Here is a 122905-nt window from a genome sequence, read left to right on the forward strand (position 1 = left end):
AAAAATCCCACATAAAATTATCGATTATCCCACATACAATAATCGATAGCTATGTGTACCATTCTTTAGGGGCTCTGTGTCTGTATTTTATGTTTTATGCATGACTGTTGTTCATGTAAGGTCATTTTGTCTTTGGACATTAGACTAAATTAAAGGACCAAAAATATCCGGCAGCAGTCTCCGGGGTTTAAAGCATTACAGGACTCTCACTGAGCTTTCTGATGTGGTCTCAGCGTTCATAAAGACAGAGAAAATAACATCTTATGGGAAGAGACAGACTGTCTCTCTTTCCATCACATCGGGCTCATGTTACATCATAACACAACATATTCAGGAAATTCCTTTCGTCCAGTTACAAGAGCTGCAAAAAGACAAGAAGGACCCTTGAACAGATCAGGCCGAGTGTAACCTAACCCACTAGTACATATGCAAAAAGTGAGCCAAGAACCAGGAGACTGGGCTCCTTTTCAGCATTTGCTTTATTGATTGTTTCAGAAAGCAGATTTAGACAGTGAAGGTCGAAACTCACATTCAAACTTAACTCTTTAATGCATGAAATATATTGTCGTGCATTATCCAACTGGCACTAAAAGTGATAATTGGTTACATTTGATAAACTACTCGTCTTTTACAAAGTATTAAAAACTAGGTTTGGTTATTGCAATTTGGTGATTTGATTCTTATTGGTATGGTTTCGATTCGATTCCATTTAATATTGATTAATAATTGTATTATTTCGATAAAAATGTAAGCTTTGCAAACATGGAAACCATATTTAAATAAAAATGCTGGAAACTGAAACCTTCAAACCTAGCTACATCACTCAAATACAAATTTGCATGAACAATAGGCCCAGAGATTTGTTAACGCTTTCCCCGCCATTGACGTGTTATCTCGTCAAATAAGAGAAAACATTTCCCTGCCAATGATGCTTTTCTGACGAGTTTTTATGATAATCTGTAATTCCGAAAACTGAAAAACTTGTTTAATTAATTTTCAACTCTGTGTATGTTTTGATAATCATTCTGAATCTGATCTCTAAAAAAATTATCTTACAAAAATTAAATTTTTTCAGCTTTTTGCTCAAGAATTTTTGTAAAAATAAAAACAGATTTTTAAATAAACCTACCCATATTTAAGAGGTTATAAAAAGAGTACAAATGAAGATAGGATATAACGTATTGTTCCTGTTTTGCTTGAAAACATAGGGCATGTTCTTTAATTTGATATGTATGTTTATATATCTATAGAATAAATTTTTCCTGGAAGGCATTTTGTGAAACTTTTGTGAAGATCACATAAAAATGCTGGCGGGCAACTTTTTTTTTAAAAGGCTGGCGAGGAATGAGTTAATTACTTTTTACTTTTACTTTGAGTAACAAACATTGTAACAAGAAATCATAAATATGCACATACAATGCACACAAGGGGCACAAACTGAACAATGCACATTACTATAAAGAAAACTTATGAAATATGCAATAGTTAAATTTGTTAACAAATTGACACGTTTAAAAAAAAAAGAATATTCATAACGTGTTCAAAACAGGCCAATGAAGCCTTTGTTTGGACATTGCATATCCCAAAAAAAATTGTTGACCTCATCTTTAAAAATGAAATACTTCCACACATCGGACTTCAATTTTGTCTGTGTTGGCTTTAATTGGCTCCCTCATCTTTCTTTCATGACCCCGTGTCTTTTTTAGTTTAAAATGGAGTAACTCGAAGGATGGAGACGTTCTCACAACAAGAGGCGAAGTACAGAAAATATTCACTGAATGTTCCTGTAAAGCAGTGGTTCTCAAACTGGGAGGCACGAGATGGTTACGGGGCACCCAGTTTTATGACGTTTGTAAAATATATATTAATTCATCATAAATATTGCGCAATTAAACTTCAGAAAAATTATAGGCTACTAAAAAATAAGGCTACTAACCAACAGCACTTCATTGTATTATTGGGGGGAGGGTTTGAAAACCACTGCTCTACAGTAAAGCTTGCACATTATAAATCCATTTAGTGATTTCTTGAATTGATATAGTTTCATGAAACTAAAGATTAATTACAGGGCTCAACATAAAGGACTGCCCGGTGGCCCGGGGCCAGCGTAAGAGACGTTCGGGCCAGTAAAAAGTATTGTCACCTGCCCGATCAGGCCAGTGCTTCACCTTCAGTCACTTAAATATATTTTTATCAATTTAACATCTTGGAAGCATTTACTTAGGTAAAACATGACAAAAGAAATGATGCAATATTTTGCACAGTTTGCTGTCAGTTTACAGGTAAAGCAGAAAAGTTGGGAGCCTTTTTTCATTAAAACATGTCTGTTGTATATGTATACAATTATATTTGACTTTTTAATTATTATTTAATATATGAGACACTGACTTTTTTATTGGGGCCAGTGAAAATTTTGGCAGGGCAAGTGAACACCTGAACCACTGGCCCGACCGGCCAGTATAAAAAATTATTTACGTTGAGCCCTGAATTATAATAGGGAAATCAAGATTTTTTTATTTTGATTCAAAAAATATGAACAAAGTAATCTTTTGCATCGCATCATTACCACCGAGAAGTTAAAGTAAGTATAGAGTGTTAGTTACTATAGCTACATTACTATTCACATGTGAAAATACATTGATACATATATAGCCATTTATGGAAAATGTTGGCAGGACAAGCAGAATTCCAAACCACTGGACTTTTGAAAAAAGACCAACAAAAAAAGCATGTTTTTGAAACACAAATATATATGGATTTCCCCTGAAGGGATCTGTAATAATCATCCCAAACATGGTCAAGTGTTTGTGACTGCGGCCAGCTGGATCTTACCTTAACTGCCGCACTGACTCCATCCTCATGTAAGCTCTGCCCATTCTGAAAGAGACAAACGAAAAGATTTAAGAAACACGTCATGCAAATGAAAAACACAACTATGTAGTGATCTTCAGGGCTCCAGACTAACTTTTTTCACTAGGAGCACAGTGACCCCCAACTGAAAATTTTAGGGGCGCCACCAGAAAATTAAGGGGCACACACCAAAAATCAACATGCTTACCAAATATTTACATTTCTACCAATTTCCACTGTATTACTAATAAATACTTTAATGATAGATGCAGAAAGTACAATGTGCTGTTTCAAAATATAAAATTTACGGATGTAAAATTTAGTGGCACACTCTCAAATTTTGGTGGCAAAATGCCACCATTTGGTTGCAGTCTGGAGCCCTGATCTTATGTTTTAGTTTATTCAATCTTAATTTCGAATCTGTACACCCTGCACATCCCAAAAAAAAGATGTGCGCAGAAAAAACAACCAGGAAACAAAACGGATGTAAATACTGTAAAAATGAGCTACATATACACTAAAGATAACATTTCCTTTTGTTTTCCTCTTTGTTTCTCAGCTATGAAAATCTATTAACGTCTGGCAGTCCTTGTTTTAGCATCCACACACTATACATAAACTTAAAATGAGAAGACAAATATAAATTGCATCTGAATATCTTTAGAAAACATAATAAAATACTTTGTGTGTGTAAACATCTGATAGTAACCTAATGAAGTATGAAACCGTGAACTTGTCTTGACGGATAATACATTTGTTTGTTTATTGGGTTCGTAAGTAAGCAGAGAGCACGTTCTGCTTGAAATCCTTTCATGAACTGGCAAAAACAAACATTATGATCATTCCTGCACAGACAAATGGTTATAGCTTTCAAATACATTCACACAGAACCTTGACTGAGATGAGAAGGAAATGAAAGAGACAAAAGTAATAAAAGAACTGCGGGAAGGAAGAAAGTACTTCTGGCGGCTCGAAGGAGAATCAGAAAAGTGGCTGTGTCATTTGCCAAGCCATTGACTTTTACTGACTTCAAATCAATTCATTCTCAAGGAGTTACGAAGACTCAGATTATTCAGAAAAGCTCTGGTTTACCATCAACTGCATCTTTTTTTTTTAAGTTATATTTTTTGGCCATTTTGCTTTTATTTAACAGTGAGTAAGGAGACGACAGTACAGGGTATAGGGATAGGCAAATGACCACGAGCCGGGAATCGAATTCGGGTCACCGAAAGCACAACACGTCGGAGCGTTGCGCACTACACCATCGACTCCGACAATGGCACTTTTGACAACAATCAGCACTAGAGGTCTGAGAAAAGAGGTTTCCGTGGTAACGGCAAAGACCTTGAGACACTGTCGTCCAATTGTACCATGTCAAAAGTGAGACATCAAACATCCTCAAACTTATGTGTAACAACAAAAACGACTCATGATGTTTTCAAGTGACTCCAAGGGCTCTCTCTTACACCCGGCGCAATGCAGCGCAATGCGCGACGCAAGTGTCTTTCGCTAGTTTCCACCCTAATTTTCACGTTTAGCGCCACGTTGTTTAAATAGCAAATGCATTTGCGCACCCTTTTGCGCCCATGGGCGTTCTGGTCTGAAAACAAGGTGTGTTCAGGCGCATTGTTGGCGCGTTGCTATTTTGAGGCAACTAAAATAGACTTCGCCATTGACCAACAAAAACCTGGTCTAAAGTCTAAAGTCAATGGCGCAATATGTTTTATGTTATTTAAAGAGCGCATTAGTAAAATGCGCCTATAAACGGGAGGACAACGCGGGGTTGCTTATCACAAAGTACATGAATGCACAGCAGCACAAAAATGCTTTTAAATATAAAAGATTAAAGGATTGAATGTAAAAGATTATTATTGAGTCTCTTGGACATAAATGAGGACTAATTATGAGACGTAATAAGGCACAAAGAGCTGCTTCACCTGTACCCTGGTAAGTAAATAAATGCTTTGCTTTAAACAAATGCATCTGTTTTAAATGTTTTTTTTTAAATGCTACCTCACGGATTTATTGTATATGATGACTCTGTACCTGTGGATATAGTGAGATGAGAAACATTTTTAAGTAATGCTTAAAAAAAAACTCTTTGCTAAAAAAAAAACGCTGTCCAAAGTGCTGAAACGTGAGGAGAGCCGTTTGAAAATTCTTTATCTCCTGTTTGTTACAAATAAAGTATTTTTAGAGTACAAACCTTTTCTTACATACTTGCAAATTATGTTTTGATGATATTGGATAGCCATACATTTAAAGCAATTACAAGCCTGCTTTTTACTTCCATGACTAAAAGAAAACGGGTTTTAAAGGTTTTAATAAAAAAATAACAATTTCAATACAAGTAAAAAACAACACTATTATTTAACATTAATCTTAAACTGGGGATCTTCTTCCTCTGCTTAGTTTTTCAGTTTACAAAGTTCTTCATCTAAATAGGGATTAGACATAGCGCCAGCGCAACTTGCTTTTAAAGGGGATGAGAGTTGAGTCTCTCATTGGTTTACTGCACGTTACGCCCAAAATACTCCCATTACAATAGGACCAACCCTTTTCGACCATGCGCTCGGCGCACAAACCATTTTTTCCCGTCGTTAAATTAGCAAAAGTGGATTCGGACACGCCCATTTAGACGTTGCGCTGTGCGCTTTAGACAATGCGCTTAGATCGTTAAAATAGGGCCCCAAGTGACCTAGAGTGCTTCAAATACCTTATGCAGCATCTAGCTCACATACGCTAGTATACATCAGCTCAAATAAACAAGAACTGATATGTACTTATGTAAATCAGTCGTTGGCGGTATTGGCTTTCATGCCAGCTGTGAACGGCATGCTACTGTATACTACTGATAAGAAAACATGAGCAGCAAGGTCACCATTCACGCAATTTACACTGCACATATTTAAAGCATAAAAGACTTATTTAAAATCTAAATTAAAAGACCTGTGAAATCAACATTTAGTCACTGCTTATATATAAGAAACAATGTAAAAAAATATGTGTTTTGTTTTACAGCACATTAAATACTCTTTTATTGTTAGTTTCTACTTGCCGCGCTTTACAGCATGTTGCTTATGTCAGTGGTTTTCAAACTGGGGGCCATGAGATGGTGCCAGGGGGGCCCCAGTTTTATGACATTTTATGAAATCAATTAATTTATCATGAATTCTGTGTAATTAATCCTAAAAAAATAAGGCTACTAACCAAAAAGCACTAGTTTTTTGTATAATTTAATGTTTTTTTTATTAAAATGTTGAGTTTTAGAACAGTTTTTTGTCACAAATTTTCTTTGGGGGGCCGCAAAGGAATGCACCGTACACAAGGGGGGCCACACTCTGAAAAAGTTTGGGAACCACTGGCTTATGTCACACTTTTACGGTATGTTGCTCAGTAAGTCACCTTTAGATTGATTGGCATATGACATCACATATCAGGAGAGCGCCAAACAGTACTGCCACACTTTGTCACACGCTGATCCTTCTGCACAACGCCTTATGAAAGCAAACACACCTATGTTTTCTATGGCAGCAAAAGCGGAAACCGATGATAACATGGAGATGACATCATTGACAAGGGACCCTATGAACTAGAGCTGTACGATTCTGTATAAAATGAGAATCACGATTCTTTTGCTTAAAATAAAGATCATGATTCTCTCATGATTTTCAAGAACTTTGTTAATTTTAAAGACTTACAACCCCTGAACATTCTTTTAACATTAGTTTTTACAGGTGCAAAGAATTATGCTTCTGAAAGTTTCAGATAAGTGTAGATAATCTTTAAATTCAGTTAACGTAAATTGTAGAGTGATTCATTTTATTTAAAGAAAAAAAATTAAATATACATTTTAAGTAGCCTAAATAAAAAAAACTGAATACGTTTTGGTGCAAATTGCTGCCGCATGGATAGACATTATTTTATGGTAATGAGCTATGACGCGGTTCGGCAGCAACCAATTGCAAGGCGGAAACATTCAGGGGCAACCAATTGGAAGGCGGAAACCTTCGCTTAAGAGGATTCCAAAGAATGCGTTCAAGCATCAGAGCGTTCTTTGACGCTCTCGCTGGCGGCCTGAATAAATCTACATGCACGCTTAATCTTCACGCCCACTAGAACACTTGGGGCAATACAGGAAAACGTAATGTAAGTGGTCAAGTGCAAAGACAGCAAGGGTGGTTATTTGGACGCAGCCAATGTTTCCCCCTGTGCTAAAAACCCATTCGGAAGAGATATGATCCTGAATAAGATCCTCTTTTTGGTACTTAAACAATGTCAAGGTTCTTGTCGATCATATCTGCGCATTGCTCTGCCTCAATCATTCTCTTTGGTTTCTGTTTCTTTTTGTCTAACTTCTTGGCGGAAGCATCCGCTGTACCAGTAGAGCGAGCATGAGCACATCTGGTTTGCACAATAATAAATGAGACGTCATCGTGGCCGCTTTGATTGCGTGTTGTCGAGAGAACTGACAAGACTGCGTCTTTCCTCCTTGAAAATATAATTACCTGAATCGTCAAATGCTGGATTAAAGGATTAGTCAATTTTCTTAAAAGAAAAATCCAGATAATTTACTCACCACCATGTCATCCAAAATGTTGATGTCTTTCTTTGTTCAGTCGAGAAGAAATTATGTTTTGTGAGGAAAACATTGCAGGATTTTTCTAATTTGAATGGACATTTAATACTTAACTCAACACTTAACAGTTTTTTTCAACGGATTTTCAAAGGACTATAAACAATCCCAAACGATGCATAAGGTTCTTATCTAGCGAAACGATTGTCATTTTTGACAAGAAAAATAAAAAATATGTACTTTTAAACCACAACTTTTCATCTAGGTCCGGTCCAGTGCGACCTAACGTAACTGCGTAGTGACGTAGGGAGGTCACAAGTTACATATATAAAACGCACATTTGCGGACCATTTTAAACAATAAACTGCCACAAAGACATTAATTTGTATCAGTTGACATACAACAACGTAGGAACGGTCCTCTTTCAAGACGCTTGTAAACACTGGGGCGGAGTTTCGCGTTCGTCCTCTGTGACCTCTTGACGTCATGACGTATTGCGGTGACGTAGTGGGGTCAGCTGGCGCATCACGACCGGATCTACATGACGAGAAGTTGTGCTTTAAAGGTGTATATTTGTTAATTTTATTGTCAAAAATGACAATCGTTTTGCTAGATAAGACCCTTATGCTTCGTTTGGGATTGTTTATAGTCCTTTGAAACTCTGTTGAAAAAAACTGTTGAGTGTTGAGTTGAGTATTGAATGTTGGGCTCTATTAAAGTCCATTAAAATGAGAAAAACATTTTGGATGACATGGTGGCGAGTAAATTATCTGGATTTTTCTTTTAAGAAAATGGACTAATCCTTTAAGATCGTTTGGGGGGGGGGGGTCGAATCGAGATCACGATCTTTTAACGATTAATCGTGCAGCTCTACTATGAACAGGGATATGTTACGGGATAACTGATTGATAAGTGATTTTTGGAAATTTTTATGCAAAAATCTTGCATATTGTGCCTTTAAAAAGGACTTTATTGCAAACTTTACTTTTTCTAGAAAGAACACATTCAAAGTGTGTTACTGACACAAACAAGACAAACACACAGAAAATGAGAGGTTTTAGTGCCTGTAAAACATAAGCGACTGTATACCTGCAGTAAAACTCTTCACAGAGGCCGCTGGCTACACAAGACCCTGAAACGCTTTTCCTCAACAATGCAATGCAAATGAAAGTGCTAAAAGAGCTGTTTGAAAAAAATTAACATCTCTCTCATAATGTGACCCTGTTACAGAAATAGCATGTGAATAATTGGGACCAAACTGTTCTCTGAGGAGGTGAGAGAAAGTGTGTGTGTGTGTGCACGTGTTAACTAGACATAATGGGAAAGAATGGAAATTAGAGGCATGCAGCTTGACTTTGTCATTCACAGAAAAAGTGCATGAGAGAAGAAAGTAGGATCAATCCTTTTCGGTCTTTGATTTAAACATCTACCTTGTTTTACAGGCTAAAACACATTGTTATTATTATTAACATTATTATAGTAAAAATTATAGTTCTGGACCTGGATACTGATTGGTCAATTCATTCATGTTAAATCACACAATATACTAAAATCTATTATTCAAAAGCCTGTTTAGTGTTTACCTTATCACTTTATTATATTATAAAACTATTATATAGAGACGGTTTCATCAGACGCATTTACACACCAAAGTGAACTTCCAATCTGTATTTATTTATCAGTCTGGCTACTGGCTAAACTGATCTCTAAAACAAATACCTTGTCGAAAATAAAATGTTTGGTTTGCTAAAGACGAGAGAAGAAGACGAGGATGGATCACAACTTTGCTGAGTGTTTTGGCAGACAAGAATTCAAGGACCTGTAGCTGACCTTGTATACATTAAAGGGATACTTCACCGATTTAGCATTCAGCTTTGTATCTGTAGAAACCCGGCAGTATTACTGAATGACCATGTTTCCCTCCCTCATTTCCCCCTGAGAGGAGAGATATCTGCATTTTGGTTCTGCAAAAAAGTCCTCCGATGATGTAATATGACGATTTTTGCATCATCGGAGGACTTTTTTGCAGAACCAAAATGCAGATATCTCTCCTCTCAGGGGGAAATGATGGAGGGAAACATGGTCATTCAGTAATACTGCCGGGTTTCTACAGATACAAAGCTGAATGCTAAATCGGTGAAGTATCCCTTTAATTTTACACAATAACATTAGCTCCGTGTAATAGTTGATTTACTTGTCATTTATTTCCCTTGTTATCAGAAATATGTTATCCCGGCCTCGGGCCATTCAGAAATACTAGGGGTGCACCGATAATGCTGATATACACTAATAACACGTGGCCGATAACTATTCTGAATCACACAGGCAATATTATTCACAGCTATTTCATGTACTACGGCTTTTGATCAGTAAGTCCTTATCGATCTGAAATCACTGTTAGTTTGAGTCGTTTATAACATGCATTTGAAAAAGCAACATTTGTCAAACATAATCATTATACATATTCTTTATTAACACGAAAATACCTGAAAAGGTTTATCGTTAAGCCATTTCCTAGAGCTGCGTGTTATAGATGCGTGTGTAATGGTTCTTTGTCTGCAGCGCATATTGAGTTTCTGCACGAGAGCGCCCTCTGGCTTTCGGATGTAGCTGCATTTCACTGTATTTCATTGAGAAGCATAGCAAACGTCATCGGCCGATTTATCGGTGCACAACTAAGAAATACTGGTTTGTTGCCAGAATCCATTAAACGGCACAACTATTTTTCAGCAAAGTCCTCAAAGTTCATGTTACATGAATGTGAAACGACTGTAAAACACATTCAAACTTGGGTGCCTTGTGAGTACTTGGACCTGAATACAACCCAAATGTGGCAGTCACATGCATCACAGCGCCCCCTAATGTGTGGTTCAGTTTCTTCATTTGTATCTTTTAAAGGGAAACCAGGCAAGTCTGCGTAATATTTCTCTACGAGCTCCCCCGAGTGTCTGAAAGTAAATGCTTTCAAACACACTGTCGTAAAAACGAACTGTTGTCCGCCCCCCCTCGGAACCAAGTTTATCAGCTTATTTCCAATCCAGTTAGGTTTCCCTTCCGTCAAGGGTTTTCGATGCTTCTTCCCCGGCTCTCCCATTTGCAACAATCGCTAGCCGTGTTTAGCTCGCCTGCCTCTGTGTTGTTTGCTGTAAAGTGATACTACTTCTCGCGATATCTAAGACTTTGCGAGACTGAAGGACACCGGGTCGGAGACAGCGAAGTTGCAAGTGGGGTATTCTTCCTACAGACAGTAGGGGCGGGCGAGAGAGACTTCATTCGTCCGGTAATGAGTCATTTAACCATATACCGACTTACGAAGATGATTTATTAACATAAAAATATTGCCTTGTGTCCCTTTAAATTTTGACTTCTTATTTGCAATGTTTCTATTTGCATTTCAAGTAATTTTTAAAACTGTTTACTATGTCTTGTCCAAAGAGGTTTTTGCCAGAAAAGCTTACATGCACTTAGAGGGTTTTGCAGCGAAAGACAGGCAAATTTGTCAATTAAAGTCAATTAAGGACTAATATCCTTTTAATTTCAACTGAAGTAAAATTACTAAACCTAAACATAAGACCCTTATAAAAATGCTCATTGTCATTATATTGTCAAAATATATATCGCGAAAAATAAGATTATGGTATTAACCGAATGCTCTCAGCATATGTATCTGCAAACAAACTGGTATTTACAACCTGAGGCTTTGGATTAAGTGGATTCAAAGCCAAAGTATTTAATGAAAATATAATACGTGCTGAGAGCATTCTGTTAATATCATGATCTAATTTTTGATCATATATACAAAATATATATTTTGACAATATACAGTACATGAAAAATGTGTCCAGCCAAACATTAACTGCAGGAAACTTCTGCACTAGGTAAAGGATAAAATTCACTTCTTCAGGCGCAGAAGGAATCAATATAAAAACCTATTCATGTGACTCACTTCCTTATCAACAATACATATCAGCAGGTGCATAAAGTAGGAGTGAAGTGTTCCTGGGTCTTTCTGAAGTCCCTGTGTGGTGTACTTTACAGACTACTCCTCAGGTCGAATATGCACTACAGTGAGTCATTGGGTAATCTTTGATCCTGCTTATCAGGTAATGCTGTACTTCTGCTGGGATATGCCAATGAGAAGAAAAAGTAGCCTATACATTTTACGTAAATATGGTCAAAATATGTCAGGATATGTCAAAAATGTCACATCTATTGTATTCCTTAAAGATCAATCAGCCATACACAAAACATTTGTTTGCATTTCAATGACAAACCTGACAAGCATGTATTACTGCATTACTGCAGATTTAAAGACTATAAATGTGACAGATCAAAGACAGAAGACTGACAAGAAACAAAGCTAGAGGCAGGAGCAGTAAAAAATACACACAATTAAATTAATTGCATTATGCAAAATGCAGCAGAAATAAAAAGGATTCAATCTAAGGTCATCTGCACACATGTGCCATTGTTGAAGATATTGCACTGTGCTTTTTGGCTTTATCACAATCATAACTAATATGAACTATTATTTAATTTGTAACTTTTTACCTGTTACTGACTATTACATTTCTTGTCTCTCATACAGTATAACAAGATATAAAGTACTAAATTATTACTAAGCACTAAATTAAATAAACTACAAACACAAAGTGCTGAGGGAAAATGAAGCCAGAGATGAGAAGGGAGATGGGAAAAATAGTATCACAGATTAATTAAATCATCAAATAAAAGGGTCAACCACTTATGAATTACAAATAAACATCCACTACATTCAAAAAAGGCAAGGAAATGACAGGAACCTATTGCATAACAATTTCTTCCTGGTTCTAGCCACCATTACCAGCTATGCCTTCTCTTGTTTCAAACCCCTGTACACACTGTTAGATGAGACCGGAAATACACAGATCATTTAAATAAAATCAGACATTTACAGACAACATATGCTGCCTGGAACTGTGTGGCATATAAAGGAATGCAATTAAAAAAAAGGCAGCAAGATGAGAAAATACATTGAAAGAGCGTGCACGAAAACTAATAAAAAAAAGTATCATAGATGAACATGCATAAAAATTAAACTTTAATGCAAATATCAAAGAATATCTGATCAATGTAAGCGAATCAAATGGAGCATTCCTGTTAACTCTTTCCCCACCAGCATTTTAAAAAAAGTTGCTGCAGCACCAACAATTTTTATGATTTTTAAAAAAGTTTAATGCCTTCCTGAAAATTTTCTTTTTTAAATATATAAACATTCAATATCAAAGGAAAGAACAGACCCTCTGCTTTCAAACAAAAAATTAAGTTTTATCCTACCCTTTTTGTTCTCTTTTTATCACCTCTCAAATATGGATAGGTTTCTTCAGAAATACAAAATTTTGAGATAACTGCGTTTTTGTGAAGGACTTTTATAGGGCTGTGCAAAAATGTCGATACAGCTAACTATCGATATTTCGATCTCTACTATCTATATTTTAAAAACCATCAAATTCCTCTGTGTGCGTCAAAAACAACCTCCTCTGCCGCTGCTGTAGTTGTCACTGTCCAGTTGTCTGCCATATACAGCCATTCAGCCAATGTCTCAGAAGTTAGAGGGACTGAGAAAATGACAGAAAATGTAAAAACACCTGCAGCTTTCAAAGACCTGCAGGTGTTCAGCTCTATTTTTTTTACTTTTTTTATATAAAAAAAGAAAAAGTATTGCAATGTATCGCAACATGCAACACATCGAATTGTATCGTGATATGTATCGTATCATGACCCGTGTATCGGGATACGTATCGTATCGGGAGGCCGTTGCCAATACCCAGCCCTAGACTTTTAATAGGGATCAGATTCAGAGCGATGATCAAACATACACTGAGTTTGAACTGTTTGCCCTAAGGGGATACTTCCAGGTTTTATAAGTTGGGTAAGAGCGGAAATATGGATTGACAGAAATTGACGTTTTCTCTTTATTGGCGAATTAACTTGTCAATGGCGGGGAAAGAGTTATGGTCGGCATGAAACAGAAGTAGCGATTGTCTTGTTTCCCCCGTGGTGACGTATACCCGAATGAACCAGCTTCTGAAATGAAAAAAAAAAGGTGTAGGGCTTGACTTGAATTCATCCATCCATAATTGATTGGATCGTTTGGGTCATGTTGCTATTTGCTAATCGCTGCCATCTTTTTCCGGAAAGTGCCCACCTGCCATCCATATGACCGGAAGTAAAGAGAGATCATTTCGACAAGGGGACATTTGCGTTTTTGATTAGAGATTATGAGGCCACTTCATTTCAATTTCATTTTGACTTTAAGACAACTATCTATGCATCAATACACCTCAATTCCAATTAGTTCAATGCCAACACATCCACTCTAAACATGGATTGTGGCTCTGCGAAAAAAAACAGATGCCCCCTTGCCACCAGAAAGAACCGGGTGCTGGTTCAGAGCTAGTGTTGTTGCTGGTTCGAAGTTGGTTTGACTGGCTAGCCTTCTAAAGAAACCGGTTTGCATTTCCATGCACAAGAGAGCCACCACAGAGCCAAATCTTACGTCGTTGTACAAGTCTCATCTTTCCCATCAATGTTAGCATGGCATTGTATACGTCTCATCTTTCCCGGCAATGTTAGTATGGCAGCCCCAAACACAAACACACTATTAACAATGTCGGATGTTGGATTATTATTAATACCCAAATGACTTTGCTTACCTACATTGGCATCCAAACACGGCAAATCCAACTCAATGTAATATATATAAACGGAGGTTGTACCAAGAATAACGGTACAGGCATAACATATTTGATCATTTGCACAGAACGTTAGCCTTAGCATGTAGCTACCCTCCTAGTATCATGTCACAGTAACCACGCCCCCAGCCCCTGCCGCAAGCGGTTCTTAAAGGTATAGCGGAAGATTTTCCCGAATTTTAGAAGAGAACCGCTCTCTCCACTTTTTTTAAAAATGCAATTGCGCAACACTCTACCTGCTCCCGAGAGAGAACGCCTATTAAACGTGTGCACGAGAGAGCATGCACGAGCCTAGTTCTCTCGTGCATGCTCTCTCGTGCACACATCTAATAGGCGTTTTACAAGTTGCTGTCGGCATGGCTCATACAGAGGTGTTTACCGTGTCTGTGCGGTTCGTGACTTCTGCCAGGGCTAGCTTCACTAATCATATCTTACATCAACTTTTACTAGCAGTGATTTTAAATGGATTTCTCCAAATAGCATGCCAAACTTTACCTGTCGAGTAGAAACTTCGCAACTGAGGCAGTTCATCGAGAAGCCCATCCTGTGCTTTAAAGGGACACAAGGCAGCATTTTTATGTTAATAAATCATCTTCGTACGTCGGTATATGGTTAAATGACTCATTACCGGACGAATGAAGTCTCTCTCGCCCGCCCCTACCGTCTGTAGGAAGAATACCCCACTTGCAACTTCGCTGTATCCGACCCGGTGTCCTTCAGTCTCGCAAAGTCTCAGATATCGCGAGAAGCAGTATCACTTTACAGCAAACAACAAAGAGGCAGGCGAGCTAAACACGGCTAGCGATTGTGGCAAATGGCAGAGCCAGGGAAGAAGCATCGAAAACCCTTGACGGAAGGGAAACCTAACTGGATTGGAAATAAGCTGATAAACTTGGTTCCGAGGGGGGACGGACAACAGTTAGTTTTTACGACACTGTGTTTGAAAGCATTTACTGTCAGACACTAGGGGGAGCTCGTAGAGAAATATTACGCAGACTTGCCTGGTTTCCCTTTAAGTGCACGCCAGCGTGTGAAATATTCTCCCAAAAACACTCTGGTATTGTGTCTTTCTTCATAGTCTCTTCTTGTCATACAATTCATAGACACTTTTTCTCTTGCGACCCTCAGACATTAAAAAAAAAACACGGTGAGAACGCAAGCTTCAATGAATGGCTGAAACCGTAGCTCACCACACATATACACCTGAAAGTGCGCATGTGCAAAAAGCGAACCTAGGGATGAGCACGTACGATGGCCTTACGTAAACATATCACCAGAATGATTGACAACTAGGATGACCAATAGTCTTGATGATCCACAGGAAAAAGAAAATCCTCCGCAATACCTTTAAAGTGACACCATGTAATTTTTCAACCTTCATAATAAATTTTCAAGACCCTTGTGATAGTACATCGACTTTAAATAGGTTGAATGACATGTCTACCATAGCCTGACAGGGTCTGTATCACTTTTACTCGTATTTTAAAACTTAGAGTTTCTGGTAGTAACCAGAGCACAAAAAAAACTACAAAATTCGACTGCTTTACGGCATACGTCACTTCCTCCACACAATTTGTTTTTAACGTGAATTTTGCTGAAGGCTACTGAAGGAGTGTAGAGAGCAAACTATAGTATGTGACTCCGTGTCACAGTTTTAGTGTCACGGACCTATAACACAGGCGACCCGGGTTCGATTCCCCTTTAAGGCAATTTTTTTATATAAACTCTTGATTGATACATAAATGCGATCTTCTTTATAAATGACGGCGATTATCTTGCATATAGTTCCCTGTATTCAGATGCTGTGTTTACGTATTTACCTTTCTTTTACTGTGTCTATGGTATTTACATTACAATCCAGCATGCTATAGCAGTCAAACTTGCTCAAACTCACACAGTGTAAAACCAAACCCTATTCATTCACCAATCAGATCCGAGCGTTTCTCTCTTCTCTCTTCCTCATTTGCTGCGTTCCGCTGTCACTCGCGTGACGTATTACAAAGCGGCAGACTTTAGGTCTGCTTGCTTGGATCACATCGGTTTACTTGGATTTGGAGCGACAATTTTCACACAAAATAGAGGAAAAACTGGCGAGGGAGAGAGAGACGATGCAACAATATTTGTTTGGAAAAAGGCAAGGAAATACTTCTGGTCGTTTCTCAATTGGAAGGCTGCAGCCTCCAGAGGTCAAATATGCAGGCGGCATACGTCATCAAGCCTGGTTTATTAAAGGGGACAGAGAATGAAAAACCATTTTTACCTTGTCTTTGTTGAATAATGGTAGTCTACCCACATTCAAAAACATACAAAAAGTGCTAAACATGCTAAACATCTCAGTCTCATAGAAAGTCCTCTTTTAGAAATGTCAGCCAGAAAACAGCCCAATCTGAAACACTGATGCTTATGACATCACAGGCATCTAACTGCCCATCCACTTTAAAATAATTGGCTACATTTTTTGAGTGGCAGCAAAGTCAGCCAATCAGTAAGGAGATTGCAAGTTAAGCCAGTAGGGGGAGCCAAATAGGTGCAAAACCTCTTGTTTGAAATCCCCCACCCTAATAGAGCTATCTGAGAGAGGTTTTTAGGAAGCTTTTAAGGCATTACAGACCCAAACAAATTTTTTTTGTCTACATGTCACATCACAGAACAAGGATAAATACTCCGTTCAACCATTCTATGTCACCTTTAAGGTAAACTGAGCATTACATTCGCAAGTCATAAGCATACTGCAACAATTTACGATTAACTAAGTATAATAGTTAACTTTGTAATTGTTAATATTGTGAAATAAGACAGTATTGATGACGCTTAAAAATACGACATCCGGGGGCTGCAACCTGGTTCCTGGTTTAGAGCTGGTGCTTTAAGTGTCAAAAATATTTTTGAAATTAGCCTCTGAACCAACACTCAAACAGCCTTCCGGAAAAGGGGCAAAACAGGCATTGGCCTTACACGCTATACTGCCCACTGTCCACACACTTCCTGCTTAGTTGGTGGCATTAAGTGCACTATTTAGGGTGCTCGTAATATGTTACATTGGTGGTAAAAATATTTATCGTAGTACTTACACAAATGTTTTGGGTGTTTGTGTGTCATGAATAAACACACAGTGTGCTTAAAAAGAACTCGTCAGGAACTCTTCAGTTTTGAATCACTGAAACCCTGCAGCAAGATTCTTATCACTACAGTTGTGCTGCAAAATTAATATCAATACAGATAAATGTCTGCTTGGTTTCAGCCTCCCTTTCTCTAAATTCTCACCCTCACTTTCTCATCTTTCACTCTGCAAAAACAGCTTCATTTCACAAGTCTGAGAGAATGACATTTTTTCTGCAGCTAACCAGTAAACCCATTACAGACGTTACGTGAACACGAGAGAAGTGTGCAAGAATATTCAATTCCACTTGGAATCGCAGAAATTACAAACAGCAGGCATACAAAGGATTAAAGTGGTTAATGAGCTCTGAAAGCAGGATGATGTTTCAGATATTTAATCACACAGACATCAGAGAAGAGACATGACATACAGTTTCATCTCCATTCGTATTGTAGTTATTAAACTGAGATAGCCGTGATGTTTCAGTGTAAGTTACAGGAGAGTAAAGTGCAATGATTTGAACGTTTCTGCACTTAAATGCAAAAAATCTTGAAGGTGTTATGTTTACAGCAGATATAACACTGTGGTCTGTGTGTGATCAAAAGATAAACTGACTGAAAGTATTTTTGCAAAGGAAAGGGAAATTTAAGCCATTTTAAGAAACAAGCTAAAGCATGCAAACTAAATATTGCGTTAAATACACCACCAGTATTCTTGTTCATTGCCATGGTGTGAGAATATTAACTTTTATTCTGTGTCTCTAATCTACAAATATACTTATCAAACTAAAACTTTCATCGCTGGATAAAGAATTATAGTTTGATTGGGTTTGACATAACATTGACTTTTTTTGGCCTTGTCTACAACAGGCAACGGAATTGTACTGTACTGTATGTGGTAAAGTGCCGTTTAAAATCAGATTTCATACGTTTGCTATTAAGGCATTTAAAAAAATAAAGTTCCTCATGTACTATAGACCGTTTCAGCAGTTACAACATAAACAAGTGGCTGTCGCAGTCCGCACATAATTTCCGGTAAACTCCGCTAAGAATAAATAACAACAAAGTTCTTTAAACGTAGTTTATTTATATAACATGCAAAAAACAACAACACATAGATTACCTAGGAAAAAAAACATTTGTTATTTTCGACGAGGCATTTGTTCAAGAGATCAGTTTAGCAACTAGTCGACCATTAAAAAAAAAACGAAACCGGAAGTAAGGTTCGGATCCAGACGTGTATCACGTGCGTCCGATGAAACCGTCTATACCACAAATGTAAAGGTTCTCCTAAATGAAAAAATACTACTACTTTATACTACTGAAATACTAATTACTACACATAATGTATACTACTGTAAAAAAAATTCTGTAATTATGCAGCTGTTTCCCAGTAACTTACTGTAGACTTAAATTTATGTTATTTGCTCGCAACAGTTTGTTCAAAGTAAAATGAACATTAAACATTAAAACATTAATAAGTCTTTGTCTTTACAAATAAATAACAGCCTCATGCAAAGCATTCTGGGAACCAGAAATTCTCATTAACCTTTTACTGTTTTTTTCCATCAGATTTTGATTCCCAGAATGCTTTGCATGAGGCTGCTATTTTATTAATTTTATTCTATAAAGTTGAAGACTTGTTAATAATTAATGTTCATTTAACTTTAAACAAACTGTTGCCAATAAATAACATACATTTAAATCTACAGTAAGTTACTGGCAAACAGCTGACAGTAATACTGTAATTTCAATACTGTTATTTTTAACAGTGTAGTATACTATCAACTTTACTATACTTCATATTTACTATGGTGGCACGGTTTAAAATTACTATGGTTTCTATGTTTACTATTAGTAAATGCTAAAGTATAGCCTACTAGAGCTTTCCATGCGGGCTAAGCCTCGCAGGACCCTTTGACACTTCACCTGTACCCCAGAGAAGATAACTGGGGAGTGGAAGGTAAAAAACAAAAAGCAGAATGTAAAAAACAATATTCACACTTGAGTTTATATAAGTGACAGTGTGAGGTTATGAGGTGCCAAAATATCTCACGCGCACTTAAGTCCGCTCACGCTTCAAAACTAACATAACAGCATTTACATTTATTTATTTACACCAGCTCTACACTTGTTTGCGTTATCGTGCTCCAACTTTCCCAAACATCCCCATAACACACACGTGGAGCTGGCACGGACAGCTCAGAAACCTTATGGTCACATAATATTAAGCAGTTAATTTTAGTGCTGTGATTTCACCAGGTCTCACCTCCGTCTCCAACTGCACCAGCTCCATTTTGGGCCATGGTTCTGCTAGTTGAGCAAGTGGCATTGTGCAAACTCCTTCGGGCTCAACTACTACTCAGATTTGGACTGGAATATCTTCCGAACCGAGTCACTCCTGGACTTGATCTATTACTGTGGAAAACTGCTTAACGTTACTCTTCTCACTATAATCTGGACTGGACGTACATAATCGCGGCGAAGAGAAATATAAGCCGTTATTCCCGTTTAATTGACGTGAATTGCCGTCTTGGTCCGGTGAGAAATGGGAGTCGCGCAGCCCGGTTCCTGGAAATGAACGAATCCCTCCCGTTCGCTCGAGCGCGCGCGCGTACAGGTAGAGTTGGTTTGAAAAGAGCACGCGCTTTTTGCGTTATCGCCTCTGCAGCGGCACGCGTCTCCTCCGAGGAGACACAAAGATCTTATAGTAAGCGTCGGATGTTTCGAACTGCGAAGCGGACCTGCTGCTGCCTGTCAGTTTGTTCCGCTCAGAACCGAGTCCACAGCGTAAACGCGCGTGAGCTTCAGTTTGTCATTGGTTTGAAGGCATTCCTCGGCCAGCCCCCTTCATCATACACCCATTTATTGGCGCCCCTCTCTGGTAGTTTACTGGTACTGCAAGTTAAACCCTCAGCAACACAATCTCTGCTGAAAAAGTATACTATTCCGTTTCTAATGGTTTCTATTACAAATACCATTATAAGCCATTAGCTGTTTACCATTATATTTTTTTTTATTGGTGTTCAATTGGGTCCCTGCCATGTAACATCCCACATCACCCAGTAGAAACCCAATTACAGAGACCATAATAAAAAACGAAACTATTATCATTATAACCTTCAAATGCATTCGGATTTCTCTGAGTTGTTTATTTTTTATGCCACAATTTTTTTCAACCATGAAAGGATTGCTGTTCTGTAATGCAGAGCTTGCAGGGTTGTCCATTATGTGGCAAAGACTGCAATATGCCAGTACCTCTTGACTTTTTCATTCCCTCAAAAGGAAAAGAGAGGAGCAACTGTTGCTTCTGAGAGTGGTTACCACTGGCAACCAGAGACCATCTGCCAGTATGATGGCAAATCCTCTGCCAGATATCAAGGAGTGAGTAAAACAGTGCATGAATGGTTGTCTTTATGAAACAGTAGTGGGTGGATATGGAGTATGCATGGTGGAGGACCATCATTGAGTCAAATGATGACGGAAAGCATGTCCATGAAAAGGTTTTTAACCGCACTCAATCCTCTAATGAATGAAGAAGAGGTATGTCAAAATAAATTGTTAGAGGGGTGACATTTTTAAGAGGCATCAGGACCCAATACCTCTTGTAACTGAAAGACAAATAACAAAAAATGTCATTTTTATGACAGACCCTTAAAAGTGAATAAAGGTAAATGAAACAGCAGCGACCTTTCTAAATGCTGTATATATCATGGCGGTACTGCCACATACAGTATACAAGTTTACAAGCTTCAAGGTTATCTATAAATCTTTTTCACAAATATCTCTTTAAAATTTAAATATAGGTCTCATGTAAAAAATTTAGAGCTGTCAAAAGATTAATCGCATACAAAATAAACGTTTGTGTTTGTATTGTGTGGAATTATTATGGAAATAAAAATACGGACACACACACACACACATATATATATATATATATATATATATATATATATATATATATATATATATATATATATATATATATATATATATATATATATATATGTATGTATGTATGTATGTATGTATGTATGTATGTATATTATTGCAGAATCTCTTAAACGTAAATAAAATTAAATCCTAATTTCTGATTTTAAAGAAATTAGTAAATTAGTCTTTTTATTCTGCTCAAAAACGCTCAAGATGTGTTTAATTCTAAGAGAGATCACACTAAACACAGACGATGCCTAAAGAAAACATTTAGTCCTGAAAATTAAATAATTTTTTGTACATGTTTCCTATATTTCCTGTTTGTATCTTAATACAAATCTAAAATAGATGGATGGACATTAAACTTCTAAAACAACAAGTCTGGTGGTGGTGGCCTAAGACTTTTTTAAAGTACTGTATATATATTATTAGGATTATTAGGAACACCTGTTCAATTTCTCATTAATGCAATTAATCAACCAATCACATGGCAGTTGCTTCAATGCAGGTAGGGGTGTGGTCCTGCTCAAGACAATCTCCTGAACTCCAAACTGAATGTCAGAATGGGAACGAAAGGTGATTTAAGCAATTTTGAGTGTTGCATGGTTGTTGGTGCCAGACGGGCCGGTCTGAGTATTTCACAATCTGCTCAGTTACTGGGATTTTCACGTACAACCATTTCTAGGGTTTACAAAGAATGGTGTGAAAATGGAAAAACATTCAGTATGTGGCAGTCCTGTGGGCGATAATGCCTTGTTGATGCAAGAGGTCAGAGGAGAATGGGCTGACTGATTTAAGCTCATAGAAGAGCAACTTTGACTGAAATAACCACTCGTTACAACCGAGGTATGCAGCAAAGCATTTGTGAAGCCACAACACGCACAACCTTGAGGCGGATGGGCTTCAACAGCAGAAGACCCCAACGAGTACCACTCATCTCCACTACAAATAGGAAAAAGAGGCTAGAATTTGCACAAGCTCCCCAAAATTGGACAGTTGAAGACTGGAAAAATGTTGCCTGGTCTGATGAGTCTCGATTTCTGTTGAGACATTCAGATGGTAGAGTCGGAACTTGGCGCCTTAGGGCCAATTGGGCATCGTTTAAATGCTACGGCCTACCTGAGCATTGTTTCTGACCATGTCCATCCCTTTATGACCACCATGTACCCATCCTCTAATGGCAACTTCCAGCAGGATAATGCACCATGTCACAAAGTTTGAATCATTTCAAATTGGTTTCTTGAACATGACAAATGGCCCCCACAGTCACCAGATTTCAACCCAATATCTTTGGGATGTGGTGGAACGAGAGCTTCGTGCCCTGTATGTGCATCCCACAAATCTCCATCAACTGCAAGATGCTATCCTATCAATATGGGCCAACATTTCTAAAGAATGCTTTCAGCACCTTGTTGAATCAATGCCACGTAGAATTAAGGGGAAAAGGGGGTCAAACACAGTATTAGTTTGGTGTTCCTAATAATCCTTTAGGTGAGTGTATATAATCACTATACACACATGTAAATGTTTATTAAATACATACATGCATGCATTAATTAATGATTAATCTTTTGACAGCCCTAAAAAAATCATAAGAACAAACTTGTAAGGACAATATGTGGGGTCAGCATTATAAAAATGCACATGTCTTCAAAATTGTGAACAAGAAATCTATAACATCACAAAAACTTTTTTAATAATATGTTTTAGCCTACAAAAGGTTGTAATGTATGCACACAGATATATCAGATACACTTATACTGTCCTCTGTCCTTGCTGCCTTTGCTTCTCTTTATTGTTGGTGAGGTTCTGGCAATCTGCCTGCCACTCTGTAACTATTGGTGTAAGTCTCTATGGATGAAAAGCATATGCTGGAACAGCCAGTGCTCACTTACAATACTCACACCCCTACAGTGTAAACACTGCGTCCTGCTAACTTCCTGTCTGTGCACGGCCACATTATAAAGTTTGTACAGAATCGATACTTGAATGTTTGACTGATAAGAAAAGTATTATTTTTTTACTTGAAATAAAATTGCTACGTTTTACATGTGCAACTCTATAAATTCTTCACAACATCAAGTCTTTGAATTCCACTCCATCTGACCTTGAAGAGATGCAGAGTTTTTGAAAAGAAAGAATGAAATTGATTCGTTACGGAATTGCTTGATGCAATGAATGAATACACGTTTTTTAATTTTTTTATGTAACCGTTATATAAATATATTATATAACATTTAGGTGAAGTTAAAGTGACATATGGTAACCCATACTTGGAATGTGACTTCTACATTAACTCATCTAGTAAATAGTGAACACAAACACACCCAGGGCAACAGGCAGCATTGCAGCACCCGAGGAGCAATGGGGGGAGGACAAGTGCACATCAGGCTGCCAGGACCCTGACTCTCTAACCATTAGGTTTTACAAAAAGTTATTCATAGTGATGTCATAAAAGCACAAGTAAGAAAAAAAATGGTTCTTTTAGGAACCTTTGACTGACAAAAACTGGTTCTTCTATGGGACTGTTGAACTTGTGGAGAACCTTTTGTAGCACCTTTCTTTTTAAGAGTGTGTGAACGGTAAGATTATGAATATTTTTTTAAGGTCAGCAGATTAGGTGTAATGTCATTAGTGGATTAAACACACTGAGATCTATAATGCAGGGTTCACACCAGACGCGGTAGAGGCAGCAAGTGTGAGTAATTTACATGTTAAGTCAATGTAAAGACGTGATTAGGCATCCTACCGCGCGAATGACGCGGCACGGATGTAGCGTTGCCGCAAGAAACACGCGAGTTGAAAAATCAGAACTTTGGCGGATTTCTGTGCGCTTAACCAATCAGGACTTTGCTGTAGTAGTGACGTGATTACAGGAAGCAAGCAGAGTCTCGGTGAAGTCGCAGAAGCCCCTCCCATGATGCAAATTCCCGCTTGAATGGCACTTTTTTGCCGTCTCTACCGCGGCTGGTGTGAATGCACCATAATGGCTTGTTCATCACAACAAAGACATTTTTACAGGTTTGTAACAACAACATGAGGGTGAGTAAATGATAAGAGAATTTTCATTTTTGGGTGAACTATCCCTTTAACAACAGGTCGGCTGCCAAACCCCTGCTGGAAAAACCAGCATGATAGACTAGCATAATTCCAATGTGGTTTGGTGCTGGTTTAGCTGGTGGTCACCCACATACCAGCACCAAAACATATGCTGGTCTTGCTGGTACGCTGGTTTTTCCTGCAAGGCCTTATTTCACATAGCACTAATCCATGATCGCCCTCTGTCCTTGTCTCAAGGAAACCAAAACATTTAATATTCAACAAGGTATTTGTTCCAGAGTTCAGTATAGTCACTTGCCAGATGGTCCAGATGCAAATCCGCGACAAGGTGTGTGCGTCCGATTAAACCGTCTATAGTTAATGCAAAATGAAAAAGAATCAGAAATGAAATTAAAGGTGCAGTGTGTAATTTTTAGAAGGATCTCTTGATAGAAATGCAAAGTAATATACAAAACTATATTATCAGTGGTGTATAAAGACCTTTTTATAATGAACCGTTATGTGTTTATTGCCTTAGAATCAGACGTTTTATCTACATACACAGAAGGTCCCCTTACATGGAAGCCGCCATTTTGGGCAGCCATGTTTCTACAGAAGTCCTTAACAAGTCTCCAACGATGACATGTTTGTCCGGTGGAGGCTACCGTAGCTTCTCTATGTGTTTCAAAAGCAAGAGGTGAGCATGGGACTGAGTGGTTGGTTGCAATTCACAACCTCACCACTAGATGGCGCTAAAATTTACACACTGCATCTTTAAAGGGATAGTTTACACAAAAATAAAAATTCTGTCATAATTTTCTCAACCTCACGTTATTACAGTAAAACGTAAAAGTTAACTAAACTCAAACCATTTAGGAAAACCAGTTGCATTAAACCATTTCAGTTTTAAAACACAAACATTTGAGCGCTGTGAACTTAAACAAATTGAGTCATATGCAGTTATGCACTTGTATTTAAGTTCACACTATTTAAATATAAGTGCATAATTGCACATGACTCAAGTTCACAGTACTCAAATGTATGTGTTTTAAAACTTAAATGGTTTAATGCAACTGGTTTTCTTAAATGGTTTGAGTTAAAGAAAGATATTTTGAGCAATGTTTGTAACCAAACCATTTTAAGCACAATTGGCTTCCATATGTAAATGGTGCTTCTGTTTCCTACTTCGTTACAAATATCTTCCGTTGTGTTTAACAGAATACAGGTTTGAAATAACATGAGGGTAAGTAAATGATACCAGAATTTTCATTTTTGGGTGAATTATCCCTTTAAGTTGAATTGGTCTGAATGGGTCTAGAATATTTTAACCTTGTGCATCAAATCTTCAGAAACCTTTCTCACCTCTTTTTAGTAGACCTGTTTATGTATCATTTCATCTGACTGATGTGAAGACTGACATAAAATACATAAAAACACATTTTTTGTCTTCAAGCTTTAACCATGCACTAAAATTCAATATTGGACGTGCTGACAAGTCGTTTTGGGAAACGCTAATGGAACCAAGAATTGTGTCTTATCTAATTAAAGTGAATTCAATATAGCAATTTAAAGGAGATAAGGAAATACCATTGCATTGTTTGGTGCGGCAGTTTGACATTTATTTCCTGTTGCTATGTAGCATTTACATGACCTGTAATTGTATCTCTGGGAATAACCTGCATTTCCTCACTGGGTAATGTGATCTGATTTCCCATCAAAGAGCTGCATCACTTTGCTCCCATCCACCTCAGGGAGTCCCGGTCTGGATCACACTCAAGAATCATGGGAAGATGACTCATTCTTAACACATTACATTGCAGCTATACGCACATTACACTGAAACACACCCCAATACTACATACATCACATAAGCATTCCTACAATACCCTCACATATTGCATGCACACATTGTTATTATTTCAATAACCAGAACAATGCACCCCGTTCACAAACTTAGTGGCACACACACACATTCATCAGGATGTCCGCCTCCCACCCACTCTCCATCACACACACCCATGTATATATGTGAATTATTGGGCTATCAGTAGGAGGCAAGTGTGGGTGTGAAATGAAGTACTGTATGCAGCAGACTGGAGGCAAAATAACCACAGGAACATTTTAATGGCAGCCATAATGCCAGTCCTGAACAAGGACGCTAACTACATGTGCGTGTAGTCAATCACTGTGTTTCGAACCATAATAAATGCACTACTTAATCTAAAACAAAGTCAGTATGTGGTGTTTGTGCACTGTACACTTGAAGCTTAAAGGGAAACTTCACCCATTTGCATTAAGCTTTGTACCGTTAGAACCCCAGTCATGTTTTTGAATGGTCGTGCACCATTCCCTCAGTTTCCCCTGAGAGGGGAGAAATACTGATTTCAGTGAGGCACTTCCTTCTTTCAATGATGTAAAAATCGTCATTTTGCGTCATTGAAAGAAGGAAATCCTGTATCTCTATTGAGTGTGAAAGACTACAGACACTCATTCCTCATTTTTCCAAAGTGGGGGCTATGGGTGGGACCCACTCACGCTTCAGACCAATTACAGATAAGTGGGTGGGACTTACGAAAATATACGAACACAGACCGAAAAAAAACGACCAGCCGCCATCTTTATGCTAAGCTAAGCTAAACAGAAGTTGTGGAGCGAGCCAGAATTCATGTTACAATAACAGTGGAAGGTAATCAATATTACATGGAAGAGGGTGATTTTACAAGCGTGATGCTCTAATCCGCTGTACATTGCACCTTTATGAGCCACAATACTGCAAAGAGCTGAGGCAGATGTAGGAACAGAAGCCCGAGGAGTAGGCCGGAGCCTGGGCGTCGGCTGGGTAGAGGAGCCCGGTGAAGAAGCAGCAACCATCGGCCTCTGCTGCGTAGAGAAGCTTGCTTGTTCTCTCGCTGTGTGGCTTCTTTATAACATTTCTGCATCAGATAAGGATATGGACGTTTGTTTGGTGAAGGTTTCTATGCAAGAGAGGAACTTTGCGCGCGTTTGGAACGTTTATTTCACGGACATGTTTCGGTTTACGAGCAGACGCGCTGCGGAGTATATAAGCTTGGACGGACTCGCGCCGTTTGCTTTCGGTTTAACATTTCTGGATCAGATAAGGATATGGACGTTTGTTTTGTGAATGTTTCTGGTCGCGTGCTTATTTCAAAGACGTGTTTCGGTTTACGAGCACAAGCTCAAAGAGCTGAGGCAGCGCGTCTGTGGAGATATTGTGCAGGGGACGCGTTTGTGTGGAGGAGGATGGAGTGATAAACGGACGTCTGACTAAAGTGAGTGTTTATATTTTCTTTGTTATACTAACGTGGCATTTATGTACACAATAGCATATCTGAGCGGTGTTTTATATGTCTATATTGTGAGAGCAGTGAGGCAAATAATAACACAAATGTAATTACAGTAAACAAGAGACAAAAAGAAATTTGGTAAAACTAAATAAACATTTAAAATGCATACCCTTTTTTAAGTACTTGAAAAGACATTTGTACTGCGGATCTGAAACCGCACGTTACTGTTTGAATAAGACTTTGCTACACACCAGGCCAGAGTGTTATTGTGTGTACCACAATGTAACATCACGTTTAAAAGTAAATCATGATTGGTGTCAGTCAGACACAGTGGTGGTGGCTATTTTCTTTGTTTTACTAACGTGGCATTTATGTACATAATAGCATGTCTGAGCCGTGTTCCGATTAATGGGAGTGGCTTGCAGAGCTGTGCATTGTGGTGCATAGTGGCAGTTGTAGTTTTTCATACAAATGTGCTCTAAAGTCACATTTTGTCTTTTCTCTGTCAAATAGGCACAAAATTCTACATTTATGTTACATTTTGACTACAAATATGACTCACTTTCCATAAAGATTAATGTTCCTATCGGTGAAATGGCCCTTTAACTGGTAGAGCATTGCATAGCAGCAGAAAAGGTTGTGGGTTTGACTCAGGAACACACATACTGATAAAAATGTATAGCTTTTGTGTTCAAAGAGTTATATGAAGTTATCTTATGGCTTTAATTTGCAAGATTTGCAACGCGAGTTGTCTGTAATGCTTTTATACTGTTGTTTTATTGGTCAGTTTATGCAACCCGTGACTGTACTTTTACTTGCGTGATGTGTTTTTATATGGTTGAGAAGTGGTTGGGTTTATGGTGAGGTAACCTTCAATGTTTATGAAACAATTTCTAATTTTATGAATGCAGTAAATGTACTGTAATGGTCTAATCTGACACACAAAGCAAACAACCTTAAAATGTAACCACATGTTGTAATATGCTGCGGGCCACTAGAGGCGCTTGTTCCTAAAACGTAAACTTACGTCATAATAATCTGCTTGCAAAATATGTGTTTGGGGTGTCGTGTGTGGCTCGTCATGTGCATCGTGTGTTATGTCAAAATACGTGCCTGACACATACGCTTCGAAAAGGTTCATGATACATGAGATTAAGCAAGTATCTTGCAAATGCAAGCTTATATCTCTTAAACCCTTACGAAGCATCTGTAGCAGGCATGTGTTTTGACATGATGTGCAATGCACATAGGTTAAAGGAATAGTCTACTCATTTTCAATATTAAAATATGTTATTACCATAACTAAGAATTGTTGATACATCCCTCTATCATCTGTGTGCGTGCACGTAAGCGCTGGAGCACGCTGCGACGCTTCGATAGCATTTAGCTTAGCCCCATTCATTCAATGGTACCATTTAGAGATAAAGTTAGAAGTGACCAAACACATGAACGTTTTTCCTATTTAAGACGAGTAGTTATACAAGCAAGTTTGGTGGTACAAAATAAAACGTAGCGCTTTTCTAAGCGGATTTAAAAGAGGAACTATATTTTATGGCGTAATAGCACTTATGGGAGTACTTCGACTCGGCGCAGTAACACCATCCCTCTCCCATTATGAGAGTGAGAAGGGGAGCGGACTTTTCAGGCGAGTCGAAGTACTCCCAAAAGTGCTATTATGCCATAAAATATAGTTCCTCTTTTAAATCCGCTTAGAAAAGCGCTACGTTTTATTTTGTACCACCAAACTTGCTCGTATAACTACTCGTCTTAAATAGGAAAAATGTGTTTGGTCACTTCTAACTTTCTCTCTAAATGGCACCATTGAATGAATGGGGCCAAGCCAAACGCCATCGAAGCGTCGCAGCGCGCTCCAGCGCCCACGCGCACACACACAGATGACAGAGGGATGTATCAACAATTCCCAGTCAAGGCAACAACACACTTCAACACTGAAAATGAGTAGACTATTCCTTTAACATGACGCACAGAACACATATTTTGACATGCCGATCCACACACATGACAATGTTTTGTCGACTTTCACATTCGTCCCTCCTCAGAAAAGAAGTCACAGGACACCACTGTCTGCTTGCACACGCCCTATGAATTCTTTATTTTTGAACGACAATCTCATACACGGCATACCACATTTTTCATGTTATTTCAGCTTTAGAGACCTTTACTGGGATCCTTCAAAATCCAATACCTTTCAGCTTCTTTAGCCTCCTTGTGCACTGAATATATTTTCTATGCAAAGCACACAAGTCAGCTGCCCTTAAATGTTATGCAAAACGAGAACCGGTAAAGTACATCAAATTTGAATGCATTAACGTAAATTGAAAGGAAATAGTGCTGCTTCTTTTTAAGAGACAGAAAGCGAGGGTGCAGGGGGCTGAGAGAGTGCTTGATTTGATGTGAATATGCATTACTTTTGCCATCACAACTTTATTAATGTCTCTACTCTGCATTTCTTCCACGTGTGAATTCATTTGCATCCAAGTTGCATATTTACCATTTTCTTAGCAGGCTTCCTGAGAAAAATAACCAGAAAACACAAATTACCAAAAACACAGATTGGATTACAGTCAGGTCTTGTTAGATGTGCTCAAAATGAATGCAAACATCAGTTCAGCAAAGCAAACTTGAGCAAAGCAACACACATCAGAAGAGCATAAGGATAAAGATTACTTAGATTTTACTGATGCATGCCAGAAGAAAGTGAGCAAAAACCTATAGGTTTTCTCAAAGACTATAACTGCCGGCCTGACGTCAAGCTGTGATGTCGAGTTGACATCATAAATTAACATCTCTCTGACGTCAAGCTGTAACATCTGGTTTATGACAAAACCCAACGGTGACCTGACGTCAATCCAACATTACAGCTTGATGTCAGGTCACTGTTGGGTTTTGTAATGTTGGATTGACGTCAAAACCCAACGTTGGCCTGAAGTCCAGATTTAGCGTCGGATGAAGTCAAAAACCAACATCGGTCTGACATCAAGCTGTAACGTTGGATTGACGTCAAAACCCAACGTCGGCCTGACGTCAAAATGTAGCGTTGGTTGAACTGAAAACGAAAGTCAAAACCCAACGTTGGCCTGAAGTCCAGATTTAGCGTCGGTTGAAGTCAAAAACCAACATCGGTCTGACATCAAGCTGTAACGTTGGATTGACGTCAAAACCTAACGTTGGCCTGACGTTCAGGTGTAGTGTCGGTTGAAGTAAAACACCAACGTCGGTTTTACGTTGAGCTATAACGTTGGATTGACATCAAAACCAAACGTTGGCTTGACATCCAGATGTGGCGTTGGTTGAAGTCAAAAACCAACGTCGGTTTGACGTCAAGCTATAACGTTGGATTGACGTCAAAACCTAACGTTGGCCTGACGTCCAGATGTAGCATTGGTTGAAGTAAAAAAACAACGTCGGCTTGACGTCAAGCTGTAATGTTGGATTGACGTCAAAACCCAACATCAGCCAGACCTCCAGATGTAGCATCGGTTAAGGTTAAAAATCAACGTTGGCCTGATATCAAGCTGTAATGTTGGATTGATGTCAAAACTCAACGTTGGCCTGACGTCCAGATGCAGCGTCAATTGAAGTCAAAAACCAACGTCGGCCTGATGTACAGATTTAGCATTGGTTGAAGTAAAAAAACAACATCGGTCTGACATCAAGCTGTAGCGTTGGATTGACTTCAAAACCCAACATCGGCCAGACGTCCAGATGTGGCGTTGGTTGAAGTCAAAACCCAACATCGGCCTGACGGCCAGATTTAGCGTCGGTTAAAGTCAAAAACCAACATCGGTCTGACATCAAGCTGTAACGTTGGATTGACGTCAAAACCTAACGTTGGCCTGACGTCCAGATGTAGCCTCAGTTGAAGTTAAAAACCAACGTCAGCTTGACTTCCAGATGTAGCGTCCGTTGAAACCAAAAACCAACGTCGGTCTGACGTCAAGCTTTAACGTTGGATTGACTTCAGAATCCAACATCGGCCAGACATCCATATGTAGCGTTGGTTGAAGTCAAAAACCAACTTTGAATTTTGAAAAACTATTTGAATACATATTTTAAAGAGTTTGTCATGACAAAAATATTTAGACTTTCTTAAATTGCTTCATGACAAAAAACCTTTTTGGTTGTTTTTTTACTCTTTGGCCAACCAAAAGATTTTAGCCAAATATGTTCATTTCTGGCAGACCTAACTCAAGCCAGGGTTTTAAAATGTTGAGTCAGACTGGCCAGACTCACACCACAACTCAGCCGTATGGTGTTTTACACAAGGCTTTGAAAAAAAGAGAGCAGGAAATAAGCCAGAAATGCCCAATGCAAGATTCGACCCAGAACATGAACATCTATCTGGGAAATCTTTGTAATGCATACAGTAGTTGTTTCAAAGACAGAGGCCATTTGTCAACATGAAGAATAAGATGTGTTTAAACATGTTGAGGACTGAATGGTATTTCCTCGCATCTGGAGGTGGAGAGAGAGAGAATGATGCAGTACTGTAGCTGCAGGACCCGAGTCTCTCCAATCTTACTTGTATTAGTTCGTATTTCTCAAATACTACATTTTTATCAATAATAATTTGAAGTCACTCATTTCCAAATCTTTGGCATAGTCTTTAAAATCCCACCTGTGCAAACTTTATATTATAGTGTTATCATTGCTCCATCTCATTAAATTAAGCTTATGCAGTACCTTTCAGTAACATTGTGAATCTTTTGTAAAGAGTACAGTTGCAGGTAATGGATTTTGAATTACACTGTTGGTCAGGTCATCCCTGCATGTGCACACAATGTCACCATAACTCAGTCAGACTATTATCAAAGGGCTTCAATGATATATTACATTTGGCCACTTAAAGCTCTGCTGCCTGGAACAAAATGCAAATCCAATCAAGCACTTGTTTTGCGTTTGAAGTGTCCTTTTATGTTTCAACAGTCACTGTCTGCAATTGCATATCTGTTTGTTCTGAATTGTAGTCTCTAGGTTGTGCTTAAAACCACAGACAGACGCACTCTGTTTATGACATGCTGGCTCTATTCAAGAGGCATGAATTATAGAACCTATTTGAGGCAAGACAGAAAAGTGCTTTCCAAACATGCCTTATCGTGTTTGCACAATAAATAACGTCACCAACTTTATAAAAGGTATTCTGTATTCATGTAGCCAAATGATGACAAACCAATGTCAAATCATCGTGCACATGAACGGTAGGAGGCGCAAGAGTGCAGTGCAGAATGGGGCCTCAAGATGACTCAGTAGTATGTGTCCTTTTTCACATTTTCTAAATTGATAGAAGTACCGTGGGCCCAATTACATGCACACCAAAGATTTTAAACGCCAAAGTATCACAGCAACCAAAATGCTCAGCTGAAAAAGTGTTTTTGGTTGCTGTGATGCTTCTGCTTTGTTTATCAGTTGTTGAACGATACGCTGGTTGGTTGTTATGATGTTTTACCTGACCCTCCTCCACTGTGATTGGACGGCCATGTGAGAACTGACATTGACGAGCTGAGCTTTTCACACAAAGTTAAATCAGAAACCGCCGAGCGAGCTGTCAAAAGATTAATCGCATACAAAATAAAAGTTTGTGTGCACTGTGTGAAATTATTTTGTATACACGTATGCATTTAAGAAACATTTACATGTGTGTGTATATACATATATTTAGATGTTAAATATTTTCAACCCTTGCGTATAAATAGCACGAAGTGTGAAAATCGTGCAATACATAGGCCAAATTCCAATTTGGCGTGCATATGATACGCCAGTCCTTCTCATTCACTAAACCGGGCATCTTTTTTGTTGCTTTATTATTGGTTTCTCGATTTTTTGGCTATTTTTTAACCATTGTCGCTTGGGTTCAGGTTTACAACAACTTTTTGTTATATAAAAATGACATCCTAACCCAAACCCCAATTCTAACCCCAACTTCAGGCGACCATTGCCTCAAAGTAGACAAAAACATGAAGAAACCTGTAAATTAAATAACCTCCTATAAGCAAATCAAAGATATAACCCTAAACCCAAGCGAAAATGGTTTAAAAAACAGAAAAATTTGAGAAACCAATAAATAAAACGACACAAAAAAAATGTGCCGCTCAAGTAACTGGCGTATCATATGTATATATCATATTCCAGTATGGGGTTGCACGATTATCACACTTTGTGCTATTTATACGCATCTGCATAGGATTTTTTATATTATATTTTATTTATATATATTTATATACGTAAATAAAAAAATCTTACATTTATACATGTATGTGTGTATTTATATATACATAATAATCATACACAATAAACACACAAATATATTATGCAAACACAAACTTTTATTTTGTATGTGATTAATTGCGATTAATCTTTTGACAGCCCTTAAAAAAACGGCAGCTGCTGGCTCTTTTGAAAGGCGTAAAAGCTTTGGTGTAAACCAGTGGTTCTCAAACTGGGGTCCGGGGCCCCCAGGGGGGCCGCGAGATGGTGCCAGGGGGGCCCCAGTTTTGTGACATTTTTATAAAATACATTAATTTATCATGAATTCTGTGACATTAACCCTAAAAAAATAAGGCAGCACTACTTTGTATAATTTAATATTTTGTTTAATTAAAATGTGAAGTTTTAGAACTGTTTTTGGTCATAAATTTTCTTTGGGGGGGCCGCGAAGGAATACACCGTACACAAAGGGGGCCGCACGCTGAAAACGTTTGAGAACAACTGGTGTAAACGCTACCTTAAACATGGAAAAAGTCAGATTTTCATGATATGTCCCCTTTAAAAGAAAAAATCTTCCTTTATGTTTTCATCTTTCTTATTTTCCATCCTTATTTTTAAACATAATGTAGCTTTGTAGACTATTGGCCCCTTAAACAAAATGTTAAATGATCTTAAATTAGCATTTAATTAGTTAAATTAGCATTTGTTAAGTGTAAAAATTAAATAAAAACAAAACAATTTACAGTCTGTGGTATGTAGTATGGTAGGCTACATGTCATTACATTACATTTAAAAAAAATACAGTGTGCACTTATGAATTTGGCAGACACTTTTATTCAAATCAACACACAGCACATTCAATCTATACATTTTTTTTATCAATGTATGTTGTCTGTGGATCGAAGTTGTATACTTCATTATAGCATAGTAGTTAGTTACTACACTTTGTTATTGTATAATACAGTATTCGCTATCTAACTGATAACTGTAATATTAATATGTATTATGGTATGGTTTCACACTACCGTTTACAATATTAAATACTAAAGTATACAGTCAGTGTTATGTGGGTGGGTACAGCAGGGAGGTAGTCGATCAAACGGAGAAACTCATGTACTGTAGCCTATTAGGAAATAAAGTAGGCAGTATGAAAGAGTTTCATCGACCCCTCACTTCAAACCGAGACAGGCGCAGTATGATGTAGGTCGCAGTAATCACAGCCTGACATCAGCTCAACACACTATTGGCTGACAGCACACCATTACCTGTACGAAGGTGTGCCAGTAACCAGCAGGATGAAACTTCACGCGCATTGAGCTACGGGACACTTTACAGGATTTTCAATTCATGCTCCCAAAAACATGGAGCCCGTAACGTCTTGGAGCACCGAAAGAGTTACCTCATGGCTCGAAGGTGTGTATACGTGTGCCTGATTGTACTTTAACCGACAGACAGGAAACTTTGTATGAGTGCGAAGAGAGATAAAGTGTGGCCGAGTGCAACGGGAGCGACGCGGATCCCTGAGGAAGGTGTTATAGTGGAATGAGGAAGCGCGTTCACGTTTGTTTACTGTAACGTTATGTGAGTTTGTTAGGCTCGCACGACTGGAGCTAAAATGGTTTATAAACAGACATCGTGTAAATAAATAACCCTGGGGTACTCACTTTTCCTACGGACTGATAGTATGAATGCAATGCAGTGCTGTCATTCACTGTTCAAGTCTTGACTGGCCCACGATCCTAATGCTGATGTTTTTACATACTGTCCCAGGTTCGGTTTCACTTTAACACTCGTATAGCGTTATTTGAATACAATTTACATGCGCAACTGTGTATTGACATTGTTATTATTAGTTTTATTATGTAATACTACTGAAACACGTGCATGCGCTTCGTAAATATTTAGTTGTTGGTTTTGCAATAGTAATGAATAGTATGCCTGGAAATATAAAGTAGCTTTTGTAATGTCTGTACACATTATATTTAATAATTTTCACTTATCTGAACCTTTTTAAAAGTGGTCTGTTGATGTGCGTCTTATTTTTTTATTGAGGCAAAACTCCGCCCCTAAATGTGTTTTTGTTCCTGATATGTATTTCATAACTTTTACGTCTCCAAACTAGTTTAAATATCAAATCTCCTTGCTTATTTCTTAAGAAGAGATTTGTAGTCTTGGCATGAATGTAAATCGTTTCAAAGTTAACATTATTAAACGTATTAAACTGTAACTTGTTTATGTTCTTACAGTATATAATTTTTCAGGTTGTATCATGTGATCATTCAGATCCTGGTTTTTAGGTCACTATATGAAATCTCTAAAGGTATGATAACCAAGTCAAGATGTTACAGATACTCCTATTTGTCAAGTTTTTCTAGAAGTCGCCTGCTGTTGGCTTACATTTTATATGAATGCGTAAGGACAAAAAAAGCAACTTAACAGCCCTGTTATGAGTCGTTTAGTCGAAACAGGCATCACGAGAAAATACTGTAGATTGTTGTGAATCCAGATCCGGCAGTTGTGAGACTGGATCTGAATTTGGCTCTGGATCTTGTTGCGTAAAATCTTGCACAAAGGAATTTCCCTCAGGGCACAAAATCCTCGGGAAATAAGCTTTAACCTGAATACTTTGTGTCCGTGAGCATACAGCAGGTTACAAAAATGTGACCCCAGTCTGTGAAAACTAAGCTGAAGTTGTTTATTTGTGAAAATATAACCTTGATATCTTTAATAATGACTGAATAAGTTCATGTCAAATACATTGAAATTAAACTTTAATGCTCCAAATCTCAATTAAATTAGATCACAATTATAAGACATCCCATTACGCACAAGCATTCTGCCGGTCGATCCTCAACTTAATCATTCCGAAGTTCCCAATATTTTGTCACGTGAATACAAAGCAGGTGTGTTAGTTTCAACAACAACAGCTGTGTATGTTCAGCGTGCTGGGCACTTGACCACTCATTTCCTGCCATTATATTGAATGAATGTAAAGAATTTATTTGGTTTTTGTTGTAAATATGCGCTATAAACGTTTACAAAACAAATAAAGGGTGTGTTAGGGTGTGTGTGTTGGGGTTAGTCTAGTAATAATTAACTGTATAAAACAATAGAAGTTTAAGCCCATTAAGATAACTAAATAAACTGTGTGGTCCTTATGTAGCCATTTCTTTTATAGACGATTTTTATAGTGTTTCAGCACTAACAACATAAACAAATGGCTTTCGTGGATCAAATTTAACTTCTCGTAAACAATAACAACAAAATCCGTAGAGTAGTTTATTTGCTACGAAATTATGTACCTATAGTTATTATGTACCTTTTTCGTGATACTTTCACGCATTTCCGCGTTTTTCGTGATCGTATAACGAATTTCTGTTTACGTGTCATTGTCACGTATTGGTTACTCAACTGCTTTTTCCTATTTTCAAACCATTGACCATTCGGTTTAGGGTTAGATTTGGTGTTTCCGTTAGGATGTCACTTTAAGTATTGGTTTATAAAAAAAAATCTGATTTATTTTTATATATTTTCTGGTTTTAAACCATTGTCGCCTGGCGTTTGGGTTAGAGTTGAGTTTGGGTAAGGATGTCATTTTATGTAAATCTAACTAGTAGTTCGCTATATCATCCGATGCTGATATTTGCAAGTTTTATGTGTATCGGCATCAGCTGCTGTGTTCGCCGATTATTTCCGGCATTATTTACAGACAGAGTGCTGGAAGCCGCAAGCGATTGCAGGTCATGTGACTAAAACAACCAACCTTTCCATGACAACATCGAAAGCTCTGCCTAACAGCTGATCATAGCTAGACAAAGCGGGTTTTTATTTCTCATCTCTATATATATATATTTGTAGTAGTAAAGTGCTAGAAATCAATATCCTTTGTTGATAGTTCCTCGTCATTGACGAAAGTCATTGTGCAGAGTGCAGTTCATGGTTCCGTAGCACCCTCAAATGCTGTTTTTTAAGTTCAATAAATGTTACTTTTTCAAATTAAAACATTTGGCATCACCGTGTCATTTTTATGATGTAAACCGAGTGAGCAAAAGCAGTATCGGCTCCAAATATCGGCTCAAGAAAATCAGCATCCTGTATCAGTCATCGGCTAAGGCTGATAAAACAAAAATCGGTATTGGCACTATAAAAATCCGTATAGGTCTATCCCTAAATCTAACCCTAAACCGAAGCGACAATGGTAAGAAAATGGGACAAAACAATTGAGTAACCATTACGTGACAATGACACATAAACAGAAATTTGTGGTACGATCACAAAAAAATTTGGAAATTCGTGACAGTATCACGAAAAAGAATCAAAAAATTATGTGACTATAAGTACGTAATTTCGTGAGACTGGCCTGTTTATTTTTGATAACAAGCAAAATAGTAGAATTTTCATTTTTGGGTGAACTATTGCTTTAAGTGTCTTAAATCTGACAACCATTATGTAAACAGCCCATGTACTGTATGGCAGTGGTTCTCAAATTGGGGGCCCTTAGATGGTGCCAGGGGGGGCCCCGGTTTTATGACATTTTATAAAATAAATTAATTTATTATAAATTCTGAGTAATTAAATCTCAGAAAAATAAGGCTACTAACCAACAGCACAACATTGTATAATTTAATATGTTAAGGTTTTATGTCATAAATTTTCTTGGGGGGGACCACGAAGGGCTGCACCGTATAAATGGGGTGCCTAGACGCGCGAATGAAGCAGAATCGCTTTTATCGGGCCACGCTAAATGCCTCATTCGTGCCGCGAGACCTCCAGACGCGCATCGTGCTTTACGCCTTTACCGCGGCTGGTGTGAACGCAGCATTAGACCTTACGATTCAAAATGGATGTAGTTCTTTAAACCAATCCATATACAAATAAATATCATCAAATCTCTTTATTTTATGTTTGTAACACAGTTAAAGCCTTTTATTGTAATATATTTAGCTGATGTTGTGATGCTTTATGTGTTTATTTGTGTGTGTTGTGTCAGGTCTAGATGCTCCTCTGCAGGAGTATTCAATCTCTGAGTGGAAGCTCTCGGGCTCAGATCTGCTGCATCTCTCCACCGCCAGGCTGGAGAAACTGGGAGTGCATAAAATCGGACATCAGGAACTCATACTGGATGCCGTGGAAAAACTCTGTGCTTTGGTAAGATTACAACATAGCAGAAAATATGCCTTAATTAAGAAATCTGAAAATGCCAAAATCGGCAGCATTAGGTCAGCGGGATTATTTTTTAGCATCTATTAATAGCAATAGATTGAATGGGGAATTCTCAAGATGATAAAGAAGTTTGCCTGACTTCATTGTGCTCGCATTGTTTTTCTGCTTCTAATAAATATATATAATATAAAAATATAAAATATATAAAATATTTGTTTGTTAACCTTTACGTGTGTGTTATAAAATGGTGCACTATGTTATGTAAAAGACATTATTTAAACAGTTACACTGTTGCAATAGTCTGTGATTGGGCTGCTTAGTATGCTCTTTCTTAATGTCATTCCAGCATGATTTGAATATTTTCCGAAGGGCACCTTTTATGCCTTGGGGAAGGTAAAAATCTGACCTTTTGAGCATAGTTAACATGGTCAGTGTCCCAAATTTGCTTGTATAATCTTTAATATGTCTCATTTGCTTTTAGTCAGAGTTTTTTTGGTTCATCTTTTTCATATCTTAAAAAACATCTCAAATGTGTGGTCTCAGACGTCTGCACCCCACAGCACTGTCAGTTCACTTCATTTCAGATTTTAAATGTGATAATTGCTGGCTTGCTGGCTGTGAACTTTCACTGACAGTGCATGTACTCAGTAAATGTTTTGCCTGTTGGAAGGATTAATATGGACCTGCTGGTACCAGGACTCCTTACATGTGTCGTAACAGCAGAAATCTGGCTCAGCCTCTCGGATCAAAACATGAAGAAGAATATAAGAGAAAGTCTCCACATTCGTCCAGGCATAGTTAGCGGAAATTAAACCCAAACCAAAGGTTATTACAGCGTCCTTTAAATCATAGTTATTGTGACAGTGAAAGATATGATGGATCAGGGACATACCAAGCAAAACTGAAGTAATAAATGAGTTATAAACATTTGTTTAAAACTTACTTTTATATGTCTAAATAGTGTGTTTTGTCATTACTGTGCTTTTGTCATGTTGCGCAACAGCCTGGAATCAACACACGTACACTTACACTTATCTTAACATCCTCTGTCCTGTGTCTGCGCAGACGTACAGTGGTGGCGGAGAGAATGTGCGCAGCTTGACAGAGAAACTGCGCGCATTGGCTCACACTCTTCAGATGACCATACAGGGCCGTTGGCGCGTTAATGCCAGCGATGTGCCAAGCACCACCACTCTGCCACAACACGTACTGCAGGCAGTGGTGGACGTCATCACAGCGGCCAAAGGTCTCATTTCTTTGCTCAACAGGTGAGGCCGACAGTGAAATAAAAGTTAACCTGTGTCTGTTAATCTGAGCAATTCCATGCAAATGTCAACCTTGGTATGAAAAAAGTTTTTAAAGGGGACATTTTACAAAACTTTTTAAAGATGTAAAATAAATCTTTGGCGTCCCCAGAGTGCGTACGTCAAGTTTTAGCTCAAAATACCATCTAGATAATTTATTATAACATGTTAAAATTGCCACTTTGTAGGTGTGAGCACAACTGTGCCATTTTGGGTGTGTCCCTTAAAATCCAAATAAGTTGATCTCTGCAATAAATGGCAGTTCCGTGGTTAGATAGTGCAGATTAAGGGGCAGTATTATCCCCTTCTGACATCACAAGGGGAGCCACAATGACCTATTTTTTCACATGCTTGCAGAGAATGGTTTACCAAAACTAAGTTTTTTTTTATTTATTTTTATTATTTATATAGCACACATAATACAACAGAAGTTGCCCAAGGTGCTTCACAAACGACAAGCTAAAACACTTAAAAAACATACATACAAACAATGCAATTTAAGAGCACAGAAAACAAACAGACAATATAAAAACAAGAGACAACAACAGATTTTGACACTTTCACACAATAGCCAAGTCGCTTCCGACTGGCCCCCATGCTACCTCTAATAAATGTGTCTTTAACAGTGACTTAAACACAGCCAGCGACTTTACTGACCTAATCATGTATGGGAGTTCATTCCACAATATAGGACCGACTCGAGAAAACGCTCTGTCACCTTTTCGTTTTGAATTAGTTCTTACAGTCTATTCAAGTTTTTCTTTCAGGGATTCAAGTTACTAGGTTGATCTTTTTCACATTTTTTAAGTTGATACAAGAAGCACTGGGGATCCAAATATAGAACTTAAACATGGAAAAAGTCAGCTCATGATATGTCCCCTTTAACAAATGTTTTTAACCATACTGATATCTCAGATGTCAATATTTGCTGGTTTAAATACCCATGCCAGGTCTCTGTTAAAGCATTAGTTCAGCAAAAAATAAAAATGACCCTATGATTTACTCACCCTCGAGCCATCCAAGATACATATGTCTATCATCTTTTAGATGAAAACAATTTGAGTTATTTTAGTAAATGTCCTGCCTCTTCCAAACTTTATAACAGGGTTAACGATTTTCAAGCCCAGAAAAGTGCATCCACCCTTTACAGAAGTAATCCACTTGGCACCAGGGGTTAATAAAGGACATCTAAGGGGAATCGATGGGATTTTGTAAGAAAAAAATCCATCTTTAAAGCTTTATAAACTATAAACTAATAACTAACTTCCGTTTTTACAACATGGGTACTGGGATTCAAACTGTTTTTTTTTCACACCAGACTCACAAAACCACATTACTGGTGGTATCCAAAATCAGCGCTACATTAAAGGTCTGTGAGGAAGTGGGATTTTGAAAAGGGGAAAACCTGATGGCACACCCGCAGCAGCACTAAGCTTTTTGGTCGCCCAGTTTTTCTCCCATTTACTACCTGTATGCTTGATTTTCTTGTACTATTGCTAGTAATAAGCATGGTCCATTAAAAGATATTTGTCTGTGTAGTGAGCTTTTGTTTTTTGGGAGTAGGGTTGAATTTTTAAGGTTGGAAACTTTCCATGGGAATTAACGGTAATTAGGGATGCACAACGATTAATCGCAATTAATCTATAGCAGAATAAAAGTTTTTGTTTACGTCATATATGTATGTGAACTGTGTATAATAATTATTTATATATAAATATGCACACCTGCATGTATAATTTGAAAAAAAAAAAAAATTATATATTAAGTATTTATATTTGAAGAGTTTCGTTGCAAAACGAGATAAATCCGTTTTTTTTTAATTGTTCAGAAATCTTGTTTTTTGGTTGTGCATTCCAATTAATATCAATTCAACTGCAGTTGGTTTCTTTTGATTTAAACCGTCATAACTTAAAAAATACAGCTAAGTAGCACCATAAAACAAAATAATAACATGATAACATAAACATAATAATAAACATGTTTTGACAAAAATTTAAAAAATGGATTTATCTCGTTTTGCAACGAAACTCTTCATTTATAACATCTAATATAAATTATACATAAATATACAAATATATATACACATGTAAACATTTCTTAAATATATACATGCAAGTTATTATACACAGTTCACACACAGTTCCATTGAGCTATAATTATGAGGCGTGTCTCAACCAAAAAATGCCTCTGCACTCAATTGGATAGACCTACGACCAATCAGAGCAACGGGGTGTGAGACGTATGTTGAATTGACGTATTTGCAGCTTGACCGAACTGCTAGTTATTTTCGCTACAATGACACACACTACAAGTCTGAGTTAGCGAACGTACATCAACACCTACTATGATTACAACATTTCATTTTTATCACATTAAGTCATACAATAAGACTATCTCTTACCATTTGTACATTAGTTGAACTTCATCCACGACGATACCCATTACGTTTGCTTGAAAAATATCGGAGCCTAGCATGTCCCTCCACGATTCCGGGCTTCCGAAAATAAGCTGGCAACGACCGCTAATTATATCCATCTCGTCGTGCACACCGAGTTGCATCGCCGTGATACCCATTTCAGTTGCTTCTTTAACTTGATCCTTCATAAGTGCGACAACTTTTGTCGAATCCCGTAGGAAGGACGGCAAAAACATCAACAAATGCCTTGCTCGCTTTTCTCTGTTCCCCTTTAAAAATCAATGCTCTGTCGATATCTTTTAAAACAGACTCAATGTCAGAATCCACACATCTGATTTCTACCGCGGCAGCCATTTCGTTGTAAACAACAGATTCAACACACGCTCTCTTTGGTGACGTGGTTGATTTACGTTACTGATCATCTGTCCATCATCGTATAAAGCCCGCTTTGACAATTTGATTGGTCGACCAGCTTTGGGTCGAGCATAGTAGCTCCTCAACGGTGAAACCCCAGACCGATCTTCCCGTTTCTCAAAATGTTGTGGGCGGGGCTAAGATCGGCTGGCACCCAGGCTAATAATTTCCTGTTAGGTTTCCAATTTGGAATATTTCCCAAATTCCCCAGATTAAGTTCCCATGGAAAGTTTATGGAAATTTACCGGAAACTTCCCGCCCCTTTGCAACCCTATTTGGGAGTCTGTTGTAAATAAGTTACAAAGTAATAAATTACTTGAATCTCTTTTCAGCCACATTGTGTTTGTCTTTAACAGATACCAGTTTTCACAGCAAACTGGATACACGGCAAGTGAGAAACTGGTCACTCTCTGTAAAGATCTGGACACCACCGTCCATAAGGTAAGCATGTTTACTGTATATCATACTATTTGTGTACTCGCTAGGCTAAACAATTAGTTGGATGAATATTTTGTCTAATTGTTTTGTTTGTTTTACACCTTATAAACACAGACACACTAAAATGCAGACCAGTGCATGTTTTCCATTTTTCCATTACGTCTGTATGAGTTCACTGGTTTCAGCAAAGTCAGGGGAGCTGAGACATTCAGAGAGGACACAGAGAGAGAGAGAGAGAGAGAGAGAGAGCAAAAGAGGAGGGGCATTTAAAGTCAGAATATGAGAAGTGAAAAACATTTGGTCGAGTGTTATTCACCTGTGGTGATCATACAGGAGAGAAGGTCACATGAGATTTACTTTACCAATATAACATCGATCATCTGGACCCAAAACAGTAGGAATTTATTGTTCACCTATGCGACTTTTGACTTTGTCTTGCTCATTTTCTCTCTTTTATGCCACAATTTTTGCTTTAAGCTTATTCACGACAACTGTGGCCTTTCAAGACACCACAAATACACTCACTTTAATAAAAACTAGGGAGCATGAATTGCAAGCATTTTGTATGTTTGTCGCATCTGTAAGCAATGTCTCCCAATATTCGTTATAAACACAAAAGTTTTTGTGTTTATTTGGAAAGTTTCAACTTTAGTGTACTTGCAGTCGGAACAAAATGAACGAAAAATATGTTTTGCACAGGCGTGTCTCTTCAAAATAGTTTTGGACATATGTTTTACGTGTTTTAAATGTGAATCTGAATGGTTGATGATGTGACTCAGTTCCACTTTAAGAGAAAACATCATTGCTAAAGAGGGGAAGGAAAGTGTGTAAATGAGTCAGAAGCTAACTGTGTGTGTATGTGTGTGTTGAAACAATGCGCAATGTGCACTAAAAATGTTCTCATTTGATACTATCAGCTCATTTTTGTCACTTGTCCAATACATACATACATACATACATACACACAACACACATGCACACGCACGCACGCGCGCACACACACAGGGAGTCATTCATCCTCCTGTTTTGTCTGTAAGTTCATTCTCTTAGAGCTGATGGCATCTTTCCCAATTAAAAAGCATTGTTGTACCTCCTGTTTACACTACAAACAACATTCTGTGTGTATTAGGTGTGTAAACGCTTTCCTGTGCAACAGTAAGCGACTCTTTAACCTCAGCAATAAAAGAGGAGTTAATGTACAAACTCACAGTTTGGCCCGTAGGGTTAATGATACGTCTGAGCTGCTGAATGTTTCAGGAAAGCAATTTAAACCATTTTGGGAACGGAAAACATGATTAATTTTCACATAATTTGATATAGTGGTCAGCGGTTACTTGCAATAATTGCTTTTTAAATGCATTTGAAATCATATGAGCATTGCATTTTAAAAGCAAAAATATTTGATGGCCTTGTGATTAGGGTTTTCGTTGCAAATTAGTTTTCAATACTTGTGAGGTTTATGAATTTTACTTGGTCATGTTGGAAATCTACTAAGCATGCAACAGTTTTAAAGTTACGATTCATGTCATTATCAACTAGACATGTGCATTACATTAGACACACATTTCATCATACAATATACACAATACAATGCAAAATACATGTTGCAATACATTTACACATTACATAACTTTTACTATAATCTATAGCAATAAGTATGGTCCAAACAAATAAATTATGCATAGATTTTAAATGAAAAGCAATGGGCAGATGCCTCTTATTGAAGAGAATAATAAGCAGAATGAAAAATAAATCATACATTGAAAATAAATAATTATATTATCAAATCTATGCAGAATTGTTGGTTGTGTAAAAATTTGGCACAAATCATAGAGAAGCCAATGAAGAAACTGTGGCAAATCTGTAAGTGGGACCACATTTCTTAAGTGATATCAAAGTAAGATATTACAGTAAATATAACAAGATTGAGAACCCCATTACTATGGCCCTGTCCCAAATGGCACACTCCGGACTTCCTGAAGGGGGTCGCACACCAGACGCGCTGCGCAGCGCCACGCCATTCTAAAAAGATCGAACACATTGTTTTTTATGAGTATACGCACACTGCCGCCGACAGGTGGCGCCTGTCCGCAGTGCCCAGCTAAGACTCTCAACTTGAAGTTTCTCAACTTGGCGCCACAGAGTGCCACTCACATAGTTTAACAATAAATAACATCATATTTGTCCCAAATCATTAATGATTAACATTGGCTGCTAACGTATATTTTGCATTTTGAATTAGACACTATCTGAATAAGCTTGTGCTATTTAATGTGCACTTCCTGTGTATGATACCTCCAAGTTGTTCTAGAACGCGACTCGACGTGGAGCGGCGCGTCCGGTGTGCGACCCCCTTCAGAGTCCACACTTTGATGACCTCATGTAGTGCAGACTTTAGGGACCCTTGACACGAGTCCACGAGGGTGCACCGGATTCGTATTGTGGGACAGACTCGAGTGGCACGCAGGAAATAGGAAAAGTAGTTGTCCATCAGTGTGAACTCCTCCCATCCGTCGTCTGATTGGTCTGATTGCTTTTTCGCAAGGACTTCTGAGTTGGTAAAGTGTGCGAAGCCTGCTGCAGTGCGGGCTTCGCCGAAGACTGCATCAAGGGTGCATAGGGGCGCTGATGAGCACACTTCAGAGAGTAAAAATTACAAATAGGACACCCTACGGACTCGTAAACTAAGCAAGCACGCGCAATTTAAGGCCACAAGACCGAAAGTCCACATACAGTGTGCCATTAGGAACAGGACCTATGAATACAGGACAAAGCAACGCTCAATATGGCCACTTTGGCGACGGAAGTCCCGCCTTTAAGTTATAATAACCAAACATTCATCGAAAAAGACTGTGATGATTCTTTAGGGGAGGGGCTTTGTACAATCACTTGAGGCACTTTAAACAACCTTAGCGCAAATTGAGCTTACGAAATAAAAGTTATGGTGCAGTCGATGTCAGGTTGAATTGTTGGTCAGAAATATGTTGTTTAATTGTGGTTTTAGCACATGATTTCTTTCCCCATTCATGTTGATACTGTAGGACTTTAGTCTTGTAAGACTTAAATACCTGCCCGGAGGCGTTGCAAACATTGCTGCCTAGTGGCATGACTTTTCTAAAGGGACTTGATGCTCTTCAATAGAATCACACAAATTAGTAATTATGTACCGTCATATGATCAGCCTGTAAGCTCTCAGATCAGAGCAAAAAGGTCACATCACTCTCTGTTAATCATTACAGGAAAAGTTCAGTCTTAACACAAGACAATGCAAAGGTTTCTTGGAATAGACTGTGCATTTTGCTTACTTAATAAGCTGTTGACATTTGAAGAAGCGTTGAGCGACTGAATGTGTGCGTTTCAACAGGTGGGGGGCACCTGAATTTCATAGGACACCATCATCACCTGAAGCCAAAGGTTAACATGTCGTGCAGACATTTCTGGGGATAAACTAGTGTGTGCATTGCTTACTACTGGCGGTATTGCGAGGTTTTAGTGAGCACATGAACAAAAATTGCGTGTCCCCGGGGTTATTACAGATACAGAGGATCATCTTAATAAAGATAAGGTTGTGTCTGTGCATGTTTTGAGTGTGTGTGTTTGTCTATATCGGTAACACTACACCACGAGGTCGGAAAGAATTAGGATTCATTTGTGTAGATAATGAAACAATAATTAGTTTATATTTAAATGATGTTATTTTATGTCTCGTGTGTGTGTCTGTAATGCTTTGCTAATGCAAAACATGCCATGAATCTACATGTGAGAAAGAGTGTAATGAAATAAAAAAGTAGTGAGGGAGTGAAAGAAGGATTAATTAAAGAACAGATGAAAGAGGTGGGAAGAGAGAGAGAGAGAGAGAGAGAGAGAGAGAGAGAGAGAGTATGGGAGGCACAAAGTTAGTGACAGCAAAAAATGACACATGGAGTACAGAAATAACGTAGCCCTATAGATTTAGAGGAAAAGGTCACGCAGATCAGACAGAGGTACTGTGTGCGCTCTTTTTATCTTTAATGCGAATACACTTTTATCTCAACATAATATTTTTGAAGTTCCTTATACACCTCTTACTTTATCACTGTTTGGGCCTTTGTGTATTGTGTGAAAATAGCATCTCAAACGTTTAATTAACTTAAATACATAACATTATACAATATGTGCGCACATGCGTGTGTTGTTTATACCAATGTAATGAGAGGTGTAAATGGATCCACATAGTCACAGCTTCTATTTTAGTATCTTCATTTCTGCTTAAGGTCCCATGACCCACCAACAGAGCATTTGATTTCGCTGTGTGTCTTTGTATACAGTATGATTAAAAAAATGGTCTCTAGCTGTTTGGGGTGGTATCCTTTCAAAAAGTACACATTTGCATCTAAAGAGTTTATATTTGTATCTGAAAGGTACATACATGTGTACCATCTGTACATAATGGTATATATTAGGACCTTTATAAAGGGTACTCCCCCAGTGACAGCTTGTGACCATTTTTACCGTTAACACCCTGGGGTCTGACCATTTTGGGACACTGGCAGAGGTTATGACATGCTTTTACATTTGGTCTTTTTTCAGTTTCTTAAAACATATAGTGGCTTATATCACATAACGCTGTATTCAGCACAAACTGGGCTACAATGATATGTGAGTAACATGTATGTAGATTTTGTACTGTAAATGATGTTTATGCATGGTTAGTAAAAATATATTTTAAAAGTTGCTGTAATAAGGCCAAAGAACACACACTGGAGTACTGGATCTTATAGAGTTTGAATTTGCTACAAAAAGATGTAAAAACCATTTTACCCTTCATTCACATGAAACAATATATTGATTTAACTTTTGTAAGACACTTTTTGTTGTGTAAAGGCATTATTCAAGGGAGTGTCAATGGTCATGAATATTGATGTGATTCACACATTATAGTTGGTTCTGCTTGTGGGTGGGATCTCATTAGAAATAATGAGGTTAGACGGGAGAAACTCGCTTTACTTTCATAAATATTACATAAACAGGCAATATTCATTTAAAATGTAATTAGTTTGTTTAAATGTAGATATTTCAGGCTTTCTTTAGATATATGTACTGTATCCAGTGTTTTAATTATTTCAAAGATTATGGGGGTCCCCTAGCTAAGCCCCCCCCCCCAGTCATTATAGGTTCGCCAAGATGTGATCCTGGATTTTTGTTGGTCCTGAGTCAATGTTTTAATCAAAGAAACCCCAAATGATCCTTAACATATAGTTTGAGAAGAATTTTTAAAAAGCCCCTAACCCTAAAGATAATAACTAAACATAATAACTAAACGCAGAGACATTGCGAACTGACAATTGTCATCTATCAGTTCCTCCAGAAAGCAGCGTGAGGCGCACTTGAGAGTTTACATTTATTTTAGGAGGTCTGGTTCCACCCCAGCCCCCCTCAATTCGAAAACTGTATGTATCATGTTTGTGTGACAAGTATTCGCGAGGTATCAATTGATTTTTGTAACGTGCTTTGAGAAACAGTTGCCGGAGACAGAGACGTCTGTAAGACACCGTGTTAATTTATTTTATTTGACAAAAACACAAACATTTGTCGTTTTTGTGAAATTACACAAATAAAAGTAGACCGTTCACAGTTTCAAAAGATGTCTTACATGTAATTGTTTAATTAATTGAATGATGGGAGTATTTTAAGTGACTCTGCTTGAGAAAACAAGACCCCTGGGAGTTAAAGAGCCCCTATTTCATTGCTAAAAAACAATGTTATTTTGTGTTTTTTGTATAATACAATGGTTTGCATGGTTTATGGTTCCAAAAACACACTAATTTCCACATACCATATACTGTAAAAAAATTCCGTAGAAATTGCAGCTGGGTTGCCGGTAATTTACCGTAGATTTAAATTAAAAATAAAATTTTGTTCAAAGTTAAATGAATATTAAACATTTACAAGTCTTTGTCTTTACAGAGTAAAACTAAAAAAACAGGATCAAGCAAAACATTCTGGGAAACATAATCTGAAGCAAAAAACAGAAAAAGGTTGATGATGATTTCTGGTTCCCAGAATGCTTTGCATGAGGCTGTTATTGTATAGTTTTATTCTGTAAAGATAGAGACTTGTTAATGTTTAAAATTTATTTAACTTTGAACAGACTCTTGCCAGTGAATAACACATTTAAATCTACGGTAAATTACCGGCAACCCAGCTGCAATAACATTGCAATTTCTTTGGAATTTTTTTACAGTGTACATTTTTGTAGCTCTAGATTTCACTCTTTTCCTGAAACGGACTGATTTTGTACAAAACTAATCGATTTGAAAAGCGTTGTGTCCCTGATTGGCCAGCTAATCTGCTTGTTGTGATTGGCCTAAATACCTCTGATGTCATCTGGAAATGTGACACTCCTTGTTTAAAAGAATCTTGATAATGTCGGTCTTGTCTACATCACCAATCCCAGTAAGTAAACCGTTGCCTACAATCTGTGTGTTGATTGAGATTTATGTTGGAGACGATAACTCGTGTCATTGTTTACTTTGGGTTATGTACCTTTTGCATATCGTTCACATGATATACACTTACACAACAAAAGAAAATTTAAAATTGAGAATCGGACCATAGGTGCCCTTTAAACCTTGTTTTTGTTTCGCAGCTATTTACTGTACTAAACATCAAATGCTTTTGCAATGCTTATGTGGAGTTAAATAGTTAAATATCACTTCAATAATGGACTTTTAGTCCTGAAAGAAGAAAGGGATAGGACATGAAATAACACAGTGGACTAGATACAGAACATAGAAGTATTTTGTCAAAGGGAAAGACTCTTTGTGTTGAAAACAGAGGTAATGATCATTATCAGCGAAAAATGAGGAGCTTTGTTGAGGACTCGAGGATAACAAGGTAAAATGTTTTGAGCTGAATAAAGCTCTTTTGTGTGAATTCTTCCATCTCAATAGAGCTAACAGAGCAGGACTGAAGAGAAAATAATCATCAGGTGTATCACAAAGATCTCACATCTGTTCTTTCTTTCTTTCTTCAGTCAAGCCTGCCTGTCTAGGCATCTTTTTATAGCTTTTATCTTAAAAGTTAGATTTAAAGCAGTGTCAGAAAGAAAATCATCTCTCAGCAGCTTTCTGTGCTTCAACCGTGTCATGACGACCTATAAAAAGACAGTCTTGACACTTTTGTTTGACAGGTGTAAATATGATTCTGAACTGGATGTAAAGACATAAATAATGTCTACGTCTATGTGATTTTGAGTCCTGTTTGACCTCACCAGCCTGTCGGTCCATCCATTTTTACATTTACATCTGTTTCCATGACAACAACACATATTATATACCTCTTATTAAATTATATGGTTTTCCAATCACCGCAAATAAGCAGAAAATTACTTTTGAAATCAGAATCGGACACTGCCAAGCACAGGCTTATATTACCTTGCTTTTCTCAGTTGCTTTTATGTCTAGACCTGAAAATCATACAATTAACAGCCAACCCAATGCCAGGTGTTGGTTGTCAGGGTGTTGCTATGCAGTGGATAAGCTTTTCTCATTGTTTTTAGCACATTGCTAAGGGACTCTTTGTGGTTGTTTTGGTGTTTGCCATGTGGCCAAGTAAAAGTGCATACTAGGTCCCTGTGCTATTCAGGTCCCTGCCGTATCACTCAGGTCCTCTTTCAGTGTAATGCCTTTTAGTGCTCCTGTATAATGTAGCTCAGTGGTAGAGCATTGCGTTAGCAGTGAAACAGTCATGGGTTTGAACCACTGATCTATGTAAATGACTGGATTGCACATAGAACGCTTAAGTAACAGCGTGAGGTGAAGCCAGCGCAGAGTTCGAGAGGCCATCTTGGTATACCCAACCGGCAGAGGGCGTCATTGACTTGCATTCAATATCATGATCTAAATTCACCCGGTTTACAGCATATCAGTCACACAAGATAAATTTTAGGATGTGTGTACGTAAATTAATTGTTAATTCTGATGTTACTTTCCATTTTTAAGTTTTAATCGGGCAGGATAATGGATTTATAAAAAAACGTTAAGATGAGAGTAGCTGTGTCTGAAACCGCTACCTATCCACTATATAGTGCACTATATCGAGTGTCGGCCATTTTGTAGTGGTGTCCGAAACCTGAGTCAACAACTTCATTCCCTACATTCATTCACTACTTTTTACCCACAATGCACTCAGATTTTGAGGGTACATTCGATGTACACTCGTTCACTCATATTTCCCATGATGCAACGGGAGACGAACGCGTAACTTGAATCAGCTGAAGGATACTGACAGTAAACACCAAACATTTTCTTGTTGTCAGTTATTTTCTACTTTTTGAAAATAAACAAATGAAAAATAATTGCGTTATCTTTTATTTAAAATCTAATAAACCAATAAACCCCAAGAAGCAGTGGGTTACCAGTGCATTTTATAACAGCTAAGGGGCGTTGTTAGGCACGACCCCCTTGGCTGTTACAAAATGCACTGGTGGCCCAACGCTTCGAGGGGTTTATTGCGTTTATAAAACGGTTACTTCATATGCATAAAGTTAGCGGGATTTTATAAAATAAAACACAAATAAGTTGTAATTATATTAGTATAAATATTACTCTTCCGCCAAACAAAGTAGTTCCTCAGAATCAAGTGTGACTGAAACAGAGCGCAGTTCACAAACAACACAGACGCAGTAAAGATACAATGAAAATATGATTAAAGACGGTGGTGTTTATTTTATAAATCACCATTCATCTAATTTATACATTAACATTTATATTGTGCTGTTGAAGTGATGATCAAATATGCTTGTAAGCATATGCTGAACTCTTTCCCCGTCAGCGTTTTTTTTTAAGTTGCCACCCGGTTTTAGTTTAATGCCTTACAGAAAAATTATCTTCTTTAAATAAACATAAATATAAAATGAAAGAACAGACCATCCGCTTTCAAACAACAACAACAACAAGAGAGCGATCCCAGAACATTTACGGGACGCGTTTGTGTTCATACAGAAGCCACTCTGCCAATTTTACGGAAATTTTCATGGACCAAAGTGCTGTGTGAATGGGGTTTATGTTTCTCTCTGATACAAGAGGAAGTGACACACCTGTTTAAAGTAATGAGAAGTGAGCTATCAGTGTGTCACACACACAAACCTGCCACATAATCCTTCAGCTGTGTTTCAGGTTATATTAATGCAATAGTCTGTACTTGTATGCCTTAGACAAACTTTCATTTAGATTTCATTAAGCTAACACGAACGCATCTGAAGTTAAACATGATATTATTTGTTTTAGTTATTTAAATTGAATTTCATGGCTGAATGAGTTGTAACTTTGAATCTTCGCTTCAGTGTTTATATAAGATTTGACTCATCGGTAAATCAGGATGAATCCCAGTATATTGTCTCATCCTTAACCGAGTCTGTTGGCACTAATCTTTTAATTAGCTTATGATCTACATGTTCCGGTTAATTCTTTCCACCTTACTGAATGTGTGTGCGTGTGTGAAGGAAGAGAGGAAGAGAGTTGTCCTGTTCAGCTCTTGTTGTAGTTCAGTTTGGCTTAAACCATCTGAGGTTTGTTTGTTGAATGTTAGCGATGTGTAGTGTCAGGATCATTAGAGGGTTTTCATTTAACTTAATGAGCAGAATCGACCCGGGCGTATGTGGAGTTACATTGACTTCTCAGTGGGTGGATGCTTTTAGTAAATGTTCTTTCTATCTCTGTTCCCCTACAGGAGACCGCTGTGTTTGAAAAGGAGAAGGACGTCATCTCTATAGTAAGAGATAATTGATTATATGTTCTTACATGTTGTTTTACTTTCAATGGCTGTATTTAAACAGCAGCAGATTATGGGCCCTATTTTAACGATCTAAGCGCCTTGTCTAAAGCGCACAGCGCAACGTGTAAATGGGCGTGTCCGAATCCTAATTTAACGACGGGAAAAATGGTTTGTGCGCCGAGCGCATGGTCGAAAAGGGTTGGTCCTATTGTAATGGGAGTATTTTGGGCGTAACGTGCAGTAAACCAATGAGAGTCTCAGCTCTCATCCCCTTTAAAAGCAAGTTGCGCTGGCGCTATGTCTAATCCCTATTTAGATGACGAACTTTGTAAACTGAAAAACTAAGCGGAGGAAGAAGATCCCCAGTTTAAGATTAATGTTAGATAATCGTGTTGTTTTTCACTTGTATTAAAATTGTTATTTTTTTATTAAAACCTTTAAAACCCGTTTTCTTTTAGTCATGGAAGTAAAAAACCAGGCTTGTAATTGCTTTAAATGTATGGCTATCCAATATCATCAAAAAATAATTTACAAGTATGTAAGATAAGGTTTGTACTCTAAAAATACTTTATTTGTAACAAACAGGAGATAAAGAATTTACAAACGGCTCTATGCGCGTTTCAGCACTTTGGACAGCGTTTTTTTTAGCAAAGAGTTTTTTTTTAAGCATTATTAAAAAATGTTTCTCATCTCACCATATCCGCAGGTACAGAGTCATCATATACAATAAATCCGTGAGGTAGCATTTAAAAAAACATTTAAAAACAGATGCATTTGTTTAAAGCAAAGCATTTATTTACTTACCAGTCTACAGGTGAAGCAGCTCTTTGCGCCTTCAAACGTCTCATAATTAGTCCTCATTTATGTCCAAGAGATTCAATAATAATCTTTTACATTCAATCCTTTAATCTTTCATATTTAAAAGCATTTTTGTGCTGCTGCGCATTCATGTACTTTGTGATAAGCAAACCCGCGTTGTCCTCCCGTTTATAGGCGCATACAAATGCGCTCTTTAAATAACATAAAACACATTGCGCCATTGACTTTAGACCAGGTTTTTGTTGGTCAATGGCGTAGTCTATTTTAGTTGCCTCAAAATAGCAACGCGCCAACGAAGCGCCTGAACACACCTCGTTTTCAGACCAGAACGCCCATGGGCGCAAAAGGGGGCGCAAATGCATTTGCTATTTAAACAACGCAGCGCTAAACGTGAAAATTAGGGTGGAAACTAGCGAAAGACACTTGCGTCGCGCATTGCGCTGGGTGTAAGATAGAGCCCTATGGGTGTCAATTTGTTGTGACGTTTAATTAAAGAGCACAATGCTAAAAACAACGTTATTTTGTGTATTTGCATAATACAATGTGTTCACGTGGTTTATGGTTACAAAAACACATTATTTTCCACATACTTCGGGATATTGCCGGAAGTAGTAGGTCATCCGGGTACTTTTCGCCTACTGTTTTTCGAATACTATGAATTCGGACGTACTACTCGTTAGGGCTGCACGATTAATCGAAAAAGAATCACAATCTCGATTCATACATGCACGCGATTCTCTTTGTAAAGGACGGCGATTCTCTTGCATGTACAGTATTTTCCTGTATTCAGATACTGCGTTCATGTATTTACATTACAACAATCCAGATGTTATGTCAGTTAAATTTGCTTACACTCACGCAGTGTAAAACCAAACCCATATTCATTCACCAATCAGACCCGATCGTTTCTCTCCTCTCATTTGCGGCATTTGGCTGTCACTCGCGTGACCTGAAACAAAGCCGCAAACCTAAACACATAGATTTACTTGATGGATTTGGAGCGGCAATTTTCAAACAAATGAGAGGAAAAACGTGCGCCATTGAGGAAAATCCTGGTGGCAACGGAGAGAGTGACGATGCAACAATATTGGTTAAAAAAAAGGCAAGGAAATAAGTTACCTCTGGCCGTTTTTCAATTGGAAGGCTGCAGCCTCCGTAGGTCTCATATGCGGGCTGCATACATCACCGAGCCTGGTTTAACTTAACTGAGCATTACATTTGCAAGTCATAAACGTATTTCAACAATTAACGATTAACTAAGAACAATAATCAACTTTATAATTGTTAATATTCTGAAATAAGACTGTCTTCATGGCGTATCCAGAAGGCTGCAGAGAAACGGGCTCTGTATCTTCGTTTAGTTCCTTAAAGGTTTCGTGTTTTTAAAGTTTTAAGGTTGACCAGTTTGATTAAAATAAAAAGCACCTGTGTTTTTTGTACAAGTACTTTTATTTATTAGTGTCAACATTCTATTGTTTATGTTTAACAGCTAACAAATTTTAAGTTACTGTGGCCGGTTGCATAAAACTTTAAGACTAGCTTTAAAAGTTAGTCATAAATTTTTTTCTTCGAGACTGATCATAACTGTTTTAAGTATGTTACATAGAAAGGTAGATTGGTCTAATTTAAATCCAAATAATAAGACTGATTAGCCCTAACTAATTGCTAGTTAGTCAGAATCATACTTAAGACGCAGTCTTAACGTCATGGCTATGTTTATGCAACCGGCCTCTGATCTTCTAAAATAAGGAAAAGAGACTTTGAAGACACTTTATTATAACTAAAAGTCCGGTGTAGCACATTTTTGTTACTTGAGTGCAATAATTTTTTATTTATTTTTTTAAATATGAGAATCGTTTGAGACAATCGGGATCTCAATTCCCATGGAGAAAAATCGTGATTAACATTTTAGCACAAATCGTGCAGCCCTACTACTCGTCTCACCTACTACTTTTCGCCTACTATATAGTATGGAAGTAGGCGGTTTCAGACGCAGCCATAGACTACTTAGGCTGTATGTCTGATGCAGGTGGAATTATGATAATGACCGTCATGTCCACGTCAACCGCCCCAGGAAGTAAACTGTTGCCTACAATCCGTGTCTTTGTTGTAGTCCAACAAAAGAGTTTTACTCTGGAGACAATAACTCGCGTCATCGTTTACTTTGGCGTTTGTACCTTTTGCATATCGTAAACATGTAGTAATACACATTTACACACCAAAGGAAATGTAAAATCGTGAATTGGATGATTGGTGCTCTGTAATATTCAGTTTCCCCTAATGTGCAGGAGGATTTTTCTCTTATTCATTCTTATAATGTTTTGTCTTTATATTGCTTTCTTGTTTATGTCAGTATGTCCATCATCAAGCCTTATTACTTCAAAGATGATTTTTTTTCTCATTTAACCACCACCTCCCTCTCTCTCTCTCTCTCTCTCTCTCTCTCTCTCTCTCTCTCTCTCTCTCTCTCTCTCTCTCTCTCTCTCTCTCTATATGCCGTCAGTTCACAGCAGTGTGTGATGAGATTTTGACACAGTGTCCATCGTCTCTTCTTACTCATACTGCACAGCTGGAGAGTGTCGACCTGGTCCCTGTCTCACCAGGAGACCAAGTGGTAATTTTTTTCACTTATATCTTTTTTAACCTACTCAATTTTTTTGGTTTTCAGCTGCAAGTAGTTCTCTAAGCTTAAATTCAAGTTTTTGTGGGTTTGTGGATAATCGTTGTGTTAAAACAACACATTTTGTGTCTAGTTAAGGATAACATATCTTGTGTTGTCTGTTTTATTTATTTGAACAGAAGATCAACACATAATGTGTTACTTAGCATAACATAAAACATAATGTATGTAAAAAATAAATTAACACATCCTTTTATAGAGTGTACGGATTAATCTTTTTAGCAAATGTCAAAAGTGCTCATTGTAAAGTTTGTCAGTCTTTCAACAAAGGACAAACCACTTTATAATAGAAGTGCATTTGTATTACATATTTAAGAACACCTATGCTATAAAAAACTTGATAGGGGGTTTCCAGGACAGGGCTTATTTTAGTCCCAGACTGAAATGCGTGTTTAAGCTGCCTTAATTTAAAAACATCTTGCTCTGACATATATTGACATACATCAGTGCCATTATTTTATATCAAGATGCACAGCAGTAATGTTTTATAGCTAAAGTAATAATAGTCAGTGAAAAAAGGTCTTGCTGGGGCCTGGGAGAGACCCATCTCTAGTGTTTCAAAAAGGAGGGATTGTGGGATAATGAATAAGGTCTATATTTTGATGTGCTGCACCTGCATAGAAATGTGAATGGTTCAGGCTTTAAAATTGCTCCATGAATTACTGACGATTGATTATTATGCATGCAAATATGACTCCTTATATACTAACAGGAAGTGAGTCAGCGAAAATGAATGCTGTTCAGGTCATGCTTACGAACTTACTGAAATATGATATTACAGTACAAGGCACAATCTGTAATCATTTTTGTTGTTTTTAATGTCACTGACATTAAAGGATTACTCCACTTTCTTAAAAAAAATCCAGATAATTTACTTAGGATCGGAGAGGATCTAACAAAACATTTGCATTTAAAAGTGAAAATGGCACTTTTTTGCTCCCACCCAAATAGAGGCATTTTGGACATGCAATAATAAATTATCTTTAGGTGATCAAAATTACCTTTTAGATCAAAGCTGAAGATTCACAGACACATTCTAGACACGCCTGAGACTTATATTACATCTTGTAAAAATGGGCATAATAGGTGACCTTTAATGCAAAAATCTTACATATTGTGCCTTTAATGTAGCAGAAAACATTAGGCCAGTCGTAACCATTACTTTCCCTTTGTATTATCCTCTGTGAGACACAGTGATTTAAATGGCAGGAGATCTGAATGTTAACTTGAATATTAAAGTCGAGAAGAAATGAAGTTTTATGAGAAAAACATTCCTGGATTTTTCTCAATTTAATAGACTTTATTGGACCTCAACAGTTTGCAGTTTCAACACAGTTTCAAAGGGCTTTTAATGATCCCAACTGATGCATAATGTTCTTGCAAAATAATTGTCATTTTCGGCAAGAAAAATAAAAAATATGCACATTTGACCACGGCTACTCGATTTGCACCGGACGTGTGGCGCGCCGGCACGACCTCACGTAATGCATAACCACATACTTTACAACAACGTCGAAACGGTCCTCTTTCTCCACACTTGTAAACACTGGGACAATAGTTTTGCATACGTCATGCGTGACCTTTTGACGTGCTTACACATTACGTGGGGTCTCGTTGATGCGTTGCACGGCTGGTGCAGGACGAGAAGTTGTGGTGTAAAGGTTCACTTTTTTTCATCATTTTGCAAGACCATTATGCCTCGGTTGGGATCGTTTGGAGCCCTTTGGGGCTGTGTTGAAACTGCGGGCTGTTGAGCTCCAATAAATTGGGAAGAGTCCAGGAATGTTTTCTTCGGGAGGCTTTATTTCTTCTCGACTGAACAAAAAAGTAACCATCAACATTTTGGATGACATGGGGGTAAGTAAATTATCTTGATGTCTTTGTTAGCACTTTGTAGCGCTAATAAGGCTAAATATGAAGAGTTTTATTGCAAAACGAGATAAATCCATTTTTTAACATTTTTGTTATCATGTTATTATTTTGCTTTATGGTGCTACTTAGCTGTATTTTTTAAGTTATGAAGGTTTAAATCAAAACAAACCAACTGCAATTGAATTGATATTAATTGGAATGCACAACCAAACAACGAGATTTCTGAACAATAAACAAATGGTGGTTATCTCGTTTTGCAACGAAACTCTTCATATACTATTGTCCCGGTCTGTATTTACAGAAATCAGATTTATTTTTAACAAAAAGTGTCACTGTTTGTAGTAAGGGAGTGAGGAGCTGTAGCTCATTTGCATTAAAAGGTGAAAACGGCACTTTTTTGCTGCCACCTAAATAGGGGTATTTTGTACATGCTATAATGAATTTTCTTTAGGGAATTTTAAGCTGAAACTTCACAGACACATTCTTGACACACCTGAGACTTATATTACATATTGTAAAGATTTCCATAATAGGTGACCTTTAATGCAAAAATCTTACATATTGTGCCTTTAATGGAGCAGAAAACATTAGGCCAGTCGTAACCATAACTTTCCCTTTGTATTATCCTCTGTAAAACACAGGGATTTAAATGGCAGGAGGTCTGAATGTTAACATTAACATGAATATTATAGTCGAGAAGAAATGAAGTTTTATGAGGAAAACATTCCTGGATTTTTCTCAATTTAATAGACTTTATTGGACCTCAACAGTTTGCCGTTTTAACACAGCTTCAAAGGGCTTTAAATGATCCCAACTGACAAGAAGTTGTGGTTTAAAGGTACACTTTTTTCTTCATTTTGCAAGACCATTATGCCTCGGTTGGGATCATTTAGAGCCCTTTAAAGCTGTGTTGAACCTGCAAACTGTTGAGGTCCAATAAATTGAGAAAAATCCATGAATGTTTTCTTCAAAAAACTAAATTTCTTTTCCATAATACACAGCAAAATCACTGGTGTTAAAATAACACCCACGGTGTCAAATTTAACACCGGCAAAGTGTGTATATGTGTCCACACTACACTGTGTTAATTTAGTCAAAAGTGTAGTGTTAATTTAACAACACCCCTTATATGTTAATTTAACACTCAATATTGTTAAATTTTACACTTTGTTCAACACTATTCATTGTTGTTTCCACACTACACTGGTGTTGGCACAGAAATACAGTGTTAAAAATTAACACTCCTAATTTAAGGTCAACACCAGTGTAATGTGAATTCAACAATGTTAAGTGTTAAAATACTGAGTAATAGCCACTTTTGTTGCTAATGGGTTGTTTCTTTAAAAGAAAAATGACAAGAAATATTGCAAAACCTCTTTTTATTAAAGTACATCACATTTAATATTTACATTGATACACACAACACTTTGCATTTAACACTGCTTATTTAAATACCTCAGCTACAATTAGAAACAGAATACAATATGGAATAATAAAAGTTATCTTATACCACAGCGCAGTGACATGAAAACCACTTATTATAAAGTCTTTAATAAATCAAATGAGAGTTAAAAAAAATTAGCCACCCTACTCAAAACTTGAACATTAAAATACATCCAATTATCTTATTGGCAAGCAGAAATGCTTATCCTTCACAATACTAAAGATTTTTCCATAACAAAACAGACATTTCAATTCAAAAGACGTTTCATTTTTCTTAAATACGTTCCAACCTGGTATTAAGTTCTGTAGTTGTTTTACTCATGATGTAGTGGAAGGCTGCATCAGTGGTCTTCATCATGCAGGGAATGGCTTTTTGGTCCAGAATGATGCAAAAATTCTGTTCCCAACGCAGAGCAGGCAGGGCTGTGCTGATTCATTCCCCTCAAAGCATGGATTGATGCTCATCACCTAAGTGTTTTAAAAGAGTGTATTTGATGAATGTATTTGATGTGTATTTATGAACTTGTATGCATTTACATGGGGTGAACAATGCAAGCAAACTAACTGCTGAATAAATAACTAGAACAAAATACCAAAAAACTTACACAGCACAATCAGTAGCTTCAATTGCACATTGACCCTCTCCAGTCTTTCTTCCTTTCACAAATGAAGGCAAGAGGTGAATGAGCCAGGGAAGAGCTGCCACATAACTGTCCCGTCCTAGCAAAACACAATTTAAACACCATGAGTATACAGTTAAACCTTAAAACCGTAAAAGTAGCAAACCCATGTACACTTACCATATTTAAACTCCTGTTGACCAGACAGAGGGGCATCCATATCTTCATCAGGATGTAGTCTGCAATTATCCTTTAATTGTTGTATGTTGGCTATTTGCAATACATCACCTCAGCATATTTCTGCAGATTTTCAAAGACAAAAAGAGTCAAGAAAATACCAAAAAGGGTGCAGTTTTAACCGTTATTTGAATCAAAATCATCTCAGTATAACAAATCATGTTAGAGACAGTGTACAGTACTAATGTACTCTGTGTACTCACATAGTTGGTAAGCTCTTATCCTCCAAACTGGGTTAAGAAATAACAGTTCCAGAATTCATGGGTATGCCGTATTCAAATATAGTCTGGTAGGGTCCTATCACAAAAAAATGACAATAAAGACTCTGAAAACTCAACATTCTTATTATATTAAAAACAGCACTCAAGACAATGTGAATCTTCAATTATACATTTTCAAAACAGTAATCAATTTGATTGCTATTTAATATGATATCAATAGCAAAACGATGTATGAGAAGATAATATATTTTTATTAAAGTTGGCAGCAGGTCATGTCACTTTCTTGCCTGATTAATAACCATAATATGTACAAAACTACATATACTAAAAAGATTGGTTAACTGTTCAGTTATGTCAAATAAAATGATTTATATGTATAAATGAAACTTACCTTCTGTAATGAATTTATATAAGTATTAGCAGTTGTTTCTCATTGGAAGTCATCCATGTCAGGTCTTCTTTAATAAACTGCCCTAAAAACAGCATCTCTTCTGAATGATTTGAAGCACTCAGTGTGTACTTTCACCAAACTAGCATCTATAATGACAGAAAAACAAATGTTCGCCATACACGTTTTACACTTTCATATGTATTTGCTATTTGCATCTGTCTGACATCTAGCGCCACGAAAAGCTTACAACACACAATGCATCCAATCTGTGCATATTCTGAGGTAAAATGAATTGTTGGTTTGGCGATATTTTCCCTGTTTGCATACATCTAAAAAAAAAAAAAACACATGAGGATGCGGTTGCGGTTTTCTCCGTGTTTTTCATTCATTTGAATAATTAACCGATATCCGTGCACTCACGTGCATGTAAACGACCTCGTTAACTCACGGTATCTAGCCTATATGATTACCTCATAACGAGCATCATATGGTGAATAAACGAGCTTTCATTTAAGTTAACTTAATTTCATACCTTCAATTTGTAGTGCATGTCGCGTTTTATCAGGGTTCAATTCTTACATTCATTCATATCTCCTGTTAATATTATCCTTCTTGGTTCAAACTTTTAGCTAGAAGTTTAACTTTATACCAAACTAACAAGGGAACAACGTAACACAAGGTAGCTCTGATTAAACTGAACCAAATAACGAACAAAGGGGAAATAAAATGGGAAAAATATCTTATTTAGGTTTTTTGGCAAATGGCTGCGTAGAGTCAGACAGAGAAATAACAGTTTAATTTAGCTAAACCAAGTGAATATTATGAGATTTACCTGCTCTCTTCAGTCCTCCTCTGAAAGAAAATGGCGGTAAAATCCCTGACAGGATGGAAATGTTTAGTGGAGGCGTGGCTTGATTTACACCGCTCAGAGTGAAATCTGATAACACCCTTGTTTTACACTGACACTGTCATGGATATAACACTGGCCTAGCAATGGCAGTGTTATTTTATTACCAGATAGTGTTAAAACAGCATCAACACTGTGTATTTAACACCATCCCTGAAAATTTAACACTGGTGATTTTGCTGTGTAGGTGACCTTTAATGCAAAAATCTTACATATTGTGCCTTTAATAGAGCAAAAAACATTAGGCCAGTCGTAACCATTACTTTCCCTTTGTATTATCCTCTCTGAGACACAGTGATTTAAATGGCAGGAGGTCTGAATGTTAACATGAATATTAAAGGTGACTAGCAATTTCTATGGATTAATTAGCAGCAAAGGTTCTCAGCTGCCTTACATAAGCCCAAATCACACCCATTGAAATGCAGCTTAGCTGCGGTCAAAGACATTCTTGGCTTGATATGCACATTATTTCTTTCACATAGGGTATTGAGATCACCACCACAGGATCCAGAAATCATTTTGTTACTGGAACACCAACAGAGGTAGGACAGGTTAATGGTACACCAGTACTTCTTAATTTAAAATACATACGTCTTAATGTAATTTCATATATTCATTCAGGGAGGCTTTTAGTGTTTTTTCTAGCATAAAACATGATATGTGACTGGGTGCATAAAGCCTATTTAGAATACTGGTTTATGCCTTTAATTGGCAAACCTTAAAAATACATTTTTCATTAGAATTGACAGCATATATTTCATAGACTTTAAGCTAAATGTCCTCCTAATAAATTAGAGTAGTTTAAAGGAGTTACCTCGAGATGAAAATTATAGGTTTGAATCATTGTTATATCTACTTGGGAACTTGGTTTTTCACACATGCTGTTTATTTTAAACCAAGCCAAATTGCAATTCATAAAGCGGTCGCCCTCCATCCTCCTTGTATTCATAATATCAGCTCTGACATTTCCTTCCACCTGTCATACGAGTGGAAATGTCATACACATCTTGAGCAACATGAAGGTGGGTAGATGATGACAGCTTAAAGCCAACTATCCGTGGAAGGTGCAATTGACGGAAACAAACAAATTTAGATATTTGGCAACATCTTTTGGTACGGTAATTGTTCAGTTTTTGTGTGGTGGTGGTTTATCATTTTGAATCCTGTTTTGCAGTCAACCACAGAAGTGTGTGAGAAGATCTTAGCTGGAGATGAGGTCCTTCAAGTCAACGGTCAAACAGTGGTGAGTGTCCACAATTTAGTGCTGATTATGGTTAACAATGCCGCTAATATGACGGGTTATTTACATAAAGACTGCTGTAAGAAAGAAAATTAGACAGGATACTAATGAGAAGGACTGAACTCCTGTTTAGCACAGCCAGACACATTTGGTCATTTGATAACCTGCCCGCTGGTGCAGATGTCTTCGACCACTAAATTGGATTGTTAATAGTGCTTTCCACTGTCCTATATTAATACAAGAAGAAGAAATGTTATTTAAAAGAAACTGACTAATCTTAAACAGACTGAATATGATGCTTCTTAACATATTGAATGCAACAGAGTTTTCACAAAACATATTTTTTGTCAGACATTATTTTATTTTGTTCTATCAGATATAACAAGTATTATCTCAGATTTGTGACCCTGTCTGTTAAATTTAGGCTAAAGTCTCAATATATAATAATAAGATTTGGACCATCAAAGTTTGATTTCAATCTTTGACATGAGCTCAGTCAATATTAAAGATATCAAGGTTATATTTTCACACAGAAAGTTCCTTACATTATGTAGGATGACTTTGTTATTTATGTAAATGACAAAAAATGACTTAAGCTGGACTTTAGACCCACATCATATCATATAATATCATAACTACATATTATGTATTGCAAATATGATTTCCACTAAATATTTTTCTTATACTTTATATTAGGTAGAATGTCTCTGTTTGGTGATCATCACAATAAAGTGTTAGTAGATAATTTAAGCAAACAGTCTATTAAAGGGGACATATCATGAAAATCAGACGTTTTCCATGTTTACGTGCTATAATTGTGTCCCCAGTGCTTGTATCAACCTAGAAAATATGAAAAAGATCAACCCAGTTACTTAGTTTTGGTAAACCATTCTCTGCAAGCATGAGAAAAAAATAGGTCATTGAAATCTGGGTCCCCTTGTGATGTCAAAAGGGGATAATACCGCCCCCTAATCTGCACTATCCAACCACGGCACTGCCATTTAGTACAGAGATTAGCTCATTTGCATTTAAAAGGACACACCCAAAAATGGCACGTTTTTGCTCACACCTTCAAAGTGGCAATTTTAACATGATATAATAAATTATCTACATTTAAAAATACTTTGCTGCCTTAAAATTTTTTGTTAAATCAACTCAGATTTACAAGTCATGTCAACAGAGATGAGTTGTCACAACTTATAAAATATAGTTTAGAAAAGTCAACTTAAAAGTTATAACAACTCACCTGTAGTTATATCAACTCATTTCTAGTCAAGATAAATAATAGTTAGTTAAAATGACTTGTGAATCTGAGTTGATTCAACAACAAAAAAGTATTTTTTACAGTGTATATGATATTTTAAGCTAGAACTTCACATATGTACTCTGGTGACAGCAAATCTTTATTTGACATCTTAAAAAGTCTTGTGAAATGTCCCCTTTAATACTTTAATGATTGGTAGTTGACAAGAAGTGGCAAAGTTACTTACAGTTAGTCAAATGTGACCCTGGACCCTACAAAACAAGTCATAAGTAGCACGGGTATACAGTATTTGTAGCAATAGCCAACAATACATTTTAGGGGTCAAAGCTATACATTTTTTATGCCAATAATTATTAGGATATAAAGTAAAGATCATGTCCCATGAAGATATTTTGTACATTGCATACCATAAATATATAAAAATGTAGTAATATGTGTTGGTAAGGACTTCACTTGGACAACTTGAAAGACGATTTTCCCAAGATTTCGATTTTTTTTTTTTTTTGGCACCATTGGATTCCAGATTTTTAAATAGTTGTACCCTGGCCAATTATTGTCCTATCCTAACGAACCATACATCAATGAAAGCTTATTTTTTGCGGTCCAGGGTCCCAAAGTGGACTATTAAAGTGTTCCCAAACAGTTTGCTAAATATAAATAACTTAAACAGTGGTAGGTAAATGCATTTGTTAAAGGCGGGGTGCACGATTTTTGAAAAACGCTTTGGAAAAGGGAGTCGGGCCGAAACATACTTGTAGCCAATCAGCAGTAAGATCCATGTCTATTTACCAACATCATTGTCGTATGTTTGGGGCGGGTCTATCAAAAGAAGGCCCAGATTCTATTGGGGTAGGGGCGTGTTTGTTTAGGTGATTTCAAATTTCAACATTGGTTTCAAAGATCATGCCTTTAATGCAATGTATATTGTTAATGCAATTTCAGATTGGCTGGAGTAGAGAAAACCTTGTTAAAAAACTTGAGGAGAATCCAAGTGGAGTCACTCTGGTTTTAAGGAGGCTTCCAGTGTTCCTGAACCGAAAGGAGAGCCGAGCCAAGTCTGAGGTACAGACACACCGTTAAAGGGATAGTTTACTGAAAATAACGAATTACCCTGTGTAATTTTCTTTGTTCTGATGAATACAAAGGAAGATATTTTGGGGAATGTTTGTAACCAAATGGATCAGAGGACCCATTGACTTCAAAAGGGTAATCGTCTTTTATCCTATTATGGAAGTCAATAGGGCCTCTGATCGGTTTGGTTACAAACATCCTTTAAATAACTTTCTTTGTGTTTTTCAGAAGAAATAAATAAATACAGGTTAGTAACAACATAAGAATGAGTAAAAGATGACAGAATTTTCATTTTTGGGTGAACTACCCCTTTAATAATTGATGGTCTCTTCACATCTGTTCACCTAAACTTATGCCAGTTTTACAATACTTCCTGAACATATAATATAGTTTGACTGGCTCAGCGACTGCAGGGTTATTTTTGTTCGGACAAGATTAATGTTTAACCATAATAGGCTAGAGATGCCTCATATGAGACGCTGCCAGCACTGTACACTTTTGGCTCTATTAGGGATTGGATTGCTGTCACATGTTGACACCACACACGTGGTTGTGTTTGTTTGATGAGTAGTGCACACATTTCCTCTTTGTTAAACCACAGCCAACACACTTTCTCTCTCAAACATTTTCAAAAGATTTAATCTAATCAGGAACATTGCCATGACAATATTGATTTACTGCATGCTCCCTATAGATCTTCTGTCTTTTATGACTTCAAACACTTACATTTATATGAACACATATACAAGCCCATATCTTCTTGCTTTTGATCTGTTTTGTGTATGTGTAGCAGTCATGTGGCTTTTAAAATGATTGGTCTGTTGTTTATCCCGAGGGACGGATCCACATGGCTATGCAGTACACATCGGCTTTTGTACAAAGATAACTCGAGCTATGTTTACACGACAATGATGTAGTAAAAAACAAAAGTTTTGCCTTTTCTTGTTTTTTAAGGATTGCACATACACACAACAACGCTGTCAAAAAGATCCACGTTTACACGGATCTACTATAACGACTAAAAGCGCTGTATTATGCGTGCTAGGCCAGTAGATGGCGAAGTTACTTTGTAAAGAAACACTACACGTCTGCACACATACACATAAAAGCAAACAGTCAAGTTTGGCGAAAGTATCGGGCGTTTTTGTTTAGACGGATAATGATTTAAGTTTTTTACTACAAGTGACCATGTAACTTGTTGGAGAAGCGTTAAAAAACTCAGTATCTTGAGCTGGTTACACTCGAGGAAACCACACTTGTGCATGATGTCAGCATTATCACACATTCGCATTGCTTTCGTGGTTTACACAAAGATGACATTGCCTCGTTATCCAAAAACTTGCACTTCCCAACAGGATGAATGTCCCTAAAGAAAAGATTGAGGACAGTTATGTCTCCTGGGAACTGGCAACAGAAAACATGGCACAAATTCACACATCACAGTCATTCACAAAAACGTTCACGTACACACACCTACGCCACAATAAAACACCTCCAGGCACACATGAAAGGAGTCAGTTTCCTCTGCAATAATATAGTCTAGGGTTTTTCCTCAACATTAATCTGAGGTCATTTGTTCTTTCAGAGGGAAGAGGAGGAGGAGGAAGAGGAAGAGAAAGGCAGACATTCTCTTTTGGGGAGGGTGGCGGCCTCTGTGCGTTCTCTGTCGTTTTTGTGAGTTTAGTAATCATGTTGCTTTTTATCAATTAGTTGATTTCTCAAAAAATATAATTTAAAAATATAAATTATTATTAGGTTTTTAACTAAATTTTTTATGTTTTTTATTGTTGATTTATTTATATATAAATAAATTTATATATGAAGAGTTTGGTTCCAAAACAAAATAACTTTTTTAAAGTGCACCTATTTCATTGGTAAAAACAATGTTATTTTGTGTTTTACAATGTATTTGCGTGTTTTATTTTGCACATACCGTACATTTTTGTAGCTTCAGATATCCTGCCTTCCTCAAGCGCTCTGATTTTGTACAAACCTCATCGTTTTGAAAAGCTCTGTGTCCCTGATTGGCCAGATAATCTGTACGTTGTGATTGGCCTGAATACCTCTGACGTCAGCCGGAAATGTGACGCTCCTTACCATGTTTGAAAGATTCGGTCACAATGCAATGCTAATAGGAGTTAATTTACAGGCTGTGAGTCAAAGCGGGAGGAATTATGATATGATATGACACTTGTCCAGTTTCGTCTGGAATGCATCCCAGTCCACCTCCTGAAGTGGTTTGAGCGATCGGATTTCAATCCGTCTCGAAAATATTTCCGAGGGCATTTATACCTGGTGTTTTTACAGAGAAAACGCATAAAGTGACCAGTAGTGAAAAAAGCCCCTTTATGTCGGTCTTGTACACTACAACAGGCCCAGGAAGTAAACTGTTGCCTACAATTTGTGTGTTTGTTGTAGAGATTTACGTTGGAGACAATAACTCGCATCATCGTTAACTTTGGGATTTGGACCCTTTGCATAATATTAGCATGTACTGATACACACTAACACAGTGGTTCTCAAACTTTTTCAGCGTGCGGCCCCCCTTGTGTATGGCACATTCCTTCGCGGCCCCCCCAAAAGAAAAATTATGACAAAAACATTTCTAAAACTCAACTTTTAATTAAGCAAAACATATTGAATGATACAAAGTAGTGCTGTTGGTTAGTAGCCTTATTTTTTAGGTTTAATTGCACAGAATTCATGATAAATTGTTTTTTATTTGATAAAATGTCATAAAACTGGGGCCCCCCTTGCACCATCTCGCGGCCCCCCTGGGGGCCCCGGACCCCAGTTTGAGAACCACTGCACTAAAGCCCGGAATACACTGCACGATTTTTGTCCTCTTATAAGATCATTACCTTACCACACTGTGCGACATGTATCGTTTAAACTCGGGTACGGGAGGCATGTAGACTGCACGATGATGACACGGAAGCTTCGGCGGCTGCGTCACACGTTGCGCAACGTCACCAGCATGCGCTCGTGGTAAACAAATACCGGCGCGCAGGTCGTAGCAGCAAACACACTGTGCGGTGATCATGCCGAATTTCTGACACTGCCAGAAAACTATCGTAGGCTATCTTTGGACGCAAGACCGGGAAAACGGCCGTCTTTGAACCTCTCTCACTGTACGACATAGGACCACCGATGGAGAGCCACGATCACAGAAATCGCGAAGATAGTTTCACGATGGCAATCTTTCGTCTGGGACAGCCAATTATCGTGCAGTGTATCCCGGCCCTAACACACCAACGAAAAATCGTGAATCGGACAATAGGTGCTCTTTACATTTTTTTAAAATCTCGTTTTTGATTGTGTATTCCAATTAATATCTTTCAAACTGCAGTTGATTTGTTTGATGATTTTGATATATATATATATATACACTAAGGGGCGGTTTCCCGGACAGGGATTAGACTAGTCCTAGACTTAAACACTTTTAAGAGCTCTCCAAACGGAAAACAACTTGCACTTACATATCGTAAAATACATCAGTGCCCTTTGTTTTTCCTCAAACTGCACACAGGCAATGTTTTTAGTAAAGCATGTTTGTTAAAACTAGTTATATTAAGGCCTAGTCCTGGATTAAGCTAATCCTGGTCCGGGAAACCGCCCCTAAAAAAAAAAAAAAAAAATATATATATATATATATATATATATATATATATATATATATATATATATATATATATATATATATATATATATATATATATATATATATATATATAATACTGTAGTATACTTTAGTATTTGTTGTACTAAACTGATGTAAATTGTAGTATACTGGAGTATATTGTAGTAATTACTACACTTTGTTATACTTTAAGTATACTGTAGTATACTTTAATATAACATTAAGGTTAAAAAAGTATACTATAGTATTTTCTCATGTGGGCAGATAGCCTGTGATGCTTTGGGGTTATTTCTAATTCATAATTTTCCATCTCTTTATTTTTATTTTTGTTATCATATAAGAAGTGAAAGCTTTCATTTCTCTGTCTATCTGTTTCATAAACTCAATTCTTGTTTCATAACTATTTTCTCTGAGCTGTAGTGAGGACATGCAGGACATCTGCTATCTCAGGTTTGTTTGTACAGTATAGCATGAGTGAACTGAATCTGAATGTAGACTACAGTGTGTAGATGTATTGTACTTATAACAATGTATATCACCGACCCAAAGGACACTTACAGTATTGTGTTATATGTATTTACCTAGTAAATGTGTGTGTTTATCTACCATAGATCAGTTCCAGACGGCGCGCACCATTTCAGACGGGAGAAGTCAGCGCTCTCTGCTGATCATAGTGCAAATGGAAATCAAACAAATCTTTTAAAAAGCCACCAGTTAGGTACAGGTAAGTGTCATGTGAAGTGACAAACACATTTTGTTCTGGTTTTTTAACATTATCTGTGGCAGGGACAGATCATGACTTTGATGTGCCCTTTGCACGGATGTCTCAAAGGCCCCCAACCACATATTTTTTGACCATTGCGCTAAAAAAGCATGTCGACACAATATTTACTTTTTATTTAAGTCAACTTGTTAAAATTTTTTTCAGTCTAAACGTTGGAAATCTCTACCTTAGATAAGCAAAACAGCATTTAAACATGACATATTAGGGCAGTGGTTCTCAAACTTTTTCAGGGTGCGGCCCCCCTTGTGTAAGGCGCATTTCTTTGCGGCTCCCCCCAAAGAAAATTAATGACAAAAACTGTTCTAAAACTCAACATTTTAAAAAAACATTTCAAATTTGGTTAGTAGCCTTATTTTTTGGGTTTAATTACACAGAATTCATGATAAATTTAAGTATTTTATAAAATGTCGTAAAACTGAGGCCCCCCTGGCACCATCTTGCGGCCCCCCGTATTAGGTTGTAGTCTTACAGAATCTCATCTGACAGCAATAACAGTGCGTTTTAAGGTGCCAAGAGACAAGAATAGCTTATCTCATTCACCGCCAGCCATTTCTTTTAAAAGTTGCCTGCAAGTATTTTTTGTGATTTTCACAAAAGTTTCACAAAATGCATTTTGGGGGAAAATGTTCTTCTTGGAAAAAATATAGAAACATACAAATATATTAACTGAAAGAACAGACCCCTTTGCTTTTAAACAAACAATAAACAAACAAACAAATAAAACAGGGAAAAGAAACGTTCATCCGATCTATATTTTTTTCTTTGCTTATAAACTCTTAAATATGGGTCTTTTTTAATTGCAAAAAGCTGAAATAATTGCAATTTTGTGAAGGAATTTTGTTTAGATTCAGAATGATTTTCAAAACATACACAGAGTTTAAAATTAGTAAATAATTTCTTTGCTTCAGTTTTTTGCCCAATAGGCCTGTGCGTTATCAGAACACACAAGTGGTGTGCACATCACATAAGCCCAAATTTGGGCCAGGTGCAGGACAACTGGATATACAATCAAATAATACGAAGTGAAGTCCGCACAATGAAAAATACTGCTCCATACAAATATTTATTTAAAAGGCAACGTTTCGACCCTTTCGACAATAAGAGATGTCATGAAAAAACAAATAATGTTACATTAATAATAAAGAAATTTTCCCAAATGTTTGTCCACAAAGTCATGACAATATAAAGTAATGTATTTTTTAAAATGTCATAAAACTTTGGTTTTAGTCTAGACCAGGGGTGTCAAACTCAAGGCCCGCGGGACAAATCCGGCCCGGCCCCTCATTTCATCTGGCCCGCGAGAGTTTACAAATTATGTTCATTATATGGCCCGTGAGAACAGATTATTTTATTGTTATTATACGTTTTATTTTTTGCAGGTTATTTCCTACATTGATTTTTTTAGCAGCCACCAAAACAAATTTTTGTCCCGCTTAAATCTTTTTGTAATGTAATTATAGTGATAATGTTGATGATTGCATGAGAAAGAACGAGCAGTGCCCCGCACGCACGCAATACTAGAGTGGGCGTGTCTGAATGCCAAGCTGTAGCCTCCGGAGGTCGCATTTCCAGGCTGCATACGTCATCAAGAACAGAATATTAACAATTATAAAGAAGTTAAATATTATTCTTTGTTTATAGTAAATAGTTGTAATTTGCGTATGACTTGCGAATGTAATGGTAAGTCAACTTAAATAATCCAGGCTTGATGACGCTGCCTATGCGACCTCCGCATATGGAACGGACAGTATCTGCTCATTCTTTCTCTCCCTCTCTCGCGCACGCTCACGCGGATCCAACGAGAAAATGTTTTCCATCTCGTGTACAGAAATGTTTCGCGATGTCCGGCTGGGATTAGTTTACAACGCGTCTATTTCCGCTAAATACGCGAACTAATGACTCATCTGACTCATTAATAAACGATTGAAACTATTGATCTGTAGCCTACAACACTGAACTCATGCGACGTCAGTCAATCAGACACTCAAAGACAGGTAAAAAATCACAGCTTTTTTGTAAAGAGGGCAAGAAATGACAAGTGAGTGTATATGTGTGGAATAAATGCAAATTGTGGTGGAGATTGTAAAACTCTTTATCTAAAATGCCTCTAATTTTCTGACCTGCACAATGAAGGATAACAAAACATTTTGAGTGTACTCACATACAACATGTTTTTGTCACCACAATTATTTTTAGAATAATCTGTAGAATAGTTGTACTCTATACACTTTGCCATTATTTGCCTGGGCTTCTACTTTCAAAGCTAGGAATTAATTGAGTTATTAACAAAACCAATAGTAAGCAAATGCAGAGAAAATTATGCAATGTACAGTAATAAAAGAGTTGATACATTCATACAGTCCTTCAAATACAACTGGCCCTTTGAGATTAACCGTAATGCTGATGTGGCCCGGGATGAAATTGAGTTTGATACCCCTGGTCTAGACTTTTCTTGACTAGAGTATATATGATGTGTAAATCTCTCTTCAATGTTATAGACTCTCTGCGTGGCAGTCGGAGCAGTTTGGAAGTGGCCTTATCTCCAGACAGGAGGACTTCATCCCCACAGAGAGAAGAGCTCAGCAGAGCTAGAACAACCTCCAGTCCCGACATGGCCGGATTACGGGTAAGACCACAGAAATGCACGAATAAATTCTTTTTAAAGACACATTTATTTGTTATTGCCATCAGAGTCAACAGAGTCCTGGATCCACATGGTGCTAGTAGCCAAGGGTCTTAGCTGGATATATTAAGGTTGTAGGCTGATAAACTCAAAAGTTACTCTTTGGGGCGGTTTCCTGGACAGAGATTAGACTAGTCCTAGACTAAAAAAATGTTAAGAGCTGTCCAAACTGAAAACAACTTGCACTGACATATCTTAAAATACATCAGTACTCTTTGTTTTGCCTCAAAATGCGCACAATTAGGCCCCTATTTTAACGATCTAAGCGCATTGTCTAAAGCGCACAGCGCAACGTCTAAATGGGTGTGTCTTAATCCACTTTTGCTAATTTAACGACGGGAAAAATGGTTTGTGTGCCGAGCTCATGGTCGAAAAGGGTTGGTCCTCTTGTAATGAGAGTATTTTGTGCGTAACATTCAATAAACCAATGAGAGTCTCAGCTCTCATCCCCTTTAAAAGCCTGTTGCGCTGGCGCTGTGTCTAATCCTTATTTACATGACGGACTTTGTAAACTGAAAAACTAAGCGGAGGAAAAAGATCCCCATTTTAAGATTAATGTTAAATAATTGTGTTGTTTTTCACTTGTATTGAAATTGTTATTTTTTATTAAAACCTTTAAAAATCGTTTTCTTTTAGTCATGGAAGTAAAAAAGTAGGCTTGTAGTTGCCTTAAATGTATGGCTATCCAATATCATCAAAAAATAATTTACAAGTATGTAAGATAAGGTTTGTACTCTAAAAATACTTTATTTGTAACAAACAGAAGATAAAGAATTTACAAGCGGCTCTCCGCACGTTCGTTTCAGCACTTGGACAGCGTTTTTTTTAAGCAATACTTAAAAATGTTTCTCATCTCACTATATCCACAGGTATAGAGTCATCATATACAATAAATCCGTGAGGTATCATTTAAAAAAAACCATTTAAAAAACAGATGCTTTTGTTTAAAGCAAAGTATTTATTTACTTACAGCTACAGGTGAAGCAGCTCTTTGCGCCTTCTAACGTCTCATAATTAGTCCTCATTTATGTCCAAGAGACTCAATAATAATCTTTTACATTCAATCCTTTAATCTTTCATATTTAAAAGTGTTTTTGTGCTGCTGCACATTCATGTACTATGTGATAAGCAAACCCACGTTGTCCTCCCGTTTATAGGGGCATACAGTATTACTGCGCTCTTTAAATAACAAAAAACATATTGCACCATTGACTTTAGACTTTAGAGCAGGTTTTTGTTGGTCAATGGCGTAGTCTATTTTAGTTGCCTCAAGATAGCAACGCGTCAACAATGCGCCTGAACACACCTCGTTTTCAGACCAGAACGCCCAGGGGCGCAAAAGGGGGCGCAAATGCATTTGCTATTTAAACAACATGGCGCTAAACGTGAAAATTATAATTGCGCAGAGTGGAAACTAGCGAAAGACACTTGCGTCGCGCATTGCGCCGGGTGTAAGATAGACCCCATAATGTTTTTTTAGTAAGGCATGTTTGTTAAAACTAATTATATTTCCTAATAATTAAAGGAACAGTATGTAGGATTGTGGCCAAAACTGGTATTGCAATCACAAAACTTGTGGCTAAAACTGGTACTGCAAACTGGTGGCCAATACACAAAATGACAACATAAACATCAGTTGAGGGCTGCAACTCCACTTTTTAAATGACAATATCCTGGCCAGACCACTGTTGTCAGTGATATAAGTATTTGAAATGAAAATGATTTTTTAATGTCTAGTGATATATCAGGGCCATTTTATGATTAATTCATATAAATTTCTTACATACTGTTCCTTTAAACTAAGGCCTAGTCCTGTCTTAAGCTATTCCATGTCCGGAAAACCGCCCCTTTATCTTAGTACACTAGTTGTGGCTGAGAAAGCATTTTATGTTAATGTGGCAACACAGATGCAGATCTGTACACACCAGCAGATCTTCAGTAAATCCTGAAAACAGAGTAGTGATACTTTTCTCTTTCTGCAGGAGGAAAAGGAGAACAAGAAGACGTCTACTAAAGGTAAGCTGTGGATTATTCATTCATAAATCTTATCTTAACTTAAGCCCTTTTCACACATAGATTACGGAAAATGCGTTTTTCCGAGATCATTCGATTTTTGGTTCATTCACACTGCCCATGATTTTCCAGAATCTTTGCGTGGATTCACACTCATACCGCATAGTTCCCATCAAGACACGTGATGTATTTTCCAAGAGCGTCTGAAGTTATCCGTGATTTCTCTATTGGGGAACCATGCACGTGCATTTTAGACAAGATCATAAGAAGCGCGTGATGCGCTGTTCTGCTGGTGAATGATCTCACGGATAGTAAAGAGCTCCCTGATTTCTGCTTCAGTCCAGTTTGCCGACATTTCTCGACGTGAATGTTGTGTTATGTTTTAAATCCCTTTGTAAAAGAGCTGAACCATAAATTCTGGTTGCGATGACACATGCGTCCTCATTACGGCATTGTTTCTGCCTCTTGTTCACACAGAATCCATTCCTTGTATGTTACAGCAATGTTACCAGATCCCAGAACATTTACATGACGTATTTGTGTTCACACAGAAGCCTCTTTGCCAATTTAATGGAAATTTTCTGTAAACAAAGGGCTGTGTGAATGGGATTTTAGAGTTAAAGATGTCTGTGAGCACAACAACCCTATTAAGCCAAAGCAGTCTCAGTAGACATGCTGTTTTAATTTTATTGTTAATGTGACGTCACACAAACAAAGGGCCGCCCACAGCCACTGACCTACTGGTTAATTTTACCCGAAAGCTTTTCTTAATGTGTTTGTTAGCACGTTGTAGCGCAAATGTGGCTAAAAATACTATTGTCTCCGATTGTATTTAAAACAATCAGATTTATTTTTAACCTAAAGTGCTCACTGTCTGTTAGAAAGAGAGTGAGGAGCTGTAGCTCAATTGCATTTAAAGGTACAGACATGAAAACAGCACCCCAACCCAAATAGGGGCATTTTGGACATGCTATAAGAAATGATCTGTGGTGTATTTTGAGCTGAAACTTCACAGACACATCCTGAGACTTATATTTCATCTGGTAATAATGTGACCTTTAAAGGTGCAGTGTGTAATTTTTAGAAGGATCGCTTGACAGAAATGCAAAATAATATACACAACTATATTATCAGAGGTGTATAAAGACCTTTCATAATGAACCGTTATGTGTTTATTACCTTAGAAAAGTACCTTTTTATCTACATACACAGAGGGTCCCCTTACATGGAAGTCGCCATTTTGTGCCGCCATTTTTCTACAGAAGCCCTTAACGGACAATTTTTTTACTAAGTTGTCTCCGACGATGACATGTTTGTCCGGTGGTGGCTACCGTAGCTTCTCTATGTGTTTCAAAAGTGAGGGGTGAGCAGTGGACTAAGCCGTTGGTTGCAATTTGCAACCTCACCACTAGATGCCGCTAAAATTTACACACTGCACCTTTAAGTGTCTGATAGTCCAAGAAAAAGAATGCGACACTGTAAAAAAGGAGTATATAAATAAACGTAACTTTACCTTATTTCATCCAAAAATTATGACCTATGTGATACCCTTGCACATATTTCAGGAACACGGACTGCGATGAGCCGAAGAAGAGTGTCCTGTCGAGAGCTCGTCCGTCCAGACTGTGATGGTTGGCTCTGGAAAAAAAGAAAAGAAATGGGTGTCTTCAGGACCCAGAAATGGCAGAGATGTTGGTTTGTCCTAAAAGGTCCAACACTGTATTGGTATACCAGTCAACAGGTTAGTATGTGTCAAGCATATATAAGCAGTGGCGGCTCGTGACTGCTCATCCGAGGGGCCCTAATTCAAAATAAGTTTTTGGAGTGTCATGTGTGTTTCTTGCTTTTTTCAAAATGTGTGTTTGTTTCGTCATGTGAACCATGTGCATCACGTGTTTTGTCAAAATAAGTGGCTGCTACACACGCGTTAAAACCCTTTATGATACGCTCATGTTCACAAAATACACACAAGACACTCCCTTAACAGTAAACTTTGATTATGCATGAGATTATGCGAGTATCTGGCAAACGCGAGCGTCTCTTTTATCATAAACCCTTTAGACGCACTTATTTTGACCAGACACGTGATGCACACAGGATCTCTTGATGCGCCGAACACATATTTTGAAAAAAGGAACCACACACATGACGGGATACATACATGTCGTGACGAACTTCGCATCGAGCGCCCTCGAAAAAGGAAGTCACCGGCCACCACTGTATATAAGTATAATGATACATAAATAATGGTTGGCTAGACCTCACTCTTTATATATGTCTTAGAAATGTTTTGTAAAATAAATAGCGACCCATTTGGTCTTTACTGTACTGTTAACTTGGGATGCATAACGATTAATCGCAATTAATCCATAGCAGAATAAAAGTTTTTGTTTACATCATATATGTTTGTGAACTGTGTATAATAACTTTGTATAGATAAATGCACACACACATGCATGCATGTATATATTTAAGAAATGTTTACATATACATTTGTATATTTATTTATAATTTATATTATATGTAATATAAATACTTAATATATAAATATATATTTTTTCTTAAAATTATACATGCATGTGTCCATATTTATATATACATAATTATTATGCACAGTTCACACACATATATGATGTAGACAAAAACTTTTATTCTGCTACAGATTAATCACGATTAATCGTTATGCATCCCTACTGTTAACATTTACAAACTTAAACAAAATCTAGTGATATACTGTAGGTGGATGAACCGAAACTGAAATTGAAACCCATGTTGTTGTGCAGGAGGAGAAGGCGGAGGGCTTGATCAAGATCGGCAGCTACAGTATTGAAAGTGCAGGGGAACACAAGAGGAAGTAGTGAGTACCATACCCATACTCATGACAGACAGATTACTCGCTTGTTACTATTGATAGATGACATTTTAAGTGTCATGATACTAATTGACTAACTGCATAAAAGTCATCTCCAAATGATTGTTTGTGTTATTAAGAAACATAAGTAAGGATGCTCGCGGGGTCTCTGTGTTTGCTGTTGGCTGAGAGAGTGAGATTATCGGATTCAGGAGGGCAGTTAGTTGGAGATGTGTGACAACAGAATTACACTTTACACTCCTCAGATCTTCCCCCGCAGTCCACAAACACAGCAGACCCTGCCAACGTGATGACAAATGAGTTCGCATTTTTTCATTAAGCCGCTTAAGCCTTTGCCATAAAAGTAATGGGTATTATCATCTTTCTCTCTCTCTCTCTCTCTCTTTGTTTCATCCTAGTGTATTTAAAATGTGCCACCAACGCTTTCAGGATTTCTTCTTCGCTGCGGAAAATGTGACCGACATGAGCAAGTGAGTGTAATCGCACATAAGCATTTTATTTAATGGTACCTTACGTCAGATGATGCGGCCAGACATTCATGGCATTTTACTTTTGTAAAATTATTGATGTTGAAATGTCACGATGATTAGATCTTGCCTGCGCTGCGCTTCTGCTCATGCACAAATACATTTTGACATTTCATTTTATATAAATGTTTTAGATGCAATAAATTATAATACACGCTTGCTATAAATGTATGCCTTTCATAGGTCAACTTCCATACTTCGAGCTATAGCAGTTATTCAGGATTTATATAAGGGCATTATACATATAGTTTAAAATGATGCTTTGTTTTGCACTTCATGTCGACTCGATGACTTTAAATATAGTGCGGTCGAGGAGACCATGCTGCAATTCATGTTAACCCTCATTCTCCCACATTAGTCAATTGATAATACTAGACACATCAGGAGAAAAAACATAAGATAAAACCATGGTTTTACAAATGGAACTCAGTACTGTTTTAGTAATATCTCAGCCTGTATTATTGTTTGGATCTCAATGCTTAAATAAAACAGTAAGCTGCAAAATGTCATGCATCGTAGTGATTTTACCATGAATAAAAGCTGCGCTTAGACCACCAAGTGATATAGTTCATCATCCTAACTATCGTCTCTTAGCGGTTACCAAGCAACTCGCCACATTAATATATAATGAGTTTATCTGTATTTTGTGCTTTGCTTTGAATGTGGCTCATTTATTTAGATGTATTGAACTATAGTCTGTTTAATAATGGCTCTTAATGACTTTGACTGGTGCATTAATGCAAAAGCTCAGGTCAAATGCATTTCAAAGTCAGACAAAGACAATAAGCATGCTGATCCGTCTACAAAGCCGCAGAGAATTTCAATGTCAAAACTAAATTAACGCCCCCATTTAGTCTTTTTAATCCTTTGAGTTGTATTTGTTAGTGAATTTCTCAAAGATGGTCAACAGTGCCCCCTATTGGTCATTAAACAATATTGCACAAGTGTTAAAAAGTCTGTTTCTGATTCTGTTTCTTATGCCTACTGATTCTTTCTCAATAGATGGATTAACTGTTTAATAATAGCCATTCAGAAGCACAAGAAAACTGCTCAAAGTCAGCCGGATAGCGAGGAAGGTATGGAAAGAAAACATTTACTGTTATCTTGGATGGAATGGCATTCAAAGCTTCATTATTACGTTGCAATTTGTTTTATAAAATCTTTATAAATGCATATTTTTATGGTATACATGCTGTTTCTGCAGTGTAAAGATGGTTGATGGTTTTTTTATGGACAGTACTTTAATGGATGATGTTTCTGTTGTCAGATTGTTACAGTGAAACCGAATCTGAGGAGGAAACATCTCGTTCACCTCTCACTCCCCGGAAGAAAGTTGCTGCGGTGAGGATATCACACACTCACACACATGGACATAAACACAAACAATTACCGACAACATTTGTGCCAAATTCCTTATAAAAAATTATATTTTTATTTGCATTGCAAAACTGAAATCAGACAAATGAAAAAAGATGTAGTATTTTCAGATTTTGAATACGGCAAAGAAAACAAGTTTATATCCATTTTTAAAGAAAATGGCACTAATGTTCTTACATGTATTTTAGGAATAGTTAAAAAGCACTGTAAAACAATTGTTGGTTACCTTTATAACTTAAATATATTAGTTGACACAACAATTTTTACAAATTTTTTTTACTAATATTTTTAAGATAAAGGAACTCAAAAATTTAAGGCAACCAAGTAACACATTTTTTCAAGTTAAACCAACAAATCTTATTTACAATGAATGAAAATTTGTGATCCGTGCTGGCAAATTGAGTCGGATTGAGCAATTTTTTTATTTTTCATTTGACATGTGTTTGAAGTTGATAGAGTCAGCAAAGAGTTAAATAATTTTTAAGGTTAAAAAACAAAATCACTGCATAGATACCTTAAAATCACCAGTAAAACTAATAGATTTAGAACACACATAGTCAAACACAATATCTATAAGAAAATATGTGTTCAACTTTTTTCTTTCTTTTATTGTTTGATTGACATTGAGACAGACAGTTTTAATATCTATAGATTTTATGCAAGGATCTTAGGCAGTTATGTTACACGGGTCAATGGCATGACATTCATTTTTTCCTTATGGTTCAATTAAATGTAAAAGGGTTAAAATTACAAAGTAAATTTGAAGATTACTTGCACACATTCTCTTTTTTGAGGACCAAGTCTAAAATTTCTGGTTTTATTTCATTTTGAAAGAATATTTGGGGGATAATTGCAAAAATGTCAATGTGCTGTAACCGGTCATGTGTCAATTGGAGTAACTGGTATTTTTTTTTTATTAAAATATAAATATATTCACAAAAAATATGGAATAAAATATAATCATCTAGTTTAATGTAATATGATTTTTTTACATACATTTTTAAATAATTTGTCAAACATTATTTAAAAAACAGAGCTGTTTTCAGCATATGTCAGGACAAATATTACAAAAACGCATTAAAATTTACATTTAGAAATAATATTTTTTTTATGATTACATGCCATCAAGGTGAATAAAATATTTAATATTTCTCATTCTTTGGCGGTTACACCATTTGACATTGTGAGGTCCATTCAGTCATAACTTTCATAAAAATGGTGGAAATGTAATTTTTTATTGCATAAAATTAACATTAATACACTATGTGCATTGAAATAAACCTGATGGGTGCTTTAAAACAAGTTTTTTTTCTCTCATCTTGCCAAACCGTTTTTGTCATCAGATATTTTTTCCAACAGTTAAAGGAAGGGTGCATGATCTCTGAATGCCAATATTGACATTTGAAATCACTTTAACAAACACGCCCCTACCCCAATAGAATCTCAGAAAATGTACAAAAAAGATCATTTTAGATGTTTAACAAATATTTAGAGCATGCATGGGATCGCTAAACGAGGGCTTAATGTACTTATTTTTATAAAAACCTCAATTTAATAGGCAAATTCAATGTTTATACTTTCTTTCATCTGTAGCTCAAATTAGATGGTGCACATCCCAATAAGCCCAATATTTTATCACATATTTTTTGATCTAATGATGATAAAGGCAAAACCGGTGTGGTCTCTTAATTTTTCTATATAAACACATAAACAGATCAAATGCAAAAAATTTAAATGGATGGAATGATGATGTGAAACATAAAAATATCTTTTTACTTTATGTAATAGAAAACACAGCCTCAATCAAACACACTCCCCCGAACGAAAGATAAGAAAAACAGGACATCAGCTCCAGAGCCGATGACTATTTCAACAGCAGGGGGGCGTAAAATAACAGGTAAAGTAGCGTGAAATATCATGTTACTCTTTAAACATTGATTTATATTGTATCTTTAAACAAACTCGGTCTCGCTTTCTTCCCTCTCTCTGTCTCTCAGGAAGTGTAGATGAGATGGATGAAATGTTTCATAGCCTGAAGAAAGGAGGAGTGTCTCTGATTGGTCAGAACCAGCCATTGACGCATGACCAGCTTCGTAAATCCTTCATCAAACGCAACAAGAACCCTGTCATCAATGAAAAAATTCACACACTTCGTGCCCTCCAGAGTACACTTAAGGTCATTTTAAATCAATAAACTTATAAAAATATAAAATATTTTCTTGTGATAAATCCAAATTTCCTTGCCTCTGTTGATGCACGCAATTTTTGTACAAAATTGTTCATAATTTCTCATTGGCTCCTGTTGTTTTAAGGCAAAAGAGGCGGAGCTACAGCTTATTAATAAGATGTTGGAGGATTCTGAGTTCACTCCGCAGAAGTTTCGCGAGTGGAAAGTTTTTAACGAAGAGCTGCTTCAGGACATTGAAAAACCGGCCAATGAGAAAGAGCAGAAAGCGATAGCCGCACCCAGTACAGAGACTTCCAAAGGTGAAGAAGAGCCGAGCGAAGTGAACCTGAGCGAAGGGGAACAGTTGGTAGATGCTGAAATATCTGATGATGGAGACTCAACCCCTAAAGACACAACAGCGCCTTTGCAAACACAGATCACTGGCGTGGAAAATACGCCTCCTACAGAAAACTACTTTTACATATGAAACACGTATACAAACTGACATTATACAACCAAACTGCATACAACAATGATCTTACATTGATATAAATGATCTGAAATTCAACTCATATGGGACAGAGGAGATTTTGAATGACACTGCTGTACGTGTACTCTGAACTATCACTGAATTTATGATAAACTGCCTTTTTTGATGAACTTTAGGCACTTGTTAAAGCAACACTAAAGAGTTTTTGCTCTTTGCTCCCCCTACAGGTTGAAAGCAGAATTGTTCATTACTATCGTAAATAATTTAGCCTACTGCAGCAAAGCTGGCTCTGATTGGATTGTAGGTCTGCCGTAAAGCAAGTTTTTGTAGTTTTTACTCGAACTACAGGACCGCGACCCGACTGTTGGAAACTTCTTTAGTGCGGTTTTGGCCGATAGAGGGCTGCAAAGCCTCTGTTTCGAGTGGATGAACAACTGAAACTTTTTTGGAAACGTTATTTTAAGGTAAAAAAAACTCTTTGGTGTTGCTTTAAGGACACTGATCATGATGTGTTTAATTTTAACTAAGTTTCTTGAAAATTTTAATATTAGAATTATAATAATAGGATGCGTATTTGTTATTACTTCAGGTATACAGTATACAGTAATATTTTCTTAAGTATGCAATGTCAGAAATGGTTTTATGAATGTTTTTGGAACGTTCGGCTAATAGAAAAGACATGAAAGTGTTTGTTTAATACAAATTTATTTTTTTATTATAAATAAATTTTCTGGATGGCAATACAGATCCTGAAAACTTTTTCTTAAAGGGATAGTTTAGCCAAAAATGACAGTTCTGTCCTTATTTATTCACTCTCATGTTGTTGCAAACCTGTTTAAATTTTTTTTTTTTTTTTTTGATGAACACAGGGGAGGACATTTTAATAAATGTTTGTAAAACATTTTTCCGTTTGTACACCCCATTCACTTCCATAGTAGGAAAAAAGAATACTATGGAAGTGAATGGTGCTCATGAACGGTTTGACACTTTCTCAAGGTATCTTCCTTTGTGTTCATTAGAACAAAGAAATTTATACAGGTTTGTAACAGAATGAGAGTTAGTAAATGATGAAATAATTTTCATTTTTGGGTGAACTATACCTTTAAATAAATAAATACCTCACACTGCAATAACGTTTGTACGCCCAAAAGTGGTTATTTTCAAAATGGCCACACGGTGGCGCCCTGTACTTTTTTCTTAAAGGAATCGTTCACCTCAGATTGAAAATGAGTCTTTTATTGCTCATCCTAGAGCCATTTTAGTTGTTTATGACTTTTTTGTTTCAGTCAAACACATGCAGAGTTATATTTAATACTTTCATTTTAGCTTTATAAAGGCATTAGTGACGCAAATCCATACAGTTATTATGTATTCTGAGGTGACGCGATGGATTTGTGTAACGTTGGGTCAGAGGTCAGCCTTAATTCTGCCTTTAGGGTAAGTAAAAGTTCATTTTCGGGTGAACTATTCATTTGAGGTAAGTGAAGCATTTTGCAAGCAACATGTTTCTCGTATTCAAGCCTTTAGGTGTACCGTACTGTCTATACATTTATATGTATGTTTATGTATGTTGCATTGCTTTCTCTTCCTGATGGATAGCCTACGGTGTTTATTTATCTATGATGTATCGCTATAATACCTAAACCTTTGTGCAGAGAGATAAATAGAAATTAAAACAACCTAAACAGTTTGTATTCAGCAATTAGCATCTTTAGGCGCGAAGTTAGTTTGTCTCGCGCACCCTCAACTTTCCGCGCCCACAGCAGACATAACCAAACGTCAATTAAACAGTTTTTAAATAATTAAGTATTTGTGAGGTGTACTATTCAAAATAATACCAGTATTCGTGTTTTGTTGGTATATTTAGTAATTTAAAGATCTTACCAGAAAGTATCAGAGCGGTCTACTTGTTGCTATGGTTACCTACATAGGGAAGTCCGATATGATGGCGTCTATCTATGTTTAATACCCGCTGATGACCGAGTTGAATGAGATTTGCATTTTAAGCCCTAATACTGTATATAAAACACAAAATTTTATCGTTTTTCAAGTACAAATGCAAATATTTACAGTTATAAGCTGTCATAACAAAACATTAAATTGTGTAATAATTAGTTTTTACAGTAATTCAGCTCAGCTATTAAACTGTAAAAACATACACAATTGTTTGGCCGATATTTTTAGCTGTTATTTAATCGATCGGATGTTTTTCTAGATTACTACCAAAAATGAATAAAATACATGATTGTTGTCTGATTGTATCAAAACAGACATTAAAATAAACTAAGCTAAAACAAACATACCTATTGGGAAGACCAGCTAAAACTAGCCTAAGCTGGTCTTCCAGCCTGGTTTTAGCTGGTTAAGATGATGTAGCAGGCTGGTTGTAGAGGGTTTTTGGCCACTTTTTTAGTTGGTCAGGCTGGGAGACTAGTGCTGCCTTCACGTGCTGTGGTAATTATGGTAAATACCAAAAGCTGACGTGGAAAATGCACATGAACACCCACTTGTGTGGTACTGTCCACTAGGCAACTCGTAGAATATTTTGATGCACGAGTTGCCGAGATGAGATAACCTTTGACCTTTTCAAAATGGCAGAGAGCAACAGAAGAGTCGTGGGCCCTGTCCCAAATGGCACACTTCATGTGGACTTTCGACTTCGTGGCCTTAAATTGCGCATGCTCGCTTAGTCTACGAATCCGAAGGGTGTCCCATCTGTCATCTGTCATTGATGCGTTGAGCTTCGTGCACTTTACCAACCCAGAAGTCCTTGCGAAAGAGCAATTTCCGGCTTGACGCTCGAGTCTGTCCCAAAATACGACTCCGGTGCAACCACGTGGACTCGCATCAAGGGTCCCTAAAGTCTGCATTACATGATGTCATCAAAGTGTGGACTCTGAGGAGGACCACAAGTCCAGAGTGTCCCATTTGGGACAGGGCCGTGAATGATAAGCATTGTACACTACTAAACATTTTTGCTACTGTTAGCACATAGTTTTTGTAGCCTATACAATGTTGTGTCATTGACAAATGTAATAATAATGCGTTAACACTCAGTGTCAGTTTTAAAAATACCGTTATGGTTTGGTGTTACCTACCCAGAGCAGATGCTAGCTAGCAGTCAATAGGAGCCTCCTAGTAATGAGCGATCAGGCAGTTTACTCACGTGAACGTATTTTCCTCCAGTACGACAACAAAAGCACCTGAACACAACACACTGGTAAATACCAGCTCACAAATGGAAAATATTATTTTTCCATAGCATGTGAAGGCAGCATAGTCCAATTTATAGTCGTGCATAAGGTCTACGTTGTAGGTTATCTGTAGCCTTTGCGTAGTTGACCGTAACCGACCCACCAGCTAAAACCAGCTGTTCTGATGAACACAAATGAAGATATTTTGAGTAATGTTTGTAACCAAACTGTTCATAAGCCCCATCCATATTATTTTTAAGTGAATGGGGCTTACGAACGGTTTGGTTTGTACAAAACATTACTTAAAATATCTTTATTTGTGTTCATCAGAACAAATAAATTCATACAGGTTTGTAACAACATGAGAGTGAGTAAACAATGACAGAATTTTTATTTTTGGGTGAACTATTCCTTTAAGCTGGTGGGTCAGCTAATGTCCAAAAACCCCTAAGGGCACTACACTAGCTTAACAAAATGGGACACCAGTTAAAACCAGCCAACCACCTTAGGCTGGTTTTAGCTGGTCTTTTCAGTAGGGATGGATTTTTTTAAATGCCATTTTGTGGTTCTGTGTAATGTGGAAAGTTAGAAAGCCACGTATATGCCCAAACAAACAGTTCAGCGTAAAATCACAATTTATTAGCATGACAAGAGGCCAGTAGATAAAGACGCGTTGACTGAAATGTTACAAGCTGTCAAATGTTTAACACGACTAAAGTGAAGCATAAAAATAAGCATTGTACCATTTGTTTAGAAAAATCGACAATACAACAGTCAAAAACTACACATATTTACAATGCAAAATACTGCTGGTTTAAATCTTAGACATGTTTAGTAGCCATAAGCCTTGGATGAAATGAAATCTCATGTAGTAGCAGGAAAGCCCAAAATGCTATTCAGCCTTGTGACATTAGCACATTGCTATCATTTCATTAAAGCTTGTAAAGATTGTTGAACAGCTCTGTCATGATGTACACTTAAACTTACGAGCGATGTCGTAATACAGAGACACCACGTACGAGAATAGTAACATCTGAATAACTAAGGCTTCTGGTAATGATTCAGTACTTTATGTAAAGTTTCAGAGGTTTTCCTCTTTGCACACACACGACTGTGGCCTACTAAAAATTACCACTGACATTTTTGACTTTCTGCATGAAAGCAAACAAAAATGCATTGACAATTACACATTTATAATAATGCCCCAAAGACATCTGCTTTGTTTTTTATATGCAACAAGTTGAATTTGTTTCAGCAAGCCAAAGATGCTGTTAATAGAGTTTGTATTTACAACACAATGGCAATTCGTACGTATTTTACCAGGTGGCTAATTCGTATTAATTCGATCGACAAAAATCGTATGTTTTTGTACGATTGGCTTTCACACCTGTGACTTGGGATTAGGTGCGGGGTATCATTATTAACATTTTTGTACAATTCGCTTTGTACAAATTCATGCAAATTAGCCGCCTACTAAAAATACGGATTATTTTTGAAATCAGGTTGGTATTTAACCCAGAACAGTGTTTTTCGCATTAACTGCAATGCAACGTTGCATCCAGCGCAAGAGCAATACGCTGTTCTCCCCATTTTAAAGAACTTCTTATCTCGCTCATCTGATGCGAATATTTCTAACAGTTCACCTCATACATCTCTGCACTCTCTTTGAGTCTCTGTTTGGGACAGGTTGGGCACCGCATGCTCTTAAACCCAAACAGCAAAGCCGCCCCTCCCATCACTTGTACCCAAGCACCCACCCACCCAAAATAAAGCGATCCGGCCGGGTGTAACGTTAGTCGCGGTGGCTTATGTATGTTCAGTCCCTGGGTGTCAGTTACGGCTGAATCCACCTCGATCCCCAGCTTTGACAGATGGCACGTGTACACCCCTAAAGCAGCCAGACTGAGCACGCCTGCCATCGCCACCAACAGGCCACCAGCTGCCGCTACACTCCTGAGAGGAATATCAGTCCAGCAACGAACTCCCACGCAAGCGAGTACGATCCCCGCACCGCACAAAAAGAGGGATGACAGCACCAATCCCTGAACCATTCGAACCCTGGCATCCCGTTGGTAGGATCCCGACACGGGCCAGCATTCTTTAAGCTCGGAGTGCACCACCTGCAGGCAGCTTTCCCATAATCCATCCGAACGAAGTAGGAGGAGCTCCGTAGCTCCGGCGCGCCCTGGGGCACCCAGCCGCGCCTGCCCCTCCCTCCACTGTGGCGTGATGGCTGCGGTGAATACCAGCACAAGGCCCAAGGGAGCGAACACGACCCCCATCAGCATGGACACAGGAGTGTGCATCGCGCGGATGTTTAATTTCCAAACAGCTGTCGTCACCACCACCAAGGACCTGCGAAGAGAATGAAATTAGATTAAATCATTCTGCTCATATCCGGATGAAAGATTCTGGGAGATTTAAATCGTAAAATCCACTCTGATACCCATTTGGCAGAAACAGATTTATGGTGTGTATAAAGCACATGAATATCTTGTTATCTGATTTGAGCTCCAAGTAACATCGTCACTCTTGGCAACCAGCACAGTGGAGGTGAATGCCCGTCTGTTGCTAAGAGACAGTAACCTGGACTCGTGCTTGCATCTTTTGTGGTACATTCCAAAGCGGTCCTAATTTTATGTTTTTATGTGTGTGCTTGCGTATGCAACCTAAATATGTTTTTTTTGTGATGCTTTCTGGGAAGCTTTTGTTCTGACGTTCACAATGCGCAGTCGCACGAGTGTTGGTTTGCACCGAGTTGCAGAATTGTTATTCTGTACTATATTTTGAATTAGTCTGAAGGGCATATCATACGCAGACAGACAGCGAGACGTCTGGGAGACAATGCAAGATGATGTTTCACAGACGGTCATAAAAACGAAGGACAAATCTTTTTTAAATGCATTAAAATGCATGTGACCCTGTCTGCGAAATTCAGGCTAAAGGGTCATATTTTTGATTCAGTCATTGATTTTATATTTATTTCAAACTTTGACATGACCTTACTCAGTTAATATTAAATATATCAAGATTATATTTTCAATTACGGTTCTTTACATAGGATGATTTTACAGCAAATTGCAAATAAATTACGTAAGCTGGGTTTTTGTGAACTTTGCTACACATTGCTTGTAATAACAATGCAACACCTTGGTCAATCGCAGTGATTTTAGAGCAAATTTGTGTCTATCATCACATTAATTTTGAGCCTTTTTCCTGTTCCAGTCACTTTTGTTTCGTGGCAACACAAAAACAAACACGTAAAGAGCACATTCAGTAATAAAAACACAACAGACACGGCCACACCAAACATAATGTGGCCACTTACATTCCTTTCTTCAGTTACAAATGCAACCGAAAGCACCTGACACCTGTTTTCACTCTGCACTAGTTATGAAATATCCGGAAAAAACAGCACGACAGTATGAGGGAGGGCATTTGAGTTGTGTTTTTATCACGGATGGGTAAACAGATTAAATATTTCAGGTGGCTGAAAAAAACAGCATACAGTAAATCCTCATGCTGGTTTATGCTGTTCCAAGTAATGCACCTGTAATGCACAGCTGGTTAACTAAGAACCTGTGCTCCTCAGCTAAGCTGGTTAACCAAAGACATCATATCGATTAAGCAAGTTAACCAGGACATGAACCCCAAAATGCAACATATGCTTGTTATTACCAATGCAAAGGTTACGAGTTCGAATCCCAGAAAGCATGCATACTGATAAAAAAAAAAGTATACCTTGAGTCTACTCCAAGTTGCTTGGATGAAAGCGTCTCCTAAATGCATACAGTAAATGTAAAGATCAACAGGGTGAGCTGCAGCAAATCAAAACGAACACATGCACGGAAAACGACATAATGTTAAAGAAAGCACGAAAAGAAGACGAAAGCCGAATGCATCTGCTCTGAAGATTCTGTTTTGTGCTCGTCAAGTGCTAATACACTCATTTCCTCCATCATTAACTCACAACATCCACCATAATCCACTTACCTTTCTGCAGATCTCCTCTATCCACAGATGAAGAATGAGACGCAGACAGAGGAGCAATTATACACTTGGTTTCTTTTTAATCTTGATGCATGCCCGTCCTCTCTCTCCTCAATGCGTTTTAGTCCTGTGTATGTGCACCCCTGTCCTCCTTTAAAACAGGCACACACACCACAGAACAAACAGGGAGCCAGACGTGTGTTGACTGCAATATGCAGTCTGCTTGCTCGAGGCAACCGGAGGATCAAAACTGAGGCATTGAAAAATAGAAATGGCGATGGAAGGAGAGAGGTGAATTTAAAGGGACAAACTCAGATGTATTAGTCATGGCCGTTCACACATTTATTTCAGCTTGAATGTGTCAGTCTGGCAGCGTAGATGACGTACATGGGCTTTCGAGAAATTCACACGAATGACACACAAGAAACGGAAAGCTCGTAAGTGTTTCCTATGTCCATAACAAGGACTAAGGAACATCAGTCTCCAAAGGTTTTGTGCTTAACAGGGGTTAAGTCGAATCCACAAGAGACACATTGAAGATGGGTCACCTCTTGTGAAAAGCTGTAAACGTGTTTAGGTAACTTCAACCAGGTGCCCTCACTCTAAAACCAACCTGATGCAATCGAAGCACACAAAATGATTCACATGCCAAGTGTTTTTATAGGGACAGTTCGCCCAAATATGAAAATTTACTCTCATGTTATCCCAGATGTACATTACTTCCTTTCTTCAGTTTATCACAAACTAATATCTGTCATGTTGTTTTCCAACCCTGTCTCACTGCATTTTGTGGTATAGTCACAAAATATTTGATTTATTTATGTTCATGGACACATTTTTTTATTTTTTCATGTCAATGAGCATGTCTTTTTCGTGTCACTCAGCACAAATTTCTATATATTGTTTTTCGTGTCCCCAAGCACGACTTTCTTTTTTGTGTCAGGGTTAGGGTTTTTTCTATTTTTAAACCATTGTCACTTGGGGTTAGATTTGTGGCTTGGGTTAGGATTTCTGAAATGTAACAGAAAGTCGTTCCAACCCCAAGCGAAAATTGAAAAAAATAGAGAAACCAATACATAAAATGACATGAACAATAAACAAAACCTGACGAGTGGCACGAAAATGACATTCGTGCTCATAGACAAGAAAAAAAGAGGATATCGTGTCCATGAACATGACTAAATAAATCAAATGAAGATGAACATCACTAAATAAATCAAATATTTTGTGACTATACCACATAATGCCGTATTTTCTTACATGGGGGGTCAACGGTGAAGCTGCAGAAAGCACATCCATCCATCATTAAAGTAATCTAAATGACTCCAGTGGGTTAATACATTTCTTCTAAAGCGACGTGATATGTTTGTGAGAGAAAACATGTATTAATTCTAGCTTATGTAATAATAGAAATGTCGCAAATCCAGCGAAAATAACCCAATACATACAATTTTGCTTTTAAACACAAAAAGCAAAACACAGTTCAGATGTCTAGGTTAATAAAAAGGCAAAATATGGGCTGTCAGTGAAAATTTCATAGAAGTCTAACCATAGCCCAAAAATAAATAAAATAAAATAAATAAATATGACCAAACACCTTATAATCACTGTTGGCTTTGCTTAGTTATATTTGCAAAAACGACATATAACAAAACAATATTATTTTGGCTAAAAGTGGGTTAAACCATAGCCACACTATATATTGGGTCTATAATTAACCTAGTAATTGTATATTAAAGCAGTCCAAAGAGTTTGGTTCCAAAACCCAATAAATCCATTTTGACTAATTTGGGTAAAAATGTGTTTTCTATACCAAGAAAGTGACAAGATGAAAACCACTATTTTCTGTTACAAAACGTTCACATAGCATCTTTAGGTTATAATAACATAAAAAATTAAAATGCATAATTTGATTTTCAAAGATTTATCATAAAAATTGATATTTTTTTCAAAATGCTATAAATCTATTGAATCAATATATAAATGTGCATTCATCTTTGCCATGTTATATTCATTTAGTTGACTAGTGAAAAAATAAACATTAATGGCATTAATCAAAACACTTACTTTGTCATATTAAGAACACTGTCATTGCCGCTGTCATCCTTGGGACGTCGTTGCTGAACTTTTTTGACAGCGATCAGCTGTAAAATGTTTTGGTCATTGGTCGATTTTCGTTGACTTCGTGTAAAATAATGGGAATTTTTTCATAAGATGCCCTGGGGTCAATGTGTTAGCATGACAAAAGCTTGATGCTGTCGGGAGAACAAGCAACAGCCGGCATTTTCTTTCGCCCGAGTGCCTCTCTCGTAAATTATTCGATTTTGATGGCTTACGTTTCTTCCCCGCCACAGAAAACCACCACAGGTTTATCAATGCCATCAAAAGTATTATTTTGTTTTTGTTTGTTTGTTGATCACGAAGTACAAAGTAGATGAAGAAAACTAGGAATCTATGTGTATTCAAAGCGCCGCCATTATTGTTTACAATGCGTGGAATGGTGCGCTGTGATTGTTTAAGGGGATTTATTGCATTCTGCAGAAAAGGAGGAATGGCGTTTGTCGCAGTTTGGAAAAAGGGAGAAAAGATGACAGAATAACACAGCTGATATTGGATTTTGCGTAAAATTAAGAATTTACTTTTTAATACTGACCAAATACAATAATGATTTTGGTGGTAACTATTTTTTTAAATGGTGTTTATCGCGTGTTGGAACCAAACTATTCATTTAGTAATATATATCCAAGCATCAGCATAGCAAGTTAAAATAAATGGTGATAACGTTGATTCTCATTTGTTCTTGCCTGTCTCATGACTCATTGTCATATGCATGTTTCATCACAAGACACACAGAAACCAATAAACTGTCATTAGCTTTCTAATTGTCTAAAAAGCATTGACGTTTTTTTTTACAGAGCCTAGGGCACAAAGACACACTAGTGTGATTGTCATGATGAATATTTCAGTGGTTCATGCAACTTTAAACACACACAATATATTTTGAAGTTTTGATTTTATTTGCCTTTTAAAAGCAGAGGCAGTAAAAAAGGAAAACACAGCTTTAGTATATCAATATTGAATGACAGCAATACAAAGCATTTGAAATGTACAAGTTTTGTGAAGCCAAATCCACAAACTGAAGTCACCATTAATCTGATGTTTGGGCAAGCTCCTAAGCAGTGGTTTATTTGTCTGAACGTCCTTAATGTCGAAGTGAAAAGGGGCCGGTCGTCCCAGCAACCGTTATAGCCACACAGATTCGAAATGTGTGGAGGCAATTTTTTACTGTATATCCTGGCGAGCGAAACACTGACAGATATGCAGCCCTTTAAGGGTGGAAATGTGCGACTTATAAGTCTGAAAGGCTCTCGGCTGTGTGGAGCGTTTCAGATGTGAAACTAGCAGGCTGAAAGTTACAGCACCCTGACTGGAAGTCTATTGAAGTAACACGCGTCAAGATAAAAAACATGCAAACCACCATCAGAGCATAAAGCGATACATCCGCCTCACATCGTCTTTTAGAAATGATGCGCCTATCGTAAGCAGCAAAGGCAGCATAACAAAGGCAAGTTTATCATTGAAATAATAACATATGGCTTTAAAATCAAGTCAACACACAACATTATGATATTTTTTGTCTATGTACAATTTATATTTACAGACAATTTACCTTGTTGATCATAATTGCTCACGTTATAAAATAATTGTAGATAAAATATTTAATAAAAAAGTATAAAAGAGGTAACTGGTATGTACAGCATGAATATCGGTACATCTAAAAATGATGAAACGGGAGTTCATTCGTTTCCATGGCGACGGCACGAATCTTGCTCCGAGTTGCTTGTGCTTTTTCATTGAAGGGCAGACGGAGAAGCTGCCAGAAGGGTCACCGCGATGCCGTTTATAACTCCATAAGTGTGACCTGGAAGTGGTTGACAATGACTTCGGAAATCTCGATGAGGAAGGCCGAGTGGTTGCTGTAATGCTCGATGATGTTGTCATCCATGTTCACAAAGATCCTGAGGAACGAGAAAGAAAGTTTTATCAATTGAGGTCATTGCAAGATTTAATTTGCTCATGCGCATAAATCACAGAGAGAAACCTCATGCATTCTTTCGCAACCATTAATTATTTCTTCCTCAAGGGCAGACCCTGATTTAGATCCTTAAAAAAACAATCCTTATCTAATACATTTAAACCTCATGACTAACGCAAATCGGCACAACACTTGTAACTAACAAAGACGGTATTTGCGTGTCTGTGACAGACTAACAGCGAAGCTGTGCCAACTCTCCCAGCCCTCAGGGTGAAGGGAGTACGATTGAAGATTGGGCCGAAAGACAGAAAGAAAGAGAGAGAGAGAGAGAGAGAGAATGCGGCTCAACCTGTCCCTATCCTTCAGCCATATCATCATCTAACGGCCTGAGGAAAGTTAAGCTCCGAGTTACACAGCTCAAGGCTAGGGCGATTAAGATAATAGAGCGCCGGACACGTTATTTTTCTTTAAATCTATTTAGGTCAGAGAGGTCCCTTTAATGCTCCAGCGGGTGTGTGACGGATCGTCTGTTTAAGCATGATTGCATAATTGCATTTCTTAGACGCTTTTCCAAATTTATGAGGACCTGGCAACTAATCCATGTGTAATGTTTAAAATAAGTGGCCAAAAAAATGATCGCCCATTCGTCGACTGACTCTACCCTTCACAATGCATTGAGACAAGTTAACCAGGCAAATGGTTATACCCACACATATTCCGATACAGACGAGTTAATAGGTAAACGCAAACGTCTACACAAAGTCATGGATGATCACCAACCAAAGAGATAAGTTGATCTTTCAGATCCAGGCCTCATTGAATCGCACGTAGTGTCTCTTACACAAACAGACGCCAATGCTGCCTTCCTATCAGTGTCCTGATCTCTTGCTGTTCATCTCTGACCTTTATAAAGCGCAAATAACATAGAGCGCAGTACAATCAGATGACTCAACCCGTGTCGAAATCTTCCTGTCTTCCTCCTTTTGTTCGCCTTTTTATTCACCCTGTTTTTAAAGGGGAGCAGCAATCATCACATTCCAAACACTACAGATCTCCTGTCTACCCGGTCTGTCGACTTTTCTTCCAGGCAACTTGTTGAGATGGAGCTCAGATTATAAGAAAAGGGTTTAACAGTCGTTCATCTCGGTGAAAGAGGACATTTCATAATACGTGACTTCAGCTAAAGTAAAACTAACAATCAAGTTGATGTCATTCTACTCGTATAAACTCAGCTAAAGTTAAGTTTCTACATAAATTCATCCTACATCAACAACATTGATATATATTTAATAATATTGACTGAGTTAAAGGGACATTCCACTTTTTTTCAAAATATGCAAATCTTCAAGCTCCCCCAGAGCCAAACATCTGATCTTTACAGTTTTGGAATCCATTCAGCTGGTCTGGCGCCAGCACTTTCAGCATAGCTCAGCACAATCCACCGAATCCGATTAGACCATTAGCATCACGCCTAAAAAAAATAACCAAAGAGTTTCGATATTTTTCCCATTCAAAACCCGACTCCTCTGTAGTTACATCGTGTACTAAAACCGACGGAAAATTAAAAGTTGTGATTTTCTAGGGCTAGGCAGATATGGCTAGGTACTAGACTTTTATTCTGGCGTAATAATCAAGGACTTTGCTGCCGTAACATGGTGCAGGAGGCGCAATGTTATAACGCAGCGCCTAAAAATAGTCCCCTGCCATTGAAAGTAACCAAGGGGACTATTTTAGTACACGGTCTTAGTACATGATGTAACTACAGAAGAGTCAAGTTCCAAATAGGAAAAACATCGAAACTCTTTGGTTATTTTTAGCGCAATGCTAATGGTCTAATCAGATTCAATGGATTGTGCTAAGCTATGCTAAAAGTGCTACCGCCAGACCCGGAGATCAGCTGAATGGGTTACAAAACAGTAAGAATCAAATGTTTAACTCTAGGGGAGCTGGAAAATGACCCTATTTTCAAAAAAACTGGAATGTCCCTTTAAGTCATGTCAAAGATTGAAATCAGTGAATGAAATCAAACTTTTTAGATAATGAGACTTTAAACTGGATTTCACGTCGTCTTAGTGCAACAACCATTCAACACCAAAACAACCGAACACCGGTCAACACCGTTATGACCGTCCACTTAATTGACACCGAAAACACGGCAAAAAATTTCACCCAGTGCCACGGAGGAGGCATCTGTGAATCTGTCTGGAAACGTTATAAATGTGTCACTCACCCTCTTTTGCATTTCTTGAAGATTTTCCCAATGGTGTCTTCTTGCAAGCCATACTTTTCTGAAATCTGAGAAAGCAGAAGGGACGTGAGTCAAGTCTTATGATCCTTCTCAAAAACGTGAGATCTTCACAAATATGTGTAACGGAATAAGAAATCTAAACTAATCGCTTCTCTCAGGCCCTTGAGGGTTGGCGTGTTTAGCATGAGGGCATCGAACACTTCCTCGGTTTCTCGTCTGACATACAGCAGAACTGGAAAGACGAAGATTTTTTATTAAAATACTCTCGAGATATCAAATTCAGTGTAGCACTTTACTAAATTGATCATACCTCTTTGTTGTTGGTCATCTCGACGCGGCTGTTTGCTCGGCGGAGAGCTGCTCTGATTGCCGCTATCGTCGTAGCAGTTGATACGTTTCATTAAGTTTCGGTCGCTCTCCTCTAGGTTAACAGGGGGCACCTGGACAATCACAAAAAAAGTAAGATCAACATTTTACATCATTGGATCATGTTAAAGATAACTGTGTGTTACCATGGTGACGTTATCTTTTCTAAACCTGCCCCCCCTCCCATTGGGTTCTGTGCTTATATGTAACACTGCCAAGGCACCGCCATCCAGTAATGTTATGAAATCGAACAGGTGTGAAACGCACACACGGCGAACTGTGGGAAAAAGGCCTGTCTCGACAGCATCCATCCCTCCCTCTCTTACAAAGTGTAAACATGGCCGAAACGCGTCCCTTCAACAGCAACATAAGAATAATAGCGCGTGTGTTTGCGTGTGTGTTCAAGATCCCACGGGTTAATCCCGCCGTCAGTCATCGAGGTCGTCCCCTCCTCAAGTGAGTTTCGTTTGTCAAACTCAGCAGCGCACCAGTTAGCATGTCTGATCTCGAGATCACTTTCTCTCTTTCTCTTTTTTCCGAGCCCACCCTTTTCCCACTGCATTTTTTCCCACACTTTTCCTGTACTTTCGGCTGTCGGGGTGTTGGTGAACATGACTCAACAATGTTGCGGTAAGCCGCATATCCTGGGATGCAGGGATGAGTGTGTGTGAGAGAGAGAGAGAAAAATAAAGAAGAGGACGTACCAGACCGCAGCGCTGCATGTTGCTGAAGTGCATCTCGGGGATAAATAAAACAGGTTGTGTGACGTGATCGTCTAGAGTCTTAAAATATGTGCAGTCCTTTCCAACCGAACTGGAGACCAGGGCTTGTTTACAACCTATGGAGAGCAAAGAGGGATTTTATATGAATGCATGAAAATGAGGATCAACAAAAGCATAATCTACATAAATGCAAACATTGAGATAATGTTCATAAGAAAAAAGTTGCACCCTGTGAAAATTACTTGTGAAAATATTCGTATTTATACGAAATATTTACACAATTAAAAATATTAATCTGAAAATGTATTAAAGGTGCACTGTGTAACTTTTAGAAGGATCTCTTGTCAGAAACGCAATATAATATACTAAACAATATTATCAGTGATATATATATAAAGACCTTATTTAATGAACTGTATTGCTTTTATTACCTTAAAATGAAACTTTTTTATTTACATACAATGTGGGTTCCCTTACATGGAAGTCAACATTTTGCGCCACCATGTTTCTACAGTAGCCTTAAACGCAGTGTTGGGGAAAGTTACTTTTAAAAGTAATGCATTACAATATTAAGTTACTCCCAAGAAGTAACTAATTGCGTTACTTAGTTATTTTTCATGAAAAGTAATGCTAACGTTACTTTTTAGTTACTTTTGCGTTACTTTTTCTTGGCTGAGTCTTGATCTCTTTCAGGCCTTGCAGGTGTTTTTATGACTGAAAAGTTCTGCATTCAGAAAATGTAACTTGCATTACTTTTTTGAAAAAGTAACTCAAATATTAATGTGTACATTTAAAAAGTAATGCGTTACTTTACTCGTTACTTCAGAAAAGTAATATTATTACGTAATGCACGTTACTTGTAATCCGTTAACCCCAACACTGCCTAACCGGACAAACTGTTCTACAGAGTGCATTTTGTCACTACGTTGTCTCAGGCGACAACATGTTTGTCCTGTGCCGGCTACCATAGCTTCTCTATGTGTTGCTCTAAAGGGAGGGGCGAGCTGTGGACTGAGCCGTTGGTTGCAATTTGCAATCTCACCACTAGATGCCACTAAAATCTACACACTGCGCCTTTAAAGCTCATGGAAACTAAAGAGGAAAAGGTGTTCTTCTTATGTAATGAAACTGTTTGCACGAGTACATGCAAAGAGATGTCTTATGAGTTTTTTGTAGGGTTGTATTGGGTGTTACAACTACGTAAATGTTGGCACTTACCATTATTACTGGAGTCTGCGACATTCTTGGTTCTCCTCTTGGATCTCTTCCTCTCCTCATCTCTCATCTTCCTCTCTGCTCCCTGCAAACATTCAACAACATTGGAGCACTTAGAATCTCATGCAAATCAACAGAAAAACATTTGAATCATTAAGCTTGCAAGTTTCTTTGGAACCAATACTTTCACAGTGCTGTCAACCAGAACAGTAAAATGCTAAAATTTATGATCCCGTAAACAACTCGGTGCCAGCTGTGTCGAAAAAATGTATCGGATCCATCTTGAAAAACCACAGAAATGCACTCAGTTCACCTGCCGCTGCTAAACCTGTCCGACGTGTGTTAAATCACTCCATCCCATCAGGCATTTCCCCCAAACATTGTCAAAACAGCTAATGGCTATGACCGCCATAAAAACAAACAGCCTTACAGGTGATGAGCGAGATAGAAAGATCTGGTGCCATTTATCTGATCTACTAAACAAAGAGGTCAGTGGGAATCAGAAGATCCAGACAGGGCAAGGTCGAGAGTCATCGAAAGAGAGATGGAAAGATAAAAGCGTGTATGATGCTTTTATAGGAAATTAGTTGCTAGGACTTAACGGTGATTAGGATAAAGCCCAAAATGAGCAAGGACCCTGATAATGAAATTTCGAGTGTGAACGCGAGGTTAGACCTCCTTAGTCCCAGACTCACCTTATCGCAGAAGATCTTGACCTGACAAACAGCTCTGTGAATGAGACGGTTGTTCCCCGTGCTGTAATCGTAAGTGTCGATCTGCAGATTCAGAGGAAGACCTTTGACCCCCTTTTGAGAGGAGAAATCAGTGCTCAGAGAATTGATGCCGATGTGCACCTGTAAAACATCGAGGGACATGTTTCAGACACACAAACTCCCGATCAGGATGATGTAAAGCGAAATAAAAATGCAAGTGAAATCATGCATGGGCTGGATCGTGTTCAGGCCTGTCTTTATTCAACTAGTACACCACTTCTCTATACGTCACAACAGAAGGAAGGGTCAGGGATGAGACACGTTAGATGTGTCATATGCAAATGAACGATTGTTCAATAACTCCGATTTGTTTCTAAAGGAAAGGAGTGTCTTTGAGGAAGACAGGATGGCAAGATTAGACAAAACAAAAACAATAATCTATGGAAATATATTTGGATAACTTCAATTGTTCTTCTTAGTTGAGACCCAATTTGGGTGTACATTAGGAATAAGTCTGTTTAAATCATAAAGCAATATTAGTTTCCTTTCCCCATAACGTTCTCTCTTTCATTTCTTTTTCTGCTCCACCTGCTGCGAGTTTCGCTGTCCCACCCATCACTGCCCCAGGGGCATGCTGAAGTTTACCCTCATTTATTCATCTTTCCTGCTTTCCTCCCTCCCTCTCTTTCTTATTCTCTTTTTATTCCCTACGATGACAGGTGCCTGAGGAGGAGGTCACATACCGAAGATACCACTGCGTACTGACACTCCTCTAAATGATCCTTTCAACCCATCATTTAACACAAACGGGTGACAGGTGGATCTGCGTATGTATGCGTTCGTACCTTTGCCTCTTCGTTTGTATTCCAGATGAAGGATAGCGCATTGAAAGCCACCTCCTCCACGTTGCTTATTCCACTGAAGACTTCTTTGTAGTCGGCTAGATAAAAAATATTTGAGATATTTTTAGAAAAAAATTAATAAAACCCAGATCATCCAAAAGCCTTTTATGGACACTTTATGGACAGGTGCCATCTAAAGCATTGGTGTAGTCTGTTTTAAGCATATTTTAAGCATATACACACCGATATCTATGACCCTCTGTTTGACGGTCGGCTGTCGAGCGTGCCAGTGGTTCCAGTACTTAAGTTGCATCTCAGGACTCTTGTCATTCTCAAAGACAGCCATGATCACCGTCTAAGAGAGGAAGCAAAACAGGAGAATTTTTAGGACGTGTCACCTTTGTTTTATTTTAGAGAGCGTTGACTCCCTCTAGGACAAATGTTCGCCGTTTACCAAGTGATGTCACATGTCATCACGCTAATACCCCTTTCTCACTGCTTTGTCATGGACCATAACACTATGCTTTGCTTTCGAACAAAAGAGCCTATCTGTCACACCTTCTTCACCATCTCCAAAGGTTAAGAGTCTTATAATCTGCAGGGGTTGAGAACGGGAGGATTTGCTTGCTTGGTTCGTCCTAAAGCACCATTCACTAAAATCCCCGAGGTAACAAAGCCACTTCAAACTAACCCTCGATGCTTTGTTTCTAGTTGTAACATCCCAATTGTCGTATTCATGAATACATCACTTACTTTGACTTTGCTGCACGGCACACCGGCGGTGCTGTCGACTCCCTGCAGGGTAATGGGGTAAAACTGTCCCTTGTTGAGGTACACCATGGGTATTTCCGTGGTCTTGTGCTGGGAAGCTTGCGGGGCACCGAGAAGAAACTGGAAATCGTTTCTGTCAACAATAAATACAGTTTTGAAGCTTAAGCTTGTGCGCATTTGGGGAAAGTGAGAGATATGATTAACTGCTATAAGCTTGGTTAGTAAAGTTGATAGTCTTACCTGTATCTCTCTGGAGGAGAATTCGAATAGGAATCTGAATATACAGGGCTGGTCTGTCCCACGAAGGAAGTGTTGTAGGTGAGAGACTGTTTTTTTTTTTGTAAAAAAGAAAACACAGATATGTCAAAAACTAATTATAGGGGACAAAGCACTTATGGTAGGCATTCATAAAATGCTTTTGAAGTTTAGAGAAATGTTATCACGGTAACACTATGAATTGCAAAAATTTTCATATGCAAACTTTAAGTTAATGATGTTACAGATTTAAAACAGTCTATGCAACTAAATTGGTAATTTTGGCATGTATAGCTCACTGGTAGAGCATTGCATAACCAGTGCAAAAGATATAGCTTGTAAAATGCACTGTAAGTCGCTTTGGATAAAAGCATCTGCCGAATGCATAAATGCAAACCTCGGTGTTAGGATCCGTATACGGTTGGTCCGGCTGCCACGGTTTTTGCGATGCTGTGAGCAGGATGGAGTCGAAGATGTTGTTGATGGCTTGTTTGTCATAGCTGTCACCCGTGTAGCTGTCGTTGCCTTGCTTTGCGTGACTAATAGAAATGTTATCAGAAAGCAGCTTCATGATGTGGGCGTTCTCCAACGTCGCCAGCTCAGGAGGAGAGCTGTTCGGGGTCCTACGAAAACCATAAAGATCAATAAAAATATAGTCTATGCCAATTCTTCATAGCTACACCTAAACAAGTGTTAAAGTCAATAAAAGCTTTGTTCAATCTCGGCATTGTTTATGGAGCTTTCTTTGCATGAAAAGGAAAGCCAAACACTTTGGGTGGGAGCTGTTTGCAGCCTAATGCTTATTTTTTTCACTGTTTGAGTTTCTCGTCAGCGTTTGACATCGGACAGACCGACGAGCTCAATAGGCACCTATTTTTCACTCGCACAAAAGGGTGCTGTATAGTGACTCAGTCGGTTTTGGGATGGGTTGGCGAAGAGGATTAACGGTTGAACCAGCTCTGACCTCAAATAATCCCAGGCTAAATTACCCAACCTTCCGATACACTGCGAGGAAATGTGGCAACAATAGCTTTTTACACCTAAACCACCTGTCGCCCATGTCAATCTTATCTTTTATTCGCACTCTTCTCTTTCTTCTCGGTGTTATAAAGCATTGAAAGAATCAGGCTTACCTCTCCATGGCTTTGTACACGCTGCCTTCCCGAGCACACGATGTCATCTTCTGGTCTTTAGGAGTCTATAAACGAAAAAAAAAAAAATCAAATGATGAACTAACAATTATATATATATTAAAAAAATGGTTTTGTAAAAGTCTTATTGGTGTTACCTTGCAGCTGTCATACAGGAGGTTGAGGGCATCTTCATTTTTTGGTTTGCTGAGGTCGCCGGTTTCCATGTAATGCCAAGAGTCCATGATGTAATTGTCTGAATAGCGCTGGTAGCTGAAACTCTCGTTCTGTTGTACCATGAGAGCCCTTAAAAAATAAAGCAGGTTGGTTTTAATACAATTAAACATTAAGCATTCCCAGGAGACACCGTAGCCACCGTATTTCATGTGCCAAACCACATTGATTTGAAAAGTGGCAAAGCACGCTTGTTTATCATCATTTAGCCTCCGGATAGTCGACTCAAATAGGCGTCCAAAATCATAAAACTAGATAAAAATAAAGTCTTCTTTATGTCTTTATGTTTATTTTTCAAATAAATGTACAAATGTTGTCACTGGGACGCTATCTCTTCAAAACAAGGTCCTAATATGTACCATTTTGGTACAGACATGTACCTTTTAGGAACCAGTATGTACCTCTACGGTGCCAATGTGTACCTTTAAGGTTACCAATATGCACCTTACAAAAGTGTACTTTTTGAAAAGGTACCGCCCCAGTGTCCCTTTTCGTACCTTTTTGATAAGCAAAGCCACACTGAATAAAACATAATTTCAACTTTAGCATCGCAAACAAAAGATTTGATGAGGATCACTGACTCCTCAAACAGCGAGTGGATGGATTTGTTTTTGGCTACTAGGATTAGCACTGTGGTGGTCTGCTTTGGTAAGCTTAAATGCAAACAGAGCTGTTTAGGCACCTGTGCCCACACCGGGTGAAAGTTTACAGAGCATCTCCGCGTCCACTTTGCAGAAACTAAAATCGAATCGGCAAACTCCAAGGTTTTAGTTGCTTGAGTTGCTCAAACTCAATGCAAATGCTTTTTGAAGGCTAGCATGCAATTCTAGGCACCGGCCATACTTGACATATTGTAGACCCATAACACATTAGCAAAAAGATAGAGTTTCACTTGGCATATATGTGCAATTGAGCCCCTATGATACTTATATGGCACTGTCAATGTCCAAAAAAACAGACTGTGTGTGTTTGTGATCCATATCTAAACATTCATGTAGGGGTCCGGGTTATACTGAGAGGGTCTTACATCACTCATCTTAAACAGATGACAGGGCTTAGACCGGTAAAACTGCAGTTCGCTACAAATATGTTGTTTCGGAAACAGCACAGTGACACTTTATTCTCATTTGAGAATTGCTCGAGAACATATTTAGCAACTAAAACTTCACATTTTAAACTGCATTTTTAGCAAAGGTACATTTAACAGAATGTAATTTGTGCAGAAAAGCCCTAACCAAATAAATGGATAAAAAACCAATAGCACTTACTCAATCTCCTTGGTCATGACTCCTGTGACAGGCAATGGAGGTAAAATCCTTAGTTTGGGATCTTCTCTCTGGTGTCTGATTGTGTGTTTATATCCTGGTGATTGAAGTGGTTTGATTTGTGTCTACATTCCCTCAACTATTTATTCACCCGACAGGTTGGCTTCTCTTCCCTGATTGGCTGAGAGCCTGAGACAGGTGTGTGATAGGACAGGTGTATACTCCCTTAACTCTTTCAGTGTTGGAGAGAAACTTGCATGTGAGTGGATGTTTTTTGGGTGGGTGTATGGGGGGGTACACTTCACGGTGGCTCATTAACACCTTATATAAAAGGCTGAGAGTGCCTGAGCAAAGGTGTGAAATGCATCTTATTTAGGATCAGAAACTAAAGGCACAGGTGAAACAAGAAGGTTTTAACATGCAAATTATAGAGGGTGACTTTCTCTAAAAGGAGGTTTTGGCTGCATGGTAATTTTTATTTAAGAATATTTTTTTCCAATTTGGAGAGAAATGAATGATGTGAAAACATACAATAACATACAAATCAGAAAAAGTTATTTATTTGAGTAGTGACTGTGTGCATGAGTGTGTGTTGTGCTTGATCATTTCTTTCTGTATGATATTAAAATACAAAACCCACAAAGTTTGGTAACACTTTACAATAAGGTTGTATTTGTTAACATTAGTAAATGCATAAGCAATATAGTTTTTCATCATTTAGTAATGTTTGTTAATGCCAATAAAGTTATTCATGTTTTTTCATGCGGTGCATTAACTAATGTTAACAAATACAACGTTTGATTTTAAAAAATGCATTAGTTAATAATGAAATGAACTTAGGTAAATAAATGCTGTAGAAGTATTGTTCATTGTTAGCTAATGCATTAACTAATGTTAATAAATACAAACTTAAAGGAATAGTCTACTCATTTTCAATATTAAAATATGTTATTACCTTAACTAAGAATTGTTGATACATCCCTCTATCATCTGTGTGCGTGCACGTAAGCGCTGGAGCACGCTGCGACGCTACGATAGCATTTAGCTTAGCCCCATTCATTCAATGGTACCATTTAGAGAAAAAGTTAGAAGTGACCAAACAATGTTTTTCCTATTTAAGACGAGTAGTTATAAGAGCAAGTTTGGTGGTACAAAATAAAACGTAGCGCTTTTCTAAGCGGATTTAAAAGAGGAACTATATTTTATGCCGTAATAGCACTTTTGGGAGTACTTGGACTCGGCGCAGTAACACCCTCCCTCTTCAATTATGAGATGGAGAAGGTGATCGGACTTTTCAGGAAAGTAAAAGTACTCCCAAAAGTGGTTTTACGCCATAAAATATAGTTCCTATTTTAAATCCGCCCAGAAAAGCGCTACGTTTTATTTTGTACCACCAAACTTGCTCGTATAACTACTCGTCTTAAATAGGAAAAACGTTGATGTGTTTGGTCACTTCTAACTTTATCTCTAAATGGTACCATTGAATGAATGGGGCTAAGCTAAATGCTATCGAAGCGTCGCAGCGCGCTCCGGCGCTTGCGTGCGCGCACACAGATGATGGAGGGATGTGTCAACAATTCTGGGTTGAGGTGGTAACATATTTTAATATTGAAAATGAGTAGACTATTCCTTTAATGTAAAGTGTTACCCAAGATTGTTACCCAAAGTCTGAATGCATTTGTCCCATAACTTTGCATTGTGAAATGATGTCACAGATTTGAATCTTACATGAAAGATGATGCGATCATCATGCACCGTAACAAAATGCATGGATCTTTTCCGCGTTTTATTTATATATTTTATGGTTATTCACTTTGTCTTGACTTTTTTAAAAATAATCAGAGGAAAGATACATTCAATAGTATACAGGTGTACATATATGCATGCATTATAAATAAAAATGATCATTATTATACATCTATAACTAATTAATAAACTAAACTAATAATTCGTTAACTGTTGCATGCACATAACTGTGTTACAATTGCATGTTACCTTGCACATGTACTGTACATATTGCAAGTAAGACCACATTTTTCATTACGCACTAGGTCATTTGCATATGCATCCTTTTTATATTTGTGACCCTGTCTGTAAAAACCCAGCACACAGTATTTTTTGTGAATTACTGATTTTCTACATAAAATCAACCTATAGTGTACATAACATTATTCTGTGAACATATTACCTTGATTTCTTTAATATGGACTGAGCAAGGTTTAAATCATTATTAGGTTATGAGACTTTAACCTGATTTTTCTTGTCATCTTTTTTATTTTTAATCCTAATATATATAATTTCTTATTGTTGGACCGATCGTTTCACTTTTGCATGTCGTATGTATGCTTTGTCTATGTGACCAACTCAAAACTTGTGTATAAAACTTTTATACTTCATGCAGGGTTCTAGAGAGGGTTAATATGTGCACAATATTTTTGAAAACTATTTTTGTGCATCTCCATCAAATGTAATATTGCAAATGTACCTTAAGGTATCTGTCATATTGTCACAAAGGGTGCGTGCACTGCGGTCTGCCTTTACACAGAACACACCTACACAGTTTCACACACGCACATCAGAGCCCTCCGGGCATCTTAGACTTGAACCAGAAAGAAATAGATTGTAAGGAAGGAAGTCAGGAATGCTGTTAATAACGCTTTAGAGGTTTACAGTAAATACATGCGCTCGAGTTCCTGCACACAACATATAGAAAATATACATTAGCTATACATATATAATATATATAGTTTATTATATAATATATATTAAAAAAACTCTTCAACCTATAACGCAACTCTCTATCAGTTGAGCTACAGAAATATAATAATTTTTTATTTTACTAGCAGACTTCAGCACATATGCAACTCAAACATTTTATAGAGGGTGAACATATGTAGATTTGAAATGTATACAGTCTGTTTTGTATCTAAAACACTTAACTTTCTCTTGCTCTTTCTCTTTCAGTTTTTTGAAACTGAGCCCTGGTTTATCTTTCTGTACTGTAACACTGAATGTTTCTGAGACACTACTCCTTTTTTTAGCATGATCTCACGGAAAGTCGTGTTATAGTCACGAAAAAAATGTATTAATTTATTTGTGTCCATGGCATAAAATTCAGCTTTTTTCGTGCCTTGAGCATGAATGTCTGTTTTGTGTCACTCGCACGAATTTCCATAAATAGTTTTTTTGTGTCCATGGCATGACTTTCTTTTTCGTGTCATTTTATGTATTGTTTTCTTTTTTTATCCCTATTTTTAAATCATTGTCGCTTGGGGTTAGATTTGGGGTTTGGATGTACTTTTATGTATTGTTTCTACATGCTTTTCTTCCGCTTTTAAAACTATTCCCGCCTGGAGTTGGGGTTAGAGTTAGGATGACTAAAAATGTAACAGAAAGTGATTCTAACCCCAACCCCAAGCGAAAATATGAGAAAAGAATACATAAAATAAAACGAAAAAGAGTCATGCCACGGACATGAAAAATTATTTATAGTGCAAGTGACACGAAAAAGACATTCGTACTCAAGGCACGAAAAAAGCTGAATTTCTTGCCATGGACACAAATAAATGTATTAAAATTTTCGTGACTATAACACAACTTTCTGTGAGATCAGTTTGATTTTTTATGTATCTTATGATCATGAGCATTATCAATGAAATCAGCTGATCTTATAAACTAATATGAGCCGATTCGGTTTCAGACCTAAAGTAGCAGCATGTGTGAACGGTCTCATTGAAAGCCGTTCTGTTCGGCCAGACGTGTGAACGTAAAACTGCAAAAGCCATCAGATCAAGATGCTGATCCGAAAGGATCAATTCACACCTAGAAACCATACTGAAACATCCGAAACCAAAGAGTTTAGGCACATCTAGGTAAATCTTCCCTGCACACACTTGCTGCAGTTATTAATTAGTTATTGGTTATTTCTTGAGTTCACTAATAGAATGAGATGAATCACAATGCTTATGTTATTAAAACAAATATATATATATACAGCACTGTGCAAAAGTCTTAGGCCACCATGCTACCATTAGATTTGTTGTTTTTGCAATTGTATAGTGATTATATATAATTCATTCTCAGTCTCTATATTAGAATACATATTAAAAACTGTATAAAAGTATAAGCTGAAGTGTCAAGTATTTAGGTTAAACTCCTCTTGCACTTGAGCAATAGCAGGCAGCTGCAGGATCTCTTAAACCTAAATAAAATTAAATCCTAATTTCTAATCGAATGACTTCAAGACTTTAGTTTCCTCAAAAAAGCTCAAGATGTGTTTCGTGCCAAGAGAGGTCACACTAAATACTGACTGATGCCTGAAGAAAACATTTTGTTCTGAAAATTGTTTTGTTTTTAATTTTGTGTACATATTTCTGGTTGTATCATAAAAAAGAGTGAAAAATAAATATGGATAGACATTAAATCTTTGCTAAAACAACAAAGCTGGTGATGGCGGCATAAGTACTGTATATTCATAATGGATTGTCTTATTTTCAGACTGACAGCCTGAGTAAAAAAAGTGAAAAACATTAAAATCTTTACATGCATTTGAAAAGTAAAAGCTAAAAACAATGGCATGCTGGTTCCTGTATAGCTCGGTTGGCAAAAGTTGGCTTAAAGGAAATGGGTTCGATTCTCAGGGAACACACATTTGATAAATAAGACAACCCAGTATCACGAAATTATGTACCTATAGTCACGTAAATTTGTGAGTCTTAAGCATGACACTGACATGGTTTTCCGCCTTTTTGCGTGATTATGTAACGCATTTCTGTTTACATGTCACTGTCAAGTATTTGTTACTCAACTGTTTTCAAACCATTGACGCTTTGGTTTAGGGATAGATTTGGTGTTTGCGTTAGGATGTCATCTTTTTTCATAAAATTATTATTTTTTATTTTTTATGATTTTTAAACCATTGTCGCCTGGCATTAGGGTTAGAGTTGGGTTTGGATAAGGATGCCATTTTATTTCAATCTAACCCTAAACCAAAGCGACAATGGTAAGAAAATAGGACAAAACAGTTGAGTAACAAATACGTGACAGTGACATGTAAACAGAAATGCGTTATATGTTCAGGCAAAAAGGCGGAAAACCATGTCAGTGTCACGCTTAAGACTCACAAATTTACGTGACTAATGTCGTGATACTGGGTTGAAATAAGACATTGAATGTACTGTAAGTCACCAAAAATGCAAAGTAAACATTTGAAAGGCAAATTTAATTTAATGAGATAAAAAAAGTCTTTATTTTATTTTAATAAAAAACAAACCTTGCAATAAGTGCTTGCAAAACATAGTAAAAAATTTGCACCCAGACTTTTGAATAAATTTCCACTTGCTCCTCTGTCTTCTTATGCATTGTGTTGTATTACTTCTATCCCACTAATAAAATACATAAAAACTAAGTGTTTCTCAATGCTAAAAGCAGTGGAAGAGGATAAAATGTTAAAATTTTAGATTTTTTTGGTATGAGAGACAATACTAGATAAACAAGTCTTTAAACAAAAAGGGTGACCAAACAATAATAAATTATAAAATGCATGTATATATTTTCACTTTGTGAAAATGTATATGCAATAAATTTACTATCACAAATTTAGACTGTTGGTAAATTATGTGCTCAAACTGAGATTTTGTGCAGTCCTGCAGTTCTGAAACTAAAACCTAAGTTACCCATAAAAAGTTTTAAATCACTGGAATTCAATCTAATCATCAGAATCAAAGTGTCAACGCTGGCGGTCTATTTCATCATTTCCAGAAGGTGTGTAGAGTTGAGTCGAGATGAAATCTGTCTGGAGTTGTGAGAACAGGACAGTGTGCACCTGCTGCTATACAGTATGATATCTGAGCCTTTAACTCTCTGTAAAATGTCTGAGAAAAAACTGGAAAATAGGGTAACACGGTGCTTTGAGATTGTTGCAATGTAGACTGCTTCAATAAATCATTTCTGTTTAGCCATGCGCAAAATGTCTCACTAAGCCAATACATTTTTGTCTGAATAGATTTTGATTTTGAGAAAATGTTAAATGGAACATAAACACCAAAACAAACATTAATAACGGTGACAATAAACAAACATAAATAACTAAAAGATGAGCTCTTAACAACAACAAGCACAAAAGTATATATAAAGTATAACAGCATTATTTATTTTATGCTGCAATGCATGCTGGGAGCTTACACAATCTTTACAATTCAACAAAACTGCTAACTATGAAACTGCCAGGCTGATTAAAAAAGCTCTTTAGGCTGTAAAAAAGTTTTATTTCTGACTTAAAGTAATGATGAAAAGTATTGTTTTTCACTTTAATTAATCACTTTTTTGGCATAAATGTATTTATGTCATTAATATAAAACTTGGCTTGGTTTTAATCAGTTTTGTAATCGAAAATACCTGTGGTTTCTCTATTGATGACAATGATTACTATCTATTAGGAAATGTACATCTTGCTGTACAAAAATAGTTTGAGATGTGATTGAAACGATTCAATGAGTCGAATGATTAAGCTAATTGTGACTACACATTTAAAAAATCCTCCTAGCCCAGAAGCAAACGCTCTATGACCCAATGAAACTCCCAGATGTTGCCCAATGTGCTTTAAATTTATGACTTGGGGTCAAAGCCTCAGATGTTCCTCTTTGCATCATTCATAAGGAACAGCACACACACATTGTAATGGTAAAATCATAGGGTGTAAAGGTGTGACCAGTAATATCTATTGGTCAGATCTAATCCTAGTTTCATTCACACACACAAAGACAGTTTCCATCTGACAGTCAATCTGCTATTTATTTTTTTATTCTTCCTAAGGCTACATTGTGACTGTCGTAAATAAAGGACAAGGCGTATGAAAATACAAACTCACATACCTGCAAGATACAAGTGTCTCGTGTTTCCTTCATGGGATTTTGTGCATAAATGTTTTAACAGAACCACAGAAATGTGACACACATTGAAGTTTCCAGAACAATTAAACTGTAAAAAAGTAAAAGATTGAGATACAATAAAAACTACCCAGACTTTTTAAGCTTCACTTTATAATAAATTTAATGAAAGTATTACAAACAGAAAATCGAAAATAGTCTTCAAATATTTAATGAATTAATATGTAAAAACCCAGCCAAGGTCTTTTATGTGCTACACTGTAAAAAATGTCTGTAGAAATTTGGCAACTAGCTGCCAGTAACTTACTGTAGATTTTACATTGATGTTATTTACTGGCAACAGTTTGTTCAAAGTTAAATGAACATGAAACATTTTTATCTTCTACAGTAAGTTACTGGCAACCAGCTGCATAATTACAGCAACTTTTTTACAGTATATTTACTGTTTTCTACATAAAATCATCCTACATAATGTAAAAAACATTTTGTAAAAAATATAACCTTGATATCTATAATATGGATTGAGTAAGGTCATGTCAAAAATTGAAATCAATGAATTAAATCCAACTTCGATGCTCCTAATGTCATCATTAGATTATAAGACTTGGATTGTCACACATTTAAAAGTTTTGTCATTTTTTAATAATAAATAATTCATTGTTGCAAAGCAGACTGTCATTATATCACATCTTATTATTGAATTTTATAAATATTTTATAAATGAAAAGTGATAGCATGACATTTTTGCAAGGACGGCATATTGAAATGTTTTTTGTTATAAAAAGTTTTAAAATAATTGTATTGTTCCTTCTGAATTAATCTTGCTAATTTGTTATGTTAGAAACTCTTAAGCTTGTCCGACCGTTTATCCAAAAATTGAAAAATGTCAGTGGTTTTGAAAGAAATAGTGGATGATTTAAAGCAGTGGTTCTCAAACTTTTTCAGCGTGCGGCCCCCCTTGTATATGGTGCATTCCTTCGCGGCCCATCCAATTTTTTTTATAACAAATTTGTTCTAAAACGTAACATTTAATAAGACAAAACATATTAAAGTATACAAAGTAGTGCTGTTTGTTAGTAGCCTTATTTTTTTTAGGTTTAATTACAGAATTCATGATATATTGTGTTTTATGAAATGTCATAAAACTGGGGCCCCCCTGGCATCATCTTGCGGCCCCCAGTTTGAGAACCACTGATTTAAAGAGTCTGTGTGTGTTTAAGCTGTGTTTTAAGAAAACGACCTAACACGGGCTGTCAGATTCTGTATTTAATTTCTGTCAGCAGAGCTGGAGAGGAATAATAGAGAGTCTGACAGTTTTCTGAGCTCTTTTGATGGTCTGTGGGATTTTTACTGGGGATTGGCAGTAAATTGAGCAAAGGCATGAGAAACCATCCCTCATTACCTTAAATAAAAGAGGACGGCAGAGGTTTACTTTTTCACCGAGCGATAGTCATCTGCCTTTCTCTCTTTACTTTTTTCCTGGATGGGTTAAGATGTTCCCGTGGGATTGTGAGGTTGCTGAGTTTTCCAGGATCCATTACCACATCGGGAGCAAGCATAGAAACGAAACATGTCAAGACCCCGCATGCGAACGCAAGCGCACATGCTTATTGTAAATAACCTTGGAAACATGTCCAAACCCCTACGACTCTGTAACACACGCACATGTAGACACCCCCTCATACAAATCCTTAAAAATCCCACACCCCTACAGAGGAAATAATCCCCCATCTCCACCCCGTTCCCAATGCTCAGATAAAATTGGGCAAGTACATCTGTTCTAACTTTATTGAGCGCACACACGCCTCACGTGTGCAAGACCAAAATCTCTCTCACCCAGTTTCGCTCTACATGCCCTGTCTTGTTTAAGAGAAGGAAAGAGAATACAAAACACACGAGAGAAAGAGAGAGAATGAGAGAGGGAGAGAGAATTTCTGGAGGTTTATCAAAAATGTAACTGCATCAGTGATTAAAACAGAATTGTTAATTGACGAGAGATCACTGAAGAAAGATGAACTTCCGTAATATTTGTTTTTCCTATATGGAAGCCAATAAGTACTGTCAACTGTGTGCATGTCATCATTTATTAAAATATCTTCTTTTGGGTTCATCAGAAAAAATAAATTCATACAGGTTTAGAATAACATGATGATGAGAAAATGATGATAAATGATGATTTTCATTTTTGGGTGAACTATCCCTTTAAATGTTGGCTCTGTATTTGCTGCTACCCAGTCTTACAAGGTTTTTGTGATATAGTCACGTAATGTTTTTTATTCTTTTTTCGTGATATTATCACAAATTTTCACGTTTTTTCGTGATCGTATAACGAATTCCTGTTTTCGTGTGATTGTCACGTATTAGTTACTCAACTGCTTTTTACTGTTTTCAAAACATTGTCGCTTCGGTTTAGGGTTAGATTTGGTGCTTGCATTAGAATGTCACTTTATATATTGGTTTATACTATTTTTTCTGATTTATTTTATTTATATGTCGCCTGGCGTTAGGGTTAGAGTTGGTATGTCATTTTATGTAAATCTGGCCCTAAACTGAAGCGACAATGGTAAGAAAATACACTGAAAAAAATGATTCATTTTTTGCAATCAATTTATTTAAGCTACATTTAAACAAAACAAAAATTAGTAAAATAAAATAAAAAACTTGAGTAAATTGAATGAATCATTTTTTCAGTGGGACAAAACAGTTGAGTAACCAATACGTGATAATCACACGAAAACAGGAATTTGTTACACGATCACAAAAAAACGCGAAAATTTGTGATAATATCACGAAAAAAGAATAAAAAAATTACGTGACTATATCACGAAATTTCGTGAGACTATAGTATCCCTGCACTTATTTATATTAGGGGGTCCAACAGTTTGAGATCACTATTTTTACTTTATTTCATTTTTTCAATTTTTTTGGATTTTTGGAAATTAGATTATCAAAATAATCAATCAATATTTATTACTAAAGCATTTATTAAACATTTATAACACAAGTTAAAAATAGGTTTAATCTGCTTGGATTTACAAGTCAAGTTGCTATTTTTATCTTGACTAGTCAGGAGTTGTTGTAACTTGTAAAAAAGTTTATAGAAGATAATTTTTAGGTTACAGCAACTCATCACTAGTCAAAATACAAAGTAACTTGAAATGACTTGTTAATCCAAAAAAAGTGTTGGGTGTAACTAGTTACTAATTAGTAACTACTAATAATTTAATTACTTTTTCCATGAAAAAGTAAAGTAAGGGATTACTCTTATTTTTAATATCATTACAGTTACTTCTGTTGTAATTAAACTAAATACTGTTAAACAATTATACATAATATAATGTAATATAATAGTGGATTTAACATCTAAATTAAAGTCTAACATTAAAATTTTTGTTTTTAATGTATCCTTCTTACTTTAAATACTTTGGTGAGTTAATAAGAATAATTTTAGTGTAGTTTTCAACTCTCACTATTAACTGGTTGGTTATTAGCATTAATATTACTAATATGTTGGCTGTGTAATACTGAATTAATGTATTAATACTTAAAAGCACATATAATGCCTGATTCTGCAAAGCCTTATTCTACATCCTTTATCCTATCCAATACTTAAACTTAACAACTACTTTACTAAGTATTAATAAACAATAATAAAGACTATATTGAGGCAAAAATAATTAATAGTTAGTTAATAGTGAGAATTAGGCCTTAAAAAGTGTGACCAGATTAATTTATGTACTTTTAAATGATTTATTCGAGCCGTTTCAAGCTTTGTATAATTTACTTGGATGTAGAAAGTAATAAGTAATAAGTAACTAAATACTTTTGGAGAGAGTAATTTGTACAGTAATCTAATTGCATGATTGAAGAATTAGTAACTATAAATTCATTACTTTTTTGCACTCTAAAAAATGATGTGTTGGATTTACTTAAAATATATATGCACCATTTTTGCATCACACTTTTTAAGTATTCCCAACTTTGATAGTTTTACTTAAAATTTACAAGAAAACCTGTGTTTTATTTACTTACATTTTTAAGTAAAGAATGATGATGAACTCAAATATTTAAGTTCATATAACACATATTTTCTTGTTTATTTTAAGTAAAATTATTCCAAGTTGGGATTACTTAAAATATATATGCACCATTTTTGCATCACACTTTTTAGGTAAATCCAACACATATTTTAGAGTGAAGTTGGAGCAATTTAGTATACACAGAAAGGTATACATAATTTAGTGTACACAGAAAGGTCTCCTGAACAAAGTCTTTGTCTGACTTAGCTCTTGCTTGAATCAGAGACCTTTTTGCTGTGAGGAAACTATGATGCGCGCTAACCCACTGTGTTGCCCTCTACACTGAGCACACACTTCTCAATCATGGTAACAATGAACAAACATAATATTTTCAAAATAAATCTAAATACAACATATAACTAACAATAACAACATATCAACATAAATAAACCCAGCACACATTAAAACAGTCATCTTTTTTAGTAAATATTAACCAAAGAACTGAACATGTCGCAATGCATTCTGGTAACTATTCAGACCCTTGTTTTTTTTTAAATTGCTTGTTCAGATTACTCAATTTGGCAAGTTGGGTAAACAAATTGGACAAAAACTTAAAACTCCAGTCAACAAGTGATATTTGTTAGCAGGATGATTATGCTTATTTCATTCAGTGAACACAAATTAATGAACTGATGCCCTTCAACAAGAAAAAACTTAGTTTTTTGTTAAAAGAACATTTTGAAGTTGGATTTTTTACAGGGCATGTGCTTCACAAAATGGCTACGACAGATGTCATAATTTTGGGCTGGAAAGGCATCATGGGAAATCACGTGGCTCTATAGTTACTTAAAATGTTATGCTAGATTTACTTAATTTTGATGCAATTGTTATAGTAGTTAGCATTACTTATGTTTTTTCATTTTATTTTTGGATACATTTAAGTTCATCTGGTAACTTAAATTTTTGTGTTACACATACTAAATATGGTAAGTAGAGGTTGAAAAGTTATAAATACTAAGTTTTTTGTGTTTAATCCAATTACTTTCATAAGTTATGGTTGTTCAGCCAACGAATCGTTTTTTAGAGTGTGAGCAACTTACCCAACACTGCTTAAAAATTTAAGGCAACCAGGAATTTTTAAAGATAAACGTAAAAAAATACTTCAATTGGTAAGACCTAAAAATTTGGACTTACTTTTTCTCACTTTAAGTGAAAATGTAAGTAAAATATTTAATAAAAATATATATTTTTGGTCTTACCAATTGAAGTAATTTTTAAGTTAATACAACTTTTCAGTTTAAGTGGAAAAATTTAAGTGATCAAAACGTAATTTTTTATGTGTTACCAATTAGTTCATCCAACTTTCACTTTTTACAGTTCCTGGTGCATTAATGAATACAAAAATGACAAAACACCATATAAAAATACAAAACGTGCATTTCAATGGATATGGGACAATACGCAACAGATAAAGATACTTCAATCTAATCTAATCACAGAATCTTACAATAGTCTTGTAAATGAACATAAACTTGTATGCCTCCCATTTGTTTTAATACCAGCATGCAGTGTGCTTCAGTTAACAATAGATGAGATTTCATATAAAGTCCTTAATGATGCAGCTAAAGTCATTTTTTGTGATTTGTGACAGTTTTTTTTTTACATAAAGTCATCCTGTATAATGTAAAGAACATATTAATATACCTTGATATCTTTAATAACAATTGAAATCAATATAAATCAATAACTGAAATCAAACTTTGATGCTCCAAATCTCATCGTTAGATTATGAGACTTTAGCCTGGACCATTGTGCTTACTTAATTAAAATCATTTTTAATATTGATCATTCATTTTATGAACGCACTGTACATGTACTTTATCAAACTTATTACTTTCTCTGTATCTAACTGTTTCAAATACAATCTAGAGGATTCCACAGATTAACCAATGAAAGTGAATTACAGAGTGAAAGAATGCAGAATGCACCTGCTTTACTTTACCAGCAGACACCTGCAGAAGAAACACAGGTGGGCAGAGAGGAGACTAAAGACAAACGGCACATGTCATTACGGCTTTAGTACAGTGTAAAACATGGCAGCGAATGAAAGGATGAGGAGAATGAGAGAAAGGGGTGAAGGTGTAAAGCGGAGGAGGTGGAAGGAAAAGGTGCCCACAGTAACACAACAGGTTCAACCTGAACCCAATGCTAACAAAGACTGTGATTACAAGGTGCTGAAAAAATGAAGGAAGAGACAAACAAACAGAAAGAAAATGAAACAGGGCCTTTTGTTCGGCCGTAATGGCTTTTTAAAAAGTCACGTCTCGTTGGGGAGAGCTCCTATTCCCTATGCCCGTGTCTGTAGATCTGTCTGTCCATCTGTCCATCCGGATTAACCTCTCCTCACTTTGAGTCTATGCAAACAAACCATTATTGCATTAACACTGACCTGAATCCACATGATAACTCATCAAACACACACACATTCACACGTCCATTTACTTATAAATGAGGACATACTATAGACCAGTGGTTCTCAAACTTTTTCTGCGTGCGGCCCCCCTTGTGTACGGTGCATTACTTCGCGGCCCCCCCAAAGAAAATTTATGACAAAAACTGTTCTAAAATGTAACATTTTAATTAAACAAAACATATTAAGTTATACAAAGTAGTGCTGTTGGTTAGTAGCCTTATTTTTTTTAGGTTTAATTACACAGAATTCATGATAAATGAATGTATTTTATAAAATGTCATAAAACTGGGGCCCCCCTGGCACCATCTCGTGCCCCCCCTGGGGGCCCCGGACCCCAGTTTGAGAACCACTGCTATAGACTTATTACACAAACATAAACCTGAAACTTTATATGTAATATCAGTTTTTATTAAAAAAAATATTTTGAGCCTCCCCCATTTTTCTGAATTTTTCACACAAAAATTCATAAAGGGTGGAAGCATTAAAAAATGAATTAAAGAATTAAAGAATTGTATGCATGTAATCTAAAATAAAAGAAATAATATACACACAAACACATACCAGTGTGGATCCTAAAGTTAAATCCTTGTATGCAAATAACTTCAAACCAGTTTATTTAATAATTTAGCTACATGCCAGTTTTGATTTAAATACATTAAATTTTCATTTATAATTTTCTATATTTTTACAATACACATTTATGTTTTAATAATTAATTAGATGTAATTAATAATCTTAAATATTTTAAATGTAAGCCAAATTAAAATTCTTCTATATAAGCTATATATAATCTATAACTATAAACCTTAAGATCAACACTTTATAAAGAATGGAAATGAATCACAAATCAGGGCAATCACTGTAATTCTGAAAAACTATTTGTAATGATAATTGGTTCATATATCATATTATATTATATTATTAAAATTTTTTATTCTATTTGCCGTCCCATATTTAGCATTGGGAAACCTTATCAATGACCTCATATAAAAGTCCATAAGTGCATGGCCCAAACACTGCAGGTCACAAATATTTCACAAAGGCAAATTATTCTTAAGCATTACTGCAATGAAAAGCATGCAAAAGCAATGCAGATGAACAATTACCACTTAAAACATCAATGGTTTTTGCAAAATACCGTTACCAGCTGAAAGCTGCACTTAAAAGCTACTTTTTAAGTTAAGCACCTTCATATTTACAAGCGTAAAATATTTTTTTTAAATAAAGCATAATTAATATTATGCAGGTGATATCTGCTTTGGCATGCAAACATTTATTCACTAAATAAAACTACTACTAGTAATAATAATAATAATAATGATTATTGCACAGTTCTGCATTGTGCTTTGGCATTTGAACGAATGCAATCTGAGATTTATATGAGCGTCTGTATGAATCGTGTACTGTTTTAAAGATTACCTAATTATTTGTGTTGAAGCCTTTACAAACCCTAACATTCTTGTCATTAGAACAATTTAATTAATCTTATTTAGACGAAGTGTTATGACACACGAGGAAGCTATGCTCACGCCCTGCTATTCCTTTAATGACTGTTTCTAATTCTAATGAAACGAGTCACGGCTATGCTACGCTTCATCGCTCCCTCACGGCTCTGCTCGCATTGGGACTGTGGTGTCATTGTCATTGTTGTCTCTGGATCAATGTTTAAATACCTTTCAGTGCGTACCAAGGCAGGTCTGAACCTGTGGAGGTTTTAGGAAAAGCCTGCCTTACCACAACCCTCTAACGAACCTTCATTCCATCTGAGAAAAATCAGGTATCACCAGAAACCCGCTTCCGGTGTAAAACGTGAAGGCCAAAAAAAAAGAGATGCCAGCTTGAACTTTTTTGTTGCTGCAAACGCTAACGTATCTGCATTCTTGCTCGATGAGAAAGGGATGAAGTGTGTTTGCTATTTAAAACCTGTTTGTCTGAGAGGTTTTTACTAGCTTTGGTTGGTCTGTAACTAACGTTCTTGTGCTAGAGGGGGATCTTAAAGACAGCCACCCACACCGGTGACATGAAAAATAAGATGAATTGTAAGTCTGGAGGTGGTGTATGAATGCAGAACAGGTGAACTGCGACAGATTCATTAGCATGGCCCCATAACGTCTGTGATGTGCAACATGGCTTTAACAAATCTTGCATGTCTTTAACTGTGCACCTGCCGCTCATTCTAACCCGTTTTTATGGTGGAATGAAAATTCTGGTTTTGAAAAAAACATGATGACCTTATATGTCAAAATAATTGTCCTATGTGACCCTGTCTACAAAATCCAGGCTAAAGTCTCATTATCTAATGATGAGATTAGGAGCATTGATTTCAATCTTACTCGTTCAATATTAAAGATATCAACGTTATATTTTCACAGAATATATGTATGATTATATGTAAATAATGACGAATAATGATTTTAATTGGGTTTTCACAGGCAGGGTCAGAAACTGTGTACGAACAGATTCAGCTTTCTGCAGATCTCATTATGCCAATACAATTGTTCATGTTAATACATTATGCATGAACTAATCCAGTCACGATGAAACGGAAATAGCGATTGTCTTTTTATTCTGACCAGTGTCAGCTCGTGACTGCTCTTCTGAGGGGCGCAAATTTAAAATATGTGTTCAGAGTGTCATGTGTGTTGCCCGTGTTTTCAAAATATGTGTTTGTTGTCATGTGAACCATGTGCATCACGTGTTTTGTCAAAATAAGTGCCTGGGTGATTCTCACGAAACCATTGAAACACCACGGCACTAATGATTTTAGCTTTAAAATGTGTAATATAGTAACATTAAAAAGCATCAGAATTAACACAATACTGTGTTCTACCTTGCACAATGTGTGATTTCAACATAAGAATTTATAATTGGAAATTTTATCTCATTTTCTGCTGAAATTCTCATTACCGCAATGTGTCCGGCTGTGTTTGAACATGCGTTATGTTGTAATTTAATCAAATTAACACAAAAATATTAAGAAAAAAAATAAATGGATATTTTGCTAGACTACTTTAGATGACAGAAAAAATATTTACTGAATATTTATGTATAATAATAATGAAGAAAAATTAGGAAAATGTGTCCATGCCTGATGTTCTCATCCTCCGCAACACTTTTTGAGAACAGTTTAAGCACACATACAGAATTTTAATAAAGTTTGATTTTGAGTGACCAAGCACATGGACCAGTTACTTCAAGATGGCTACCAGGTAAGATCATTTTTTTACGGTTTATTTTAAATGTTGTCTTGTCAGAATGCTTACACGACATTTTGATTATCATTACCGCAACAGATGCTTATTAAATGTTAATTTAATTAATAGAAGCATAATACTTTGATTTTAAATGCATGTGCAGAATCTCCAAATTATGTTCTTTCAGGGTTGTCATGTCATTTTGAAAATATGTCAGTGTTGATGTTTTCTGACTGTTGCGGTAATGAGATTTTTTAGGACTAATTTTTTTAATTATGTTACAAAAAATGTTCAATGATAAGTAAAAGTTTTTAAATTAATGTTCCCATTTACTCCAGACTTTGTTTTTAAATGTCTGGTGGGAAAAACAGTAAATTTAAGCAATTTTTACATTTTCATGCTTGACATTTTTAAAACCAAGTTTTCGTGAGAATCACCCGCCTGGTGCACACGCGTCAAAACCGTTTATGATAAAAGAGACGCTCACGTTCACAAAATACACGCAAGACACTCCCTTAACAGTTAACTCTGATTACGCATGAGATTATGCGAGTATCTGGCAAACGCTAGCGTCTTTTTTTAATCATAAACCCTTTTGACAAGACACGTGATGCACACAGGTTCACTTGATGAGCCGAACACATATTTTGAAATTACGAACCATACACATGACGGACTACATGTTGTGATATACGTACATTTTTTGTACGATTTCCCTTTACTCCTGTGACGTTGGGGACGGGGTTAGGGGTGGGGTTTCGTTATTGTTTTTATGATAATCGTACATTTTGCACAATTAACCTCGTATAAATTACTTTGAATTAGCCAACTCATAAAATATGTATGAATTGTCGTGAGTTCTGGCTGGCAGGAATGAGTCTCTGATACCCCACCCTCGCGCCATTCCTCGTGACAGGAAGTGAAGAGAGGTCGTTTGTGGAGGGGAGGAGGTTACTTTTAACTCTCTCCCCGCTATTGACTAGTTATCTCATTAATTAACTCTTTCCCCACCAGCGTTTTTTTTTTTAAGTTGCCAGCCAGCGCCAGCTTTTTTCATGATTTTCACAAATGTTTAATGCATTCCAGGAAATGTTCTTCTTTAAATATATAAACATACAATATATCAAATAAAAGAACAGACCTTCTGCTTTTAAACAAACAAACAAAAAAGGTTTCATCCTACCTTCATTTGTTCTCTTTTATCACCTCTCAAATATGGGTAGATTTCTTCAAAAACACAAAATTTGGAGCAAAAAGCTGAGATAAATGCGTTTTTGTCAAAGACTTCTGATAAAGATCCAATTCAGAGCGATCCTCAAAACATACACAGACATATAGCTGTTTGCCATAGGGCGATACTTCCAGGTTTTATAAGTTGCAGAAGAGCGGTATTGCGGAAAGCTGGAAATACTCGTCATTGGCAGGGAAGCATCTTCTCTTAATTGACAAGTTAACTCGTCAATGGCAGGGAAAACATTTACCAATGACGCTTTCCTCACGACTTTTTACGGTAATTCTGCTATTATCCACTAGATTTTACCCAATTTATAAAAAACTAAAGCAAAAACTAATTTAATTAATTTTAAACGTATATGTTTTGATAATCGTTCTGAATCTGATCTCTAACAAAAATTATTTCAGCTCTTGATTAAAATGTTGTATTTTTGGGGAAACCTACCCATGTTTGGGGGTTTATAGAGGGAGAACAAATCAAGTTTTTTTTTTCGTTTGTTTGTTTGTTTGCTTGCTGTTTAAAAGCAGAGGATCTGTTCTTTCATTTGATATATTTAAAGAGTTTCGTTGCAAAACGAGATAACCACCGTTTTTTAATTGTTCAGAAATCTCGTTTCTTGGTTGTGCATTTCAATTCAACTGCAGTTGGTTTGTTTTGATTTAAACCTTCATAACTTAAAAAATACAGCTAAGTACCACCATAAAACAAAATAATAACATGATAACATAATAATAAACATGTTTTGACAAAAATGTTAAAAAATGGATTTATCTCGTTTTGCAACGAAACTCTTCATTTGTATATAAGGGTATTGAAAAAGTGGTTGATAGATGATGCTAGTTAGGTTGTTGGTAAAACAAATGTGTAATTTTTTAAGTTTTTTGTATATATGACTAACAATGGGATAAGGAGAGATGCTTGTCATGTCTGTTATGCTTTGCTTTATTTCTGCATGTTGCCTTTATGCTTTTATTTACAGCAAGGACCGCAATGGAAATAAGCCTTAGGCTTTTTTGTGTTTTTATCCTCGGCAGTTTTTTTATGTAAGTGTATGGGATACGTGTTATTTTGTACCGTTTTAAAAAATTCTGTCAAATAAATTTCAATTCAATTCAATTCTATTTCATCCCTACTGACCGCCAGAGGCGGTGCTCAAGCACTGAACGATCCATCTCGCGCATGCGCAGGTCGAGTGTTTATACCAACAAAGTCACCCGTGACCCCTGATGCCTACGGAGAGTCTATAACTTCCGGTGACATCAGAGGATCTGTTCCTTTTCATCTTCTCGCTTCGCAGGTTGTTTTTTCCGCGCTAGCAAAAGACTAGGATATTGTGTTTCATTCGTGGCTGGTGGCCTTGTGACATTTTATTGTCGGAGCAGCGAGTTGCTCGCCCTCCAAAGGCCGCAACGAAATCTACCGACAGGTGAGTTACAACTTTTTATATAACTGCTCGTTTGGTGCATTTGTTGGTGACGGCTGTGGTTTCCCTCCCTCTCCCGACATTTGTAATCTAACGTTAACAGTAACCTTTATATTATTGATTC

At 37.0% G+C, this 122905-nt stretch overlaps 3 protein-coding genes and 1 long non-coding RNA gene across 7 annotated transcripts; 1 reads left to right on the forward strand and 3 right to left on the reverse strand.

Moving 5' to 3' along the window:
* The first annotated feature begins 34929 nt into the window (after positions 1-34929).
* cnksr1 (connector enhancer of kinase suppressor of Ras 1) lies at positions 34930-83311 on the forward strand. The gene is made up of 22 exons (XM_073869722.1): positions 34930-35174; positions 38752-38909; positions 39990-40192; positions 43415-43499; positions 53208-53241; positions 56558-56685; positions 62925-62984; positions 63617-63685; positions 65889-66008; positions 67603-67691; positions 70078-70107; positions 70269-70381; positions 72940-73067; positions 75107-75140; positions 76703-76878; positions 77921-77994; positions 78408-78479; positions 79539-79612; positions 79804-79877; positions 81702-81810; positions 81911-82089; positions 82226-83311. Exons 1-22 carry the CDS (start codon positions 35123-35125, stop codon positions 82565-82567), a joined length of 2403 nt encoding a protein of 800 aa, XP_073725823.1. The 5' UTR covers positions 34930-35122; the 3' UTR covers positions 82568-83311.
* On the reverse strand, positions 59986-62446 carry LOC129422511 (uncharacterized). 2 transcript variants are annotated; one of them, XR_012370600.1, is made up of 6 exons: positions 62368-62446; positions 61536-61681; positions 61127-61220; positions 60867-60986; positions 60672-60786; positions 59986-60534 (listed from the first exon to the last, which is right to left on the reverse strand). It is a non-coding gene; the product is annotated as an uncharacterized lncRNA (long non-coding RNA). The 2 variants fall into 2 exon arrangements; XR_012370599.1 differs by lacking the exon at positions 62368-62446 and having other exon boundaries at positions 61536-62361.
* Positions 83312-86381: 3070 nt separating the features above from the next.
* Positions 86382-90245, reverse strand: cldn23l (claudin 23-like). 3 transcript variants are annotated; one of them, XM_055171586.2, is made up of 3 exons: positions 89758-90245; positions 89506-89543; positions 86382-88119 (listed from the first exon to the last, which is right to left on the reverse strand). In XM_055171586.2, exon 3 carries the CDS (start codon positions 88068-88070, stop codon positions 87396-87398), a length of 675 nt encoding a protein of 224 aa, XP_055027561.1. In that variant the 5' UTR covers positions 88071-88119; positions 89506-89543; positions 89758-90245; the 3' UTR covers positions 86382-87395. The 3 variants fall into 3 exon arrangements, with proteins under 3 accessions (XP_055027561.1, XP_055027560.1, XP_055027559.2); XM_055171585.2 differs by lacking the exon at positions 89506-89543 and having other exon boundaries at positions 89758-90242; XM_055171584.2 differs by lacking the exons at positions 89506-89543; positions 89758-90245 and adding an exon at positions 88211-88344.
* A 2505-nt stretch (positions 90246-92750) lies between these two features.
* On the reverse strand, positions 92751-103702 carry grhl3 (grainyhead-like transcription factor 3). Its single transcript, XM_073869723.1, has 15 exons — positions 103555-103702; positions 102211-102358; positions 102056-102120; positions 101320-101545; positions 100908-100993; positions 100650-100800; positions 100140-100251; positions 99900-99994; positions 99037-99195; positions 98345-98426; positions 97109-97242; positions 96349-96478; positions 96182-96270; positions 96021-96082; positions 92751-93773 (listed from the first exon to the last, which is right to left on the reverse strand). Exons 1-15 carry the CDS (start codon positions 103569-103571, stop codon positions 93656-93658), a joined length of 1674 nt encoding a protein of 557 aa, XP_073725824.1. The 5' UTR covers positions 103572-103702; the 3' UTR covers positions 92751-93655.
* Between the last annotated feature and the right edge of the window lie 19203 nt (positions 103703-122905).

The sequence above is a fragment of the Misgurnus anguillicaudatus genome, chromosome 7 (assembly GCF_027580225.2).
Source record: "Misgurnus anguillicaudatus chromosome 7, ASM2758022v2, whole genome shotgun sequence".
Classification (NCBI taxonomy): Eukaryota; Metazoa; Chordata; class Actinopteri; order Cypriniformes; family Cobitidae; genus Misgurnus; species Misgurnus anguillicaudatus.

What these genes read in the sequence shown, in the direction of transcription:
- grhl3 (XM_073869723.1), bottom strand. An exon ending in ATACGGATCCTAACACCGAG is followed by an intron (nt 100,994 to 101,319) that starts GTTTGCATTTAT and finishes AAAAAAAAACAG; the next exon opens with TCTCTCACCTACAACACTTC. An exon ending in ACATGCAGCGCTGCGGTCTG is followed by an intron (nt 96,479 to 97,108) that starts GTACGTCCTCTT and finishes GTGATTGTCCAG; the next exon opens with GTGCCCCCTGTTAACCTAGA.
- cnksr1 (XM_073869722.1), top strand. Translation starts at nt 35,123, where the DNA reads ATGGAGCCCGTAACGTCTTGGAGCACCGAAAGAGTTACCTCATGGCTC. An exon ending in TCTCACCAGGAGACCAAGTG is followed by an intron (nt 56,686 to 62,924) that starts GTAATTTTTTTC and finishes TCTTTCACATAG; the next exon opens with GGTATTGAGATCACCACCAC. An exon ending in CCCGGAAGAAAGTTGCTGCG is followed by an intron (nt 79,878 to 81,701) that starts GTGAGGATATCA and finishes TTTATGTAATAG; the next exon opens with AAAACACAGCCTCAATCAAA.
- cldn23l (XM_055171584.2), bottom strand. Translation starts at nt 88,251, where the DNA reads ATGTGCTTTATACACACCATAAATCTGTTTCTGCCAAATGG. An exon ending in AATCTGTTTCTGCCAAATGG is followed by an intron (nt 88,120 to 88,210) that starts GTATCAGAGTGG and finishes TTCTCTTCGCAG; the next exon opens with GTCCTTGGTGGTGGTGACGA.